Genomic DNA, 133,890 nt, shown 5'->3' with positions numbered 1-133,890 from the left:
TAGTACTACTGTGGTCTAAGCCTTTGTGATCTCTGGTCCAAGCCGCCTCAATAGCCTCCAACTGGTCTCCATCCTTACTCTCTCGCCTCACCATAATCTGCTCTCCTCCTAGCAGCCAGAGTGATTGTTTTCAAAAACAGTTAAATCAGATTATGTCACACACATACACACCCTCCTCTCCCCACCTTCCCCCCCAACCCCACCAGTTTAAACCTCTCATAGCTTCCCACTGGACACAGTATAAACCAAGTTTTCTTTCCTGATCCGGAGAGCCCTGAGGTGAGAACTGGTCACACCTGTCACCCCAGCCTCTGCCAGAGCCTCCCCTCCCCCTGCCTCTAGGCTCTCCTGTCTGCAGATGCACCAGCTTGCTCCCAACCTGGCACCTTTGCACTGGCTGTTCCTCTGTCTGAAATGCTCTTCCTCTGAACTTCAATAGCTGCCTCCCCAATACCATTTATTTCTCAGTGTAACTGGCACTTCCTTTAGAGAAGCCTTCACCAGCTGACCACTCCAAGATAGCCCCTCTTTACCAAATCACATGGTTTTAACTCGCGGCATAGTACTTATTACTATCCTTTTTTTTTTTCTTGTTTATTTATTGTCTGACGTAAGTTTTATGAGAAGAGGGACCTGGTTTATTTTGTTCGCTGCTGTGTCTGAGTGCCTGGAACACTGCCCGGCGCACAGTAGATGTGCAGTAAGTATTTGCTGACTGGATGAACTTTACTTCTTCCTTACTTGTAGGCCTGAGGTTGCTATTTGTGAACTAGTGTCCACGCAGTTGCCCACTTACTCAGCTCTCGCGACTGCATTTCCGGGAGGCTCCAGTCAGTGCCTCATCTCTGACTTCTTTGGAATCTCAGGGAGGTAATCTGAGAGTCAGTGCCCCAAGGTCTCTACTTTTGTTGTGTTTGTTGGGTAGTAGGTGAAGCTGCCTTGTGTTTAAGAACAGGGGCTTTGTGGTCAGAGAAGCCTGGGTTCAAGCCCTGGCCCTGCTGCTTGCTGCTATGAGACTCTGGGGCCAGCCCCTTCCACTCTCCAAGCCTCAATCTCCCAATTTGTAATTTGGGGATCATAACAGTCCCTACAACACAGAACTGCTGAGAGGCATAAATGAGATGTCTGTAATATACGTGGGAGATGTAAGCCACTCCATAAGTGTTTGCTATCATTATTGTTGTTGTTATCATTATTTTATACGGAGAGAGAGGAATGTATAAATAGCACTGAGGACTTGGAAAAAAAAAAAGTACAGCCATACTCATGATAAGAAAAATGCAAGCTTGAATCCATGGAGATGTTATTCGTCAGCTTCCAAATTGGCAAAGCCTAGAAAGTCAGCTGACACTGTTGGTGGAGACGCAAGGAAGCTGGTGGGAGGGCGAATTGCTACAACAACCTCCCTAGAAAGAACATTGGCCATAGCTCACAAAATCACAAATGAACATACCCTTTGACTCAGCTAATCCATTTCTAAGAATTTATGCTACAGATATTCTGGCACATGTGCAAAATGATGTACGTAAAGTTATTGCTTACAACACCGTTTGAGTTTCAAAATATTGGAAGCAACCTATATGTCCATGAGTAGGGAAGTGGTTAAATAAATTGTGGTATATCTATATAATGTAACAAATAAAGTGAGAAATTTTCTTTATGTATTGATTGTTAGGTGAAAATAGATTGTTCAGTGAAAAAAGCTAGGTGCAAGATAGGGTGTATAGTGGGATCTAGCAAAAAGCAGGCAGTAGGAAAAAATGCATGTGTGTACCTGTTCTTTTGTATAACCAGAAGATCTCTTAAAGGACAAAGCAGAAGGAAAATTTTTATTGTATACTCTTTGATCTTTTGAATGTTGAACTATATGAATACATTATCTATTTAAAAAGAAAGAAGAAGATTCTGATTCTTTAAAACTTAATTATTGGTACTACTGCTCAGTGCCTTTTACTTTTTAGGCAATAACTGGTTCTAGGAATGGTGAATCTCTCTTAATAATTACTAATGTCAGAGGCAAAAGCAATGATCACAAAGATACCAAAAATGCAGACATTCTTTGGGTTCTGTGCTTGAAAGTGTAATAGTCAGCTTGCAAAGGAGATGCCCACAAGTAGATAATAAACGGTGCCTGTGGGAATCTGTATCAGCCTGCAGAGAATGTTCTGAATTTCTCCTAAGGTTTTGAAAACACATTTTTTCTTTCTCATTTTTCTAGCATAAAAGCAAATAGTTGGGACTTCCCTGGTGGTCCCCAGTGGCTAAAACTCCATCCGCGTTCCCAATGCAGGGGGCCAGGGTTTGATCTCTGGTCAGGGAACTAGATCCCGCATGCCACAACTAAAAGATCCCGCATGCCACAACTAAGACCCGGCACAGCCAAATAAATAAATAATATTTTTTAAAAAAATAGTTAACATGTATCTGGAAGTTTTTTAGTAATATGGTTTTAACTGTGCTCTTTTGGAAAGAAGAAGGAGAGTGAATACACTTTTTTTTTTTTTTTTTACGTTTCTTTTGCTTTACATTTAGCTAGCGATTTTGTGAGAGAACTTAAGAGCTTAGTGAAGTCAGCCTTCTGAAGGGCACGGCCTCTTCATTTTGAGTGTTTCTCTGCATGACAGCCCCTCTTACTCCTGCCAGACTCTGCCTGCTTCTCCCAACTTCCCTATCACACATTGTCAAGTGTTAGGCATTTTCCCTCCTTCCTTTTGATTTCTTTCTAACCCCCTAACACCCTGTAAATCTAGTTATTCCATACCCTACTACCTAACTCAGGGATATAGATGAGTGTTGATATTGAGTATTTAATTCTATAAACATTTACTGAGTTCCTACTATGTATCTGGCACCATGCCAAGTGCTAGAAACTCAGAGAAGAATAAGAAATGATTCTGAAAGTTGTACCAGATCGCTCATACTCATTTTGGGGGGACATAAGACAGAATTGTAATGTAGTATAAGAGCTATTTTGGCCAAAAAATTTGTTCGGGTTTTTCCACACCATCTTACGGAAAAACCCAAATGAACTTTTTGGACAACCCAATACATGAGTGTTATGTAAGCGCCAGGAAGGGGCACCTAACTCGGCTTTGGTGGGAGAAGGGTGTTCAGGAGGGATTCCTGGGGAAGTGAGGTCTGAGCGGAGTCTTAAAGGATAAGTAAAAGTTAACCAGGGGAAGGCAGCAGGGAGAGGGGTGTCTGGACGGTGAGGGGGACAAGTCAGGATTGGGCATGAAAGGTGAGGGGAGCCCTTCTGTGGTAGTGGCGATGGTCCAGTTCCAGCAAGAGCAAAGACTTGAAGGTAAGAAACAAACCCTAGTTGCGTGTGTGTGTGTGTGTGTGTGTGTGTGTGTGTGTGTGTGAGTGTGTGTGTGTGTTTATTCATTCACTGTAACTAGGGCATGATGATGTGTGCTGCAGGAAGTGGCAGCAGATGAGGTTTGGAGAGTTGCCAGAAGGAGGAAGTAACCAACAATGTCAGATGCAACAGAGGGCCATGGACTGACAACTGGTAGGTCATTGGTGACCTTTACAAAGCGGGGTCTCAGGGGTGGTAGGGCCTGAGCCAGGTTCTGGTACCTTGAAGGATGAAAGGGGGAGGTGAGAAGGTAGGACTCAGATCTTTGTTACCATTTATTGGCTACCTTCTGTATGACGAGTTTCTGTGTTAATGCCTTTAATTCTCACGACAACCTGGAGGGAGATATTATCCAGAGCCTTATTTTACAGAGGAGGAAACTGAGACACAGAAAGATTAAGCAAAAGGTCGTACAGTTAGAATTGGCAGAACTGGGAGCTAAAGTCTCCAGAATCCAAACCCTTGGCTACGCAGAAGCTGGGATTCCAGAAATGTGGCTGTTGCCAGAGAGTGACGTGAAGTCAAGGTTATTCATTTTCTTATTATTTTTTAAGGCTACCGGAGATTGGGGCATGTTTGTAGAAAGGAAGGAAAGGAAGGTGACTGGATCCATGGCGAGAGTGACGATGAATCAAGAAGGTCCAGAAAGATTAGGCTGAACCCTGGATTTGGCAATAGGGATGTCATCCCAACCTCTGAGACAGCAGGTTCAGCAGTGCTGGAGGGAAGGCAGCCAGATGGAAGCAGAGTGAGGAGGCAAGGGCTTAGGAGCCTCCAGCGATGCACAAGAGGCGGGCACGGCCAGGGGTAAGATGGAAGCAGCCGACCACAGAGGCAGCAGAAAGGAACAAAAGGGTATGACCACACGGAAATCTGTGTTTTGGAAAACAGAAAGTTCAGAAGCTGGTAGGCCAAGGCTTAGAGGGATTGCCTGTCCCACGTAACATACATGCATTGAACTAGAAACAATACCTTAAACCAACTTCAGCTGGATTCCCGAGGGCAGCCTGACCTTTTCCTTTCCTCATATCTCTTCACAAGAGTGGATGCTTAACTCTAATTAGTAACTGATTTACAGTCTTTATTATGAGCCAAAAAGGTGCTGGGTTTGTGATTGGCATTTAACAATTCTGAGTTATGTTCTGATGATGACAGCCGCTTGCTCGGCACAGCTGCTACCTTATATCACCCACTGTATATATGTGCTCAGCTCTGCGAAACGCCTCGGTCCCTGGACCTTTACACAGATGCCTGAGTGAGGATGGACCAATTGGTGACCTGTCTTTTTATTTATTTATTTATTTATTTATTTATTTATGGCTGTGTTGTGTCTTCGTTTCTGTGTGAGGGCTTTCTCTAGTTGTGGCAAGCGGGGGCCACTCTTCATCGCGGTGCGCGGGCCTCTCACTATCGCGGCCTCTCTTGTTGCGGAGCACAGGCTCCAGACACGCAGGCTCAGTAATTGTGGCTCACGGGCCCAGCTGCTCCGCGGCATGTGGGATCCTCCCAGACCAGGGCTTGAACCCGTGTCCCCTGCATTGGCAGGCGGATTCTTAACCACTGCGCCACCAGGGAAGCCCTGGTGACCTGTCTTATATCTGTGTCTCTGCCAGGAAGCTTCACAGCTGGGATTTAAACCTGTATCTGCTAGACTCTGAAACCAATAGCTCCGCCACCATGCAAACACACCTGTAATCCCATACTTCCATCAGATTTCCTTTTAAAGGGTCTTACAGGAGGAATGTTAAAATGAAGAGCTCGTAAGACTCTCTGAGAAAACAGACTGGATATAGTCCTTGTCTTCCATTGCTTTTGCTTCAAAATACATAAATTTTCACAATTTTTCTTTTAAATTAAATTCAAATGCTTATTTCAGATAAATTAAAAAGAGTGATGTTACCACGCAGAATTAACTGTCACACCTAGCTGTGTTTTCTCCCAGACTTTCTATAGTCATATGCAGTGTGTATGTGTATATATGTGTGTGTGGATATATTTCTTCACATAAAGAGTATAGGTCATAGTGAACATATACCACATAAAAATATAGTTTCAACACCATTTTTTTAAAAAACATCTTTATTGGAGTATAATTGCTTTACAATGGTGTGATAGTTTCTGCTGTATAACAAAGTGAATCAGCTATATGCATACATATGTCCCCATATCCCCTCCCTCTTGCGCCTCCCTCCTACCCTCCCTATCCCACCCCTCTAGGTGGTCACAAAGCACGGAGCTGATCTCCCTGTGCTATGCGGCTGCTTCCCACTAGCTGTCTGTTTCACATTTGGTAGTGTATATATGTCCATGCCACTCTCTCACTTCGTCCCAGCTTACCCTTCCCCCTCCCCATGTCCTCAAGTCCATTCTCTACCTCTGTGTCTTTATTCCTGTCCTGCCCCTAGGTTCTTCAGAACGTTTTTTTTTTTTAGATTCCATATATATGTGTTAGCATGGGTATTTGTTTTTCTCTTTCTGACTTACTTCACTCTGTGTGACAGCCTCTAGGTCCATCCACCTTACTACAAATAACTCAATTTCGTTTCTTTTTATGGCTGAGTAACATTCCATTGTATATATGTGCCACATCTTCTTTATCCATTCATCTGTCGATGGACACTTAGGTTGCTTCCATGTCCTGGCTATTGTAAATAGAGCTGCAGTGAACATTGTCAACACCATTTTTGATGGCTGCCTTGAAATACTGTTATAACAGGCTTATCTGTGACCCACGGGCTTGGGAAGATAAATGATCATGAATTAGAATTTCTTGCAATTTACTAATAGATGCTAGGAGGAAGTCTGTTCAGATTTTTAACTAATATGTATTGAAGTGCCATGACTGTTTAATATGAACCTGGGAGATGGGAGGGTGGCGGAGGATAAAGGTTAAGTGCACAGACTCTCAGAAGCCAGAGTGCCTGGGCTTGAATCCCCACTCCCAGTTCCCCCATTTATTCGCTGTGTGACCTTGAGCAAGTTGCTTATCCTCTCTGTGACTGTTTCCTGATGGTATAAAGGGGAATAATAGTACGTACATGAGTTAGTCCATGCCAAGTGCTTAGAACAGTGCCTGGCTCCTGGTAGCATGCAATCCATCTTTATGTTTCAAACTACATTCACTTGTATTATGTAAATGTTCAAGTTGCTGAGTCATTTAGTCCAAAAAAACCCAGGGTCAGTTTGACACAGGTGAGGCAGATATAGAAGTTTTTTGGGTTGACTGCTGGGGTGGGGACTGAGAGTCTGTATTTTTACAGAACTCTGCAAGTGAGTGATTTTTAGGATCAACCAGGTTCGCAATCCACTGGTCTAGAATACTGGACACAGATGGACAGAAGTTGGACGGTGGGTGAAACCAGAAAGATTTAGGAAAGTGAGTTTGGGATGTCCCCACCCAGACACAGTGGCCTTTTGTTAGTAGCAAAGCAGGGTGAAGCGATATTTAAAACTGGAACTTTGTCAGCTGAGAATCAGTTGAGATAAAGAGGGCCAAAGCCATGAAAAGGTGGAAGAAACCTGCAGGTAGAGTAGGTTTCTTTCTGAAGTGAATCAGTACTTTTTTGGCAGGGATATTTTTTTCTTCTTTTTGTGCCATTTGGTTTTATCTAGCTTATTTTTAAAAGTATTCAGAGATATATTTTTTTCCTTCTTATAATAGCTAATCTTTATTTAGTATGCGTTGGGCACTGTGCTAGTAGTTTCTAGGCTTTATTTCATATAAACTTCCAGAGAGTTGTATGAAGTATGAACCATTGTTCCCATTTTACAAATGACAAAACTAAAATTTGGAGAAGTTAAATAATTTGCACAAGGTGCAATATCCATTTTTCCTTTCTTTAGTAACACAATGCCAACTTTATTTGGGGTGGTAATGCATCCAGTGAAAAAGCTGCACTTCCCAGTGCCCCTTGCAGCTAGGTGTGATCATGTGCCTACATTCTGGTCAATGAGATGCAAATGGAAGTACTATGTGGGCCTTTCGGGAAGATTCTGTAAAGAGTATTGACTCTGCCGTAAGGTCCTTCTCCATTCCTTCTTCCTGATGCCTGAAATGCAGATGTGGTGACAGGAGCTTCAATAGCCATCTTGGACTTTGAAGATATAAGGCATGTATTAGATGGTGGTGGAGAAAGAAGGAACTTTGTTCTCTGATGACCGCAGAACTGCTGTACCCACCCTGGGCTGCCTATCTCTGACTTATATGAAAGATAAATAAACTTCTATCTTGTTAAAATTCCTTTTATCAACAGACAAACACGATTCTAACTATAATAACAGCTTATGCTTATAGTATGCTTTATCAAAGCTAATTAAATGCCAGACACTTTTCTAAGTGGTTTGTATATATTGACCCATTTCAATCCTCACAACGACCCTATGATATAGGGTTGAAGCAAAGAGAAGTTCAGTGACTTGCCCAAGGTCACACAGCTAGAAGTGGCAGAGCCAGCAAACACACATCTAATAGGAATCAGACGTGAGAGTAAAACTCAGGTCTATCTTACACCCAAGACTATAACAATTATACTATACGGCTTCTTTCATACTCAGTAAGATGTGGTGTGCTTTGTGGTTTTCCTTACCTAAACTTTACCTTCTGCTTTAATTCACAAAATGGAGGACTCCCAGCTGGCAACCATTAGTAGGAAACCTACAGTTTCTCCAGAAGATCAAAATAGCCTCCTTAGGGCTCACCTCAGAGCCCTAACTCCTTAGTAAAACTTCCATAAGAAATGTCAAAAAGTTAATTATTTTAAAAAGCTTTCATGTAATCCTATTTGCTGTTTCTTCCATCACAAAATTGTTTTGCTTTTTTTTAATCAGGTAGAATTCTATAATAAACAAAATTGGGCCATCCGTCCATCCATCCATTCAACAAACATTCAGCACCTGCTCTGAGCCAGATGCTCTCCCAGGTGCTGGGATACTGCAGCAATTGACAGACAAGGAGAGAGGAGGCAGATAATAAAACACACAAGAAAATATCAGGTACAAACAAGCGCTAAAAAGGAAAGACGTGTGCGGTGGAGGCTCTTTTAGGAAGGTTTCACTGAGGAAGAGATATTTGAGCTGAGACTCGGAAGTGAGAAGGAAGTTCCTTGAGAAGAGCAGGGAAGGGTCTTCCAGGCTGAGGAAACAGTGATTCCTTGGGGTCGGAATGAGTGTGGCATGTTCAAGGGACAGACAGAAACTCCATGGGACTGGAACATGAAGCAAAGGAGAGTGACATGAGATGAGGTCAGAAAGTTTGATGGCGTGAAAGCCAGATTTGGGGATTTTACTCTAAGAGATAGGGGAAGCTATTGGAGGGTTTTAGGCAGTATGGCAGACATTTGTCACTGGCTGGCCAGCATTCAAAAGCCCTTCTTATTTTTGGGAATCACAAAACTAATGAGAGGCAGGGTCCTAGTTCCAAGGCTTATAGAAGTCGAAGGCAAGAGAAAGTATTTTTCTCTCCTCTCCTGTGGCATGCACAAGGCCAGCTGATGCTCCTACCTGGGACTTTGAAGCGTGAGGGCATGTCTCAAAGATGCAAGGTCAATTAGAAATTATTAAGGTGACAGTGGTACAGTCAGGAGTGCATGGGGATGAGTGTGCAAGGGCAGCAGAGTCCAGCATATGGCGACCAATGTCCACTGGCACCTGGATGCCCTTAAGTGTCCTGTGAAAAGGAATCAGGGGCCACATCCTCAACAAACCGTTCCAGGAGCTTCACTGTGCAAGCCTTCTTCCAAACCTTGTTCTTGATGCTCTGAGTTCCACAGTCACTTTCAGTCAATTCTTCTTCTGCTTAAGAGTCAGCCAGTGCTGGTTTCTGTGGTTTGAAAGCAAGCATCTTGACTAGTACAGCAGGAGTGTGATGCAATCTGAAGCACATTTTCAAAAGATAACTGGCTGCTGAGTGGAAAATAGATTAGAAGGGGTATCAGCCAGCGACCAGTCAGAAACAGAAACCAAACAAGTTACTTCAAATAGAGGGGCTTTACTATAAAGAATTGCTTTCACAGGCATTAGAAGGCTGAAAGAGGAAAAGGAAAAGGAAAAGAAAAAAAGGAAGAAGGTAGTAACCCAGGGATTAATACTTGCAAGAAGAAACTCCTGCCTCCTAAGGCTGGGGAACAGGTGATATTACCTGTACTAGGAGCTTGGCAGAGGGGCCCAGGGGGCTGGTGCTTGCATCTCTGAAGGCAGGCTTGCCCTGCTCAGACCTCTGAGGAGGGAGTGCTGGCTATCGGGCTTCCACCAAGGGGACCTCCCCTCCCGCCCCTGCCGGGGTAACAGCTCCACAGGTGAGGGAGTGGGGCCTGAGTGCTGTTGGCAGCTGTGGGGTGCTGGGAGCACTCAAAGTCTCTGGAAGCTGGGGCCAGTTATATGCTGCTACTGGAGCAACGCTGAAAAGCAGGAAGTGAAAAACAGGAAAGAAGTCCCTTCTCCTTTCCCTCCACTTTTCTTTCTCCTTTTAATGCCTTACATTGCAGAACCTAACAGGAAGCCAGCTAGCTGGGAGGTGGGGAGGTTTCGTTTACATTATCCCAACGCCATATTATAGAGAAGAGCTTAGAAGGGTACCCCGAAGACCAAGGGAAATACCCAGCACAGGAGCATCAAGTCCAGTTAGGAGGCCCCTGCAGTCACCCAGGAGGGAGAGGATGGTGGCATGAACTAGGGCCCTGGCAGTGAAGGTGGCAAGAAACAGGGCAAGGAGACGGCACCCTTTGGCGCAGAGCTGCATTTCCTGGTGCCATACTTTGTGTCACAGACGGATCTATCGATCTATCGCAGGCTCAGTTCTCCTGGCCAGTGGGCGCCTTGGTAGCTCAGGCTTGTCACACCTCCTGCCACCTCCCACACACAGCTGCCTGTCCTTGGGAGCAGGAGCGCATGCGCAAGGTGGTCCTCAAGGCCCCTAAAGGAGCCGGCTGAGACCCTGACCACATGCTATGGCTGGAGCAGCCCAAGAATGTCGCCATCAAGGAAGGGAAGGCCCTTCCTTGGGGTAGGGCCTGTACTCAGGCCCTACCCCAAGGAGGAAGTGACCCAGTAGTTGAAGAAGTTCTGATTATTCAAATGAGTACAGTTCTCAGTTGCTTTGCTATCTTTGAATATCACCTGGATCCAGAAACAGCTCTCCCTCCATCCCTAAGCATCATGCATTCCTTTCAGTGGGCAGCTCACTCTTCCCTGTACATATGACAGTTTCTTGAGAGTCAAACACATGTTCATGTTAAAGCCATCATTATTAAGTTAAATGAAAAAAGATGGCAAGAAATTGATTTGAGATTAGAAATAGAATTGACAAGAATTTCCTCTGAGAGCTTAGATATGAATTTAATGTTAACATTATCAATACAGTACCTAGATGCTTGCTCTTTGGCAGGGGTAAGAGCCCCATAAGGTATGGAGAAGCACCCAGAGATTCAAGCAGAGAGAAGCTGTTAGCACCCCTAGGCCTGATGGGGTAGGGGAGGAAGCTGCAGTCAAAGGAAGAGGCGATGCCAGCGGGGGCTAAGTCACAAGTGGGACAAAGAGGGAATGGGGAAATAAATGCCCTGCCCACCCAGTCTTTCTTTCCTCTTACTCTCAACCTATTGCTGTACCTCCAAACCAGAAACCAGAGCGTCAGGGAGTCCAGATACTACAGTAGACGGAGACCAGCCTGCCAGGCATAGGGCAGGAGGGGCAAACAGAGAATATGCAACATACACATTATAGACAATGAATTTTTTCTCTACTTACTACATTATATATGTATGGCCCTTGACCTGCATAAGGTAGTTTCTTTTCAATTATTTCATTTTACACTCAAAGGTTCTGTGACGGTTAATTTATGTGTCAACTTGACTAGGTCAGAAGGTGCCTAGACATGTAGTCAAACATTATTCTGGGTGCTTCTATGGGGGTGTCTCTGGATGAAATTAACACTTGAAGACCTGAATAGAACAAAAAGGCTGACTCTCCCTCAGCTAAGAGGGAACTCCTCTCCCTGACTGCCTTGGACGTGGAACGCCAGTTTTTCCCCTGCATTTGGACTTGAACATCACCTCTTCTTGGGCCTTGAACCTGCTGGCTTTGGGACTAGAAATACACCATCAGCTGTCCTGGGTCCTCAGCTTGCCGACTGCAGATCTGAGGACTGGTCAGCCTCCATAATTGAATGAGCCAGTTCCTTATACTAACTAAATCAATGAATCTCTCCTCTCTCTATACTCTTACTGGTTTTGTTTCTCTGGAGAACCCTGACTAATCCAAGTGCTTTGTGAGATAAGCAGGGCAGGTATTATCTTCAGAAAGAAGCAAATATGACATTTTGGAAACCTCAGGATAAAAATTAAAATATAGGTCTTAGCTCTCATTCTTTTGCCCTGTATGTCTAAACCATACTTACTCTGTTTATAGAACTCTCAGTAGTGGCAAAGTTCCCCATGATCGTTTTTATGCTTCTTTCTAAAATAGCATCTACCCACTCACCCAAGTAAGACCTTGAAACTCCCTTTCTCTCTTTTCCCTGTCTAAAATTGTTACCAAACTTTCCAAATATCTCTTTAATGTGTTCTCTTCCATATTTCCGCACGATTTAGGCCCTCCCCTTTTCTTCCCTGGAATAATCACACATTTGTAACTGTGCCTAATTACACATTTGTGTGCTTGCTGCTGAGATTTGTCTCCCACACCAAGCTCAGGTCCACAACCCACTGTTGTGACTCTAGCTCTCGCCATACACAGAAGTCTCAAAATATTTGTTGTTGGGTTAACCAGTCTTCCTGTCCAGTCTCTTACTCTCTCTAATCATACTGCCAAGAGTGAACTTTTAATATGCCAATCTGATCTCTCCACTTTTCTGTCTAAAAGCTCCCTTCAGTTTAGCAGAAGTTACAAACTAGAGACCTGTGGCCTCCTCTAAGGATGTTTTGTTTTAGCTCCCACAATGTTTTTTTTTTTTTTTAATTTGGAATAATTGCCAACTGAAAAAACTCTGGGTCTGTCTGATAAAAATCAGGAATTCCAGCTCTTCTCGACAAGATTTGGTAACCTGGGCAAGTTTCAATGTCTTATCCTGGCTTCTAGGGCCTTTGACTGTCTCACCCAACTTGCAATTCCTCCTTCAGTGCCTCCTGGGCTCCAGATCTATGCAGGTTGTTTACAGGAGACAGTGTGCCTTCTCTCCTTGGTGCTTTTGTCCTGGGAAGTCTCGGATGCTCTTCTGACCAATGTCCGCATCTCATCATCTACCTTCGGACTCTCAGCCTGCAAGACCTCGCTTGGCTCACCTCTGGGAAGGCTTCCTCCCTGACAGTAGTCATTTCTCCCTAAAGTACAACTCATAATATTTTGGAATTTTTTGTACCCTGCATGATCCCTTTCACCAGATTAAAGTACCAATACAATCACGTCTCTCCTGAGTGTTAAATTGCTCACAGCCTCCCTTAGCCAGTTACTGGGAACTCCAGTCACCCACATTCGAGAAAGGCAACAGGAAATCCTCATCAGTGCCCTGGTACTCCCCTATTTTCCATGTGGCTGATTCTGTTACTACCCTACAGGATTGATAGTGAAAGTTGGTTTTGTAAAACGGTGTGTGAGATGATAGTCTTGCAAGTTAATATTCCTCACTGGCCAAGCAGTCCTCTGAGAAAAGATGACTTCATTCCTTCTGTGTTGTCCTCAATTAGAAATGTTTCTCTGGCTCTTTAACTTACAATCTTGTGTTCACTCTTTCTCTCAAAGCCTACCCTCCCCCCCAGGCTGGCTGGGACATGAGGGGCTTCCCAGGGACTCCCCCTTTGCTCCTGCTAAGTTCCTCGCTGAAGCCTTTTCCTCCTGTCTCACCAGGGGACCTCAGTAGGGACCATCCCATTTATCAGAGAGGTTATAATAACATTGAACCTCACAAGGGAGAGGGTCCAATTCTCTATGCCTCCCTTCCCAGGAGGCTCCTGGTCTCCTATGCAAAATATCCTTTCTCCCCAGCAAACCAGCCCTATACACCATGACACTTGAGAGGGCCAGGCTTTCTCATGCTACAAAGAATATTCTATAACTTTCTTTCTCCAGAGCAAAGGGTACCTTCTTTCCTACATTTACACAAAGTGGGGAAACCATCCAGGTGATTCTTTTCCAAACAAAGACTTGCTCCAAGGTGACTCGTGTCTTCTAACTGGAAAGCAGGCTCTGGCAACTTTGTGAACATGACTTTTCCTGATTAGAGTTTTCTAAGTTACACCTTGTCTTAGGTGGATTCCCTGTAAAAGAGATCAGAAATGAAGACCTGCATGTAGAGTTTTTCACAGAGTGTTCTCAGGAACAATGCCTATAGGGAAGTGAGCAAAGCAAGACTGGGCAAAGGAAGGAGTTGTACTGTGATGCAATTGCAGCAGAGGCCTCAGCTGATCCCACCAGGACCTGAGGGCTGGGGCAACCCTTCAGTGCCAGCTCCAGTGGCAGCAAGGAGGCTGGCCATTGTACCCTCTCAATGACCAGTCATTGCCCAGTCATGGGATGTGGACTGCCCCAGCCTTAGAGGACATAACCTTGGAGGAAACAGCTCCCAACAGTCAAGGGCAACAATCATGATTGTCATGGAACAATCACCCTGTGGGATTCAGTATATATTGATTCAGTCCAGAACCTCACATTTCTTTCATTTTTACTCTCAGATTGTTAAATAAATGTTTATCTTTGACATTTCAAGGCCTTTCTGTTGGACCACATTCTACATCTTTTTCTTTTTGCCAATAGTTCAATCCCGATCTTTGCTCTTTGTTATTTCTTCTCAGTTCTTTTTCACAATATCTCCTATTCCTATCCCCCAACAGCTTTCTCTTCCTTCCTTATGAAATGCTTCTTATTATACCCACACACTGGAACATTCCTACTACAAGGAGCAATTTTCTGAGTGTTTATTTTCTCTGGAATCATCTCTCTTTTATGGAAGCAGGGTTATTTATCAACCTATGATGGAGCTCTTCCTGGTTTGGTTAGGGCATGCTGCAAACTGCCCCTGTCATCACAAAGCCCTGTAATAATGCTTTTTTTGGCCAGGACACAAACCACAGTCAAAAAGGTCTCCCTGCGTTCTGAAGGTCAAGCAGTTAGAATTTTCTCAGGCTTTTGGAAGAGTGGAAGCAAGACCTTTCCTCAGGGAGCATATGTTAGTCATTCTTTAGGTAAGTCCTGCACTTACAATTGGTGGCACCTGGGTTCTAGTCCTGGCTCTGTGACCTCCTGTTGGGGTACCTGAACTATGGGAGCCTCAATTTCCTCACGTGTAACATGAGTTTACAGCAGAATTACCCTGACTTCTTGTGAAAATTGAAACAATTTGGCAGCTTGTGAATTGCAAGGTGCTGCATAAATGGGAGATTCTATTAACGCAAATATTGGCAAGAACTCATGACATATAAAGCAGGGGATAGTTCTCTTTAATTTACTTTGCACAGTGCTGTGTGCAGACAGGATGAATTGGGGTCACTTTGGTGAAGAGCCACACTTAGGGTCTTCCTGAGTAAGGCAGACAAAGTGAAGTGCTCAGGTCCACAGTCCTCTTAGAAGTTCCAGAGAAAAGACACAACAAGGAATAATTTCAATTTGTGGACCACTGTGGGAAAAGGTTTTAGAAAGAGCATAAAATAACCCATGTCACAGCCTCTCCAACAGGCCTTCCCTAATTCCACTTTCTCTGCCATCATTCCTGGATCCCCGTCCTCGCCCAGCCAGGCCTGGTGGGGTCATCTGGAAACTCTCTTTCCCCATGTGGCTCAAGTGATACAGAATTTTCTAGTGCCCACCTCCAGCCCCACCCCATTCCCCTCTGTTCAGTTGCTATATAGGCTCAGACATTCCCCGCCTGCAAAATGTGGATAGTTAAATCCATAGCACAGGCCTCGACAGGACACTGCAGGAACACAGAGAGGTGACTAACACAGCCTGGGGAAGTGGAGACAACTTCACAAGGAAGCTAATTTTAGAGCTAAATCCTAGAGGTGAAGGAGGTGTTACCACCAGGTATAGGGTTGGGAAGGAACCGCATTCCCAGCACCCCATAGAGGGACCAGCGATCCCTTTGACAAAGCATGAAGGAGCTTGCTGCCTTCAGAAAGCAGTAGGTAGCTGATCCTGGCTGGAGCGAGGGCTGCACTGGGGCGGGGTGGGGGGGGGGGTGAGGAGGGACCTCGTAGTGCTAAAGCTGATGGCTGAGGAAGGGTCCACTGGAATCCCGGCCAGGCCTGCCTGCAACCCCTCCAGCCCCATAGCTGCCCCTGACACTGGGAAGAGGCATCACTTTTCTGTCCCAAATAATAGGTGATTTTATCTGATGCTCTTTCAGCCAAGCCTTTGATAGGAGTTAAAAAACCTTTCAAGGTGAGCTCCCTGATCAGTCTTTTGAGGCATTAGTGTGGATTCATCTCCCCCATCTCTTTTATTTTTAAAAAATATTTATTTATTTATGTATTTATTTATTTATATGGCTGTGCCGGGTCTTAGCTGCGGCACATGGGACCTTTGCTGTTGTGTGGAATTTTCAGTTGCAGCATGTGGGATCTAGTTCCCTGACCAGGGATGGAATCCAGGCCCCCCTGCATTGGGAGCGCGGCATCTTAACCACTAGACCACCAGGGAATCCCTCCCGCATCTCAACCTCAGCATCTAGCATGAGCCCTCCTGTAGTCTTATTCTCTGGGGACAGAGGGCCTCTTATGCAAATAAGACTCTGGTGGCCTGCTGTGACAGCCCAGAGTTGCCATGGTCAGTGTTCAGATCAGGGTTTCAAGTCCTCCACTACTATGTACTAGCTGTAAACTGGAGACAGCTACTTCTCCCTGCCTCAGTTTCCACATTGGTTAAAGGGCTTTGGGGAGAATTAGATCATGTGTGGGATTCTCTGTCCCCACATCCTGATTCTTTCCCAGTGATCCTTATCTTAATGAAAGACATCACCATTCACTCAATTACTAAGACAGAAACCTGAGGGTTGTTCTTAACTAATCCTTCTTGCTAATACCCATCAACAGGCCCTGTCAATTCTACCTCCAAAGGACTTCCCTGGTGGTCCAGTGGTTAAGACTTTGCCTCCCAGTGCAGGGGGTGCGGGTTCGATCCCTGGTCGGGAAGCTAAGATCCCACATGCCTCGTGGCCAAAAAACCAAAACATAAAGCAGAAGCGATATTGTAACAAATTCAATAAAGACTTTAAAATTGGTCCACGTCAAAAAAAAAAGAAATCTTAAAGAATTCTGCCTCCAAAATATACCCTTTCTGTCTCCACTTCTACCTCCTCCTTAGTCCCAGTCGACACCAGCTCTCATTTGAGTACTGAACTGTTGCTATAGTCTCCTAACTGCTTTTCTTACTTCCACCCATCATCTATACCAGATAGCCAGAGCAATTGTTTTAAAATGTTATTCAGGGGAATTCCCTGGCAGTCCAGTGGTTAGGACTCTACGCTTCCAGTATAGGGGACACGGGTTCGATCCCTGGTCGGGACTAAGATCCCACAAGCCACAAAAAAAAAAAAGTTAAAAGTTAATCAGATGTATCACACCGCAGCTGAAGACTCTCTAGCAGTATCCATCTCACTTACAGTAAACTCCAAAGTCCTTATCATGGCCTACAAGGCAGCATGTGAGTTGGCCTCTGCCTTCCTGTGCCCCATCCCCATCGCTCCTTGCCATCCATCCCCACTCGTCTTTGGACAATTCCTAGAACGTGCTAAGTGCCAAGTTCTTTCACGCCTTAAGAACTTTGTTCTTGCCTTTCCCTCTGCCTGAAATACACTTTCCCTGGTTTTTCAGGTATCTGGTTCCTTCTTGGCTGAAATGTCCCCTCTTTGGGTGGCCTGTCCTGTCTTCTTGTCTAGAATAAGTTCCTCCATTTTTCTCTATAACAGTACTCCTTTTCTCATAGACTGATCACAGCTTATCATTACTTATTTACTTACTTGCTTTCTTAGATCAGGCTCACTTGGAATAGATCCTGAGAAGAAGATTCAAGAGCAGTGATATATTAAGGAAATTCCCCCGGGGAAATGAGTAAGGGTGTGGGGGAAGCAGAACGGGGATGGGGAAGAAGGCAAATAAAGGTGAGATTCCATAAGGTAAAGTCCCAAAAATTTCAAATAAGGAGAAGTCCCAGCCTCAACCTGGTCCTATAGGGGAGTTCTGCAGTGCAAATCCTGCCTCTGAGCTTATCCTGCCTTGAAGCAAATGAGCAGCATGTTCGTCTTCCTGCTCCAATCAGTCATTGGCTAAGAGTGACTAGGGGCGGGGTCAACTCCCAATCACTTTTAACTCCCTCCAGTTGCCCAAGAGCAGGCTGCTGGAGAGTGGCAGGAGTGACCATCACAGCAAATGCACATAGGAGTCAGGGCAGAGGCACCCAGAAATACTGTAAGGGATCCCAGGGAGCAAGGCTGGGATAGTACTGGCTGCACTTGCTTATTGACTGCATCCCGCGCTAGAAAGGAAGCCCCAGAGCAGATACCTCATCTTCCTGTTTACTGTTATATCCCTAATGTCATTTGCATAGTACCTGCCACATAGCTGGTAATCATTACATTTTTCAAACGAGTGAATGAATGAATGAATGAAGTTCCTGGTACAGTGTGGCATATAGGGAATGTTCAATTAATATTATTGGAAACAACATGAATCTATATGCTTTTTCAGCTTGCTCTTAGGTTTCTGATCAATAGAGAGGGATGCTTAGGCATATGGCTTCAGAAACATGGGCTATCAAAAGAGAGAAAAAAGTCAACTCTGGAAAGAGAGAGACTGGCCCTGGAGAAAACATCTGAGCTTTTTTTTTTTTTTTTTAAAGATTTATTTATTTATTTATTTGTTTATTTATTTATTTATTTATTGGCTGCGTTGGGTCTTCCTTGCTGCGCACAGGCTTTCTCTAGTTGTGGTGAGTGGGGACTTCTCTTCCTTGCGGTGTGTGGGATCCTCATTGTGGTAGCTTCTCTTGTTGCGGAGCACAGGCTCTAGACGTGCAGACTTCAGTAGTTGCAGCCCGCAGGCTCAGTAGTTGTGGCTCATGGGCTCTAGGCGTGCGGGCTCAGTAGTTGTGGCACATGGGCTTAGCTGCTCCGTGGCATGTGGGATCTTCCCGGACCAGGGATCGAACCCTTGTCCCCTGCATTAGCAGGCAGATTCTTAACCAGTGCACCACCAGGGAAGTCTGAACATCTGAGCTATTAATAGTAGAAATCTCAAGTGTAGTTGGAGGCATGTAATAGTGGTGTGGCGGGGGATGGATGGGCCAATCCTGCATTTAGAACAAGGAAAGCCTAGCTGCCAGACAATTGCCCAAGTCAGGAAGTAACAGCTTCGGGTTCTAGCAGCACAGGATATGATCTCATGCAGGACCTCAGGGCCTCGGTGGAACAGGCTTGGATTCAGAACAAACGTTTGGTCCTGGCAGGGTATGGGAGCACTGGTCTCAGACAATAAGGCAAAAGCCCAGGCCCATAGACTGTCAGGCACCTCAAAGGGGAAGGAGCAGTGACACTTTCTGGTCGCCCAAGCTATTGACAGTAGAATTCCAAACCTAGGGTGATCAACTCATCTCAGGCCCTCCCTCAGTCCTGGGCAAACCAGGACAGTTGGTCACCCTATTGCAAGGAAAAGAAACTGTGACAGCTTGGGTTGCCTGAGGGGAGACTCTGAGACAGAGATCATCTTGCAGCAGCTATATCAGGAAGTGGTCTTGGGATCACCACCTAAGGAAGAGAAGAGATGGAAGCAGGAGGCGGCCGAGGGAGGAGCTGGGCTGAAATGCAGTCTCAGTGTAATCCTCAGCCAACCGCACAGAGTGCTCTGAGGCTGGGATGGTCCTTCAGAGTTGCCCTGAGTTTAGTGTTGCCATATTTAGCATATAATAATAGAGGATGGCTAGTTAAACTTGAATTTCAGATAAACAGTGAATATCTTTTTTAATATAAGTGTGGCTCCTATAGTACTTGCAACATACTTATACTGAAAAAATTATTCATTGTTTATCTGAAATTATCTGAGCATTGTATATTTTATCTGGCAATCCCACTTGAGTTGGGACGAGGGGCCAGGTCTTTCTGCCCTATGTGGACCAATCTCTGGATTCAGACTGCCCCAGTGAAAGGGGTGTGACCTTGGGTTATGAGACTCTCTTCAGCTGAGGCAGTTCTGAGGCAGGCTGACAGCTGAGCACGGCCTGCCAGCAACCCACTCAACAGCTGACAAAATAAATCCTTCAGACTTGAAAGGGAAATTAGAGAGCCCATCACAGTGTCTACTACAGAAACAGACTCTCGATAACTTATTTACTGGAATGTACTGGAAGAATACTGTGTTCACAAAATCAACTGGAGGGCTAGAGAATCAGGCTCAGGAAATAGCCACGAGAGCCGAGCAGCAGGAAAAACATGCCAAGGACACACCACAGGAACAATCTGGAGTGCTGGGTTGCTGCTGCAGATACCAAAACCTATTTTCACCACCCAATGGACTCTCAACCCTGCTGCTGCCATATTGAATAATGTCCCTGCACTATTGTGTCAGTCCTTTGAGATGTCTTCCTGAAATAAGCATCTGATTGGCTGATTTGGGTCACATGTCCACCCTCCAGCTTCTGTAGTGGCAGGAGGTGTCCTGCTTCCCATCTAGTCTTTCACAAATTGAGGATTCTCCTAAAAAATAAAAAGGGTATATCAGGGCCTGGTGCTACGGACAACATTAGGAGCTGGCAGTGTCTCAAGAGCGCCTCATGGTTTGGATTAATCCTCTTCCACTAGCCCCAAGGAATGTGATCATGAGACGTGGGAGAGAAAACCATGTATAATCACAGAAGATCTGATTTTCTCAAATATAAATGTAAATAGCAGTGAGTAACTCTAAAAACTCCAGGAGCAGTAATGAATCTAATTATGTAGATCCTTTACCCAAACACAAATGTGACTTTCCAACGCAGGAAAAAAGTGCCTTTCAGGACTCTCCTGGTGGTCCAGTGGTTAAGACTCCACACTTTCACTGTTGGGGGGTGGGCATAGGTTCGATCCCTGGTCGGGGGAGCTAAGATCCCGCATGCCACAGCATGGCCAAAAAAAAAAAAAAGTAAAGATTATTTTTTGTAATCTACCATTTTAAAAAATAACATCTATTTTCAAAAAATTCCATTATGACTCTTGCTTCATTTTGGATATAAGAATCAAGTTTATCCCCTCCCTATTTCCCCACAAATCAATGTTAACAGCTTTGTGTTATCACTTATTTCTCAGTGCTCATAAAATCTGATATAGATATATTTACATATTTGTACTGGCAAATGTTCATGATATTTTTTAAATGAAATTATATTCACCTCTCTAGATCTCATTCAGCAACAACCAACATGAAAGTCTTTCCAAGTCAATATAATTCATTCTTTTTAATAAATGAATACTGCTCCTCACATGGATATACCATAATTGGTATATTGATGGGCATTCATGTTGTTTCCAAATTTTTGCCACTACAAATGATGCAATAAACATACTGTTTCTATGGAATAACTTCCTTGGAAAAGGATTACTGGATCAGAAGGTGTATCTTTATTGTTTAACCTTTTATTAAAACATACATACAGAAATAATATACATTAAAATATTACATAGGTAAGTTGCACAGCTTGATGAAATTTTACAAACTGAATCCCCTATGTAACCAACACCTGGATCAAGAAATAGGACATTACCAAGACCCTAAAATCTCCCCTCATGCTGAAAGGATTTATGTATTTTAAATTCTAATAGAATTGCTCTATTGATTTCTAAAAGCCTTCATAATTCCCATTTGAGAATGTCCTTTTCCCTCCAAGTGCCAGGGCTGCCGCAGATGGTGTCAAACTGCACTTGTTTGACCTGGGACGCAGAGCCTGAAGACCATTCACAGAGGCCCCAGAAGTGCCCTCTTCTCTTGTATTTATGAAAGGGCGTCACACTCCTTTGTATGTATTCTTCCTAGCAGTTGGAACATAGCAACCCCTCAAGAAACATTTGCTGACTGATTGTTAAAACGATAAAAACATGCACCTTCCTCTTCTCAAAACACTTCTAAATCTTTTGAGTTCAATAGTGGATGTTTAGTTGCATGCAGAGCCAGGAAAAAAAAAAAAGGTGGGATTTGGAACCAGTATACTTGAACTAAAGTTTTAGCTGTGTGATACTGGGAAATTAACACGATCTCTCTGGGTCACATATTGTTTAACATGTAATAAAGAGGAACAAGAAAACTAAAAATTATCCCTACCTACCTAACTATTATAAATTTAGGAAATGTACGTTAAAAGCTGTTTGTAAACTGACAAATGCTATTTAAATATTAGTTAATAGTCAATCTCTTAATATGTGTTTAACTATTGATTATTAAAATACTTCGCAAGTTTTATTTTTAATTCCACATTCAAACATATTTTATTCCTTGAGCATATATTGCCTTCCTCTTACTGATTAGAAAAGAAACTAAAAAATATTTTTCTTTGCTACTTTATTTTTTTCTCGCTTTTAAAATAGCAATTACCAGAATAGGCTCCTAAAAGCTTAATACTTTTTGTGGGTGATTAAAGAGTTAAATTTCAGTGGCCTTCCAATTGGATCAGAGAAAAGACAATGAGTGCTGACCTCTCAGCCCTGCCCAGTCACCCCTCAGGCCCCCCTTCTTCATCTTCATCTTCCCATTACCCTCTAGAAAGGCTGTCCGTGCCCCAGGTTCATTCAGCTCTTTGACCTTGGGCTGCAGTAGCTGCCTGATTTCTCTTCCCAAGGATCATTCCCCCATATTTCATTCTCATACCATGTCACAATTTGTGATATGTACATACCTTCTGTGCATGGATACAGAATATTTAGATAACGGTTTAATTTTTTTAACTGAGATATAATTGACATATAACATTGTGTAAGTTTAAGGTGTACACGATGATTTGATACATTTATATATTGCAATATGATTACCACCTTAGCATTAGCTCACACCTCTATCTCGTCACATAATTATCATTTCTTTTTTAAGGTGGGGTATAGTGCTTTTATTTAATTCAGCTTATTTTTATAAACTTAAATACATCTATGCCATTAATTCATTTTGCTTATATTTTATCCATATAAAATACATTTACTTTGAAAACTATGTGTCACTGCTCTAAATGGAGACTCAAGTTACAGCTAACTGTAAAGATTAGTAGAGTAGAGACAAAATAATGTCATTAAATTTCAGCTGGATACTGGCTGAGACCCTGAGCCCTAAGGCTGTTTTATGTTAAAATGAAGAAGAAGAAGAGTAGCAAGTGTTAGAGAAGCCTTAAAGGCAACTAGTACCTAACTGAGACTTCCTTCTTAAAGTCATCAGAAAAGGGTTAAAAGGAAATGTAAAAAGAGACTGCTAAGGCAGCCCACAGAATGGGGCCTGGTGATTGTAGCACCCCTCTTGGTGGGGCAGCGGATGGATGGCGCTTGCCGATGCCTGGCAAACCTAAATCTTCTTTTTTTGTTGTTGTTTAAATTTATTTATTTATTTTTGGCTGCACTGGGTCTTCATTGCTGCGCATGGGCTTTCTCTAGTTGCGGCGAGCGGGGGCTACTCTTCGTTGCGGTGCGCGGGCTTCTCATTGCCGTGGCTTCTCTTGTTGTAGAGCACGGGCTCTAGGCGCGCGGGCTTCAGTAGTTGTGGCTCACGGGCTGTAGAGCACAGGCTCAGTAGCTCTGGCACACGGGGTTCGTTCCTCCATGGCGTGTGGGATCTTCCCAGACCAGGGCTCAAACCCATGTCCCCCTGCATTGGCAGGTGGATTCTTAACCACTGTGCCACCAGAGAAGTCCAAAATCTTAAAGGAAAAGGAACCGATACACATCAGCTTTAAATCATTCATATAGTACAGCACACACCCTCAAAACCACAGCACCAAGATTGAAGGAAAGGAGAAAATTAAACGACCCTTCCCCCCCGCCCCCCCCCCCCGACTGCCACGTAACTCTGTGAGTCACTTCTTTAGAAAACAGGCATGAAAATATCCAATTAAAGCGCATTGCTAATCTGGTAGAGCACCATGATGCAGATGCTCACGTAACGGTTCCCTATTCAGAATGAAAATGCCACCAAGAAATAGTTAGCAAAGCGTAACTGATTATATGACCAGCTTCCTACAGTTTCCTTTGTCTTGTCACCCATTACCTTTCAAAATCTTCAAGGGCAGGAGTTTCACTTTCTCTAGTTCCTTTGAACCTCCTCGAAGCAACCAATGACGTGTCCTGCAGGCAAGGAGCCTAGATTGATACTGAGTTGTGTTGACCAGAATCTTCAAAGCTACATGGGACGTGGCAGTTGAGTGGGAGGACTCCCATTTAGGGTTCTCTATTCACCCAGAATCATCCTGGGAGCATGCTAATCAAGCTTGCTGCATTAGAAATGCTAATTGGTATTTGGTGGCTGGCATTGACTAAGTCATATGCATCAGCCTAAATTAAAGTGGAAATCTTCAGGGTTTTCCCCTCCATCCTTTGGTAAGAAAGTGACCTAGTTAAGGGATAGGCAAACCAAGGCTGGAGTGTCAAATCCCACCCAGTCACCATGTTTGGTAGGGCCTTCAGGCTTAGGATGGTTTTTATGTGTTTAAATGGTTGAAATAATTTAAAAATAACTTTTTTCATGACACATGAAATTAGATGAAATTCAAATTTCAGTGTCCACTGTCAGGTTTATTGGAATACACCCACACTCATTCATTCATATATTGTCTTTGGATACTCTCTTGCCACAATGGCAGAGTTGGGTAGTTGTGATTGAGATGGTATGGCCCATGAAGCCTAAAGTATATACCATCTGGTTCTTTACAGAAAAAATTTGCTGACACCTTACCTAGACCGTTAGTTTCTACTTTGGCTGCACACTGGAATTATTTGGGAGACAAAAAATACTGAAGGTACTGATGCCTTTTCTGAGAGATTCTGATTAAATATTCTAAAGACTGGGACTTTTAGAAGCTTTTTAAGTGGTTAAAATGTGCAGCCAAGTTCAACCACAGTTGACCGAGACTAGTGCTTGTCAAACTTTAACACGACATGAATCTCCTGAGGGTTTGTTAAAATGCAGGTTCTGATTTAGCAGTTCTATGGAGGGGCCTGAGATTCTGCGTTTTTGATAAGCTCCCAGGAAGAAAGGGGGAAAAAACTTCTTTCTATGTGCCTTTTAGGTACCTTCTAACCTACCTTCTCTTAAAGGTAGGTTAAAAAGATGCCACAGAACAGACTTCTTAAGCAACTTCAGCGGACTGGAAATCCACCCTGCATGCTGAAAGGAGTTTCGACCCTTTCCCAGAAAACAAATGGTTTTGAATACCTGCCTTCACATCCATCCATTAAGACTTCTCATTTTGCTGAAGCAATGAAAGAATAATCACAGCTTTCTCCTTTCACCCTCCCATTCCTTGGAGAAAATTTTTGAGGAGTGTGTATAAAGAAATCCTCTGCTGGTTAATGGCCTTGAAATTGTGTGGATTAACAGTCTGAGTCCAGTGACTGGGAAAACAGCTTCCCTGATTGGCGATGGTTGAACTTTAGGATTTAACTAGGAGGAATAGAATGTCCTTTGGGGTATGGAATGCTCTGGAATCTCCATCACCCTGAGTCATTTGAAACCCCTTTTTGGGTAATATTGAGAAAGGAAACACCATCAGATCCCATGAAGACATTTTCTTTCTAACTTCTCCACTCTGCTATGATGAGGACTAAGAATGTGGAATTTCAGAATTTCTTTCCCATATTTTATTGATAAATTGGTGGATATATCCTTTTAAACACTTTTGCCTGCCAATTACCTACAGATTGCTGAGCGTTTATCACCTTAAACCTATTTATTATTGAGATCTACTTAATCTTCTGAAATATAAATATGCGTGAACCTTAAATATATTACAATGATAGTGATGGGTTCTATGGAAAAAAGTTTCACTTCCTATTTCCTTGTCTCTGAAGAGAAAAGCCATCTCAAGGAAATTATTTTACTATAGTCCCAATTTGCATAGGAGAAAAATCTTCTATTCCTAAGTGTAGGGGGTCGCCTTTGAGATGCAGGTGACCTAACAGTGATTGAACCATTGATGACTTAACCCCAAATTTCACCCTGCAGCTGAAAGCCCATACAGAACGGAGACCCCAGGATGCCATGAAACTATGGCAGTTAATGGAATATGGGAAGGAAGGTGCCTTTTAAGGGATAAGGAAGGTCAGCTGGAAACACCCCTGGGTTAGCTGGCATCCAATCAGGAGTTGATTTATACACACCTGTGCACCCTCTCCTTCCCCCACCCCCATCCACTGCTCTTAGAATCTCTTTAATCAGATGAAGGAAAATGATATGGTGAGGAGAAGCAGAAGTTAAAAAATTTTTATGTAGCTTTATTGAGATATAATTCACATACCACAAAATTCACGCTTTAGAGTGTACCACCCAGTGGCACTTCGTATATTTACAGAGTTGTGCAACCATCACTACTATACAACTTTATAACATTTTTATCACCCCCAAAAGAAACCTTGTGTCCATTAGCAGTCACCCCTCACTTCCCTCCTCTCTCTCGCCCCTGGCAACCACTAATCTACTTCCTGTCTCTGTAGAATTGAGGAAGAAGGTTTTAATAGTCAGAATCCTGGGTGCTGTTTTAAAAGGTGGGACCTTCAGCTGCCTCTTTCACTCCATCTCTCTGGACCTCAGTTTCCTCAGCTGCCAGATGGGTGGTTCTCAGTCTTGGCTGCTGTAGGGAGGAAAAATTTTCCTCTACCCCTCTAGGTTCTCTTGGCTGGTCTATATTAATTAAATTGACATACTATAGGTTAATAGGAGAAAAACAAATGTAATTACATATGTAGGGGAGCCCTATAAGAGTGTGAGACCCAAAGACAAGTCGGACAGTTGAGGCTTGTATGCCATCTTGAGCTAAGGAATGGGGTAGGGGCCCGTGGCTTCAAAGGGGAGGAGGATGAATTCACAGGATGATAAGAAGAGCAGATATTTGGTAATTAGATGTTTGCCTGCCATACAGCTAGGTCAGTCATTTAGACAAAAGTTATCTCTGGTAATAGCTCTCTCTGAGCCAGGACTCCTGTCTGAATACTTTTAGGTAGTTAAGGGAGAGATAAAAGTTTTTCTTGAGTCAGCTTGGTCTTGAATCCCTTCGGCTCAAAATAATCCACATGCCAAAGTGGAATATTTTGGAGTCAGGTATCCTGCTCCCCTTAATTGCACGTCAGAATCAGTTGGGGAGGCAAAAATACTCAATATATTGTAATAACCTATAAGGTAAAAGAATCTGAAAAAGAAGAAAAGATATATATGTATGTATAACTGAATCACTTTGCTGTATTCCTGAAACTAACACAACATTGTAAATCAACTATTCTTCAATTTAAAAAAACACTTTAAAAAAAATTCAGGGACATCAAAAAAAAAAAAAAAAAGAAGAAAGAAAGAAAGAATCAGGGAACTTTGAACAAATGCTGATGCTCAGCCCCACACCCCAACCCTAGGACTCTAATTCACTAGATCTGGGGTGGGGCTTAGGCACCGGAAATTTTTAAAAGCTCTGTAAGGCAGATTTACTCCAAGGTCTTGCTATCAAAGTGTGGTCCTGGGACCAGCTGGGGGCTTGTTAGCATCACAGATCCCAGGTCCCCACCCCAGACCCACTGAGTCAGCATCTGGGCATTAACAAGACCCCAGGTGATTTTTGTGCACATTGAAGTTAGGAAAGCTCTGCTCCCACGTCCCCTCCAGCTCTAACAGTCTGTAGTTTCGTGTTCCCTGCTCCTGCCTTCATGGGCCACCAGGTGATTTTAGTAATCAGTTCCCACAAACCAGAGTTTACCCCACAATGGAAAATTGGCTCCCAGTTTGCTCGCCAAACAGGATTTAGGAATAGGTTACTGGCAAAGCTTTACAAGAACTTCATTCAGTGATAACTAATTACACAGTAATTTGGAAGAACATCAAGTCATTTTAGAGTTGTTTTATCTACTGTCCCGAAGCAAAAAAAAAGTATGTTTAGGTGTCAACCTGTAGGCAATTTAGAAATATTCTGTACTTTACAAAAATCACGTATCAGGCAGGTCATTAGTTTCCATTTAAAGCAGTATAAGCAGAGTTTCTTGACCACAGCTGCCCATTAGAATCACTTGGGGAGCTTTTAAAACTCCAGACATCCAGCCCCACCCCATCCAGATCAACTAAGCCAGAACCTTGGCAGCTTTTAAAGCTCCCCAGTTGATTATAATATTCAGTCAAAGCTGAGAATCACTGGTATACAGGTTTTACTATTGTTATCCTGTTTGGGATGTACGGAAAACTCCTGGCTTTGTACCTTGCTAAGGTCTAGGGCTGTGTTTCCAATGCATAATGGTTGATTTATTCAGTAACCACATGCTGAACATCTTCATGTCTCAAGCCCCATCTGCAGGATTTGAGAGAAGGATCCAGAGACCTAGACAGACACTCAGAGAAGGTAAGCACCTCAGCCCCTTGCTTGAGCATGCTCAGGACAGTGGCAGCCCTGCCACTTTGCATCCTTCTCCAGGGTTCCATGGGCAGGGGAAAGTACACTGACATTTTAAACAGGACTTCCCCTCTCTGCCTGTCGATTTTAGGAAGTAGGTCATTGGATAATGCAGATGTGACTCTTCCTCTTGGGCCTCACATCCATGACGATGGCACTAAAAAGTTAATCAGTCAACAGATATGTACTGGGGATTTCCCTGGTGATCCAGTGGTTAAGACGCCAAGCTTCCACTGTAGTGGGCACGGGGTTGATCCCTGGTCAGGGAATTAAGATCCTGCATGCCATGCGGTGCAGCTAAAACAAAAACAAAACCAAAACCAAAACAACAACAAAAATAAACAAAAAACAGATATGTACTAAAAATGGTGCCCAGCACCCAAGGGAGGGGCTGGAAGAAAAGGCTTCCAGGATCTGACCAATGAAATAAGGCGTCCATAAATGGAGTAGTTAGCAAACAGTGCAAGGCAGGGTATAGTTGAGGGTTCTGTTTGGGGTAAAATCAGCAAGGACTACAGAAACTCAGAGGAAGAGAAATCAGTGCCCACTGGAATAGGATGGAGACACTGCACAGCAAAGAGAGCTCACAGATTGACGGGGGAGGGTGTTCTTATGACTATTTATTACAGAGACTACTATTTGTTATATTTGCTGTGAGCCAGGAATTGTCCTAAATGATTGTCTTATTTACTCCTCTCAACAGCGTAAGGTAAGAACCATAATTATCCCCATTCTGTAGATGATGAGACTGAGGCACAAAGAAGTTAAATAACTGGCCCAAGGTCACCTTGAACTTGGTCTGTATGGCTCCCAAGTCCATGCACTCCATCATAATATATTGACTAATAGCCACATAACATTTCTTTTTTATAAATTTATTTATTTTGGGGGCTGTGTTGTGTCTTCACTGCTGCATGCGGGCTTTCTCTAGTCGCAGCGACCGGGGGCTTCTCTTCGTTGCAGTGCGCGGGCTTCTCCTTGCGGTGGCTTCTCTTGTTGCAGAGCACGGGCTCTAGGCGTGCGGGCTTCAGTAGTTGTGGCCCACGGGCTTAGTTGCTCCACGGCATGTGGGATCTTCCCGGACCAGGGCTTGAACCCGTGTCCCCTGTATTGGCAGGTGGATTCTTAACCACTGTGCCACCAGGGAAGTCCCAGCCACATAACATTTATTAGTGTGTGCCAACAAGCAGGTTCCTAACGTTTTACAAATATTATCTCATTTAATCCTCAAGACAATGCTTTCTGGTGGACAGTTCCATTATTCTCAAGTTCCGGGTAAGAGAATTTGAGCACAGAGAAGTTAAGTAACTTGCCTGAGGTCTAGGGTTGCCAGATAAAATACAGTTAAATTTGATAAATAACAAAAAATAGGTTAGTATATATATTGCATGGGACATACCTATACTGAAAGTTATTCATCATTTACCTGACAAGTTAAATTAGGTGTCCTGTTTGCATTTGTTTGATCTTGCTAAATCTGGCAGTCCTACTGAGGTTATCCTGTTGGCAGGTGATAGAGCAAGGCTGAATCAGGTAGTGGGACTCTAGGGCCCACACTCTTAACCAGCACATTCCAGTGTGGCCGGAGACGTGAGTCGGCATTAATACCAGCATGTTTGAGAGGAAGGGAGCAGATTGCCTTCTTGGCTCCAAGGATTCGGTTGAGCAGTTGTGAGAAGCAGCAGCGGACTTTCCCACCCCTCCCTCACCTCCCGTGCTCTCCTGCCGCTGCTGCTGTCCCCACCTGCTGGTGGCACAAGAGTTAAAGGAGCTGGGCAATGGTGGTCCCAGCCCTGGTAACAAATGCTTCGTTCTGATGCCAAATATAGGAGGAACAGGAAAAAATGAGAGCTCGAGAGAGACAGAGACAGAGAGTTGGTATGAGATTCTGTAGACATTGTCACACTCACACCTCCCTTTATAGATCACAGGACCACCCATGGGGGTAAATATTTGTGCCTAGAAAACAATCATAATAGCCTGTGGCAAAAGCACAGAGGCTGCAGTTACGTGACCATCTCATGGACCACTATTGACAGGGGAACTAGAACTCATCAGGGAGCCTTCCAACCAGTCAGCTGACATAGACCCAGGGCCATCAGCTCCCGGGCCATGTGGCTTAGTCCAGGCGGCCTGAGAAAGTGTGACATCTCCAGCGTAGGTGTTGAGTTCAGCTCCAGCACTAATGCCAAGGAAACCTGGCTCAGCATAACAAGCAGCAGGGGCGCTGCAGCTGCAGAAACAAACTTTGCTGTAGTTAAAGGGGGTGAGCTCTTGTATAATTGAACATCAAGCAAATATAGAACAAATCTGAGAGCTTAATGGGACCCGTGTGATACTCAGGAAGAGGCAATAAGAATTAGCCATAAGAAGATAAGCAGAAGCAGATAAACTACAGTGTATTCCCGGCTGTGGAAGAACTGGGTATTCATAAAAGAATTCATAGTATATAAAAGCATATACACACAGTTGTGTTTGATTAAGCTATGCACTATATTGTATAGTTTATATTTAGTAGTTTTAAAAATTATTTTATGTCCTTTTGTTGTTTTCCAGAGACCTGAGTTAAAGAACCCCTTCAGGTAGAATATACATGAGTAGTACTGAAATGGCTGCGTTGTGGCCCAAAGATGCCAAGCATTGGCAGTTTAGATCTCTTTTCAAGATTATTGCGAACATTTGTCAACCAGTTGCCTTACTCCCAGTCTCCCTGTCCTACAGTAATTCCTCCATACTGCCACTAGAGTTATTCTTCTAAAATCTGGATGGTTTAGATCACTATCAATTGTATAAAAGAGAAAATTGCAAAAGTTTTCAATGCTATTTGCAATCTCTTCCTAAACTGTTTTCCAAATTCTTCTTTCATGATCTGTTTTTCCTATCACAGGCTACACCTGTCTTCTCTGTGAATTACCTGGTTTAGATTGTGCAAGCTTCTCCATTTCCATCTATATTCCAGCCCTTATTTTTACCGAACCAAACTTGGGTCCACTCACCTGATGCGCAGCAAAGCCAATCTACTGACACTGGGGTCGTGGTGAAGGGAAGTACAGTGTTTATTGCAGGGTCAAGCAAGGAAAACAGGCAGCTCATGTTCAAAAGACCCGAACTCCCCAGTGGATTTCAGGGAAAGGTTTTAAAAGACAGTGTGAGGGAGAGGGTCACAGGGTGTGTGATCAGCTCGTGCACAGTTCTCTAGTTGATGGTGAAGTAACAGGGTGATGTTTCAGGAATCTCAATCATCAACCTTCTGGTTCCAACCAGTCTGGAGTCTCGCACTGGTGGTCAGCATGCAGTTAACTTCTTCCACCTGGTGGGGATTTTAGAATTTGCCGAACAACTCAAGGATATGGCTCAGGATATTATCTACAGCCCTTGAAAAGGAACTAAAGGTCCTTGACTATTTTATGGCTAAACTATTATTAGTTTGTCTTGCTTGACAGTTTTCTTTTGTTTCTGTTTTTTTTTTTTACTTCTCTGATTAAATTTTTCTTTTTGGAACTCAGGGAAGGCCTGGGAGGCTAAAGCTTTTCAACGAACAAGAGGTAGAGGGGGAAGAGTGGGGTGGGGGGTGGGAGGGTCTGTCCTCAGGAAGACCTCACAGGGTCCTGCTCGATTTTACTGTCTCACACTCCGCGCAACAATAGCCAACTAATCACCAGACATTTTCAGACCTCCATGCCTTTGCATGTGCTATTCCTTTCATCTGGTCCCTCCAGTGGTGTGCTGGCTGGAGCTGGCTCTTACTAGCTCATGCACATCTAGTCCCAACTCTGTTCAGTGACATCACGTTGGTACCTTGAATTCTGCTGCAGCAGGAGAATTTACACCATGGAAATTAGCAAATGCTTCACATCAGTGCTTTTCCCCTTCCCGGAGTGCCGGTTTTACACATTTACCAATACGTCATGGTCATCTCCTACTCTTTGCCTGCAAGATTCTTCTTATCCTTCAAGACAGAGTGCTTCCCTGTAAAGCATCAAAACTTTGTGAAGAAAGCTTTTTTTCTCTGACTGTTGGGATGCTTTGTAAATATGACTCATCCACCTTCACCTCTCAGCAAGAGAGGCAGACTGTAAAGATTAACCCGATTTGAATAGATGCTGTGAAATGATTGGCTGAAAGGAACGTTCATGTAATTTATTCAACTTAACCAATATCTAGATGTAGATAAAATAAAATGTCACACCTGTCCATAAGAAAGCAGTCTGTGCAGAAGCAGCAGTAAAGTTTGCCTGCTGTATTCTGATCTGACTGCTATAATAATAAGTATTTTGCAGCAACAGTAAAGTATTCTGATCTTATTGCTTATTGGCCTTTGTCCATAGGCCAGAGAGTTGCAGCAATAAGATCAGAACAGAGATTATTGTGGGCTGCAGAGAGGGTTTCATGGAAGAGTTGAGACCTGGAGCACAGGTGGATGGATTATGAAGGATGTCCTGAGAGAAAAAGTAACTGTCGTCAATGTTCAGAGCTCTATGTTTTGCAAAATGGCATTTGGCAAAGAGCAGTTCAAGACCAAAGATGTTTGGGAAATGCTGCATATACCATCTTACATTAGACTATTTATTATATGCTCTGAGAACAGTTAAAGTGAAGAGACCTGATTAGCTTCGTTTAACCTAAGTTTCCCAGATGTGCTTGACTGTAGAATCTGCTTTGGGGAAATACCCATTAACATCTTTCAGAATGTTCAAGTTCCACAGAACCTTGTTGGGAAGCATTAATCTACAGGATGATGTTTCTGAATTAGTATTTATTTGTGCCTCTTTTGAGGCCTCAAAAGAATTCATCTTACTCCTCAGTTCATGCTACCTCATGATCACATTTTCAGCAAAGCTTCTCGTTTTATTTTTCCCCTTCATCCCCTAACCCCACTCCCCATCCTAAGTACCCACTTTCGTGTTTCATATATTTCCTTAAATATACCTTTATCTTATAAAATAAAGTATATTGCTTTGTGTGTATGTGCTATTAATTTTATTTTTTCTTGCTAATTTTTTTCTCATCCAGTGCTATGTTTTACGGAGCTAAGCTTGTTGTCCATTCATCACATTTGTTGTTTTTATCTGCTGCACAAAATTCCACAGTGTGCAGTCCACCCACTTTACTCATCCATTCCTCCACTAATGGACACTAAGTTTGGTGGCCTAGGTGATCTTGAGACTGGGGCTCCAGAACAGAGAAGAGTGGTTTCAAATGGATAAAGAGTTTGAACAGTTTTCTTCTTTAAATAAATAAACTGCCAGTTTTGGCCAGGTGACCTGATCAAGTCCTAGTAATGATGAAGAGTGAATTTCAGAAGAAGCAGCCGTCAGATAATTTACTAGAGCAGGGACTGAAAATCACTTGGGTCAGATTGCCCAAATCTGCCATCCAAAACTGTCAGCTTCATGCAATTTTCAAGATAATACCCTTGACCTTAAGTGTGACTTTTGAAAATAAAACGTTTTCTTTAAAATGTGGAAAGGAGGACTTCCGTGGTGGTGCAGTGGTTAAGAATCCACCTGCCAGTGCAGGGGACATGGGTTCGAGCCCTGGTCCGGGAAGATCCCACATGCCGTGGAGCAACTAAGCCCATGCACCGCAACTACTGAGCCTGTGCTCTAGAGCCCGCGAGCCACAACTACTGAGCCCCCCACGCACCTAGAGCCCGTGCTCCGCAACAAGAGAAGCCACCACAATGAGAAGCCCATGCACCACAACAAAGAGTAGCCCCCGCTCACCGCAACTAGAGAAAGCCCACGCACAGCAACGAAGATCCAATGCAGCCAAAAATAAATAAATAAATAAATAAATAAATAAATAAATAAATAAATAAATAAATAAATTTTTAAAGAATGTAGAAAGGAAAAGAAAAGGTCCATTATAGACCTATGGCAGGTGGGCTTGGGCTGAGTGTGAGCAGTTTGCCCAGATGAGCAGATCAAGGCAGCAGGGGGGTTGGCATAAGGTCCTGAAAAGTCTCATGAGAAGCTCACAATGAGACACATTGACATCCTCGTGATTATCCACCCCTAGGACCACCTGCTTCCTGTTTAGTGCACTAAACAAAGTATTTAATATGAGCAACTACTTCAAGTGGTTACTATGGAAGAGGATCATGGCAATTTGGGGGAGTCAAGAGGAATGCCAACTTCACAGGAAGCTGGTGTTGAACAGGAAGTATCATAGAGTTCAAGAACTTCTGAGCAATAGAGGAAACTCTTCCAGGTAATTAAAGTACCTGGAATTTGTTCTCATCTTGGAGGCTTTTCACTTCCTTCACAGAGTGAGTGATTGTGAAACCCCTCTCAATACTCTACTGAAGTTCTGATGGACCATGAGAGCTGCATTTCCAGGCAAAGGGGGTGACAGGACACATGATTTCAGGCTACACTGTAAAACTTATATGTTGAAAATGTAGGAATTTCTTAAATTCCAATATTATGTGGATTCCTGCCATAGCCAAGATGCATGAATATTATTGACAAAGAGATGGCTGAACTTAGAGAATTTGCTTTGTGTATGTACAAATGGAGAGACATTGTAGGTGGGATTAACAACCACCAACAGTGCAAACTCTTGAATGGAGTGAGGCAGAAAAGGTTTACTGGACAACCAGAGAAAAGGAGCTGAGATGAACCACACACAGAGACTTCTGGATGAGCGTGTCTAAGGGTTTTTACTGATTCACTACAGAGGAAGGATGAGTTGATATCTGAAAATGTAGCATATTATTTGTAGAGTTGTTTCCTGCCCTTAAGTCAGGAGTTCAGTGCCTAGAATCTAGGAAGCCCTCAGCAAATATTTTTAGAATGAATAAATAAATTTAAGTAGCTTAAATTAACTGGTGGCTATTGGATAGAGTTAATTTTATTTACTTGTTTATTTATATTACTAAGACTTTATTTTTTTTTGAGAGCAGGTTTAGGTTTACAGAAAAATTGAGAGGAGCTACAGAGATTTCCCATATACCTCCTGTCCCTACACATGCATAATCTTCTCCATTATCAACATCCCTCACCAGAGTGGTACATCTGTTGCAATTGATGAACCTACATGGACACCTCATAATCACCCAAAGCCCATAGTTTATCTTAGGGTTCATTCTTGGTGTTGTACAAATGTATAATGGCATGTATCCATTGTTCTAGTATCACACGGAATATTTTTGCCACTCTAAAAATCCTCTATGCTTCACCTATTCATCCCTTCCTACCTACCCCTGCAACCCCAGTCAACCACTGATCTTTTTACTGTTTCCATAATTTTGCCTTTTTCATCATGTCATACAGTTGGAAACATACACTATATAGCCTTTTCAGATTGGCTTCTTTCACTTAGTAATATGCATTTAATATTCCTCCATATCTTTTCGTGGTTTGATAGCTCATTTCTTTAGTGCTAAATAATATTCTGTTGTCTGGATGGACCACAGTTTATTTATCCAGTCATCTACTGAAAGACATCTTGATTGCTTCCAAGTTTTGGCAGTTACGAATAGAGCTGCTGTAAACATCCGTGTGCAGGTTTTTGTGTGGACATAACTTTTCAACTCTTTGGTAAATACCAAGCAGTGCAACTGCTGGATCGTGTGGTAAGAATATGTTTAGTTTGTGAGAAACTGCCAAACTGTCTTCCAAAGTGACTGTCCCAAGCTCATTTTATTACAGACATTTACAAAGCTGTAAGTCAAAGAACCCCTTTAGATACCTATCATGTGAACCACACCTAAAAACTGTAGTCAAGACTCGTGACCACAGTGAGCAGCCAACTTATAGAAGGGGATCTTAACTAGGTTAATTTTTGGTGGGATCTGTTGCGTGTTGGATTATCCTGGAAGAAAAATAAAAGCCATACATTGAGCCTAGTACCAATGTTTGATTATTGGATTAGATTCATTTGGTGTCTCTTAAATCACAAGAACAAACACCCCTCTGTCTCAAGTGTGAGATTTCCATGTTCATGTCCTTGGTGCAGGGCCTTTTGCTCTGCCCCAGTCTATAGAGTCAAACGCGCTGCACTGAGATTAGCCTCGGATGGAACGCAGCGCCCGGCTACATGTGTGACTGCAGCCAAACAGCCAGGCTCGCCAGATGTTCCAGCAGAGCACACAACACTGCTGCTCATTTGGCAGTTTACTGATGCATGTGGGAAGGGGGACAGATGTGAGGGACTGGCTTCCAGACCCAGCAACTACAGTAGCGACTTAAGAAGAATAGTTATGTCGTATATTTACTCAGATGTTTGGAAATGAGCTTTAGAAAAATCAATAAAACTGACATAAACTATGGGGGGACATTGAGACAATCAATTCCTTCTCCCTGGTGCTGAACAATAATTATCTTGTAACTCTATACATTTTAAAGGAAAAAAACAAAAGCTTTTTAAAGTGTTTCTACACAGGCATGAGTCTAAAATGTGATCAATCTCTCTCTCTCTCACCACTTATATACATACAATTACATATACACCTATATCTATACGCATACATGTACATATAATCTATATATGTGTACACACACATATATCTATTTCAACATCTTATTGGGTATATGGGGAGGTAGAGAAAGTATAAGTTATGATCTTTGTCCATTGCTGAGAAAGATTTTGTCCTAAGGTATTCAGAAAGTTCTACTAATTAACCCCTTCTGCTAGGGTTACTTAGTGGAGCAGTCTGCATAAAGGGTCAGAATACCTGGACTTTCCCCGGCACAGCGCTACAAAGAAGTTGTAACCCTGTGGGAGTCATTCATTTCTCTGGATTCAGTTTCTTGAGTTGCACAATGAAGGGGGTTGGACTAGAGGCTCCCTGAGGATGCAGCTATGTCTTACTCCCTTCTTGACCAATCTCCCCCCTCGGGAACATCTGAGTGAAGAATGTGTGGGCCTTGGTTGTGTTCTCACCATCTGGCATCCTACATGAGGACGGGGTGGAGAGGCCCCCTTCTACAGGCATTATTAGCACTCTCCTTCCTTTAGGGCGGCCACCCTAAAGGTGGGGCTCTGACCCAGACTCCGGAACAGGACTGGACATCAGGGCCCCAAATCCCCCAGGACCCATCACCAGTCCAATCAGAATGAATCCCAGGACTTCTGCTGTCTCAGGAAGAGACTTCATCTTTCTTTTTCAGATTCTTTTCCATTATAGGTTATTACAAAATACTGAGTACAGTTCCCTGTGCTATAAGTAGTGTGTATATATAACAATCTACTTTGAATGAATACCACTTTGGCTTCAATAGTATACGAAAACCCTGCTTCTGTACAACTCCATCCCCTTTTTATGTTGTTATTGTCATCACAAATTGAGTCTTTATACATTATGTGCCCATTAACCTAGATCTATGCTTACTGTTTTTGCACTTGTATCTTAAGTCATATAGGGGGAAAATGAGTTACAAATGAAAAATTTGATAATACTGGCTTTGTATTTACCTATGTAGTTATATTTACTGCTACTCTTTATTTCTTCATATGACTTCAGGTTACTGTCTAGTATCCTTTCCTTTCTACTTGAAGGACTCCTGATAGCATTTCTCACAGGGCGGGTCTATAAGTTTCACATATCAGGATGTGGAGGTGTGAAGCAGCCTGGGAGTGTCTGGAGAGGCACTTGTCAGTCTTTTCCCTAGAAGCCTAGATCAGAGCCAAACTCCACCGAAGGACCCCATTCTGGGCTGGATTCAGAGAACTGTCATTTTCTGTCCCTCCTTCAGGCTTTGAACTGGGGGTCAAGGCATCTACATCTGAGTCCTGATTCTGTCTCTAGCTAGCAATGTGACTGTGGACAAAGTCATTTAGCCCTTTTCCCTTATCTGTAAATGAGGTGTTCTAGATCAAGGTTGTTGAACTTTTTCTGTAAAAGGCCAGAAAGTAAGTATTTTAAACTCTGCCTGTCATAAAGTCTCTGTCACAACTACTCGACTCTGACATTGTAGTGCAAAAGCAGCCATGGATGATAGATAAATGAATGGGCGTGGCTGTATTCCAATAAAACTCTACTTATGAAAACAGGAAGCAGGCTGTTTTGGCCTGTGAGCCATAGTTTGTCAACCCCTATTCTAGGTGGTCTTGGAGAGTCCTTCTGGCTTTAGAATATAAAAGGTCTGCTGACCTGCACTGCTGCTCTCAGTGTCCTTTCACTCCTTCACACCTTCCTAGAGTATTATCTCTATCAACAGTACAGTGGTAAGAATCACTACCACTGTTGTGTATCTATGGGCCAAGCATTTTTTGGTACTTTATTTATTCCTCCCAACAAGACTGTTAGGTGGAAAGTATTATAATCACCATTTTACATAAGAAGAAACTAAGGTAAGAGAGGTTCCCTAACAGGTCCAAGGCCACAGTGTTGGCAATAGCAGAAAACAGGCTAAGACTCTAAAACCTTTGCTATGTTTTCTTCATCTCCTGTCTCCTAGATTACAGGTTTTTAGCACAGTAGAGGATACAATTTTTTTGACAGGAAAAAAATCTTAAGTATACTAGTCTAAACATTAAGCCACAAAAACTCCACACAGAGAATTTTTAAATTATAAATAACTAAAGTGATTAGCTGCTGATTTATAATGCTATCTCTCAAGATGCAAAGCCAGCAAAAGAACATGTTGATGCCCTCAAAAAACCCACCATTCATCTGGTAAGACATATGAAAGATTTAGTGAACAAAATACAATTCCAAATTAATTACAATAGAAGTGGTTTTTTTTATTGAAGTATAGTTGATATACAATGTTGTGTTAATTTCTGCTGTACAGCAAAGTGATTCAGTTATACATATATATACATTCTTTTTATATGCTTTTCCATTATGGTTTATCATAGGATATTGAGTATAGTTCCCTGTGCTATACAATAGGACCTTGTTGTTTATCCATTCTATATATACTAGTTTGCATCTGCTAACCCCAAACTCCCAATCCATTCCTCCCCCAACCCCCCTTGGCAACCACAAGTCTATTCTATATGTCTGTGAGTCTGTTTCTGTTTCATAGATAAGTTCATTTGTGTCATATTTTAGATTCCACATGTAAGTGACATCATATGGTATTTGTCTTTCTCTTTCTGACTTACTTCACTTAGTATGATAATCTCTAGGTCCATCCATGTTGCTGCAAATGGCATTATTTCATTCTTTTTTATGGCTGAGTAATATTCCATTGTATATATGTACCACATCCTTATCCACTCATCTGTTGATGGACATTTAGGTTGTTTCCATGTCTTGGATATTGTGAATAGTGCTGCTATGAACATAGGGGTGAATGTTTCTCTTTTAATTACAGTTTTGTCTGGATATATGCCCAGGAATAGGATTGCTGGATCATATGGCAATACTATTTTTAGTTTTCTGAGGAACCTCCATACTGTTTTCCATAGTGGCTGCACCAACTTACATTCCTACCAAAGGTGTAGGAAGGTTCCCTTTCCTCCACACCCTCTCCAGCATTTGTTATTTGTAGACTTTTTAATGATGGCCATTCTGACTGGTGTGAGGTGATACCTCATTGTAGTTTTGATTTGCATTTCTCTAATAATTAGTGGTGTTGAGTATCTTTTCATGTCAGTAGAAGTGCTTTTGATTACACTTTACTTACTGCACCTGCCAGACAGACCAACACATCCCCTCAGTACCACTCTGCCCACAGCACTCTGAGTACCTCTCCAGAGCAGTACACTTGCACCCTGTGTTAGTTCCCTATGGCCAATGCAATAAATTACCACAAACATATGGCTTAAAACAACACATTTATTATCTTACCGCTCTGGATGTCAGAAGTCCAAAATCAGTCTCACTGGGCTAAGGTCAAGGTATTGGCCAGGCTGGTTCCTTCTGGAGGCTCTGAGGGGAGAATCTGTTCTCTTGCCTTTTTCAGCTTCTAGAAGCTGTCTGTATTCCTTGGTTCATGGCCCCTTGTTCACATCACGCTGACCTCTTGCTTCAGTAGTCACATATACTACTGACTCTGATTCTCTTGTCTCTCTTGTAAGGACACTTGTGATTACGTTGAGTTCCTCCAGATAATCCCTCATCTAAAAATCCTTAACTTTTAGGATTCAAGTTAATCCTAAAAGTGCTTCCCTGGTGGCACAGTGGTTAAGAATCCGCCTGCCAATGCAGGGGACACGGCTTCGAGCGCTGGTCCGGGAAGATTCCACGTGCCGCGGAGCAACTAGGCCCGTGAGCCACAAGTACTGAGCCTGTGCTCTAGAGCCTGCAAGCCACAAGTACTGAGCCCGCGTGCCACAACTACTGCAGCCTGCACGCCTAGAGCCCGTGCTCCTCAACAAGAGAAGCCACCGCAATGAGAAGCCCGCGCACCGCAACGAAGAGTAGCCCCCACTCACCGCAAGTAGAGAAAGCCCATGTGCAGCAACGAAGACCCAACACAGCCAAAAATAAATAAATAAATAAATTTTTAAACTTTAAAAATAAATAAAAATCTTTACGTTAATCACACCTGCAAAATCCTTTCTGCCATATAGGGTAACATTCACAGGTTTCTCGACTAGGACATGAACATCTTTGGGGAGCCATTATTCTGCCTGCCCCAGGCCCCATCCCTCAACTTCTCCCACAGGTGAATTTTACCCTTACCAACAGTTGGTTGTGTTTGTTTCCAGACCTGTCTTTGTGGTTGTTCTTCTAACTACCTAATTCAATTTAAAAATTATGAAAGCAATGAAATTTGAGAGCAAAAAGAAAGAGTTGCAGTGTCTGTGGAAAACACATTAAATGAACTAAGGTAAGTCATTTAAAAAATGTGGTCAAGGGGCTTCCCTGGGGCGCAGTGGTTAGGAATCCGCCTGCCAATGCAGGGGACACGGGTTCGAGCCCTGGTCCGGGAAGATCCCACATGCCGTGGAGCAACTAAGCCCGTGCGCCACAACTACTGAGCCTCAGCTCTAGAGCCCGCGAGCCACAGCTACTGAAGCCCGCGCGCCTAGAGCCTGTGCTCTGCAACAAGAGAAGCCACCGCTCACCACAACCAGAGAAAGCCCACGTGCAGCAACGAAGACGCAATGCAGCCAAAAATAAATAAATAAAATAAATAAATTTAAACAAAAAAAAAAATCAAAAAAAAAATGTGGTCAGATTAGGTGGCCAGGAAATCTGCAAAAGTTTCAGAAAAAATGAATTAAACAGTATGAATAGGGATGGTTTGTGTAAGAAAGAAGAAGCAGAACACATCTCAAAGGAGACCTACTTGAACAAAAGGACTAGGCCTCACATCAAAAAATTGGTCAACAAATGTGCATTTAAAGGTTTTTATTAAACATTTAAAGTAGGTATGTTTAAATTATGTTATTCCCACTTTAACCAACTTTTTAGGTGAACTAACCAATCTCTCACCAGTATTAATATCAATAAAAAAGATTCAACTAAATTTGATTCAGGGTATCAGATGACATTAATCCTTTAGAGATGCAAAAATTGGGGAAGAAGGTTTAATAAAAAAATGCAGCTTAAACTACACTTTGAAAGTTATGTAGGATCTGAATAGGTGATTGGGGGTGAACAGGGATAAAGCAACATACTCACAACTGTAGGGGTAGAAATGAGTAGGAATGATAATTTCAACCCATGAGGCAGAACCTTGATACCCCAAGTGTGAGTCTCATTCCAGCAGCATCAGCAACACCTGGGAGCTGGTTGGAAATTTGGACTGTCATGCCTCTCCCCACACCCACTGGGTCTGAATCTGCAATTTAACAAAATCCCCAGGTCATTTATTTGCACATAACCTGTGAGAAGGACTGTTTTAAAAAGAGCGGGAATCTTTCTAAACTGCACTGAAGAGTTAATATGGCCCACACAAAACAGAATGGCAACTGAGTTTATTAAGCACCTGCTGAGAGCCAGGCCATCTACCAAGGGCTTTGCAAACCCTGTCTCACTTAATTCTCAGATGTCCCAGTCTTGTAAAATAGAGTTGATCTTTATTCTCAATAATAAAAAAATCTTTTCTGCTCTCTGTGACCCCTTTGGTTGAAGTTGGTGTAAAGAATACATTAGTGTTTCAAAAGCTTCAAATAATTGCTTAAAAAATTCAATATGTAAAATATTTTGACATAATATTTCTTTGTTCTCTTTGTTCCCTGGGCTGCGAACTCTAACAGCTGGGATGATCTCAGATGCCTTGATAGTTTCAACCCATGAGAAGAGAAGCAATTCAAAAGCACTCCGGTTAGGATAGGGGTGAAAAAATAAATAAAATTATCAAGAAATACGTGCTGTTAAGTGGAATTTGGGAATGATAAATCAGATCAAGCCAAATCTTAGAGAGTTTGGCATGGATTCTGGGTACTCCCACAGTGCAGCATGCCTCAGCAGTTTATGCCCAAGGAGGCATTGAGACCGTCTTTCCTTTCCTTCCCAGGCTGGAAAAGATGAGGTTCTTGTACCTTCTTCCTCCTCCCTGAGCTCAGCACTCTGCCCACACTGAACAGGGAAGGAGGAATATCTGCCGTAACTCAGGTGTTGGGCGCTATGGAGAGCCACGAACGTGCGCGAGCCTCCCTCACCAGGTTGGTTTTCAGTGGACCTCCCTTTCTGACTAAACTCCGTTCAATAAGAAAGATTCTGTGGACTTCCACTAAGCTGTTCACTTCATACAGTCCTGGGGTGGCAGACAGAGCATCCCTGCCCCAGGTGCCAAGAGGCAGGCTGAGTCCCAGTGCTCACTGCCACTGGGCTTAACCTCAGGACTAAACCTCATTGTGATGAGGATGGGGAGGCGCAGAGGAGCTAGGAGGGTAGGGCTGTGAGGGGCATTCCTTTCCCCCAGACTTTCACAGAGCGCATGTTGTATTCCAGAATCAGAAATCTGAGCGTGGGAAGAATGGGTTAGCCCTGGAGAAAGGGAAATGAAGATCACGGGTCTCTGCAAAGAGCTGGAAGCTAAAAAATCAGACTGTGCGTACTTACCGACCATGATTCAATGGGATCTTTCTTTGCCAGCTCCCAATACAGTCTTAAAATATCTTAAATCCAAGAAAAATTTCTACAAAGCAAGGGATCTTCCCTGCCTTTACTCTCACCTAAATCGTTGCAGGGACTGTAGTGTGTAACTAATCAGTCTGTTTAAAAATGCTTTAAAAGTCCTATATAAGTATAAATATTTAGTATTGTTTTTATGTTATTTTAATTATGGGATCTAAAATTAATATACAGAAATCTATCAGAAAGAGAAATTAAGAAAATTATCCCATTTATAATTGCATCAAAAAGAATAAAATACCTAGGAATAAATCCAGCCAATGAGGTAAATGACCTATACTTAGAAAACTACAAGACATTGATGAAAGAAATTGAAGATGACAGAAACAGTTGGAAATATATACATGCTCATGGATTGAGAGAATTAATATTGTTAAGATGACCATACTATCCAAGGCAATCTATAGATTCAGTACAATTCCTATCAAAATACCAACGGCAATTTTTACAGAACTGGAAAAAATAATTCTAAAATTTTTATGGGAACACAAAAGACCCCAAATAGCCAAAACAATCTTGAGAAAGAACAAAGCTGGAGGCATCACACTCCCTGATTTCAAACTATATCCGAAAGCTACAGTGATCAAAACAGTATGGTACTGGCACAAAGACAGATCAATGGAACAGAATAGAGAGCCCAGAAATAAACCCACAGTTGTATGGTCAATTAATCTATGTCAAAGGAGGCAAGAATATACAATGGGGAAAAGACAGTCTTTTCAATAAATGGTGTTGGAAAAACTGGACTACTTTCTCACACCATATACAAAAACAAACTCAAAATGGATTAAAGACTTAAACATAAGTCCTGAAACCACAAAATTCCTAACAGTAAATATAGGCAGTATGCTCTTTGACATTTGTCTTGGCAATATTTTTTTTGGATCTGTCTCTTCAGGCAAGGGAAACAAAAGCAAAACTAAAGAAATGGGACTACATCAAACTAAAAAGCTTTTGCACAGTGGAGGAAACTACCAACAAAGCGAAAAGGCAGCCTCTTGAATGGAAAAGATATTTGCAAATGATATATCTGATAAGGGATTAATATCCAAAATATACAAAAACTCATACAACTCAACATCAACAAAACAAACAACCCATTTAAAAAATGAGCAGAGGTCCTGAATAGACATTTTTCCCATGAAGACATATAGATGGCCACAGACACATGAAAAGATGCTCAACATCACTAATCATCAGGGAAGTGCAAATCAGAATCCAGTGTGCTATCACGTCCTACCTGTCTGAATGGCTATCATCAAAAAGACAACAGGGACTTCCCTGGTGGTCCAGTGGGTAGACTCCAAAATCCCAATGCAGGGGGCCTGGGTTCCATCCCTGATCGGGAACTAGATCCCACATGCCACAACTAAGAGTTCTCATGCTGCGACTACAGATCCTGTGTGCCATAACTAAGACCCGGCACAGCCAAAATAAATAAATTAATAAATAAGTAAACATTAAAAAAAAAAGACAACAAGTAACAAATGCTGGTGAAGATGTAGAGAAAAGGGAGTTCTTGTGCACTGTTGGTGGGAATGTAAATTGGCATAGCTACTATGGAAAACAGTAGGGAGGTCCCTCAAAAAATTTAAAATAGAACTACTATACGATCCAGTAATATCACTTCTGGGTACTTACCTGAAGAAAACAAAAACACTAATTCAAAAAGGTATATGCCCTCCAATGTTCATTGCAGCATTATTATTATTATTTTTTAATAAATGTATTTATTTATTTTGGCTGCGTTGGGTCTTCGTTGCATTGCGCAGGCTTCTCATTGCGGTGGCTTCTCTTGTTGTGGAGCACAGGCTCTAGAAGCATGGGCTCAGTAGTTGTGGCTCGCAGGCTCTAGGCCCACAGGCTTCAGTAGTTGTGGTGCACAGCTTAGTTGCTCCGCAGCATGTGGGATCTTCCCGGACCAGGGCTTGAACCCATGTCCCCTGAATTGGCAGGCGGATTCTTAACCACTGCACCACCAGGGAAGCCCCACTGCAGCATTATGTATGATAGCCAAGATACAGAAGCAACCTAAGTGTCTATAGATATATGAATGGGTAAAGAAGTATGTAAAGTTACTCAGCCATAAAAAAATTGAAATGTTGCCATTTGCAACAACATAGATGGATCTAGAGAATATTATGCTTAGTGAAACAAGTCAGGCAGAGAGAGATAAATACTGCATTTATACGTGGAATCTAAAAAACAAGACAAAATAAAAAAACTCCCAAAACTAAAACAGACTCATAGGATGTGAGGGCAATCTGGCTGCGACATCTGTCACCCCATTGATCGCCAGGATTGATTCGGGTGATCTGGCTGGCTAGGCGGGTGTCCCCTTCCTCCCTCACTGCTCCATGTGCGTCCCTCCCGAAGCGGCACGCTCGGTCAAAGAGGATGACCTTCCCCGATAGAGGAGGACTGTTCTTCGGTCAAGAGTATACCAGTAGCTGCGCTCCCCTGCTAGAACCTCCAAACAAGCTCTCAAGGTCCATTTGTAGGAGAACGTAGGGTAGTCAAGCTTCCAAGACTCCAGACACATCCAAATGAGGCGCTGCACATGGCAGTCTGCCTTTAAAAAACATAAAACAAAAACCAAAAAAACCCCAAAAAAACCCAGACTCACAGATACAGAGAACAAAAGAGTGGTTGCCGGAAGGCAGGGGAGTCAGGGGGTGGGCGAAATTGGTAAAAGAGTTTAAGAGGTACAAACCTTCAGCTATATAATAAGTCACAGGGATGTAATTTACAGCATAAGGAATATGGTCAATAATATTGTAATAACTTTTTATCGGGACAGATGGTTACTAGACTTATCGTGGTGATCAGTTCATAATGTATGCAAATGTTAAATCATTATGTAGTATACCTGAAACTAACATAATATTGTATGCCAATTATATTTCAGTATTTTAAAATTTACCTAAGTGATATCACAGTATATATATTCTGAAACTTTCTATTCAGTGACTTGATATTATGTTTAGAGATTTATATTGAGATTTGGTATATTTTATAAACTTTACATTATATTGCATCTGTTTTAACTAACTGTATGGTATTGTAATCTATTATTATACCACATTTTATTTATCCCCTACTGAGGGGCATTAGGCTGTTCCAACTTTTCAATATTTCAATTTTTCACTATTAAAAGTCTTGTATTTATAACTTTGTATTTTCTCCTTGAGCACAAGTGGGAAATTTTCTCTGGGATTTATGCCTAGATATTTTGCAGTCCATCTTAACTTTTTTTCTCTAATGAGAGAATTCAAATATCTGCCTAGTGCATGGAATAGCTGTTTGGAACAAGTAACCCCATAAATATAAAAGTGCTTTGTAAATTGTGACTCATTGTACAAATATACAGCATTATCTTTCACAACTTAGTATAGTGATGTTTGCAATCTGGGTTACTGGAGTTCTTATATTTAGAGGACTATCAGCTTTCTTGCAATGGGAACATCTTCACCGTCACAGGATGAAAATTTTTTAAATTACTTCTAAAATAAAATTGAAATATGGTGACTACACAGAGGTTTAACTCAACAAAGTCTCAGGATGTGGACATATATTGTTGGAGATCGGGTTCTCCAGAAATAGACACTGAGATGGAATTTGGGGTATAAGATATTTATCAGGTATCAAAACTTAAGGGAGGAAGCAGATTGGGCAGAAGGAGTTGAACTCTGATGTAGTGCCACAAAGCCTTCAACTGGGTCGGGAGCCCTGAAGTGTGTATTGCCCATCAGTGTTCCACGTCAGGTTGATAGGGCTGGTCTTTATATGCCTGCCTTACTAGGTCACCAGAGAAAGGTGTGAACTCAGGTGAAGAGTCTCTCTGCAGCTGTACCAACCCTGACAACTAGAGGTTATTCATTGACCCCCTCCCTGCAGCTGGTCAGCATGTCCATCCTTTCTCAAAGGGAGGTCCTGGGCTATGTACTGTCATGTCTGCTATAGTCCACCCCTTGTGCTGCTTGGATTCATTCTCCAAGGGCATTGAGAAAGTAGCTTCTCTGGGATTCTGGTGGCCTCTCTTCTTAAGGTATACTTTTTGAGGGACAAATTCTGCCCCCATCTCTGGTGTTGGTCTCCACCTACAACTCACCCACATAAATTTCCCTCCTTCACTATCTATTCTAGATCCTCCTCTCCTTTGGCTACCACCTCCTCTGGCCTTGGAGTCTTACCTGGTGGCTTGACCGAGACTCTTGTCACTGAGGGGCCTGAGCCCTGGTCACTATCCCCTTCTCAGGCCAGGCTCTAGTACCTGTCCATTTACAGTCATAATTGGGCAAAGGAATGCCAAGATATACCCAAGGAGATCACCTGAGTTCTATTTCTCCTGCCCATTGTGTAATAATAGCCTTATCCCCTCCTGATGACCAGGATCAATTACCTCTGCCAAAATGGTGACTTCTCTTCTTGCCTGCTGGTCCCTGAACACAAGAAGCCCGAAGTGCTTGGGCAGCCACTGAGGCTTATAATTTGATGCACTCCTGCTGGGTCCCCTGGCAAAAGTGACTCCTCTTTGAGCCTACAAAGCTCAGGAGTGCGGGGACAGGAAACAAAATCCCTCAGAAGTGGTCATTGACAATAATAGTAAGTGAAGTCATCTGGACTTCTTTATTCTTCCTGCTGGGGACACAAAGCCATCTAAAGACTTAGTTTCAATGCACACGCTGTACTCTGGAGGCCACGTCCTCACAGAGAAAAGTCTCTGAGTTGGCACTTCAGGCCTGTCTTCAGCAGATGGTTCTAAGCCCATAAGGCTGGCAGTTTCTGGGCGGTGTGATCCGTGGAATCCATGGTCATGGTCCATTTCCACACCTCCTTTCCTGTTCAGTCGACCCCCTGGTCTGACACAATGTTATATGGGATCTGGTGCTGGTGAGTCACATCCTCTAAGTCCTCAGAGATAGTGCTGGATGAGGCTCTACAGGCAGGAAAAGAAAGCTTCTACCCAAAACACGTGGGAGCAAACTGCTCACCTTTCCAAAATGGAAGGGGCAAACTTGCCATCAAGGGCCAGTTGGTCTCAGTGAGGAATGGCGTCACATGGGGGGCTGGTATCGCCTCTGTTGCAGACAAATTGGACATTGGACAGTAGCAGTAGCTAGATCAGTCTTGGTAAGTGTTGAAAGGACATTTAGTCCTGGCTTTGCACGGTTCCAATATGCACAAACTTCAGTTACTATTATTTAGTTAAATCACACCAGTCCCCTAACAACGTGGTTTAAATTTCAGTTACAACATTGTATTAACCATGCATAACTGTATAGGGTACAAACCTCACTGTTAGCTCTTTAGTTCACAAGTCACTATGTAAATAGAAGATCCTGTCATGATCGATCAGTAACCAATCACATCATTTCTTTCAAAGTCGGTTGGTGATTGGTCACGGCACATCTTTGTTCAGCTCACACACAGCCAGGCGTCTAGTTGTGTTGCCTCTTTCTCTATGAATAAACCCATGTCACAGTTTATAAGAATGAATATTAGAAAGAGGAATTGGCCAACAAAGATGAAAATGCAGCAAAAAATCCAAAAAGTGATAACAACCTGGAAGTGAAATTTGAATGGAATAAAGCAGTAGAAAAAGCAGCTGACTGTGGGAACTTGGACATGGCTGCCCTTTGGGAGACCCTACATGGGCAGCAGAGGAACTCAGTGAAGGCAGACTTAGCGATGTAACTGAGAAACTGTTGTAGCAAAAAGATGAAGATGTTCCAGAGGAGGTGGACCTGGCAAAAATCTCACGTTGAAGCAACTCTTGGAGATTTTTCATGACATTGAAAGTACAAAGGATAAAATGTTGGAAGCTGATCCAGACTTAGTAAGGTATACAATTCTCCTTAGAGGCATAGAAAAGATGCTCTCTCCATATGAAAAATAGCATAACAAGACCAAGATAAGCACTGTCCAAACAATTCTTTTTACTTATTTATTTGGTTGCACAGGGTCTAAGGCTCGCAGGCTCCTTAGTTGTGGCATGCAAACTCTTAGTTGCGGCATGCATGTGGGATCTAGTTCCCTGACCAGGGATTGAACCAGGGCCCCCTGCATTGGGAGTGCGGAATCTTACCCACTGCGCCACCAGGGAAGTCCCTGCCCAAACTATTCTTGCTAAGTGTACTTAGATAGAAATCAACCACTTTAATTTTCAGTGTTTCTAATATTTTAAGTCGCAGTGTACTAACAAATATTAGTTGCACAACTGTTTTTCACTTCCCTATAGTAAAACTGTTTTTAATATTTTGACAAAACTTTTTTAAAGTCACAGAGCAATTGTAATTTTCCCCACTGATTACTAAGATTGCTTTACCTGGTCCCAGGGTGCATGGTCATTTGTACCATCCTGTTCTACTGTGCAAGGTGAGAACTGCCCTCGTGTGCCGTCGGAAGTATCTGCAGTGTCTATCTTGTCACCATGGCCACTCCATTCATGTGCCCAGCATGCCAGTCTGAGGGTGGCTGATGGCTTAGGAAGTACAAAGCCTGTGATGTGGAAACATCTGGGGACATCCACCAAGATGTCTTCATTCCATCTGTGAGGATTAAAGATTTTTCTAACCTAGGCCCTGACCTTGACACAAAGCTGCCTTGATTTTTTATGAAGTTCAGTATCTTGGCTGGGCAAGTCCAAACCTTTTTTTTCCCTGCCATTGCAGGGCCAAAGAAGCATCTTTGTATATCCTATGAGCCTCCTGGCTTTCACACCTGGTTTCATACTTGGCTTTCGCCCCCAGCTTCTTCTTATCTGTCTGTAGCACATCAGTGCTTCTTCTTATCTGTCTGTAGCACATCAGTGCTTCTTCTTATCTGTCTATAGCACATCAGTGGCACTTAACCATAGCTACTCAATCTTGTCATCCTTACATCTACCTTTTCCTTCAGAGTTGCAGATACCTGATACACTGCACCTGCTAGTGTATTTGCTCTTACTGGTACACACGCCCAGATAACTCCCCATAGAAGATTTAACAGTTCAGTGGCCACTGTGCTACTGGCATCTGGACTCTATTTGCTTCCAGCTGTGGGATCCTCATGGCTAGCCAGATGGTGTGTGATCCACTTCCAAACCCTCACTTTATTGCCTGCTTTCTGAGACCAGTCCTGCAACCACTGCTGCAGGTTAGAGTCGCTGGAAGTTTGCGGTGCAAGATGTTATTAGAGATCCACTCCCGTAAAAGGATGAGAGAGGAAGCAGGATTGCGTTGAGGAAGAAGTTAACTATGACGTCGGCGCAGCAAAATCTTTGGCAACCCAACAGGAAAATCTGGAGCAGTCCCGCTTGTCAGGGTTTCCCCCGTTAGGCCAAAATGGTTATGCCTTTCTATCCCTACTTTCTGCAGTCACTGGATTCAGGCTGTCTTGGGAAGGGCAGGACCTGGGATGAGGCAGCTGAGGCCCACCTTGAAGGAGCTGACAGCTGGATATTGTTTGCTGGACCACAGTCCCACGGCTGGGCAGCACATCCTTCCTTGAGGGGAACCTGGGCAGCACATCTCTGTATCAACCATGCCATCGGGGTCACGTTCCTCACACCCAACTCTGCCTCAAATAACAGCATTGACAAAAGTTCATTCCAGCTGCAAACTAATTGAAGAATACTATAAAACTAGAGTACAGGCCTAACAGCATCAATCTCATCTGAGACTGAAAAAAAAAGAGTCACTTATTCATACATTTTGGGGAAAAAGCCCACTCTTTGCTATTACTTCATTATAGCATGGCTACTTAAAAAGAGAATAGTCATTTATGTCTCCCAATTTTAAATTCTCCTAGAAAAACAAATCTGGAATGATTTTTCCTTTCCAGTTTTGTTGGAAAATCGGAGTCATCCAGTAAACCCTGTTGCTAATATACAGTTAAACTGTACAAAATTAAACACATCTCACATGACTGTCATGGGTTCCCTCTGAAGAGCTGAATCATATATACAAAAGCAACCCCCCCCCCAGAAGAATAACAGAAACATGGAAAATGAGAGGAAGTCTTGCTGTTAGAGACCCAGCAGGAAGGGGGCTTGGAGGCTAGCCACGAACTAAATTCCTACGGTGCTGAAATAATAAAATGATTTCAGTCAACCAACAAGCGTTTACTTAGAATCTTCAGTGTTGCCTCTAAGGTTGCACATGGTTCTGAGGCGAAGCTGAGGGTGTGCTGGGTATCCGTATGGAAATAAAACACAGCAAAATCAGAGCTGTATGTTGTTTCCTTTTATGACGCTGCTTCATTTTCAAGATCACCCTGGCAGATGCTGTCAGTGTGGTTCTGGGGGTGGTTTCCACCACCGGCCACAACTTCTCTGCCATAGCCCACTTTACCTGTGCTCCTAAGACAGCCAGATTTCCCTGGTGATTTTCCCCCCTCTACAACACGCAAGAGCAGCCCTTAATCAATGACTGACAGATATGGGGATATAAATGTTCCCATTCCCTTTCCTCTGATGGGACAACTGTGAGATGTGACCCACCCCCTCTCCAAATCACCTCTGCTTCATGTCATTCCCTTATTTGGTCCTCATTTCTTTCCGGCCCCACTTCCTATTTCTCCTAGGGTTTTTCCTGAGAACACTCCCTAATGCATCATTTTCCTATGGATATTCCTTGTCTCAGAATCTGCTTCCAGGGAATACAAATGTAAAACCACCAACTCTGTAATAATAATAATAATAATAATGATCATTATTTGTTATTATTATTATTACAATCACCCTTTTTTGACCACCTACTGTTTACAGATGAGCATCAGACAACAGCAGTTAAAATCCTGGATCCACTACGGACTCGTTGTTTGATTTTAGACATGTTATTGAGCCTCTTGTATCTAAGTTTCTTCCTTTGTAAAACATGGATAATAATCTCTCTCTCTCTCAAGGATATGAAGTGCCTCTTTTTATATGGATGTGTGTTGCAGGCTTGGCACTCAACTAGAGAAGTGGGTCAGGTCAGTGCTTTGGGATCCAGTGAGGCTGCAGCCAAATGACTTGCCGAAGTGTCTTTATCACTGATGCCTGGGACCACAGAGTGAAAAATGTTACTTCCAAACCTGGCTGATCAGTGGGGCCAGAGAAATGGTATTTTTCGGTGTCCCTCATGGGACTAGAGCCTTGAAGGGTTTGTAAGCACCTGTTGACAGACTGGGGAACGCAGCCAGGTTAGCTCCCGGAGGGGACGGGGTGTTTGTAGGGGACACAGTGAAGAGCAGAAGAAGCGGAAGGGGAGGGCGTGGAACAGGCACAAGATGGAGCATCCAGCCTGATAGAGAGGAGGAAAGGGGGCCGGACCGGCAGCTGAAGATTCCAGAGGAGGATGGGATGGGAGCAGGAAGGCCTGGGGGCATCACTGGAATAGATGGAACTGGATGGGGACACAGCACAGATAAACGCCCAAGGTAGAGAAGCTTCCAAAAACTTTCTAATCACTTACTAACTGCCAGGCAATACAGTTAGAGACTTATGGCTAAAAAAATTCACAACACATCCTGTTTGCGTAGGAAGAGTTTGCACTGGCCAGCTGCAGTGACTGGAATTGCTATGATTAATCAAGCCATTTGATTAAGGCAAGATTTCTTAACCTGGACCCACAGCCCAAGGACCTTGAATTCAGCGAGCCCGTGAACTTGGATGAGGAAAACATTGTACTTTTATTTTCACTCTCATCTAACCAAAATTTTAATTATGAATGTACAGAACAAAACTTAGCACTACCTAAGACTTGGTCACCAATAAAAATCACAGATATTTTCATATAACATTACAGTTGCTGTGACTATTTCAAAACATCATTTATACTCATCATACTTTGAAATTAAGAAAACTACTAGACCTGCCTCTAGATCTTGTTTTCTAATGTATTAATAAAGAAGAACATGTGTGTATTACTATTTCACATTTTAAAATATATTTTAAGAATGCTATTTCAATATGATTGATTTCCTTTCCTTATTTTATTTTATGCATTTAAAACCACTATTCTGGGCTTCCCTGGTGGTGCAGTGGTTGAGAATCTGCCTGCTAATGCGGGGGACACGGGTTCGAGCCCTGGTCTGGGAAGATCCCACATGCCGCGGAGCAACTAGGCCCGTGAGCCACAACTACTGAGCCTGCGCGTCTGGAGCCTGTGCTCCGCAACAAGAGAGGCCGCGATAGCGAGAGGCCCGCGCACCGCGATGAAGAGTGGCCCCCGCTTGCCGCAACTAGAGAAAGCCCTAGCACAGAAACGAAGACCCAACATAGCAATCAATCAATCAATCAATCAATAAAAAATAAATCTTTAAAAAAAAAACAAACCACTATTCTGAAGAGGGGTCCATGGAAGAAAAAAAAAAGGAATTAAGGTATTGAAAGTCACAGATAAAAGCTCACGTGAGTGATGGTTACAGTTTTCCTTTAACACTCATCAGATGAGCTTCATCCCCCAGTGAAGAAATGGTACAACAGAAAAAGTGAATATTGATGAGCAAAAGAGAAGAGAAAGATCTGCTGCAGAGGACAGAGCTGGGGGTTGGCAGTCTTCAGCACCCTGGAAGGACAGGCTTCAAAAAGAGAAAACCAGAGGATCTGTTACCACGACAAACAAACAAACAAATGACAACAGCCTTCTTGCTGCAAAGTGATTTTGGATTGAGGGATGAGTCAACCAAAACGTGGGTTTTTGTTAAAAATACAGATTCCCAGGCCTTGGATTGAGCATGGGGATCTGTACTTTTAACAAGCATCCCAGGTGATCTGGGGATAAAACGTTAAGTAGGGGGTCTTGCCTATATAAAAATGCTGGGATAGAAGAAAATGCTGTGACTTTCCAGGAAAGCTCGTCTGTCCTTGCCAAGCTAATTTATACTGGAATTCCCTGAGAAACGAAGATTGCATTCCCTGGGGGTTATAATCCAGCCCCCTGCTGGGGCAGGCAGGGGGGCGGGGGGTGGGGTAGGGTAGGGGGACATGACTCCATCTCTAGGAACTTTAAATCCTGTGTCATTCATAAATGTATGATGCCATACTTTTCAAAGCACCAGGTTAGCCTTTCCTTGCACTAGAAGAACCATTTTAAGTAGGTCTGAGTTCTAACTACACTTCCCGTCTCAGTGAAATATTTACTTATTAACAGATACTTATGTAAATTATAGCAGACACTTATGTAAATCATACTTATGTCCTAACCTTAGTGTAATTGAATGCAACTTGGGGTTTTTTTGGGGAAGTGCTGAGGAGTAAGTCCACAGTAGGTTTCAAAGAGAGATTTACATTGCTAATTTCCCAGCGTTGGAATGTAAGGATTGTCACAGATTTAGCCTGAAAGCCACGTATTTAACATTCCTCTGTAGTAACTGTCTCTTAAATTGCGTTTTGGTTTGAGAGGCAGCAAGAACAAATTCACCATGAGGGGGAAATTTTGTTGTTTATTTTAAAGGAGATGAAGGGCTTCTGCTCACCGGAAAAGAGCTTTCTCTCTTTAGTGTCCCACATGATTTTGTACCTCTGGTCGCATCGGAAAGTTCTTTTTTTCTTAATGCTGTCTGAGTTCTGCATTTTGGTGCCCAGAACAAGGAAGTGAAGGGATATGTAAGACACACACACGTAACAGAAATGTAAAGAACAATCATATCGCCAGCCAATATATGCAATTTGCAACAAAGACATTTTTGTTTGCCTAAGGCTCAGAAAGGCGTGCTGGGATACTGTGAGGAACCAGAACTGAGTCTGTCCTTCCCTGATCCCAATGTTGCATCTTAGTCATTTCCTTGGAGCTCATTCTCTTTTGAGTGACCAAGACATGGCATTTTGACTGGGAGCAAAACCCCACTGTGGCATTTCAATGGCATAATTAGCGACAATTCAGCCAATTCTCATTGGGCATCTTCCACATATCTCAGGGTCTGGGCTCAGCCCCGTATGTACATTGACTCACTGGCTCCTCACGGCAACTCCATTAGGTAGTTTTTATCATCCACATTTTACAAGAATGAGATTTTACAGTGGCCGGAATAGAGTAAGCACTAATGAATGGTAGCTATTGTTTTAAATCATCGTTATTACTTTTATGAATAACTTCCATATGAGGTGATCAGGACACATTCAGACTCTTAATTGGGCCTTGGAAAAAGGGTTTAGTTTTGGTAGATGTAGACAGGGAGGAGGGAAAGAGCTGTCTAACAAACCCAAGGCTCAAGGAGGCAACTATAAGGAGTATGTGGGTAATGAGGTGTAAACTAGCTTTTCTGAGTTGAAGAATTTGTAGAGAGGCATATTTGAAACTCTGCCTGAAAGGATAACTTTGAGTCTAATTTTGGAGCCTTGCTAGGCTAGGGAGTTTGGGTACGAATTTAAAGGCAGTGGAAACTCAGTGAAGGTTTCTGACTAGGGATCTGTTCGGGGATGCGTAGGAAGTGTTGGGGGCAGGGCAGGGAGAGAGCACAGATAGGAGTGTATTTTAGAGATATTGCAGTGTTCCAGGTTTAAAGTGATAAAGTCAGAGCCGGAACCAGGATAGTGGCTGTAAGAACAGAAAGGAAGGCAGTGTGTGTGAGAGAAATTATGCAAGAGGACTTGTTAGGACTTGGAACTGGGTGAAAATTACAAGGAAGATGGAGAAAATCAAAGAGGATCTCAAGGTCTTCACCTTGATAAAATTATAGTATCATTTCCAGAAAAAGAAGATGGTTTTCAGATGTGAATTGGTAGGTTTGACTTTGAACACATTGCTTTTGATTAGAGTGAAACATCTAGGTGAAACTGTCCACTAAGCAATTGCAAATGTGGGATGAGTAAATGGCTTAAACTCTAGTTGAATGGAAGAAACAGAGTTTGAAGAATTCATTCTTTGGAAAGACTCATCCTTTCTGGGTAGAAGAGGGAGGGAGGCATTGAAGGAGAGGGAGGACGGGTTGGTCAGGCAAGAAGAAAATTGACATAATAAGCGAGTGTCAGGTAAACCAAGAGAGGAGACAGAGTGACGCCAGGAAATTCGGGGTGGTCAAAAAAGGGAAAGGACGGTGGCGGCCGCCAGACATTTGTGGGGGTCACTCACCTTCTCCTGACCTTCCTGCTTCCTGATGGCACATAAGGAGACCATTGGGGCTTAGGAGAAAGAGGGTAGCTCTGTGCAGTAAAGATTGTAGGTCTTAACTTCCTTGGTGGTCCAGTAGTTCCACTTCCACTGCACTGCACTGCACTTCCACTGCAGAGGGCGTGGGCTCAATCCCTGGTCAGGGAACTAAGATCCTGCATGCCCAGTGGCATGGCTCCCCCCCACAAAAAAACAAAAGATTGTAGGACTTGCACCCTTATTTTTATTCACAGATAAATCTCAGCCATGGCTGGTGGCACCATCTTGGAATACGGCAAGTCTACCATTTTGTTTTTTCACATCATTGTCAACATCATCGTGAACTGACATTTCCTGAGCATCAGTGAGGATGTTTTGGCTGCAAGTACAGAAAGACAGACTCAAACTGGTGTTAACAATACATTGTAAGTCCTGAGGCAGAGTGAACATTGCAACTGGTTGATTAGTGGCTCAACAAATTTATTAAGGACCCAGGTTTTTTCCAATTCTTTCCCCTGCTATCCCCATCCCCAGTGGAGGCTTCTTCTTCAGGGAAGTAACAAATGGCTGTAGCAGTTCTAGATATCACAACAGAAATACATGTAACTATTTGGAGGAAAAGAGAGACCACCTTTTCCTGTCACTTTCTCCTGAGAGTGAGGAAACCTCACAGAAGCCCCCAGCTGACTTCTCCTCATGCCTCACTGGCCAGAATTAGGTCACATGCAAGTACATGATGCAGTCATTGGCGAGTGAAATGGCATTGCCTTCAGAGGCATCAGACCCATTTTTCACAATTTCCTCTAAAGTATTTGGCTGTATGAATGGGTCCCTAAACAAAACTGGATTCTCTTAGAAAGGAAGAAGTAGGAAATGGAGGCTGCGTGGGCAACTCTTGAATGGAGGGTATGTTGTCAGCCTCTGGGATTAAAAGGCAGTGTTTACTTAGTACGGTGTTGGGCACACACTAGGACCTAAAAATATTTGTTGGATAAATGAATACATACTAATACACCCTAAATGCTACATAAATAACATCGTCATGCCATAGAGGTACAGAAGAAGGACTGCTAACATGTTCTAGTGCAATGACTGATCAAATTTAGTGAGGTTCTATTAAAGTGCAGATACCCAGGCCACGACTCCCAGAATTCAGATTGAGTGTTTTTCATGGGCCCCAGTTATTTGCCTTTTTCACGAGAACTTCAGGGGGCTCCAGGACAAGCTCCGTTGGTGTTAGGGAGTGTAGCTCTAGGCTGTGGTTGAGGTAGGTGGGTAAAATTTTTAAAAAATCATTTAATGAATCATCAAATTAAAGAACTAGCGGTTTACCTTCTGATATTTGTAAAGTGGTTGCTAGGATCTATAGTTCATATCAAAGAACCATATGTACAAAGGGAACTTGTGTAAAGTTTCCCTTCTGGGCCTAAACTTGCTGACTGATGAAGAAAAGGTGAATTATGGCTTAACAGTTAAACAGGGTTTCCAAGTTTGAAGATATTTGTTTATTTTAGAATACAATCACATAAAATTATCAGGTTGCTTTTTAATAATGAATGGAAAACATTGGCTCATGTTTATCCTTCCCTAACACCAATTTTTCTACCCTAGATTTCTTTATAATTTATTGTATCCGGAGAACTTACAGGTGTAGGGAGAGACTATTATTTCCTCTTTGATTGCAAAATGTATGTTCATTGAAAAAAAAAACCTTAGTTTGCTACAGCTCTTATTTAACTGTCTAAAGTAAAGAAAGAGTCTAAATTCCATCCAGCAGCTTCACTCATGCTTGCTTTCATATTGCCAATGTCATTTCCATTTATATCCCATTAGTATTTATCTCCCTCTGTTAATTCACCCTTTTACTTCTGAGGTGTAATCACTCCCTTTGCTTGGGGTGTGTATGTGTGCATGTATGTATCTTGTTTTCTCAATGAAAACGCTAGTATTGATACACCATTGGATTGGATACTTGTAAAACCTAGTTGGAAAATGTATATAATGATCACAATCATAACAAAAATGATATAGCAAGTCTGATTTCAAAGCACTCTCCCTTTCATTATCTCAAACCTCAACACTTATGAGGTGCTAAAATTAATCTCATTTAACAGGTTAGGAATTTGATATTTTTTCCAGGATCATGCAGGTAGTAGAGCCAGGAAAAAAAAAATTTTATTTTAGTATGCCATGGTGGATTTGGTGGTATTATATAAACTGGATTTAATTTTATAGGATTTTTTTTTTAACTTGAAAGATCACCTCATATGCATTTATACAGTATTAGCTACAGCTAGGTGCTGTGTAAGTAAACTGATACTTTGGGGGTGTTATTCATGTCAGGAATTGTTTTGGTTCAAACTGGTGTTTAGTGATACTTTAACCTTTTTTTTTTTGATACTTTAACTTTTAAATGTGAAAGTTTTAAAAGTTTTAAGTGTGTGTGTGTATAGAAAATAGGTTATGATCATTCATTTGCTTCTTTAGACACTGCTTGTGTTCAGCTTCTGAGGCAGGTTTTTTCTGGAGTCTCAAGGCTCTGTTCTCTTCTATGAGACCAATGCGTAGGGAGCGGATGCGAGGCCTTCCAGCTCCCCATGCTGAGATTCATGACCACCACCCTGTGCCTAACTGGTTACTGTTCCAGTAACTTGGCTATAGCCTTTTTGAGACTCAATCCCCTTCCTTATGTTCCAATTCTATTCATAAATGATAATGATCATTGTAGGGGAGTCACTGAGTGCTAGGTACTTGCTTAAATGCATTATCTCATTTAATCCTCCTAATAAGCCCATTGGGGTTTATAGATGAGAAAACGCAGAATCATACACAGAAGCAAGTGGCAGAGCCTGATCCAACTTAATCATTGCATCGAGTCCCTGCCTAATATCCAGTCCCTCTAAGATTGTGCTTTACAACACTCCTTCCCTTTATCCAGCCCACGTTCACTCCTGATAGTCACAGAACTTTCATGGCCCCCAGAAGATCAGTTATGCCAAGAATATTTTGTCAGATGTCAATTCGTATTAAAAGCATTGTGCCTCCCACCCCAATAAACTGACATTATGATATTAACGGTACTTTTCAAGGTCCATCCCCACCGGTCTGAGGATTCCTATTTTGGAATCCAGGTCCCATATCATTCATGCCTTTGGGAGCTATACAGTTCAGGACTGAAATCCTACTGCTGAACTCCAGGCCAAGAGTCAAGACATGGAAGCAACCTAAATGTCCATTGACAGATGAATGGATAAAGAAGATGTGATTTCTTTTTTTTTGGCCACTCTGCACGGCATACGGGATCTTAGTTCCCCAACCAGGGATTGAACCTGTGCCCCCTGCAGTGGAAGCGTGGAGTCTTAACCACTGGACCACCAGGGAAGTCCCAAAGATGTGATATATTTATACAATGGAATATCACTCAGCCATAAAAAAGAATGAAATAATGCCATTTGCAACAACCTAGAGATTGTTGCAGATCTCTAGGTTGGATGGACCTAGAGATTATCATACTAAGTGAAGTAAATCAGACAGACAAAGACAAATACCATATGATACCACTTATATGTGGAATCTAAAAAAAAAAAAAAGGATACAAATGAACTTATACACAAAAGAGAAATAGAGTGACAGACATAGAAAACAAACTTATGGTTACCAAAGGGGAAGGGGGGGGGCGATAAATTAGGAGGTTGGGATTAACATATACACACTACTATATATAAAATAGATAACCAACAAGGACCTACTGTATAGCACAGGGAACTATACTCAATATTCTATGATAACCTATAAGGGAAAAGAATTTGAAAAAAATATATATGTATGTATAACTGAATCACTTTGCTGTACACCTGAAACTAACACAACATCGTAAATCAACTATACTCCAATAAAAATAAATAAATAATTTGAAAAAAAAGATCAAGATCCTTCCAAAGGCTCATAGGCCTCACTGGACGTCTGCTGGGGCTGCCTGTCACGGTGCTCTACTGAGGTGGCTTACTGAGCATTACGGCCCTCCTCATGCGCCCTCATGACCCCATGACAGCAATACCTGAGGGTGGTTCCTGACTTCTCCAGACACCAGGTTTCATCAATTGGCCTATGCTTCCCTCACTCCTTAGCTCTTACCTGTCCAATTCTCCCAACGGTCCGCTTTCTCTCCCCCTTACTCTTAGAATTGCTTTACTCCCATGCGCCGGTAGAGTGTCTTCCATTGTCCTTCAGTTAATAGGCAAAGACTGACTGATTTGATCAAGTTCTATGCAGATAGCAGCCTGACCTCTGACCTCAAATTTATCCTACACAATTGTTAAAATAAATCATCAGCCCATTTTAGTTCAGTTCAATATATATTTATCAAACAGGAACTTGTTCCATGTCTTCAAGGAGTTGAGTTGGTGGAGGGAGAGGGGGGATTGTCAAAAATGTGAGGGGTTTGGGATTTTACCCCGCTTGCAAGCTAACAAGGTAGCCTGCTATATTTTAATGGATGTTGATATAAGACAAAAATCTCTTGGGTCAGAGAAAAGGGACTTTATTACTCCCCACACAGTAAGCAGCATGAGCATACTCATATTTACGTCAGCTCCCCTTGCCTCTGAGTCCCACAGTGTTGATTGATGTGGACAGACCAAGCTGGATGCCTGGACACACAGGGGGTTGCATCACAGGAGAGGATCCTGAGCTTAGGGAACCCACATCTTTCAGACTAAACAGTATAAAAGCTTACCTAGACAAAGGTACCATACTAAGATGATGATAATAGTGGAAACTGAATGTAGGGCTTATGGGAATTCTCTGCTATCTACACAACCTTTCAGTAAATCTAAAACTATTCTAAAATAAATACCTGTTTTAAAAAAATGCTTACTTGACCTTTGCTCTAGAGGGAGGTACTATTTCTACTTTCCAACACTGTTATACAAACATCCTTGGAAAAAGAATCCAGAACAATAGCAGAAATGCAAGAAACCCATGAAGCATTGTCTCTCAGCAATAGCCACCTGTTGTTTCTGGTGAATTTTCCCATAAATATGCCACTCCACTGGCTACTCTGATTAATTTAACTGACAGAGGCTAGGATCAAATCTGTTCAATTTGTCTCATACATCATCTTATTAAGGCTACTATGATCAGGAATTTAGCAACAGGAGTAGGCCATCCTGCAGCAATGACCTCAGCTATGCCTCCCGGGGTCTTAGAACCAACCCACTGAATAAATCCCATAAACTACCAGGGTCTAACTTAAGAAAAGTCATGGGGCTCTCTCCTTAAGTTTCTTTATTGATCTTTCCCCTTGGCCCAAGGCATTAATGCAGACACAGCAGGATTTATTAGTAATCCTATAAGCAATCCTATAGACTCTGCTGTGGCCCATGAGGAAGAAGTTTAAAGCAATTCTACCATCTATAATATCCCTGACCAGTAATTTGAGGCTGGCCTGAATGCCTTCCAGGGCCAAGGTGATGTTATTGATCACTTTAGCTAAAGTTAGGGACAAATTTTGTACTGTTTTTTCTAATTAGATGGCTTCCACTGGAGCAATAACTAGCCACAGATTGTGCATAAATTATGAGTCTGTTATCTCTTTGGGAAGCTCTTCCAGGTAATCAAAGGATGCTTCATTTGGGCCTCACAGTTATTTAAGAGCTATGTGATCTATTAGTGGCATTTCCTTAAATACTTGAAGGTCTCTTATGATCACCTATAAGGTGCAAGTCACCATGTTTGGGGGAATAAGTAAGTCAAGATAATGCTTGGCTTCCATGCAAGAATACATGGGAATTATTGGGAATGCACATGGTAGCCCTGGAAAGAAAGTGTTACTTACAACTGTCGGTGCCACTCAAGTCAGACCTATACTGTTCAGTGGACACAGGTTGGCAGTATCACCAACATGGCCTCTCCATCAGCTGTTAAATCTTGGGGTTCTCAGGTTGCTTTGAATAATCAAGTCTAGTCCTTGTTTATGGAGGAGTTGCCTAGTGCAGTCAGACTAAACTCTCCTGTTTGTCCGTGTCACCAGGTGGGTGACATTTTTCCACCCCAAGGAATGACTGAGCAATGGCTGTAGGAATGGGGGTGGGGAAGACATCCAGAGGTATGGACAGGGTTTTGTGTGTGAGGTGCAGGAGCTGAGGCATCCCTTGTTATTTCAGATAGACGTCTTGGTTAGCTTAAGGGGAAGGGGGATCAAACCTCAAATCCTGCTCAGAGCCATCTGGCAGGGGATGGCAGACCCAGCAGTGAGTTAAATCACGGTGCTTGCAACAGTTTAGGAGAATCACGCTAAGATGTTTTCCTTCCTGAGGAAGGCTCCAGGGACAACTGCAAAGGGCAAAGGTCCTTAAGGTCCTTGCTCCCCGACACTGGATGATCTGTTGAGGTCTAAGGTGTTACTTGCCCAGGTGGTGGGTTGTTGTTCTTCCATCATCCCAAATTCAGTGCGTCCTTTTCCAGTAGCTCCTTTCCGCAATCATTTCCTCCTCTCACCCAGACCTTTCATCTCTAAGAGTCATGCACGAGAGACAAGGCATTTTATAAACTTACAGTGACTTATGATGTCCCCACTTTGGCCCATGGGCCACTGAATGGAGACTTGGTGGGCAGCGTGCTCAACCAAGTGGTCATTACCCTTAGGATCTCTATAACTGTTGTTGGACAGGCTGTGGGACCTTCTGCCTACCCTGGACAAGTATTAGTACCAGTCATTATAAGGGGCAGACCTGAGGCTGACTGCCAGAATGGTGGGAAGAGAGTTAGTAGCGTAGTAACCATGGCCCCGTTTGGAGTCTTTGAGACTACGTGGACCAAAACCACCTCTCCAGTTTTCCTCATTAACAGCCAATATAGCAGAGGACCACTTATTGCTCGGCAGACCATACCGTCTAGCCTACAGCTGATTCCCAGGAACCATACAATTTGCCTTACTATCAATTTCCATGGACTTCTTGCAAATTCCATTAATTGACTTATGAGGTGCTCATGCTTTCTCTTCCAGAAAATTATATCTCTGAGATATTCCATCCTTGTCACCAGCACTATCAGGAACGGGAGTGGTTTGAGATTTTACCCGACAAGTTAGCCTGGTCTGAAAATGTGTTCATTATTTCTGTCGATAATTTTTTTTTTTTTTAAAGAATTGGCTGTTCTAATTTCCACTCATTTGCATTTTTTTTAATAGTAATCTTTTATTTATTTATTTTTATATTTATCTTTGGCTGTGTTGGGTCTTTGTTTCTGTGCAAGGGCTTTCTCTAGTTGCAGCAAGCGGGGTCCACTCTTCATCGCGGTGCGCGGGTCTCTCACTGTCGTGGCCTCTCTTGTTGCGGAGCACAGGCTCCAGATGCGCAGGCTCAGTAGTTGTGGCTCACGGGCCTAGTTGCTCTGCGGCATGTGGGATCTTCCCAGACCAGGGTTCGAACCCGTGTGCCCTGCATTAGCAGGCAGATTCTCAACCACTGCGCCACCAGGGAAGCCCATGTTGATAATTTTTTAAACATACTCTCCCCTCAGTAAATCAGTTACCCTATGTATTATTAACTATTTTTAAAGATGTAAACTGAGGAACTAGGTCTAACAATAAATAGAATAATGATAAAATCTTTATAATTATTAAGTACATCAGTTTTGGTGGCATTTTTAAAAATAAACTTATTTATTTAATTTATTTTTTTTTTGGCTGTGCTGGGTCTTTGTTGCTGCACACGGGCTTTCTCTAGTTGCGGTTAGCGGGGGCTACTCTTCGTTGTGGTGTGCGGGCTTCTCATTGAAGTGGCTTCTCTTGTTGCGGAGCATGGGCTCTAGGAGCACGGGCTTCAGTAGTTGTGGCACGTGGGCTCAGTAGCTGTGGCTCGCGGGCTCTAGAGTGCAGGCTTAGTAGTTGTGGCACACGGGCTTAGTTGCTCCGCGGCATGTGGGATCTTTCTGGACCAGGGCTCGAACCCGTGTCCCCTGCATTGGCAGGTGGATTCTTAACCACTGCATGGGGGCATGTTTTTTGCCTTTTTTCACCCTTAACTGATCGGTTCATTATAACTACTGAATAATAACTTCCTGTGCTATTACTTGTAACTAAGATGAAAATTAAATAGATTTAGTCCATAGGCAACTACTTCTCAGTACAGAACAGTAGTTCTTCAAAATCTTTCCCACTGTGTCATTTAAAGCTGGGTTGAGAAAATTAGAAGGTAGTAGTAAAGGGAGCAAAATCTTAAAACGAAGGTGACAGGGCAGAACTACTTTAAAAAATATGTTATCTTCCTACTTCTATAACCATTTCCTGCTCCCAAGAAGTTTTCATAACATTTCCAAGGAGATAATGACAAAGATGATAATTTCTATTAATTCAGGGACCAAGAATACAGGGAACAGAAGAAAGAACCTGATAGGTTTAATTACTCAGATAACATCTTCCCTTCTCCTCTGACATAAAATGTTTGAAAATCTGGCCTTTCCTTTAGTTGTGAAATCTATTTCGTTATCACCTATTGAACGCTTACTATGTACAATGCACACTCAAGACTCTCTGAGCAAAAGGTATTCTTGGTAAAGTTGATAAAATGTAAGTGAAATTAGCTAAATGCCATAAAAGTGCCATGAGAATTCAGAGTATAAAAGGAGTGTGGTTAAGAAACAGTGCAAAGAGGGGCTTTATGCTACAAGGTTAAGAGCATGGACCCAGGAACCAGACAACCTGGGTTCAGAACTCCGACCTGCTGCTTCCTAACTGGTCAAATTATAATCACCCTGTGCCCCAGTTTTCTCATATGTAAAATGGGGATAATAGTAATACATGTCTCAAAGGGTTGTTGTGAGGATTAAATGAGTTATTATATGCAAAGCACAGAAGAGTGTTGGGCACAAAGCTAAGTGCTTTTGAAGTCCAGCTGTTGTTATTATTGTCCTATGTGATTCTGGGGTTCAGAGCGGCTTCATGTATGGGGAGGCATTAGTGGTGACCCTGGTCACCGGCAGGTAACTGGGGCACCAGGAGGACAGATGTCCTTGACTCCTGCTCTGGGGAAGGTTAGACACAGACCCTCTCCATCTGCTGCCCTGAGCCTGTGGCACAGGTGGCATACGTGCATGCATCTGAATAGAAATATTCTCGAAGGATGTACCCTAGTGATCTTGAGTCACAGAATAATGGGTGATGTTTTTCGTCTTTTTGCTTATCTATGCTACCTAATTATTAAATAATTAATATGTATTCATTGTTATAACAGAAATAAATGAAAACATGTTTTAAAAAGCCGTGATTCTGTAAATATTTGGCATGTATTGAAAAAAAATTTTCTGTTTCTATTCTTCCCAAGCAAGGGACATGGTACGTAGAAATTTGTGATTGTGACGAGTTAGGAGTTCACTGAGAGGCTGGCATACAGGAGCCAACCTCCTAGCTAGTGAGTGAGCCTAGCTGACATCTCAAAGCAGCAGTGCGACCATAACTTAGTACATGATTCCACGTAATTCTTACAACAGAGGTTAATATTGTCTCAGTTTCACAGATAAAAAACTGAGAGTATTATATACTACATTGTTTGTCAGGAATTTGGGACTCTGAGAACCTGTGGGTCTAGTACTAGGGTTCTCAGCCTCAGCACTACTGACTTTTTGGATCAGATAATTCTTTGCTGTGGAGCTGTCCTGTGCATTGTAGGATGTTTAGCAGCGTCCTTGATTTCTACCCTGATTTCAGTAGATAACAGTAGCATCTCTCTCCCCACAGGTTGTGACAAGCAAAAACGTCTCCAGACATTGCCAAATGTCCTCTAGCTGAGACACACTGGTCTACTGTATCCTACTCTTTTTTTTTTGGCTGTGCCGCATGGCTTATGGCATCTTAGTTCCCTGACCAGGGATTAAACCCAGGCCCTCAGCAGTGAAAGCATGGAGTCTTAACCACTGGAGCACCAGGGAATTCCCTAGTGTATCCTATTCATTAACCCTGAACATTATACTCTAAAAATTCCAGGTATATACATCAAATCATTTTCAATGCTTCATCTTCATTGGGGCTTAGTTCTTCAACTAAATCTTTAATGTTGTTGATGATGAAAACAGACATTATATTGTAATGAATATATTTTGCATAAATATTTTCCTACTTTTCCATTATTTCCATCCTAATATGGATCAAAATGGAATAAGCATTTTTAAGGCTTCTCATCCATACTGTCAAATTGCTGACCATAAAATTTGTACCAGTTTACATTTCCACTAGCAGTGTAAGAGACCGTCTTATCACACCATCACCAGCACTGGCTATTATGTACATATTTCTATCTTTGCTAATACAGGTTCTTATTCATATTTATTTTTATATATTATTTACTTATTTTGATAAATATTTATATTTGCTATCTTATTTATATTTTTGAGCACTAGTAAGAGTGTACATTTCCCTATATGTTTTAGCCAGTGGTATTTCTTTTTTTCTCAATTTTTTGTGCTTTTTGTTCATTTGCATGTTGGGGTCTTAGTATTGTTCTGATTAATTTGTCTGAAATCTTTATATAATGTCACCTGGATACCATAAATTTCTACCAAAAAAAAAAATAGCTCATTAAAGCGTTTGAGTTCATTAAACGTCTGGGCAGATGGCAATGGATTTACATCATAGCAAGTGAAGGGATCTCAAACGGGGTTCTAAACAGTCGTGTTTTTCAAGTTCTCTATTGTGTTGCTTTCTTCTTTCTCTGCTCTCTTCACCTTATGCCTTCCTCACATTCCAACACCGCCCCCACCCCATTTCTGTTCCTTTCCAATCTCTATTGGAAACTAGTTTAGTTATGTCTTTTGTTTCTTTGTCTCCATTTACCCAAGCTCTCAGTTTATCTTCCACTATGCTAGTTTATCAAAGTATTTTCCTAAACAAGGACATTTCCTTTTCTAAGAGGAATATCAGTACCAACTTTCAAGATATTTTTAATATTATAGGGGGGTGAAAAATGATTTTGATTCCTATTGTGCTAGTAGTTTCAAATACTTTCCCCACTTTGTTTCATTAAAACATTTATCTTTTTCCCTTGACAAAATTATGAGAAAAAAAAAAATCTTCTCTACGCATTTTTTCAGTGCTTTAAGCCTTAGAAGGTGCTTCCAGATGGGGAGTATTTAGATACCTGGAAATGGAGGAAAAGGTGTGTCATGCCTGTTACACATACTTAGATACCTAGGATGCTCCTATGCATTGTATCAAAAAGCGAGCTTCCCCACTCTTTGTAAAATACGTTCCCTAACTATTAGAAGCCATTAGAAAGCAATCATGCTCTGCTTATTTTAAACATGTTTGCTAGATTTTTAAATGAGATATGCTAGGTCTAATGATAATTAGAGCTAACATTTATCAAGCACTACATTATACTGCCTCTCAAGTATAACATGGTGTTTAAAACATTGGAAAGTGTCTGGACGTCAGAAGTAGATGTACTCGAGTTCAAAAATTAAGAAATGGACATGAGAATTCTGCTTCAGGGCCATATGCAAACATAAAGAAACCAAAAGGTTTTAAATGCAGACCCTAATATTGCACTGCCCAAAGCAGTTGTCACTAGCCTCCTCTGGGTATTTAAATTTTAATTAATTAAAGTGAAATAAATTTTAAAATTCCATCCTTCAGTCACACTAGCCACATTTCAACTGCTCAGGAGCCATGTAAGTCTAGTGGATATGATATGGACAGCACAGAATACCATTTCCACCACTGAAGAAAGTTGTATTGGACAGTACAGATCTAACAAACCATTGCCTTTAGGCCCACCTTTTGTGATGCCAGATGAAGCCCTTGGAATTCCTGACAAGTTTCCAAAGTTGTGTTACAGAACTGGTTGTTGGAATTGCCTGAACATCACCCAAAACTGGTGAAAAGCATCAGGTTGGGGATAGGTTGGTTGGTTGTTACTTTTTGTCCAATGTATTACTAAGGCTCTAAGAAATTCTGTGGTGAATTTCTGCAGGGACACAACAGCAGAAAAGGCATAAGATAGGTCAGAAAACCTGGGTCCTATAATATATAGTAATAATGGCAACCATTTACTGGGTGTTTCATATGTGCCAGGCACTATGCCAAATGTACACGTCATTTAATTTTCCCAACACCCCTATAAGGGATGTATTATTACCACCATTTTACAGGTGAAGAAGCTGAAGTTTACAGGCCTGAGGTCACACAGCTGGTCAGCAGCGGAGCCAGGATTTAAAACCAGGTATGTCTATTCTCTTGTGCTAAACAGCTCTGTGACCTCTGGCTCTTCACCTTCCCCATTTGTAAATATAAAAGTACTGAATTAGAAAATCACAAAGTTCTTTACCATTTCTAAAACTATGTTCTAAATTAGAATAATACCACCTACCTTCCCCAGCCAATGAAATATGCAGGGCTCAAAAGAGCGGCTTGCTACCTTTTTTTTCCCCAAAGGACATGATTTCTCCTGTCCATGCCTTTGCCGTGTAACCTTCCTTGATTTCCCACTATCTAATGTGGTGCCAACAATTTATGATGTTTATCACACACTTCACATACCCCTGAACTAGATAACAGGCTCTCTCCTGCAAGGAGTGATTCACTCCAGCAGATAATCCTAAGAAAATTCGCACAGTCACTGTCGCACAGTAAATGCTCCATGAACATTTATGGAATTAACCTGAAGTGGACTGGAAGGAAAAGGTGAATCAGCGGCCGAAGTGAACTATTAAGGATATTACTCAGAAAACCGGGCTGTCCGAAGAAAACCCCGAGAGGAGAAGCCTGTATAGGGGCTGGAGACAAATTCCAAACTGCAGAAACCTGAAGAAGTGGGATAACCTTAGGGATGGTGGCATAAACCCTACCCGATCGCGGAACAGCGGCCGCCAGCAGAGACTCCCGGGTCTCCTTGGATCCCCCGGGAGCCTCCCCGCCCCTCCCCGCCCCTCCCGGCCCCTCCCGGCCCCTCCCCGCCCCTCCCGACCCCTCCCGACCCCTCCCCGCCCCTCCCGGCCCCTCCCTTCTTCCGAGGGCTCGGCCGCGGCGGCTGCGCAGTGGCGCGCGCGTAGGCGGAGCGGCGCGCGCCGCGGTCAGCTGACTGCTCCGGCTGGCACGTGACTTGCTTCGTGGGCTCTGGGGTCCAGGAAGCCGTGAGGCCGGAGCTTAGGTCGGGTAGGGATGGAGGGCTGAGCCGTTAACGTCTGCCAGGCTGTACACCTCTGTACCTGTTACTGCTGCCACTTCCTCGTTTGACACTTCCCTGGGTCAGTGAGCGATGGCTACACCGGCTGGGGAGCCCCGGCCAGGCCGAAGCTTGCGCTGCGGTCGCCGCCGGGGAGGGATGGGGGCGGGCGCGGGGGCCGAGGCTGAGGCGTTGGAGCCAGTTGGGCGGCTGTGTCTGGTTTCTTGGTGCGGGTTCGTGTCCGCCTTGGGCCTAGGTTCTGTTTCTAGGGAAGAGGAAGGAGGGAAAAAGAGAAAGGGCCCCAGGGGGTACTCAATGGCAGAGGCAGAAATAAACACTGCGGGTCTGGGATATTTCTCCTTGGATTGGAGTGAGGGTCACAGCGAATGCTCGTCCCCTTGATTGAGGGGGATGAAAGGTGACTGAGTGGCCCAGATGAGGATCCGGGGTGGTGTGTGTGAGGTCACAGCGACCGCGAGAGCCTCCACTGGGTGTACGCGCTTGCGAGTATGGGGGTGGCAGTTTAAAGGGTCTAGGAGCCCCTCAGAGAGGATGCAGGGTCCCTGTGGGCAGGGGAAAGAACGAGAATCCAGAGAACTGAAACCACTTTTTATTAGAATGGGGGAAGGGTAGGCAAGAAACCCCTGAAAAGGAACTTGAGGGGAGAATCACACGGGCAAATTGAATCACCTGAGAAACAGAGGAGTAAGGGGAAGGAAAGTTTGGTTAGATTCTGTTTGCACCCTTCACTGAGGGTAGTTATAGCTACCCCCAAAGCAGTCCTGAAGTACACAGGGGAGACTGGATCATTTGGGGGTTGAGGGGAGACTCCTTAGCAAAGATCTGCTTTGGCCTTCCAAACTTATCCTTTGGTACTGTCATCTACTCCGGAACATCTTTTATTGAACAATAGTCACAGGAATTACCTTTCATGTTTATTTTGTTCTCACAGGTCTTTGAGAGAAAGTAGATGAAAATGCCATTCATTGTATAGTTAGGGACCTATCTAGACCCTTGGACCTAGAAATGGACATCAAGTGATGTGTCTAAGTCTAGCATAACTTCCATCATCTTCTAATTGCCGATTACCTGCACAGTACTTAACCACAATTACATCTAGAGAGAAGGGTGAGTTTTTTGTAGTGCACTGTAATCTTTGATTCAGCACTTTCGGTGAACTTTTTTGAGTAGGACAGCTTCAAAGGGATTTGGCAGCGGTGGTCAGTGCTTTAAAAACTGCTTTTCTGTTAGCTTGGGTGAAGCGGTTCGGTTTACAGTTCAGCTGGAGGAGATAATGAGCAACAAGGTGGGCAAAAGGCGCTCAGCTTGTCAATCACGGTTCTTTGGCAACAAGCAAGTCTCAAATTGTGCTGAAGACGGAGCCTCGGGTTTGTGTCTCAGAACTCCCGGATCTTTTTCTCTTTTGGTGTATCTTGCAGGGACTAGATAAAATCTAAAGAAACAGTACTCGGGATCTGACTAAAGTAAATGCTGAGAGCTAGGTGGTTAGTGTAATACTGCTTTTAGAACTGGGCAGGAAATGATCATTTTTATTTTTTGGCATATTAGTCTTAAGAGCCTTATTTACATTAGTTTTCTCTACCTAAAAAGAAACGTTTGGGCTTCAAAAATTTGATTCTGTAATTATTTCCACAGCTTGCGAAATAGTTGCATTGGCTAAAGAGCAAAGCTGGTATGCCAAAATAAACCTTTGCCAAAGGATCTTCTTGTGGTCCAGTCCCCAAGCGGTCAGTCTTCCTTTTGCACTTGAGCCTGTTTAGGTGTTGCTGCAGTTTTGACCAAATACCTGCTAGTTAAATTTTATTCTTGTATGTATTCTGATCTATGTGCTGGAGTAAACCTTTTTCACCCTTTGGATGTGGAATTTTATACCATTTTAGTTATAAACTAATTCATGTTCGGTTCGCATTTCACTGATGTTTTGAAGACATAGTAGAAACCATTAGCATGGTGACCTTGGAAAGATAGCTCAGGCAGTGAAGCAGGGCAGTCTAAAATTTCCCTTTGACAAGAGTGAACCTTGGAACTAGAAAATTCAAACTGTACTCTTGATAAGGAAGCAAAATCCTGTTCCAAATGTGTAGCAAATCCGCTATACATTTATTGAGTTCCAAGAGGAGCCCTGTGGGCAGTGGAGGAGATGTACTTTGGTTACATCATAGGATAGAAGATGGAGCCTTAGCTCTGTACTTGAAAATAAAATGCAGGTAAATGCAAAAATGATGTTTTATAGAAAGAGATTGATGTATCTTTTAAGATATTTTAAGCAAACTATCCATGAATAGGAAGTTATTTATAAATAAGCTGGTTAACAGGTGGATTGACTTTACCAAGAAAGGTTTTCTTTGTGAACCAGCCTATAGTTTAGTGTTTCTCAGTGGGTGCTGTTGGCATTTTGGACAGGACTGTCCCTTGTTTGGTCCCCATCTGCTAAATGGTGGTGGTGGCCCCCACGTTGGGACAACCTAAAATGCTCCCAGACATTTCCAAACTCCTCCTGGTGGAGAGAGGTACCATTTGGTTGTGAAACACCCCATGTGGTGCCATCCTTTATTTATTGGACACATATCTGAGTGCTTGTTAGTGACAGGCCCTCTACTAGATGATGGGGATATAGAAGTTAAGAGCAGTGTTTTAATAAACTAGCAAGTAAAATGTATGTAGTCACTAGCTCTGTGGCCTTGGGCAAGAAATTTCATTAACTGTTCTCTCATCTGCAAGTGGGGTTGGTGATACCATCTTCTTTGAAGGAATCACCTACGAAATTGCTTAGCATATTGAAGTGCTAATCACATAGCACATATTCAATAAGTGGTTGTCATTACCAGGAAACAGGATCTCAAGCTTACTTGAGTGATGAATTGGGGGCGACACGCTTGTTTTAGGTCTTTGGCTTGTTGAATTTCAGGCTAGAATACATTGTCTTAGAGATATCAGCACCTTCTAGTGGAAAATATGGTGTTGTGGTCCAGTCACTGTTATAAAATAACAGCCTGAAAGAGAAGGGAAGTAACGTTTTGGGAGCCGTGAGTGTAGAATCAGGGAGTTGCCTGGCATGGAAGTAATTGTTTGCTCCCTGGGTCAGTGTTGAGTTGCCTGTAACAGAGAGAAAGTCTCTGGGCCCTCAGAAGGTTCTGATGATTCCTTTAGTAATGGGGGTACAGTGCCCTCCTTGCCTATCGATTCAGCTTGCTTTAGCAGAAATTGCAAGAGATTTTTAACATTGTGTTATGAGTTGTTACCTTTCTAGCTGGTTTCAGTTTTTATGATCAGCATCTATGCCTAAGTAAGGCTTGGTTCTTACACATTTATTTCTAGCCAACTGTAAAATAAAAAGATGGCAGTTGTTTATAAAATACATTAAAGATTAAATTGTCTTTCATATTTCAGTATATTTATGGCATGAAATTCAGGTAATCCTTAAAAGGATTATAGAGCATTTATAGGTACAGTTTCGGTTGAAAACAAAACAACACAAAAGTTAAGATTTATTTAAAGAAGGTGTGTGTCCTGATAATTTAAAAATTTCCTTCTGTATGAATCACGAAAGTCTCTCTTGGAAGGTAAAATCCCCCATTGTTGTTGGAAACTTTTGAAACAAGTTTTATTGTGAGCAAGTCCCTCCCACAATCCCAGTTAAGATGCTTCTGTTTTGAAGGCTAGAATTTTAACATTCAGAGAGGAAACAGTTATTCTTACTCTTTATTTGTATAGTGTTAAAAATTTCTAGGGGAAGGATGTAGCAACTTTTTAAGATGAATGGATTGTGGTAAATGTTTTGCACTGATCAATTCTGTTAAAAGTTGATGTGTCACAATTGGAAGGCTATGTAATATTTCACTGATATCTGAGGTATGCCTTCTTGTGCTTGTTGAAATAAGTCACTTTAGTAAACAACTTGGTATTTTCAAGGACTGAAAAAGGAAGTTGTTTTGCATTTACACCACCTTCAGCCTTTATTGAGAAATTTAATTTACTGTGAAAGGTGGTTGCATTTCAGAGACTAAAATATTGGTTCCTTGAAAGCATTAAAAGGACTTAAGTATTGGAGCACTTATAGGGGTGCTGTACTGTTTTCTGTGGTTGCCCCTATCCTGGGTCAGGCTCATACCTTCATTTACAAAAGAAATGCTAGTTGCTGTTTGGGTTTATTGTCCCCACCTTTTGTGTTGTTGTGATAGTTACTACTTTACTCTTATTTTACATTCAAATCGCTTGCGGTAGGAAAATAATCCACCGTCTTTAAATTCTCATAAGTGGGCAATACAGTAATGAAATAAACAGTCTCAGAGCTTTGGACCCAGGATTTCCTTTCTTCTCTCTTTTCCTTCCTTCCATTTTGAAAAAGAGTTGTTACTGCTTTAAAAACAAAAAAATACTTATTGCAGTCAGACAAGATAGAAGTGTTTAAAAATTTTGACTAGTGTTTCTCTTGTGCCTCCAGTGTATTCTGCCTTGTTTTTTTTTTTTTTATCTTGTCATCTGCATTGTTTTCCTCCTACCTTTCCCTGCACACACAGACCTACCTACTCGTAGAGACCTACACACACATACACACCCACACACACACAAGGATAAGCTCCTTCAAGACAGGGAGTACATTTTGTTTTGCTTCTTACCACAGTTCTGGGAATTTAAGCACCTAAAACATTTGATGAATGATATGACCCTAACTTGAAAGCAGTTACAATCAAACAGATATTTGGGCGGAAAAAAACGTAAAATAGATGTCTGCTTTAATGCAGTCTGTTACGTGGATTTCAGTGGACATGCGGGTTGAGGGAGAAATAATTTGGGATTATATGAATGGATTTGGTGCATGGTTGGACTTGGTTGGGGAAATCTTTTTGTTAAGAGAATTTTGAGTTGGTTGAAATAGGAGGAGAGAGGTTGCTTTCTGCAAAATGGACTGTTGAGCAGAGGCAAGTAAGAAAGAGACTACAAGCAGGCCTGAGGTAAAGATGGATAAAGGGAGGTCAGAACATTGTGAAAATAAGGCAGAAAAACTCAGACAAAGGACATTAGTAGTGATGACTGTGAAGAATGGGAGATTTGAATTTTATTTCTGAGCAGAAGCAGGACTAGGGGCATATGTTTTTGTGAGTAACTCAGCCTCCCATCACCTAGAGCAATGTTTTTAGTGCTGGAAAAGTTTTTAAAGAAGTTTTGGGAATGAATCCGGATTCTAACACTGTGGTCACAAAACCACCTATTTGTATGAAGGGCATTAAAATCCTCTGTCTGTCCTTCATAAATGAAATAAAATTGTGTATTTCTTGAGCAAAGCAGTAGTTTACCCAGATTTCATATTGTTCTGTACGTGATTTCATATATTGCTTTTCACTTTTTAAGTTTGTAAGCTGCCATAGAAAGCATGCAAAAAGTGGGTTCATGTATTTAAGGTTTCTGAACTCCATAGAACAAAAATCATTCCTGTATTATAGAACTAACAATACTGCGTGATTCTTGATAATGATGGTATGACATTTAGCCATCTTATTAAGGAATATTTGCCATTTCTTGTAACATTTACTATGTAACTCACTATATAATCATGGAAATGCCTATTTTACTATAGTGGTTCTGAAACCTGTCCGATAATCTGATTTATTTGAGGGACTTAACAAGAAAATAGAAAAAAAAAAAAAAGAGTCCTGGGTCTTACCCAGTATAGATTCATGGAATATAAGAGCAAAAAAGATCCTGGATATGGTAATCCGTCCTCTCAGTTTACAAATGAAATTTACGCAGACAGTGATATGCAGAATTGGGATTAGATTCCGTCTTCATATTCTCAGTGCAGTGCTGTGGCCGTTCCACTACGCTTCCTGAAGTTGGCATTTAAGTTCTTTCTGACTGAAATTCCCAGTGAGTTAAAAAGGCTGTTTACCAACCTTGATCTCATACTTCAGACACAGCTACTACTAACCAGCTTTACTAACCAGCTTTGCCTTTATCTTTTGTATTTATATCCAGGGTTCTTTGTTGCCATGCCATTTAACGGTCTCTAAACTTTTCAGTGTTTTCAAGTGTGAGGATATTGCCCCACTTTTTTTTTTTTTTAATGAAGTGTGTGGGGTTTTTTTGGCATTTACCTGTAGTAATTCATTAATAAAAAATTAGGAAACGAATACGCAGAGAGAATGAAAATGAACATTCATAATCCACTCCCAAGAGATAATCTTTAATAGTTTTTTTTAACAATTTAATGTTTATACCTATATATAGTCTTCTTTCTTAAGGCTGTGTCAGCGTTTTTATGGCTTTTGATTAACATTGACAAACTGCCTTCTAGAAATTGTCCCTTTTTAAAAAAGTTACAGAACTTTTTTGGGTTATCCTGTGATATATAATTATTTTAGATTGAGGAAATATTAATGATGGCAAGTTATTGTATCTTTATTAATGCTTTTAAGTGAATTTATATTTTATCAATCATGAGAGCATGCTATACATTTGCAAAATTAATGACACATATGTGTAGGACATTTATTCAAGCTACATCTGTCCTTTTTTTTTTAAAACAGAAATGAACATTTCTCCACCTTACTGCCAAAGCAGTGCTGCATTCTTCCCACACATAGTATTATTACAGTCTTTCTTTCAGCCTAGACTTGTTATATTTCTCATGTTCATTGTTGTTAATCCTGTTTTCTTTTAAATGTTAAAGCATGGGGCTGAGGGGTTGGGAGGTTGTGGTCGAATCCCTAGCAAAACCAAAAACTCAGGAACAATACATACAGCAAAACTAGAGGAGACTTCAGCTTCTGGCCGGCGTGGAATAACTGGTACCATACTTGCTTTCCCACCATAAACAACTAGAAAATTGGATAAAATATATGAAAAAACTGCTTCCAGTTATTGGACAACAGAGGTAATACAGCAACCAAGAGACAGGAAACAAATGAAATGAGCTCTATAATCCCTCTGGCTTTCTGCCTGGAGTCACTCTCTGGACCATGGTTTAGAGGAGACCAAGCAGAGCATGTTGGTCTTGCTGAGTTGAGGAGACTTGAAGTTGGGGAAGGCTTATCTGGCTAGAATTTGCAGGTTGAATTGGCTGACAGGGGGGAGCTAGACAGAAAACCCACCATCTGTAAAGGAGTCTCTCTCTGTAGGAGGCCCGGCAAAGAATGACTAGAGAGCTTTAGACAGTTGCCAGAGCTCATGGGGCCAGAAGGCATATGAATACCTTATTGAATCCCTGGGGCATCCCATGGGATCCCCGGACGGTCAGATCTTAGTAGAAGGGCTACATTAGCTCTAGAGTAAAGCTTTAGACGTAGCCTAACAAAGTATAAAAACAAGCCTTGAAATGAAGCATGCTAAAGCTCAAGTAAGGTAACCATCAGAACAAAGCACAACATTCTTAAAAGGAAGAAAACAAAATCCAGTGATCAACAACCTAATGTTGTGAATTGTAAATATGCTCAGTGATTTAACAGAAAACATGAACATAATGAGGAAAGAGAAGTTTTAAAAGATGGAACTTATAAAGGTGAAAAATACATCTAAAGCGAAAAATTCACTTCATGAGACAAATAGATTACTTTAAAGAAAAGGTCAGCCAGCTAGAAGATGTAGCAAGAAAGTATCCAAACTGAAGCCCAGAGAGGAAAACAATTTAAAAAAGTGAATGCAAGCTCAGTGACCTGTGGGACAATATCAGGTGGTTTAATATACATGCCATTTTTGTCTCAAAAAAAAGGGAAAGAGAAGCAAGAAAGAAATTTGAAGAAAATAATGGATGAACATTGAAAACTATAAACACAGATTCAAGAATCTCTCTGAACTCCAAACAGGATAAATCCTTGTGACCCTGAGGGTAGGCAGATTTTTCTTATGTCAGAAATCATATATTATAAAAGAAAAAGTCAGTAAACTGGACATCAGAATTGAAAACTTCTACTCAAAAGCACCATTAAGAAAGGGCAAGACATGAGAAAATACGTAAGAAATACACACACACACACCTCTCAAATTGTATCAAGATCATACAAAAAATTCCTACAACTCAGTAAGATCAATGCAGCTTTTTAAAAAATTGGGCACAAGATTTGAATAGAAATTTCACAAAAGATTTGAATAGAAACTTCACAAAAGAAGATATACAAATGGTTGATAAGAACATGAAAGGATCCTGAACTTTGTAGTCATTGTGGAAATGTGAGATTCCCCTGCAACCCCCTGGAATGGCTGAAAATAAAAAGGCTGACAGCACTAAGTGTTGGTGGGCATGTGAAACAACTGGAACTGTGTATCTTGCTAATGAGAATATAAAATATTACATCTACTTTGGAAAACAGTTTGGTGGCTTCTTATAAAGTTAAATATATGCTAATCATTCAACTCAGAAATTCCACTTCTAGATGGTTATCCAAGAGGAATGAATGTGTATTTTCACAAAAGCTTTGTAGAGGAATATTCATAGCACCTTTGTTGTTAATGGCCCCAAACCAGTAACCATCCAAATGTCTATCAACAGGTGAATGGATAAGCAAACCATTGTACATTCATGTCATGGAACACTAAGCAATAAAACGGAATGAACTGCTACTGATACACAGGCCATAGACAAATATCACAGACATGCTGAGCAAAAGAAGCCAGATATAAAAGAGTACGCAGCGTGCACTTCCATTTACAATGAAATTCTAGATCGGGCCAAATGAATCTATAGTGTGACAGAAAGCAGATTGGCATCTGCCCAGGGCCAGCAGTAGGGTAGGGATTGACTGGGCCTGGGTGTGAGGGAAGGCTTTGGGAAGACAGAAATGTTCTTAATCTTGATCTTGGTGGTGGTTATACAGGTGTGTATGTTTGTCAAAAACTCATCAAACTGTACTCTTGTAATGGGTGCATTTTATTGTATATAAATTATATTTCAATGAAATTGACTTTTTAAAAAATATGGAGGAAGTGAAGGGAGCGAACCAATTATAAGCCAGGTATTTTTAACTTTATTATCTTACTTAATCTTCACAGTTACTTATTCATTCAAGAATATTCAACAAATACTTTTTGAGGTTCTACATACCAGCCTCTGTACCAGGTACTGAGAGTACGGTTGTGAGCAAAAGCTATCATGGTTTCCACCTACCCTAATGCACAGTTTATTTGGTAGAAAGACATCAATAAAAAGTGTTGCTCAGGGAAATACTTAAAAGGTGCTGTGAGAGCATATAATACATTCATCCTTAGCATGTAATATATGCACTCATGATATATGACATGATACATATTGTAATATATATTTCATGTAATATATGAGGCATTTTCTGTGCCTTGGTTTCTTCATTTGTAACTACTATCCATGCGATATACCAAATGAGTTAATCCATGTAAAGTGTTTTGACTGGTGCTGGTAGATAAGAAGTGCACAATAAGTATTGGCTGCTATCTTGATGACATTTGACAATTCTATTGATAGTTGTCTAATGTTGCAGGGGTACTGTGCTAACTCAGGGAACACTGGAGTAGGACCAGGTTTGGGGGAAGCCATTAGGAGTTTGACTAGAAATGTTGGGTTTTTTTGGAGACATCCAGGTGGAGATGTCTTGTAGTCAGCTGTGGAGACTTGTTGGGTACAGCTCTAGATGCAGCAGAGGAGCCTAGGCTGGAGATACAATTTGGAATAGTGTTCAGCATCTAGACTGGAATTGCCTTGAGTATAAATAAGATCATCAGAGAGCAACTGTATACACACATATAAGAGAGGGACTTAAACCTTGATCTGAGTCTTGAGGAATGCCTTCTAAATCATTTTCTCTTTTGCTTAACATATGATTTGCCTATATTTATGCCTGACTTCCAATATACACGATGAAACAAAGGGAAATAATAAGGCATAAAAACAAGTCAGTTGAAGCAGTCAGCGGAAGTGGAGGTGTCCAGACCTTTGGTGAGATGATAACCAGTGGACACCAGTTTTGACTGTCTGTGTGGCTCAGAAAGGGAAATGTGTTTAGCAACAGGGATTTCATTTTTTGACCTCCCCCCCCCCCCAAATATGTTCATCTGCAAAGATAGGGTATTTTTGGAACTGAGCGTAATTTGTACTTCAGTTTCAAAGAGAAATTTTTTATGTAACTTGTTTAAGTGACAGGATAACAATGGACAAAAAAACAGGGATTTTGCAGAAGACTTATTGATGCTCTTCTCATAGGCAGTTCTTAACATTTATCCTTAGATACTTAAGTCGCTTGTCTTTCCCATCAGACTCCTCTTATATAGTTTGCTTTGACCAGTGGATAGAAGAATTGAGGTCATGGCTTTGCCGAAAGTACCAACAGGTTCTTTCTCAATCCCTCTCTTTTATATTTCTATATTCACCTGTAAAATAACGAAAGACAAAGGCTTAGTAATCTGCAGCTTTACTGATTTTTAATTTATATACTACTCTAAGGTTAGGATTTGTTTTCTGAAAGACTAAATTTTAAAAAAAAGCTTTATAAAACATTTAAATATTTTTCTTGGCCCTTATTTTTTTTCTCTAATCAGACTTTTTGATTGGTTCAGAGTCATTGTTATAATTATATTTCATTTATTCATAAAACAAGCAAGGACTTATTCATAAAGTCTCTTATTTATTCATAAAGTCCCTGCTGTTGGCAGGAATTGTATATGCTGGGTTTTTAGAGCATCAGAAAAGAAGGTATGATTCTGGCCCTTCAGGATTTCCCAGTCAGGTGGAGAGGAAAAGATGTTATGAAAAAAATGAGGCAGAATAGTGTGATAAATGCATAATTGTGGCATTTACAAGATAGTAAATAAACAAGATATTTCCTATGTGGGACACTGGGAGCAGCCTTTAGAGGCAGGATGGGACTCTAGTTTTGTTTAGAATTACCATGACATTATTTCATTTGATCCTGATGAAAGCTCAGTAGAGTCAGGCAGGTATTTATAAATGAGGAAATATGGTCCTCTTTCTATATTTCTTGAAATCCTTCGGAAACCTGCTGGCTGAAAAAGATTTTCTAGAACTCTAAGTGGTATGATAGTGACATCTACTGTAATAGCTCATATGGTTACAGTCTTTGAAGAAGCTGCAGTTTAGATAATTTAACAGTATCATAAGGAAGACCTTAACAATTGATTCTGTCACCTGCCGTTTTGCAGGGAGAGGAGGTGATCTGCAGGTCATCAGATACTGTTTTTCTGGCCAGGATGAGTGCTTTGTCTGGGCTTACCATCACTATTAATCCTGTGTTTAGTTTGTTGGCCATTTGAGAGAGTGCAGCTCTTAGTGCAGCCTTTTTAGTAATGTTGGAAAAAATCATCTTAGAGTACAATTCTTGAGATTCATTTAATACCACCATCTGTATTTTCACCAGTTTAACCTTTCTGAGTATGTTTTTAAATCTGTAAGTGGGGGACTTCCCTGGTGGTGCAGTGGTTAAGAACCCGCCTGCCAATACAGGGCACACGGCTTCGAGTCCTGGTCCGGGAAGATCCCACATGCTGTGGAGCAACTAAGCCCGTGCACCACAGCTACTGAGACCGTGTGCCACAGCTACTGAAGCCCGCACGCCTAGAGCTCGTGCTCTGCAACAAGAGAAGCCACTGCAATGAGAAGCCCGCTCACTGCAACTAGAGAAAGCCCGTGTGCAGCAATGAAGACCCAATGCAGCCAAAAATAAATAAATAAATAAATTTATTTAAAAAAAATCTATAAGTGGGGAGGATGATATGTATCTCGTAGAGGTGTTAGGAAGATTAATTGAAATAATAACGTATAAAACATTTAGAGTGGTACCTAGTACATGGTAGATGCTCTTGAAATGGAAGTTAGAAAAAAATAAGAATATTGAATGGCATATATGTTCAGGTCACCTTCAATTGTGTAATGACCTGGTAGGGTTACTTTATTTATTTTTAAACATTTTTTTAGAAACTATTTATTTATTTATTTATTTATTTTTGGCTGCGTTGGGTCTTCAGTGCTACGTGCGGGCTTTTCTCTAGTCGTGGAGAGTGGGGGCTACTCTTCGTTGTGGTGCGTGGGCTTCTCATTGCAGTGGCTTCTCTTGTGGCAGAGCGTGGGGTCTAGGAGCACGGGCTTCAGTAGTTGTGGCACGTGGGCTCAGTAGCTGTGGCTTGCGGGCTCTAGAGCGCAGGCTCAGTAGTGTGGCCCACGGGCTTAGTTGCTCCACAGCGTGTGAGATCTTCCTGGACCAGGGCTCAAACCGTGTCTTCTGCGTTGGCAGGCGGATTCTTAACCACTGCACCACCAGGGAAGCCCGGTAGGATTACTTTAATTTCAGTTGCCTTTTGAAATTATGGAAGTCCATTGCGATTAACTATAATACTTTACATTTTAAAGGAAATTTAAATTTACAAAGTCCTTTCACATTCATTATTTGATTGATTATCAGGACAACTTTATAAGATCGTTATCTTCTACCTAAGACTCCAAATTTCAGGAAAGGTTAAACAAGCAGTGGTAGTAGAAAGTTTATGGTGGTTCTAATGAAAGCATATTGAAGTAGAAATAATGACACTATTATATTATGAGTTCTTCTGTGTTTGTGTGCTTTACCTACTTAGATTCTGAGTAGATTTGGTTTTGGATTTTCTTTTTCTCTGCGCACGTGCGTGCGTGTGTGTCAGGGAGAGAGGGAAAATGGGAGAGGGAGAAAGATTGTGGAAGAGGGTTGGTTGTGTCTTAATGGAACTCTGGAAAGGGAGATCCACAGCCTCTTAATTCAGATCCAATAGTGTTGTATTATGCATCCCTCCCGCCCCAAGTCATATTTTAAATAAGAGACTGATTTACAAGGTTGATTGGCAAGTTTTTGTTTTTTGTTTTTGCAAATTTGTAAGCGTTTGATGGCCACTAAGTATATGCTAGGGATTGAGGAGATTCCCTTAGATTGAATATGGATGAAAATTAACCACCAATTTGGCTGACCTTGTAGGATTTGCTAAGCCAGATGTGGCAAATTTATTTGGTGGCTACTGTTCAAATGCATTGATTCAATTCTTTTTCAAAGGTAAGAGTTATGCATGTTTTTTTACTTCCTATTTTGGTTTTATGTTTTAAAAATTTAAGATAAACCTATAAATTTGTGACTCTCCCACCTTCTTTTGTGGAATGAAACTATTGGTGGCTGATATTTTGGGTAGTCTCACTTCTTGACTAATTCCCATTTTAGGATGTTTTGTAATTTAAAAAAATTATGTACTTCATGTATTAGGTCTTTATCATCTCTTTTTCCTAGTATCATAAATAAATCACCATTTACCATTTATATGGATTTACATCCAGGTAAGTAGATTTGACTTTGCTTAGGATTGTATGCCAGTGTTGAATTATTGATAGTTTTCCAACAGGCTATGCTTATCACTCTGAAGTAATTTAGAAACAAGTGATATTAAATGTACTTTTGGTTTGTTTTGTTTTACATTTCAGAGTCTCTATTGATTTTGGAAGAAATATCTGGTAACCAACATGACTGAGTTCTGGCTTATATCAGCTCCTGGGGAGAAAACATGTCAGCAAACATGGGAGAAATTGCATGCGGCAACTACGAAGAACAACAATCTTGCAGTTACTTCAAAGTTCAACATTCCTGACTTAAAGGTAAAACTGTGCTGTGCAAAATCGTTCATCATGAAGGAGAGGACAGTTGTCTCTGCTTACCTTTTGGTAGAAACGAGATATCCAGGTTCCTTCAAAAGAAAACTCTCATCTCTAGGGATTGGCATAATTTAAAACTTATCTTGTTCTTTCTGATCTTCAAATTTTAGATAATAAGGAAATTGAGATGTCTTGAAGGAAACTACCAAAACAAAATAACATTTTTCCTAAACTTTTGTGCTTTTCTAAATTGTAATTTAAATTTTAATGAGAAATCTTATGAAAATACTCGATGTATTACTTAAATATGATTTTTAGAAGTGAAAAATCTTGGGACTATGTATTCTTTTTTTTTTTTTTAATAAATTTATTTATTTATTTATTTATTTTTGGCTGTGTTGGGTTTTCGTTTCTGTGCGTGTGCTTTCTCTAGTTGCGGCGAGCAGAGGCTACTCTTCATCGCGGTGCGCGGGCTTCTCATTGTCGTGGCTTCTCTTGTTGCGGAGGACAGGCTCTAGACGCGCAGGCTCAGTAGTTGTGCCTCACGGGCTTAGTTGCTCGGCGGCATGTGGGATCTTCCCAGACTAGGGCTCGAACCCGTGTCCCCTGCATTGGCAGGCAGATTCTTAACCACTGCGCCACCAGGGAAGCCCCAAGGGACTATGTATTCTTAAATATCACAGTGAATCCATTTTTCTGTTATTAAATTCATGTAATACTCACTGATGTTGTAAATGTTTTACCATTGCACCTCTTTAATTATACTTGGCAAATCTATCCTAGTTATTTAATCTAGTTTATCTATTTAACATTTATTAAACATCAGTAATCTAGCAGCCTCTAAGTGAAGCAGGCTGCCAGTAATCAGTTGACTGAACTTTTGTAAAGAATGGAAAAGATCATGATACTTATATTTTTCTGGTTAACCAAATGAGGCAGTTACATACAACACTTGTTTAAGAAATACTTAAAACCACTGGTTCTTAGTATTTTGGGACTTAACAAATTCCTTTGATACACTGATACGGACTGTGGACATTTCTTCCAAAACACGCTCATTTACACATGCACAGTTTTGAGTACAACTTCGATTACAGGGAATTCCCTGGCGGTCCAGTGGTTAGGACTGCACGCTTTCACTGCGGGGGCACGGGTTCAGTCCCTGGTCAGGGAACTAAAATCCTGCGTGCCATGCGGCGCGGCCAAAAATAATAATAATCATAAAGTTTCCTTTAAAAAAAAAACACCACAATTTCAGTTACAGACGCTCTATGCACAGCTCTGGACCCCTGCTTAAGAGCTGCTCTTGTAAACCATGACTTCAAATGATCCACTGCCACTGGGCAGGACCACCAGAGGCACAGGCCTGCTACTGTGGAATCTTCACATCTAAGTGGTGGTTGTGCCCATGAATTAGAGGATTATCTTGTACATATAAATAGCTTTGCAGTGTCTAGCAAACATTTTTTAACCACACTTGCATATTATGAAATAAAATATGGAGAACTTAAGATTTGCAGGCCCTTCAAATCAAGATGTTATATTACCTTGTTTAAAAAAAAACAGGATGAAATCTCAGTAATGAAATGTTGTTTTTCCCTTCTAGGTTGGCACACTGGATGTCTTGGTTGGTTTGTCGGATGAACTGGCTAAACTGGATGCATTTGTAGAAGGGTAATGTATTTATATGCATAGGCTAGAGCAAAATTAGAGTCACTATTAGGCTACCTGGGCATTGGGTTTATTATCACATGTGTATTCTGCTTATTGGAATGGTTTTAGAAAACAATGACTTTTTTTTTCTTTGTAAATCAACTTTATGAAGATACAATTAACGTACAATAAAATACACCTGTTTGACGTGTGAAAATGGTGACTCCTTTTAATATTTTTATTGAGATATAATTTACATGCTAGGCAGTTCACCTACTTCAAGTGTACAATTCAGTGATTTTTCATATATTCACAGAGTTGTGCAGCCATCACCATAATCAATTTTAGTACATTTTCATCCCCCTGCCACTATCATAAACATCCTGTTTCCATTAGTAGTTACTCCCTAACCCCCACTGCCCACTAACCTACTTTCTGACACTATACATTTGCTTTTTGTGGACATTTCATATAAATGGAATCATACAATATGTGGTCTCTTGTGACTGGCTTCTTTTCCTTAGTGTAATGTTTTCAAGGTTCATCTGTGTTGTAGCATGGATCAACATTTAATTTCTTTTTATTACCAAATAATATTACATTGTGTGGATATACTGCATTTTGTTAATCCATTCATCAGTTGATGGATATTAAGGTTGTTTCCATTTTTTGGCTCATATGAATAATGCTACTATGAATGTTTGTGTACAAGTATTTGTGAGCTCATGTGTTTTCATTTCTCTTGGGTATGTACCTAGGAGTGGAATTGCTGGGTCAATGTAACTGTACTTTTAACATTTTGAAGAACTGCCAGACTGTTTTCCAAAGTGGTTGTACCATTTTACAGTCTCACCAGCAGTGTACGAAGGTTCTAATTTCTCCACATTGTTGACAATACTTGTTACTATACATCTTTTTGATTATAGCCATCCTGGTGGATATTAAAGAGAATTTCATTGTGTTTTTTTAAAAATTATTTATTTATTTATTTATGGCTGTGTTGGGTCTTCGTTTCTGTGTGAGGGCTTTCTCTAGTTGGGGCAAGTGGGGGCCACTCTTCATCGCGGTGCGCGGGCCTCTCACTATCACGGCCTCTCCTGTTGCGGAGCACAGGCTCCAGACGCGCAGGCTCAGTAGTTGTGGCTCATGGGCCTAGTTGCTCCGCGGCATGTGGGATCTTCCCAGACCAGTGCTTGAACCCGTGTCCCCCGCATTGGCAGGCAGACTCTCAACCACTGCGCCACCAGGGAAGCCCTTCATTGTGTTTTTGATTTGCATTTCCCTGATGGCTAATAACGTGTTAAGCATCTTTTCATGTGTTTGTTAGCCATTTGTGTTTCTTCTTTGGAGAAATGTCTGTTTGAATCCTTTGCCTGTTTTTTAATTGGCTTATTGGTCATTTGATTATTGACTTGTAAGAGTTGTTTATATATTCTAGATACAACTCTCTTATCAGATGTGACTTGCAAATATTTTCTCCCATTCTGTCGGTCGTCTTCACTTTCTATATAGTGTCCTTTGAAGCACAAAACATTTAATTTTAATGTCCAATTTATCTCTTTTTTGTTGTTGCTTGTGTTTTTGATGTTGTATGGAAGAAAACATTGCCTAATCCAAGGTCACACAGTTTTATGTCTGTATTTTCTCTAAGAGTTTTATAGTTTTAGTTTTTACATTTAGGTCTTTGATCCATTTTGAGTGAATTTTGTATATGGTGTAAGGGAGAAGTCCATGTTCATTCTTTTGCATGTGGATATCCAGTTGTCCATTTCTTGAAAAGACTATTCTCTCTCCATTGAACTGTCCTGACACCCTTGCAAAAATCCATGGAACATAAATGTAAGGGTTCATTTCTGGACTCTCACTTGTATTCCATATTCCTGTCCTTATGCCAGTACCACATTGCCCTCTTTACTGCAGCTTTGTCGTAAGTTTTGAAATTAGGAAATGTGAGCTCTCCAACTTAACTTTGTCTTTTTCAAGATTATTTTGGCTGTTTGGTTCCTTTCATTTCCATTTGAATTTTAGGAACACCATGTCAAATATCTGCTGAAAGTCAGCTGGAATTTTAATGGGGATTGTGTAGAATCTGTAGATAATTTGAGCAGTATTGCCATCCTGACATATTAGGTCTTTGATTCATGAACATGGGCTGTTATGCCATTTATTTGAAGATTTATTTGGTGATGCTTTTGTCTTCAAAATTCAGTTACATTAGAAGATTTTTCTAGGCTACAGGTTTAGTCACTTGAAATTCAGTTACTGTGTATTTTAGCTGAAGATGGGTATGGGATCCTTAATAACTTTCTGAATTTTGATTAATTGACAGACTCAGTCTACAGTCCCTTTGACTCTTGACGTACAGAGCTTTCTAAATATTTAGGGCTTAGGTAACTAGGTATAATTTGTAAAAAACCAGAATTTTGGAGAATCTTAGAAATGTACATCTGATTAAAGCTTTAAGGGAACAGACCTGAATAGAGGAGAACTTATTCTCAAAAATCTGTGCAGAAGGGTTTTCTTGTTTATGCTGTTATGCTTTTCTGAATTGATAGAACCACCATAATGCAGTACTCTGGTAGTAGAGGCTGAGGTGTTGCAGAGAGATCTTTTGACATAACAACATGTGGTAAGTAAATAAATAGACCTAAAGATGTACTCATGAGGCAAAAGGCCAGTTGGGGGCCAGTTTTACAGTAGATTATGCAAGAGATATTGAAAACGTCAGCTAAGGGCAGGCACTAGGCAATAAAAATGGAAAAGAGAATGAAAGCAAAAGTAACAAACTGCTTTTAGGGTTAATAATTCCATGCATTCAGTAGAGCAAATGTGAAAATAATTTTTGATGATAGTCTCAGTTCTTACCATCAGTCAGTTTTTTGTCTCTTGGTTTCTTGATTATAGGTTTTTAATTAAGTAAACTTTTCATGGTCGCCCCCCCTGAGGTGATTGTCCTTTCTGCGGTCCCACCAGCCTCATTGCAATGTTAGGTCATGACAACGAAGAGCACAGTGAGAAGGGAGGTTCCTGAGAATATAATTATTAACACTTACTTAGATCCTTATTAATCACCTCAGTAGCTCTCTAGATCTTTCTTTAAATCATCAGTGGGATGTCCTGAGTATAGTTTAAGGTTTGCGCACATTTTTTAGGGAAGTAAGTATTTAGGGCAAATGCAGTTCATTTGGTCAGAAGCATTGCAAGTTGCCTATGCAGTTTGTCAGCTATTCTTTTCTGCACTGTTACGCAATCTTGTCCCTATCAGTCTTCCTGAAAGATATGAGGAATTTAAAAATCATATGGTTGTTACACCTTGGTAGAGTTGACAGATGCTAGCTTAATGACTGAGTGTTCCAGTTTTTAAAGTCTGAACATTGTGGTGGAGTAAATTATAGTTTATACTTTTTCAGTAATCTAATCATTAGAGCAGTTTGTTTGTTTTTTTTAAGGTCACCATGTGTCATGGATACTCCTCTAGAGATGCATAGGGAGATTGTCAAGGTCTGAGTTATGGGATGTTAAGTTGATAAATTTGACACCAGGCAGTTCTATACTCTGAACTATTTCTGTGGTAAACATGCACATTTTTAAAAAAAATTGAAGTATAGTTGATTTACAATGTTTTGAACATGCACATTTTTGAATGTTCATAGCAGATGGTTCTGTTTACAAGATGCTTGTCAACTTATATGGGAATAATGGTTTGTCTTCTTTGAAGGAATGGGTGAATTTTGGAGACACAGCCAAGTGTATGGACAAATCCCAAGTTAAACATGTTGAAGACTTACGGCTTACATCATTTTTTTCTGAATTTGTTCCACTTTCTTAGGTTTGAGGTCATTCTGCATAGGATTGTCATTCAAATTTTTCCTTCTGTTGCTTTTTTCTGGCCCTTATTGGTTCATGTTGCAGGAGTTTCTTAATTTGTCTTCCAGTTTACACTCCCGGCTGTTGAGCACAAAGTCATTGGAGAAATTGTCCCAAGTCCTGTTTTGACCATATTACACCTCTCCCTAAAGGCTGACATCAGAGGCAATCTACCTGCAGTCTGGCCCCAGCCGGCCGTCCTAGCACAAACTCCTTTCTCCTGAGCATGACACTCCCAGCAGTCTGGACCCCTCATCATTCGTTGCTTTTCTTATCTCTCTGGATCTTGACTCATATGATGCCCTGTGGCAAGAATATACATTCTTCCCACCTAATCAGCCTTTCAAAACCATTCCTGTCCTTCATTGCCCTGCTCCTGATCCATTATGCTTTTTTGATTACAGAAGCTGGAAGTGAATTCTTTTTCTTTTATGCATTTCTGTCTGTAGCCTGGTCATCTCAGCTGGCGCTCATCACAGATGGCTTTGTATTTAGTCATCCGTCTTTTTTGGTATCTCTCCATTTTGATTGTAAGCAATGGGAAGCTAGATTTTTGTCTGGTATACTTTTGTATCCCACCCACGGCCCAGAGGCAGGCAAGGAATGGGGGAAAGAACACCAGACTCCAGAGTCAAGACACCACGTTTTTAGTCACAGCTCTGCTGGGAACTGGTTTTGTGAGTTTTGGGGCTAAGTTACTTACTCTCTTTATACCTGGGGGTGTCTTTATTTATAAAGTGAAGGGATCGACAAGGTGATATGCAGGTGCCTCAGTAGTTTTGGCACCATGGTTTCCTCTTTAGCATTGTTTCTCTCAAATAGTAGATGCTCAATAAATAGTTAATGAATAAATAGTGTAGGACCGCATTCTTCATTGTTACCGTTGCTGTATTCTATTGCCTGTGGGATCCCTTTTGTCCTAAGGGGAAGCACATAACTGGTGAATGAAAGCTCCTGCTTCCCCCTTTGTTTTTGCAGTGCAGTGAGATCTGTTGCCCAGTTTTTCAGCTTATTCTCGGTAGCTTTCCACTACTTTCTTTCCAGACTTGGTAAACATGTTGCATGTGGTCTCCTTAAAACTAGTTACTCAGTTGAGTTTGACATATATAATAAGATCTTGGTGCTTTTTGTCCTTAAAACATTATTTTAGAAGTTAGGACCCATTTGTTCTATATTATACAGATAGTGTAATTGGAACAAATAGAGTCCAATTCGTGTCTTTATGTAATGTGTTCATTGTATAGCATGGAATTTAGGTTGTTTTCCTGAAAGTGATTGTTGATTTTTTTCCTCCCAAGGGTGGTTAAGAAAGTGGCTCAGTATATGGCTGACGTACTGGAGGATAGTAAAGATAAAGTTCAGGAGAATCTGTTGGCCAACGGAGGTAAGCTAATGTTTCATGATTTGAAATTGATTTCTATAAAGTGAACGACTTAAAAAAGGTTTATAGGTAAGGATATTAAATGCAATAGAAAGCCATTAAAATAGAATGATTACTACTGAATTTGGTGATATTGCCAGTTACATTCTTTCCTCTGAAACACAACCTCTCATAAGACAATCCTACATAATATATAATATAGTTTATGATATGGATCCTTCCAAAAGCAATATTATAAAGATTTACCTTAGTTCTTTCCAGAATCTATTTGTCAACTCCCATTAACAACTGTGTTTCCAAGTATGTCTCTCAGCATTGTTCCAGTTGAATACTTGTTTTCTCTAGCTTTTTGTGTTTAATAGCATCCAACTGCTAAAGCCTTAAAATAAAAATTATTAATTTTATTGCAGAGTAATGCCTCCTCCCTTCAGATTTGAATGTGACATTTCTTTAGTACCCATAGAATAGTCTACCACCAACCTCTCTATAGCTAGAAACTAGTATTTACGTAGAGTTTGCTCTATGTAATAATGGCTTTATAAAGATGGTTTCAACCGCATTGTTGTCATTTGTACTTGCATTTGTTGTTTTCTCCTGAAATATCACTTTAGCACTTGCTTCATTTTCAATTAGGCTGATCTTTAGTGATATGTCATTATAATAAGAAACAACCCTTTCCTTTCTTTCTGTCCTGTATTGCCTACTGTGATAAATAAAGGTCACTGATGTGACTTGGTTAAATTAACGTTTGTTAAGTAAAGCCCTGGGGTGTCATGGGTTGGTGAGCCACGGTTCAACAAAAGACCACAAGGGAAAGAGAAATAGAGAAGTTTATTACTCACAGGTCCTGGAGGAGCGGGGCAAGGCAGGGAGGTCAAGGCAGGGTGCCGGCAGAGGGAGAGCGGCAGGACCTGGGGCACATGCCTTTATTAGGGTCCGTGGGTGGAGTGCTTTGGGGTTCCCAAGCCAAGTCCAGGTTGGTCGATTCAAACCAAAAAGGAGGGTTTCGGTTAACTTCGAGGAGGGCTTATCTAAAGGGTACACTAGCAGGGTAGGCCCTGGGCAGCAGCAGAGAGCGCTTATCATAGGCTCATATCAGGGAAATCATATCAGGAGCTTACATCTACTTGTGATTGCAGGCTGTTATCTAGTATAGCTTCTAGGCCCCTGTAGGCCACTTGGCCACACAGAAATGGATCCTGAGGCAACAGTATGGAGATGTGGCTAAACTCTCAACAGTCACTGTATTTTAAATCCAGTGTCTCTCTAATCTCATTTCTTCTCCTTGCAAATAATAGATGCTCAGAAGTACTTAATCAGTAAAAAAAAAAAAAATTTAATTATTTTTGCTCTTTGCTAATAATAGCGATCCTGAGCTGCTTACTGTGTCTGTTAACGTGCGGCTGGGGCAGGACGAAAGTTAGGTGTGTTAACAACTTAGGTGCCTTCACTGGTCTCTAGGTACCTGATGAACTAGGGCGGTCAGTCTGCGAGGCCAAATGGGCGATGACAGTCTAGGGGGCATTGCATCCAAAACTGCTTTTGGAGATACCATCTATGTTGTTGACTCGCTGGTATTATGTAGGGAGAAGTTGAGGAGAGAAGATATTTTGGTATGAATTACTTTTGCCAGTTAGCCATAATTGACATTTGGTTTCCCTGACCTTGATCCCATCAGACTTGAGGAGTAAAGTCATCTTGACTACCACACTTCCAGGGAATTAGTGGTTGAGTGTCTCTTTGGCTCTGCATTTCTTATTCTTGTCATTTGAAAGTGAAAAGGTCCATGTTTTGAAGATTACTGAAATGTAGACTCCTAGAAACAGTCATCACAAGGTTTTAACAGACAAGTTCATTTTCAATTTGTTTGGGTAAGTTGCAAAGAAAGAACGTACTTTTGTCAAATTCTACTTATTGAGGAGACAGTTTGACGTAGTTTTTTTTTTTAATATACTATTTTTTAAATTATTTTATTTTATTTATTTTTGGCTGTGTTGGGTCTTTGTTGCTGCACGCGGGCCTTCTCTAGTTGAGGCGAGCGGAGGCCACTCTTCATTGCGGTGCATGGGCTTCTCATTGCTGTGGATTCTCTGGTTACAGAGCACGGGCTCTAGGTGCGCGGGCTCAGTAGTTGTGACACGCGGGCTCTAGAGCACAGGCTCCGCGGCATGTGGGATCTTCCCGGACCAGGGCTCGAACCCGTGTCCCCTGCATTGGCAGGCGGATTCTTAACCACAGTGCCACCAGGGAATCCCCTGAAGTAGATTCTTAATCTTTTTGTGTCTCTTCCTTCTACATATGAGGCATATCATGGGTATGTACATATTCCATTTATTAAGTCATCAGATTAGAAAGGAATATTTTAATATATATTAAATTTTGAGTAAGGAGAAGAGATCCAGTCAGATTACAAGGTAAAAATTTTTATTAATCCATGTTACTTAATACAGTTCCACGTTTACTTAACCAGGACTCTTCACAAATGATGACATCTTTACTGATTTTCTTAATGCCAGTTTCAGCACTAAAATCTATTACTGTGTAGCAAACTATAAAAAATTCTATTGCTTCTCCTCAGTAATTAATTTCTTCCCTTATTTCAGTTGACTTGGTTACTTATATAACAAGGTTTCAATGGGACATGGCTAAATATCCAATCAAGCAGTCCCTGAAAAATATTTCTGAAATAATTGCCAAGGTAAGATAAAAAATGATACAGGTAGGACACATTGATTTATAGTGGCTTTATTTATTTTATAAGTATTTAGTTATTAAATACTTTAATTTAGGTTTTGACAGGGCAGCTTAATTATATGTGACTTACTACAATTTTACTAAAAAAAAAAAAGCGTCAAAAAAGGATAACACTTTCATGTGTACATTATCCAAATTGTGTAGTTTATTTAGGTAGTTAAGTTAAATGTTGCATCAACAATGTTTGAATAAGAAAAGTAACTTTAAAATTTTATAGTTATTTATATAAATTTGAAGTGTAATTGAGATCACATGGAACAGGAAGTTGGAATAGATAAGAGATTTATGAATCATTCAGATGTATGATAATGGTCACTTAAGTATGTTTATGTACAGTACTGATTCAGATTAAACTTTATGGGTTCTCTGACACCTTCCTTTCTGATGTTCAGTATTGATTCTCTACCCAGAAAAATTGCCTGTATTCTTGTACCACATGATTTTATGTACAGTTTCAGGGAGTCCACAGGTGTTAAAGCCCATCCATGAATTCACTGAATTAAGAGCTCCTTTTGTGTTTCAAAGTCCTTGAGCTTGAGAGAAAAATGTAAAAGTCTTACCTGAAACTATAATGAGGCAGTAGACAAAGGCCTATTAATTGTTTGACAACATTTCTATGACCTGGCTAGGATGAAAAGTATGGTTTAAATCATCTGGACAGACTTCCTTGGCTCCCACTGGCTTTATTTGTACGTTGTGCTCTATGGTTAAATGTAAATGAATAGCCTATCAAGGATTTTAACTCAAGTCATCATATAATTTAATGAAAATGAGTAGTCAGATAATATAAAGTGGTGCTCTTACTATGACTGAGCCTTGTTTTCTTTTGATCCTTATCAAGGATTTAGTCGTCTTCTTCCTGATACTATTATAGTTGAGGAAAGAGGCTCAGAGAGGTGAAGTAGTTTTACCCCAGTGCTACACAGCTGATGATGGTAGAGCTGAGTTGAAATTAGTTCTTCAAATGTTAAATCTACTGCTTTGTGTTTTCTCCCTAAGTTGTTAGTAGTTTTAATCATCTTTTTGAAAAATCAGCTTGTGTAACATTTATAAATAAATTCAAACATAATTTTAATTTTATTGCAAAAATATTTTGTGGAAGAGTAGTGGTGTTGTGAACAGCAAAACTCTATGTGATGTAGTTCCTTTGGAAATTAATCCTTGAAACTTGTGTTTTAAAGCCTTTTAATTAGTCATCTCTGTAACCAGTGGCCTAGATTCCATTTACATGGTTTAAGAAGTGATATAGTAACAATAATTAAAATACATGTAGACTAAAACATTATCTTTAATAGAAAAGATTATATGAAAATTACCATAGTTATTAAAAATGAAGTAGGTTTTTTTTAATGACCTTTAAAGCCATGCTTTTAAAATAATAGAGTATTTTTACATCAGGAACTAGTGGTGTTTTGGTTTTTAAAGTTTAAGCACAGCTACTTTGATTGTATTAGTAGAGGCAGGTTTAGGAAAATTTTCCCTTTTTCTCTTTTTCTCTTTAAAGGGAGTGACTCAGATTGACAATGACCTGAAATCTCGAGCATCCGCATACAACAACCTGAAAGGGAATCTTCAGAATTTGGAACGAAAGAATGCGTAAGCATGTCAAGTATATGTAAATAATTAAAAATTGGGAGGGACTTCCCTGGAGGTCCAGTAGTTAAGACTCTGTGCTTCCACTGCAGGGGGTGCAGGTTCAATCCTGGTCAGGGAACTAAGATTCCGCGTGCCTCATGGCACAGCCAAAAAAAAAAGAATTGGGGAAGCACTCTAGCATACACTGAATGAACTATTGTTAGGGGTTGGTAAGTTCCACTTTGTGCTGTTTCTATAATCAAAATGGTGTTTTTTTCACTTCATGGAGAAAAGCTCACTAATTCAGGCTAGTCAAAACAAATGTGAGGCTGATTTATTATACTCGTTTCATACATAATACTTGTGAGTTGGGTCCTGGTTTATCCCTTTATCCATCTGGTTTTTCACTGAAAATGAGCTAAAGTTAATTGTTTTAAATCAAATGATAGTTTAATTACATAGCAATCATCTGCTGCTTAAAAGAATTCTATAGAAGAATCCTTTTGTAATGTAATACTCATTCTTTAATTTTTCTGTTTTCCAAGTTTTGATTTTTTACATATTAGGTTTTCTTAAAATAGACCACTCTTGTTTTGGTTAATATCACTGTAGTATGACTACTACAAGTGTAGCTTTAAGCACTTAACTCTTCCAGTTATGCATTCATATCCCAGAGAGAAAGTTGGTTGGATACTGTCAGTGGTGCAAACAGGGCAAGTCATTTTCACTGTGAAATGTACTAGGAGACCAAATGAAGACTGTGTTAAAAGAGTTGATTATTGGGTTAACTAACCAAAATTGATACCCAGGGAGAGGGAGGATAATCAAAGGTTGTGCTTAGATGATACGATTTCATAATTATGATGAGGTAGACTGTAATTGATACCTAATGAATAACACTTTCTCAGTTAAGATACTATATATGTAATCAAGAGAAGAGCTGAGTTATAATAATTAAAGCAAACACAAAGGGAGACACTAGAGGCAAATTCTGATAAAATGTTTACATTTCTTTGGGTTTGGATGTGGGAAATATTCAGCTAAATTTTGACTTCTTATAAAATAAAATGTTAACTCAGGCTAATCCCTCTCTTGAGATGTATATATAGTATATGTGACTATAATTAGCCTGCTATTTCTTTACTTGTGTTCTGGAAGCACATAATTATCCAGCCTAATGATTTTTTTCTTATTCCTCAGAGGAAGTTTGCTAACTAGAAGTCTAGCAGAAATTGTGAAGAAGGATGACTTTGTTCTTGACTCAGAGTATCTCGTCACATTACTGGTCGTGGTTCCCAAGTATGTCTTTTTATTACAGAAGGTTTTTACCTGTTAAAATACAAGAAAAATATTAGTGTCTGATATTGTAATTTGAAGTTTTCCATAAACCCAAGTGTAAAGGGAGTATCACCTTGTCATTTATTCTGTCAACCAACATGTACTCATATGGCACATACAGTAGAATTTAGTTCATAACCTGGTAATAGAGCTGTCAATTATAAATTGATATTCCAAATCAAAATTTGCTTAGTAGAGTTGGCCCATTAAAAAATTAGATAATGCTAAATTATTGGATTTAAAAAAAAGTATTGTTCTTAGATTTTTCAAAACAGGGAGCTATTTGTTTTTCCGAAAAATATTTGATGATTGGTTAGGATGAATTAAGCCCTCTAAGAAGCAAAGGATGGATTAGATCAAAGCTTGGCATATTTTTTCTGCAAAGGGCCAGATAGTAAGTATTTTACCCTTTGCAAGGCATATGGTCTCTGATACAACTACTCAGTTCTGCCACTTCAACTTTGTGGTTGTAGCTGAAAGCAGTCACACACAGTGTGTACATGAATTGACGTGGCTGTGTGTCAGTAGAACTTTATTTACAAAGACAGGTGTACAGGTTATGGGCATAGTTTGCTGGGTTAGACCATCCTTTGAAATCTCCTGTAGGTTAGGCCTTCTGTTTTAATTAATATTTGGTAATCTTGGTAAAATGAAACCTTTGGAAGATGAGAACTGTGTGTGTGTGTGTGAGAGAGAGAGGGAGAGGGAGAGAAGGAAAGAGACACTGTCAATGGTTTCCCTTCTGACTTACACTAAAATCTCACTATCAGGGAATCTTCGGGGGATCCAAACTGGGATGGGAGATTTGGGGACTCTTCAGAGCGTTATTCATGAAATCTTTCTTTGCTGTGCTCTCCATTTTTGTCTGGTTAGGACACTGGGAATATTAGAAAATGATGCCTCCTGGAAAGGGGTGGGAAAGGACCTCCATTGAATTTCAGTGGCTACAGTATTACCTGACTTCTGCTTTTCCCCCTTACTGCAGAATACTAGAACACTGATTATTTCTAAAAAATTTCTGTGTCTTTGTGTTTTTATACTATGCAGGAAAATAACCTTTGCCCAGATAAAAGATTTGTCTCATGCAACCTTTATTTAAAATTTGTGTTTAAGACCAGAAGTTTTCATAGTTTTCTGTGCACTGTACTTGAAACCTCGGATAGGACCTAGGATACATTGTATAATGGATTATTCACTATCCTGGCTATAGATACTACAATTCTTTATTTTGTACTGCATATATAATCATCTCTTGCCACACCCACAAAAGCCAGTGGTCTCTAGAGAAGGTTGTTGCACAGTTATCTGTGGCAGCTTGGTTTACTGTCACTTTGTTTACTCAGCACTTCCTGGTACTCTGTGCTTTTGGTAAATGTGGTTTTACCCAGCTCTTCATAATGGCCACTGAATAGAAATGTTAGTGATTCCAGCATGGCTTCTCTCTCTCCCTCTTTCTTTCCTTTTTTTCTTTTTTTAGTGAGGTAATAATGTATATCAACCCTGAAGTTGGAAAGTAATTTAGAATCTGTATTTTGCTTTGCTGCCTTTCCAAACTTAGTTCTAGAATGTGCCTCTTTTGCAATAGTTACTGGATGTAAGAGATGGTGAGCTGTATTTCCTGCTTTACCACTCAGTGTATTTGAAATTCATTCTCTGTAGAAAACTTGATTTTTTTATTGTTGTTGTTAAATAGATTTGAGGTATACCTATTATAGTTGGATTTCCTATTTGTCTCATAATTTTTTCTCTTTCTGGGCTCGGCAGGAAGGTAGGACTTGTTTTTCTCTTCCAGTAACTTAATTGTACCTTTTCTGCAGGTTAAACCACAATGACTGGATTAAGCAGTATGAAACACTAGCTGAAATGGTGGTTCCAAGGTCTAGCAAGTAAGTAGTAGTCTTTGTAAAGCCTGTTTCTTTCGTAGAATTCCTTTGGTAGTTTGGATGTTGGAATAGGAGATATCTTTATCTTTCCTTTGTGGTAAATTTTACAGTTTTGGAGCCATCATTTTCACCTTAAAAATAAGTGAGTTATATTAACTCTAGCTACTGTAGACCTGGAAGGGCCTTTGTACAGTCTGATCAACCCACTCATGTTTATAGATGTAGAAGTTTGAGGCCACAGAGGTGACGTGGTTTGCCCAGAGTCACACATCTCATTAGTGACAGAGCTGTAACTAGAACCCAGATCTCTGGTGTGGTACTTTTTCTGCTGTGCTATCCTCTCAAAATTCTTCCTTCAATATTTATTGTATACCTACTGTGTGTCTATATTTCCTCATTTATCTTGCAAAGGAAGTGTACCAAAATGACTACTAGGGTACTCTGTTGATCTGCAAATGTTTACCATCACTTTCCAGTAAGCATAGATTCTACTGAATCTGTACTTTCCTTTAAAAAAACACCCAAAACTTTTATTAAGCAATTTTAAACTTATGGATTAATATTCACTGTCTAATTTGATATGTGCAGCAATTCCATGAAGTAGTTTTGGCAGTTATACTTTTTCTCATAGATGAAGAAATAAAAATGCAGAAGAGTTAAGTCATTGCCTAAAGCATATATGGCTGTATAAGTGTGCAGTGGCAAAGTTAGGACTAAAACTCAGGTCTTTTAACTCCAAGTCCTGCACTCTTGACACTACATAGCATGTCATTTTTTCCTGCATTCTGCCATTCTACACAAGATACTCTTCAAGAAAATATTAAGTACAGTGTATATGCACCCCCAAAGAATTGTTTTGTATATACATATATATCCCTCAGCGTGTATATATATATATATATACCCTCAGCATGGTGAAAGAAAGGTCTAGGAGGTAGTAAAGAAGTGGTGTTAGTAAGGCCAGGCCCATGAAATATTTTCTTTTCCAGTTTCATTGTGTCATATGGGAGGTAGCTTAGTATAATGGAAAGAGTCCTGGACCCAGGGATCTGAGTTCTATTGCTGGTTCTGCTACCAACTTGCTATGTGACCTGCGGTAAGTCTTTTAACTTCTCTGGGCCTCATTTTCTTTGTAAAATGAGCATCGCACCTTCCCTGTACACATTATGAGGTTCTTTTAAGGCTTGATAAGATATATAAAATAGAAGGTAATATGATTATTGTAGTTTCACAAATGTTGATTTTTTGAGAATGAAACCACAAACCTGTGCTCATTGTGAATTTTTTTCCCATTTGGGGGGAATACTTTCCATTCACACTGGCCCTTCACATGGTAAACTGAAGATTGAGGTGTGTCTTAATGCTGGTTTTCCTCCGAAGCTGTTTATCCTGACAGATGACGCCTTCTTAGACCTTTGTGCTCTGGAGACCGTAAAAGTCACAGAGGTTGTCTTTACGTTTGGGGGCAGGGAGAGGAGGAGAGTAAGGACCCAGTGCGCACACAGTGTCCTCCCACCCTGTGGTGTGTGAGCCTAGTCCAGGGGAGTGGCGTGTAGGCCCAGGTTTATTCGGAAAGAAGGGCTTTAGAAATATTGCTTCAGACTTACATCTTTTGAAAAATCACTTTAGTAGTTAAAAGGAAAAAAATTTCAGATGCCAACAGTTGAGTATAGGCAATACCTGTCCTCTGCATGACCCCTGAGCGCTCACTGACCACCTGAGAGTCCCCAGCCCTTCCTCACTCAGTGAAAACATCTGTTCACCTATTTATCAGTCTAAAGACTTTTGGAATCATTGACTTGAAAAGTTATTTAAATTTAGTCATTGAGAATAATGCAGTAGCTCAGCCAGCACCTGAAGAGGATGCTTAGTTCACGTGGGGCAGACAGGTTTTAGTGGGTTAGTCTGGAATTTTGTACTTCTGTTTAGGAAAGATCTCTATGACTTGATGTTGGATTTTTCACTTATCATAATAACTAACATTTTTGAGTGATTACTATGTGCTGGTCATTGTTCTAAGTGCTTTATTTTAAAGTGAATTATAAGTAGTAATACTGTCACTTGTTGCTTTTTGGCACAATACCTGAGTGGTTACTCATGGAAGCAGTGAAGATGAAAGTGGACTTTTGAGGAAGAAGAATAGATTGAAAACAACCATCTTTAAACCTGAAAGAAATAATTTCACCTAAAAAACACACAAAATCTAACTATTTGCAAAATATTCTACATAAATCTTGAAAGATTGGACCATGTGAAATATTGCCATCATTGAGTGGTTAAGTGCAGGGATGTGTATAAATGCCAAGTCAGAGTTAAAGGCCAAAGAAGCTGAGAGGCTGAGCTGCTGTTTGGCTTCTTTCTGTTGGAAAAACTGTTCAGAAAGAGGTGATTTTCACTTGTACTTTCAGAATTACCACTTAGCTTTTTGTCTGCCTACTTTTGCTTGTTAAGATAATCTGGTTGGGTTACGTCACTGGTTGACTTCGGCCTTTTCTCTGTTGTTGGAAAAACAGCACCACAAACTCATTGGTGCTTCACAGACGCTTTTGTTCAGGGAGCTGGAGTTCCAGATGAACCAGAGGATCCTAGCGAGGAAGGCCTAGAAAAAAACGACACTAGCCATTGTTCAAAGAAAAGTTTCTTTTGTGTTTTGGAGCAGGGGTTGCAAAGATAACTTTTATGAAGAAAAGCAGGAAAGATGCCTTGGCAATGAAGTGGGTAGGTTGACTGGGGAGCAGAGCAGATGGCAGGACTGAGTCTTAGGAGAGAGGTAAGAAGTCAGAAGCAGCAGGAAGAGCTAGTAAGCTCCAGAAGCACTGCCACTCGCATGGGAGACTGAAAATGCCGTGAGGCAGCCGGAAAGCATTGACTTTCAGTTTCCTCTCAGCCTGGTTGCGGGTGTGAGGAGGTAGCATTACTGTTTCTACACAGCAGTAGAACTAAACGAAGAGAGTGAGTTTGGAGACCCAGCCTGCAGCTCACAGACTGTCATCTCCACTTGATTTCTGTAGCTGTTCCCTTGGTCTCACCCTCAACCTCTAGAGAGGCTTTACGTCTGGAATCTTAAACTGTAACCCAGCTCTTGAACCTGAGCCTTCTTTCCATCTTTTTCACTGTCATGGAACCTGCTGTTTGACATTGGCCACATCTCTGTTCCCCACCCCTTTGTTTGCATGGACCTTCAAAACAGCAAAGTACTAAAGTTAAAAAGATCAATTAAGGTTAAGATAAGTTTAAAAGATGAATATGATAGTGGTGGAATATTGTTAGGATCTGAGATAGCCTGTCAAGTTGGATTTGGCTTTGTTGTGTTTTTTTTAATAAATTTATTTATTTATTTATTTATTTTTGGCTGCGTTGGGTCTTCGTTGCTGCGTGTGGGCTTTCTCTAGTTGCAGCGAACGGGGGCTACTCTTCGTTGCGGTGCGTGGGCTTCTCTTGTTGCGGAGCACGGGCTCTAGGCGCGCAGGCTCAGTAGTTGTGGCACACAGGCTTAGTTGCTCCGCGGCATGTGGGATCTTCCTGGACCAGGAATCGAACCCATGTCCCCTGCATTGGCAGGTTGATTCTTAACCACTGGGCCACCAGAGAAGTCTCTTGGCTTTGTTTTGATCCCAATCAGTTTGCACATTACTGAGTCAATTCTGGCAAACCTGAGGATCATTAAAGGTTTTTTATCGAGTTCTGTCCACTTTGTAGCTACCTTGCTTTAGATCTGATGGGCACTGGGAACAAGAACGCAGGATAATAGTTTTGAGAGGGCACAAGTTAAAAGGGGTGGGCCAGGACTCATGGGTCAGGGCTGGACTGGAGAGAGGAAGAGAGAATTCAGTCACCAGAAGAGAAGAGGGTGTTTAGCAAGGAAGTAATGAGAGTCTGGAAACCAGCCAGGTGCTGGACAATTTTTCCTCGGCTGGCCTAGTGCTGATACAGATTGAAAAGCATGATTCTTGAGTTTGGATGCTTTACTTGATTTAATGTTTAATTTTGTTGGTTATGAAGAAATGCACTAGGGGGCTGTTAAGGCACCGTAAATGAAAACATCATAAACACTGAGTGTCTTCAGTGTTGAGGCAGTACAGATGAAAAGCACTGAAGTGGTTTGGGAAGGGCTGCCATACCCTCCTCTTCCTCCCCCTGTTTCTGAATTCTGCCCACAATATGAACGTGAGCAATAAATATAAAGCTTTAAATGGACTTGGTCTTTCTTTCTCTAGTGTTCTCTCAGAGGACCAAGACAGTTACCTGTGTAATGTCACCTTGTTTAGGAAGGCAGTTGATGACTTCAGACACAAAGCCAGGGAAAACAAGTAAGATTATTATTTTTTATTTTTTGATTTGTTAGATCACCTATACATGGTGTGGACAATTTTGGTTTTTTCCCCCCCAATTTAGATTCATCGTTCGTGACTTCCAGTATAATGAAGAGGAGATGAAAGCAGACAAAGAAGAAATGAACAGGCTTTCTACTGACAAGAAAAAGCAATTTGTATGCGTTTTTTAATACTTAGTATTATCAGTGTTAAGCAGAAGAAAAAGTGGTACTGCTTTTCTTTAATTTAAAAGAAAACAAAACTTTTCTGATTTTGCTTTTAAGACATTTGATTCTAGCTTTTTTTCCTACTAAATAATCAAAATAAGTTTTCTCTAAGCAAACTGAGATCTGTGAATCCTTATCTTAAAATATATTATCTTAAAATTAATCCCCCTAAGTCCATATCAGAAATTAATTTTAAATGCAGTGTTTTGATTAATACCCATATAGTGAGGGGTTATTTTAGTTAAGTAGTAGTTCTCTCTCTTCAGTAAGAAATTTCATTTTTTGAGGCAGATTTTTTTAATGCTGCATGCAGTCTTTCATTGGAGGAATTTGTATTTAAACCATTGGTGAGTTAGTATGTTCTAGGCACAATGGAGAACAGGGATGGAATTGTGAGTGAAAGATGGTGTTGACTTTCTTGCCATCTCAAGTGCAGGATTATTGTGAAGACTGAAGCTTGTATGGAAGGGGAAACATGATGAGTGAAAATGTATTTCTCTTGTAATGCAAGAGGAAATAAAAGCAAATTCCATTTAAAATTATTTCCAAGTACTTTATAAGCCATTGCATCTCAGTTGGGAGAAAACTAACCCTAACCAAGTAATGTCGAATAAAACCAACTTGTTAGGGAGGTCCGGATCCCTTTTAAAGAACAGATAATTTTAACCAAAGACTTTCACCTCGTTGTATTATCCTTTTTGCGTAAATTGATTGTTACATCCAAATGAGCCTAATAATGTTACCTAAATAACTATTAGCTGAACTGATCATGTGTGTCTTTTAAGTATGGAGAGGTGGTAATAAGTTATTTGTAATTTGTTTCTTTAAAGAAGTGTTTTTATTTAGAAGTACTGAATAACTAAATTCAGAAAGAATTTATACTACATAATAGAACCATTAAAAATTTAGAACATGATGAACAGCTTTTAGGGATCTAGATCAACCCCCTGATTTTACAGATGAGAAAACTAACACCTAGGGATATTAAATGACTTACTACATAGCTATTTTTCGTTATTTCTGAGAAGTTGTGTGTAATTGAATTCTATTTTAAATGTATAAAATGTTTAAGAGTATTGGATAGTAAATTTAGATTTTTATATTTTGGTTTTCAAACCTGTAGAAGGACACTTCTGTATTCTGTGTCACTTTAAATGACTTTCATTAAAACATAGGCCTTTTTGGGATTTCCCTGGTGCTCCAGTGGTTAGGACTCTGCACTTCCACTGCAAGGGGCGTGGGTTCGATCCCTGGTCGGGGAACTAAGATCCCACAAGCCACTTGGTGTGGCCAAAAAAAAAATATATATATATATACCTTTTTCTGTGTAGTGAATAGATTCAATGGATTTTTGTATCTACTTAGGTTACAGAGTAGTGGCTTAATCTTTTCATCTAATTTAAGGTAAAGTATCCAAGATAATGAGAATAATGAAACATTTTTAAAGTGAATTATAATGTGATTTAATGCTCTTAAAGATTCTTACTGGATAGTTGCTCCTTTAAAAATACTTGATTTATCTAATTTCTAACTGCCATTTTCAGGACCAAATTTGTGGTGATTTTTTTTTTTTTTTCTTTCTTTCTCTAGGGACCACTTGTACGGTGGCTGAAAGTGAATTTCAGTGAGGCGTTTATTGCATGGATTCATGTAAAAGCGTTGAGGGTTTTTGTTGAGTCTGTTTTGAGGTAAAGGAAGTTAATTGAGAAACTTCAACTAAAGAATTTATAGATCCCTTTACATTGGACCTCTTTATTAAAACACACAGTCTACTAATAGGAAATTGATTTGGAGAAACCAAAGGGCCAATCGTGAGGGAGAGATTGTCAGTGTCATACTGCTTATTACGTGCACGTTGGTCTTGTCCCTTAATACCGGGTTTGAAGAAAGAGATCACGCTGCTGTGCTCTCTGATTCTTTTCTTATTATGTACTTAAGTTAAATGTAGATTATGAAATATTAGCCAGTGTTTGTTTAAAAGAAGATCGTTCAAATATTTTACATGTAGTTTGGTACGCAGTATACCTAACGATGCCTTATTTGAAGTCCTCATTTCAATTAACCTAAAATATTTTTTTATTTTGAGGTACTTAAAATCTCAGTCATCTTGTGATCCTCTGTACATGTTGCTCATATTAGAAATATTTCAAAATGCTTATCTGCAGTCATGCTCACTATTTGTAAATTTCTTTGAATTTTCATAGTAGATGTGGGTAGTAATCTCATGTTGTTTATTATTATGAAAGCCCTCCATGTTCTTGGGTTCCGAATCCATGGATTCAATCAACCGTGGATTGAAAATATTCGAAAAAGAAACTCCAGAAAGTTCCAAAAGGCAAAACTTGAATTTACTGAGCCCTAGCAACGATTTACATAGCATTTGCATTTTACTTACAACTAATTACATAGCATTTACATTGTATTATAAGTAATCTAAAGATGATTTTAAAGTATACTGAAGGATATGTGTAGGTTATATGCAAATACTACACCATTTTATATAAGGGACTTGAGCATCCGTGGATTTTGGTATCCACAGGGGTCCTGGAGCCAATTCCCTGCAGATACCTAGAGACACTGTACTAAGTTTACATATTACCACTGTCTGCTGAGGGTATTCATAGATTACCTTAAAAATTGAAGAGTAATTAAAAGTAATTCCTAGTAGACAGTTGGCTCTCATCCTAAAGAAAGATTTCTAATGGACATTGAGGACCAGGGAAGGTTTGAGTTTCTGTGTATATTAGCTGAACTTGTAAACATGGTCATTAAAGTGAGGTACCCTTTCCCCATTAACTGTGATTAAAGAAGAGTATGAGAGTATTTGCTTTAAAAAGAAAATCTCTGCATATGTTTGCTTGTGTTACATCCTGTATTTCTGCTTATTTATAAGGTATGGCTTGCCAGTGAACTTCCAAGCAATGCTCCTTCAGCCCAATAAGAAAACAATGAAGAAACTAAGAGAAGTATTATATGAATTGTATAAACATCTAGATAGCAGTGCAGCAGCTATTATTGATGTAAGTATTTATTAGACAGCCTGGTAGAAGAGGAACTGGATGAATTTCAGAAAACATTATTGGAAGCAGATAAGATGTTATTTAACCTTTTGAAAGTTGCTTTAAGAGTCTCAATTTGTTAGTAATTAATTTACCTGATAGCTTAGCAAATAATTTACCTTGTTTACCCCATTTTACTAGTTGCTTCTTGGTATTTCTAAAAGCCAGTTATCTTGCTGTAGATCCGATGTTTATAGCTGCAGAAATACACACACAACCAGTGATACTAGTTATTTACAAAAGTTATAAATTGCAGAGAGCAAGAAAATAAGTAGTTATTGTAACTTTATTTGGTAGAAGTAGTGGAGTCAATAGATGAGCATTTTAAAGGGAACTATCATTTCTCTAAAATGGTATGTGTTTATGTGTTCTTTTTAAACAGAAAGATACAAACAGTATGTGTGCTTTTCGTTGTTGCTGTTGTTTAAAATTGTAATAGGCTTTTATGTTTTTGATTTCAAATATCTTGCTGATTTTTTTCCTCTTTAGTTTAGGATGGCAGTATTTCACATGTGCATTAGTTAGAACCCATGAAAAAAATCAGGGTTTTTTGATAGAAGAAAATGCAGGAAATGACTCTACATTTTGTAGAGTTGATAATATGTGAAGTCTAACTGTTTGATACATAATTTCCTACCAGTAAATTCTTATAACATGCATATGTAATAAGTGGTTTCTGTAAAAATCACACTTGGTTTATTTTTATCCAGCATTTTATAAGCCATGTGTCTCCTAAACTCAATACACCAAGCCTGAGATTAAAGAAGTAATTTTATACAGTATGCATAAGAAAGGATGGTGGGGTGACGGTTAAACACACACAGGCTTTGAGGGCAGAGAGTGCTTCAATCTGGCTTTACTACTCACTCTGTTTCCTAGGGCAAGTCAGCCTTTATTTATTTATTTTTAAAGATTAATTTATTATTTATTTATTTTTTAAAATTTATTTTTGGCCGCGTCAGGTCTTAGTTGTGGCATGCGGGATCTTCTTTGAGGCATGCAGGATCTTTCGTTGGGGCGCGTGGATTTTCTCTTCTCTAGTTGTGGCGCGAAGGCTCCAGGGCCCGTGAGCTCAGTAGTTGTGACACGCGGGCTTAGTTGCTCCGTGGCATGTGGATCTTAGTTCCCTGACCAAGGATCGAACCCGCATCCTCTGCATTGTAATGTGGATTCTTTACCACTGGACCACCAGGGAGGTCTCAGGTCAGCCTTTCAGAGATTGTTTTCTCATTTGCAAAATGGAGTTAGCAATGCCAAACTCAGATTAAATTAGCAAAAATGTATAAACTTAGCCCAGAGTAGATGTTCATTAAGAAGGTACAGGCATACCTTGTTTTGCCGTGCTTCACTTTATTGAACTTTGCAGATACTGCACTTTTCAATTTACAAATTGAAGGTTTGTGGCAACCCTGCATTGTCAGATGATGGTTTGCATTTTTTAGCAATAAAGTATTTTTGAATTAAGGTGTATGTACATTGTTTTTCAAGACATAATGCTGTTGCACACTTAATAGACTGTAGTATAGTGTAAACATAACTTTTATATGCACTGGGAAACCACTCGCTTTACTGTGGTGGTCTGGAACAGAACCTGCAGTATCTCCAAGGTATGCCTATGAATGGTAATACTTTTTTTCTTGTTTAAGTTCTTTAAGTACTTAGTTGAATAATCATCTGATTTTTCAATAGGCTCCTATGGATATTCCAGGCTTAAACCTGAGTCAACAGGAGTATTACCCCTATGTGTACTACAAGATCGATTGCAACTTGCTGGAATTCAAGTAAAATGAGCCCCCCAGATAGCCCTGCCCTCGTGTCGGTGTCGGTGTTTGCTAACAGACATAGATTGTAGTTTGGCTGTACTTTTAACTCTCTCTTACCCCTTGCTTGCTTCTCACCCCCTTTCCTAGTCGTGTTCTCTCGTAGTGGTCCATTTGTCAACATTTTGTTTTTAAAAGGAAACTATATGTCTTGTTTCTTTTTATTGATCAGGTCTGTAAATGTGTGCTAAAAAAAAAAAATCAGAGTTTATTTATAAACAGAATAGTTTATTTAAAAAGAAGGTCTTACTTCATCGATATTGTGGTATGCATTAATTCCATTTGTTACTGTTGTGACAGAAGCCTTGTGTACAAGGGAATGGTGTAAACAGTTATACCATTTTGTTCACTGTATTTAGTAGACCTAATTGTTTAATAGTTATTGAATCATGATGTAAAGAAATGTGACAATATTCAGGTATGTGCTTTCTGAATGTTTCAAATTACAATCTGTGAGCACTATTGACACCCACAGGAGAGAATAAAATTACCTGTGCAAAGGTGGATTGTGGTGTGTGTAACTTCCAAAGATTACGGTTCAAGTTTGAAGATTATTTTTGAACACGTGATGGGTATTTACATTTGGACACTAGACTTTCAGGTCTCTCAATTAGGAGGTAGGGCCAATTTTTGAATAAAGTGTAGTAGAACTCTGCAGTTTTAGTCATTTGTTTTGTCTAAGTATTTTACATGTTTCCTTTTTAAGACTGTTAATTTTGCCTTCATCTTGACATTGATGTCATTTCTGATGTAGTCTGAAAAGAGACATTGCTAACCTTACAAATCTCTGAAATGAGACTTAGGTTAGCATCCTGAGTGAGCTTTTAAAAGAGGATTTTGTGGCAGTGCTCCCCTTCCTGTGCCCTCACAGGCTTGTAAATGGGAGAAATAAATTTACATTTTAAGGGCATTTCTAAACTACCGTATTCCATCTAGAAAATTAGCCTCTCAAATCCGTTTTATTTCAAAATTGTATACTGTTATGTCAAAAGTAATTGTTAACTTCAAACAAATCCCGACTTCTATGAAGTAAAACATGAGAGACGAGCCCTCTTACCCCCTAAGTTTCTTCTTCGCAAGGAAGTTACATAGTTTTTCAGGCCTTTTCCTGTATCTCTACAACATATATATCCACACACAGTTTATTTTTAAATAAAAATAGGATCATCTCGCACATATTCTGTCACTTGCTTTTTTTGCTTACTGGTATAGCCAGGGTATCTTGTCAATGTGTCTAGAGCTACCTCATTCTTTTAACTGGCTACAGTGGTTTTCTATCATGTATTTGTGTCACAGTGTAGCTAACTGGATGGATATTCACCTTGTTTTTGGTTTTGCTCTTACAGGCACTGATGCGGTAAACATCCTTGTATACATGTCTTTGTGTATTCGTAGTAGTATTTCTGTAAGAAAGATCCTGGAAGTAGGGTTGGTAGGTCATAGGGTATATATATTTAAAGTTTTGACATAACTGCCAAGTTATCGTCAGAATTCTCAGTTCAAGACATGATTGGAATGCAGTTTTATTTTCAGTTTTTCTTTGGATAAGAGGAAGCTGAAAAATTTTGGTTTTGATGTCAACAAATTCTGGTTCTGTCTTCTTTTGCAAGTGTTCTTTGAGTCTTAGTGTTTGTAAAACGGGTATAATCTCTATCATGGGGGGATGTGTTTTGATGATTAAAGGATTGTTAGGCCCACACGATGACTTGAAGGCTTTTCTTAGACTTTAGTATTATTGTGATAGGAGTAGGTGGGGATTGTGTCAGGTTTAAAATTCCAGCATATGTTTGGAACTATGGGACTTTGATTATCATTTCTCCCTGGGACGCAGAGCAGCTGCGTGAGTAGCTCTGCAGCCAGACCCCAGCTCTGCTACCAGTTAGCCCTGTGGTCTCAGCGCTCGCGCCCTCCTTGGTAGAATGGGGTAGCTAGAGTGCCCACCTCCTAGTCTGTCGGGTTGAGTATCCAGCGGCCCATCCAGTGCTTGGAGTGGTGCACGAGGAGAGCTTGATTCATGGGCGGACAGTCCTAGAGGAGGGCCAGTAGCTCCTTTTCCACCTGTGTTTAACCTGGGAATTTCAAGGCGTGAGTCACTGTGGAGTCTGAAGGTTAGAAAGAAGTAGTGATGTGTGTGTGGGGGTGGGGGGGGTGGGGTAAGGAATACAGTCTGTGTCTGTAGCGCAACGTTAAAGCAGTTTGAGAGTCTCTGAGCTGCAGTCCATGTTGATGGCAACTATCATTTCTGGGAGGGCCTGCTCCTGTTGCTTGCCGTGCTTTGTTTGCTCCGGCGTCTGCTGGTTCTCCTCTAGGATGGAGCTCAGGTAACTCTGAGAGTCATTGAACATTTATCGAGTGTCTGACAGAGACCCTTCTCCTGGTGCTCTCACCCCCATTACCTCCTCCCTTCCCCATGGTGTTGGTGCTGGGAGGACCCGCAGTCCCCGTGGTACCAGGAGAGGCTTAGGGTCAAAGAAGTTTAAGTGATTTCTTCATTAAAACTCACAAATTTTGAGTTGGAGTCAGAATTTGAACCTAAGATTTCCGATTGCTGGGCTCTTTCCTTCCTGTCGTGCCTCCCATCTTTACTAGGCGCTGAACAAGTGAGGCAAACACGTTCCTTAACCTTAGTCCAAGACAGACAGTGATGTAGAAAAGGCATGGGGTGTGGGTCATCAGATACCGAATCGTGTCAGTGTTTGGCCCAGAACATTTTGTCAGTGAGCGGTGACGACGTCCCCAGGTATTCCGTGCTAGTTTCTGTAGACTACGTTATTCGACCTGGAAGATTTCCCTGCGTGCTGGAGCTGCTCTTAAACAGGCGCTGTGTGTTCTGGGTAGAGCACACTCCGTACAGCTTGTTGAATGAGCACGTATCAAGTAGTACCTTTAAAGTAATGCTCTGTATGTAACGAACACTCGGCAGATGTGAACTTTTTCTTGCTCTCACTTTAAAATTAAATAGTCCCAAGTGTTGGAAATAAAAGAAGTTGATCGAGATATGAGCTTATTCTCCTTCATTCTTGGCTGCCTCTTTAAAAAAAAAAAAAAAAAAGACGAAATTAAGGTAACATGCACAAGGTTAAAAACCATATACACAAATATTATGAAGCAGCTTATAATGAAAACCTTGCTGACCTTTAGAAAAAAAATGTGGTTATTGTTTCCTGTTAACATCAGTAAGAGATGGTTTGTCCTAGAAAGTCTGTAATAGTATTATGTTCTAGAGGAAACGTGTTGAAAACTTTGCTAATTTAGTTCTTGTCTCTAAATTGAAGTTCACCCATTTCTGTAATATAAACTTATTTATGGTCTTTATTTTTCTAGCATAAATAGCTTTAGATTAATATATGAATGTAGTTCTAGCTTTTTTTTAAAGTAATATGACACATCAGAACTATTTTATTTACTGGCGGATTATCCTTATAATATTCTTAGATCCGAGCCCAATGACTTGTGAGAGAAAAAGGAAACAGAATAAAACCATGGAAGTGATTAGCAGTAGAGAATACCCCCTGGGATTGTTTAGCTAGAGAAGAAAATGAAACTGAGGAGAAACAGGACAACACGCTTCATACCAAGAATGGTCAAAATAATGGAAGAAGAAAAAAGTTTACAAGTCCTGTTTGTGTTTGCTTGAAGCAAAAGGCAGTCAGCAAACACAAACAGGACATTTCCTGACAGTTGCTCATTATTGAAATTGAGTATATCCACAGTAGTTCTTTACTTGCAGAATTTAAGAAAAATGCAAATTCATTGCTAAACTGTATAGAGCTGTGGTTTACATTCTCGAGTACATCTGAGGAATACTCTATAAGGACAAACACCCAGGAGGCTCAGATGCTAGTGTCAGCCAATTGTAATCTGAGACTGCCTTTTAAAGATCCTTCTTCCTACCTCCCGCCCCCATATGGGGTTGTTGACTTAGAATTTGTGAGCGTCTTATTCAGAGAGTGATTTTTCTCTATTTCACACGGACCACACTTAATAGGATCATCATGGATAAGTCACTTTTTCCTACCCTGTCACCCAAAGAAGCATCCTACATCATTGATCAGTAGAACCAGAAAGTTCTGCCTTGGCTGGAACTGACCAATGTAGGTGTCCTTTACCCCTGCAAGGCCACAAAGTATCAAGTTGAAATTTGCAAAAACCATCTAAAATGATCAAAGTCACATTTTTATCTTTTAATTGAAAACCCACTTTGGGTGTGATTTATCACTGCCTATAAAGTGTAAAAGCACAACCATAACACGGAGTTTTTTTTATCTTCAGGTTTTTATTATCTGTTTTATGCATATTAGTGTATACATGTCAATCCCAATCTCCCAGTTCATCCCACCACCCCCCCCCACCCCGCTTTCCCCCCTTGGTGTCCATACGTTTGTTCTCTACATCTGTGTCTCTATTTCTGCCTTGCAAACGGATTAATCTGTACCGTTTTTCTAGATTCCACATATATGCGTTAATATATGGTATTTGTTTTTCTGTTTCTGACTTACTTCACTCTGTATAACAGTCTCTAGGTCTATCCACGTCTCTACAAATGACCCAATTTTGTTCCTTTTTATGGCTGAGTAATATTCCATTGTATATATGGACCACATCTTCTTTATCCGTTCATCTGTCGATGGGCATTTAGGGTGCTTCCATGACCTGGCTATTGTAAATAGTGCTGCAGTGAACATTGGGGTGCATGTGTCTTTTGGAATTATGATTTTCTCAGGGTATATGCCCAGTAGTGGGATTGCTGGGTCATATGGTAATTCTATTTTTAGTTTTTTAAAGAACCTCCATACTGTTCTCCATAGTGGCTGTATCAATTTACCTTCCCACCAACAGTGCAAGAGGGGTCCCTTTTCTTCACACCCTCTCCAGCATTTATTGTTTGTAGATTTTCTGATGATGGCCATTCTGACTGGTGTGAGGTGATACCTCACTGTAGTTTTGATTTTCATTTCTCTAATAATTGGTGATGTTGAGCAGCTTTTCATGTGCCTCTTGGCCATCTGTATGTCTTCTTTGGAGAAATGTCTATTTAGGTCTTCTGCCCATTTTTTGATTGGGTTGTTTCTTTTTTTGATATTGAGCTACATGAGCTGTTTATATATTTTGGAGATTAATCCTTTGTCCAACACAGAGTTTTAAAGAATGGTTTGTATGAGGAAACAACAGAAAAAGGATATTAATATAAAAGTGGAAAATAAGTTGGATGCGGCAAAGATTATTGTTGATGTTAGACCAAAAGAGGAATAAACTGTATGTACAACACTGCCTTGAACTTGAAAGTAGGGATTTTTAAAACTAGAGGATAAACAGAAACTCCAGAATGTCAAATCCAAAGAGCAGTTCTCATGACACTATTTCCTAGGTGTGTGGATGACCCCTTTGGATAGTTCTGTGATAAATCATTCTTAATTATCTTTTTCACAAACACAACTTGCCAGATTTTACAGTTAACTATTGACATACATATTTGGGCTGATTCTCAGAGTAATTACAGGTCAGTACAGGTTTTAATGTGTTATTAGAAATGTAAAGTAACTTGTTTTTTAAAATAAAAATTGTGACCACACGGGTACTTTCTTTTACCACAAGAGGGCACTCTGGTGCCTTTGAAAAGCAAACAGTTTCTTCCCCTCACTCCACCCATGGTTGGTTATGAAATATACAATTTAGAGAAGCCTATTGTGATTTGTAATATTTTGTTACAAGTCTTTATTAATATAAAGTTCTCAGAAAATGTTAGATGACTCATATATTCATTTTGTGACTTAATCCAGCCTCGTGTGTGCACGTGTGTGTGTGTGTGTGTGTGTGTGTGTGTTTGTAGAACCCAAACACCTTTCAGGTGACTGGTGCCAGTCAGTGACAAAGTTTTCACCAAAAATAAAATGAAAAAAATAAGTATGTCTGTCTATGTGTGCATGTATAATCACTTATCTAGCAAATAATTATTGAGCACATACTATGAACCAGGCATTGTTTTAGGTGCAGGCGATATGATGCTGGGCAGTAAAAAGGCACGATGTGTGCCGTGATGGGCCTTACAGGCTAGTAATCTGGTGGCAGCCTTACTTGACAAAATGTTAACTTGGCAGCCCCTAATGAGAAAAAGTATTTTACTGATCTGTCACATCCAAAGTCTGAAAACATACTTAAGGATATCTGTCCAGAAAAGTCAACCTATAATATCAGTCAGTGGGTACAGAATAGACCCATGTTTTTTTCAGATCTGACCACATGGCTGGTCTGGCTCAGCACTGTCTGAGAGATTTTTCTATGGTGGTGGATATTCTGTATCTCTGCCACCCAGTGTAGCCTCTGCCACATGTAGCCATAGATCACTTGAAATGTGGCTGGTGTGAGTAAGGGATTGCATTTTTAATCTTACTTAACATTGATTAATGTGGATAGCTACAGGTGGCTAGTGGTTACCACACTGGACAGCGCGGGTCTGGTTGGACACATCGCAGTAATGAACTGTTCTGCCCTTGAGTTTCCAGTATGCCGCATATCCTTTGGCTCTCTTTGTTTCTTAACTGGCAGAGCCAGCCTAGCTTCTTTTCACTTTGATTGCCAGATTTAATTTCCCAGGAGAGGAAAGGATTGCTTTCTGAATCGTTGATGGGCCTCAGATTGCTGCACAGACAGCTTTCTCTTTGATCACAAAAGACAACTACATATACTTTGTGCCTTTATGTGCACGAGGGTAAACCAGTTGCAATATTGAAACACCACAAGCTGTTTCTGACGGGAAATATTGAATCAGCGGAATTGAAAACACAGCTGTGCGGCTCTAATGGGAATGTAATTTCTTCTGTCAGTCTGTGCTCACTTAGCATTCATTGTGTGCAGGGCAGTCGCCGTGCCAGACCCTGCAGGGAGACTTCAAGGGGACCATCAGTACATGTATGTTGAATGACATTTTTTGTCTCTATTGACTCTTTTAGGAATTTAAGAAGTTCATAAAACAGTGAACAGTTCAGGTCTCCAGCAAGAAGTCTAGCACTTTACAGAGTAGCCTTGGAAAGAGGCAAGTTGTGTATGAACGGAAGGGCACCCTGTGCGTGGGTGGTTTTCATGAGTGATGTGTTGGCAAGGATCTTGCCTCATTCTTAAGCCCAGTGGCAGGACAACTGGCCACAGGAGGTAGGGGTGACATCCAGAGCCAAGCTCCTCCCTGCCCCAGCCTCGTGTGCACACCTCTGCTCTGTGCTCCTTGTCTCCCTCATCCTTTGCACCCAGGCACTCCAGCATTCTCGAAGTTCCTCTTCCTGCTCCTCCACTCCCAGCCCTCCCTTTCCCCAGCCTGCTTTGACAGCCTCCTAACTGGCCTTGTCCCCAGCCCTGCTCACCCTCAGTCCACCTGAGCACCGCTGCCAGAGGAATGTCCACTCACTGCTCACAGATCTGAAGAGCTCACACACCCACAGAATAATGTCCCTTTGTGCACATTGGATGTTTTCCTTCTTTTTAATTTAGCTTCTCTACATGTTTTCCAAAAGCAGAATATTGTTTAATGTTTGTTTTTTAATTTGACTGGAGTCTCTTTGATGGGGAATTTAGACCATGGGTGCTGGTAAGGAATGTTCCAGTGGTCTGCTGTCCCTGCTGGCCCCTCGGAGCCAGACACACCTGCCATATTCAGATCTGTGCTCTCTTCTTGCGTGATCTTGGGGAGCCTGACATCCTGGGGTCTGAACCCATTTCTTCATCTGTAGAAGAGAGATAATTATAACTGTAGGGTTATTGTGAGGTTTAAACCTCATGGTATGTACCAATTTCCTAGTAAGATACATGGCACAGAGGAGGGCGCATGGCAACATTGTTAACTGCTCTTTTTATTGTTAGTATTATCCCTTTTTTTTAAAAAAAATAGTATTTGATGTTTGTTTCTTTTTTGTTTCTTCTATTGTGAATTGAAATCAGTTTCCCTTTAGCTACATCTATTTATTTTTAAAGTACATTGCTCTTTTTTTAAAATTTATTTTATTTTATTTATTTATTTTTGGCTGTGTTGGGTCTTTGTTGCTGTGTACGGGCTTTCTCAAGTTGCGGTGCACAGGGGCTACTCTTCATTGCAGTGCGTGGGCTTCTCATTGTGGCTTCTCTTGTTGCGGAGCACGGGCTCCAGGTGTGCAGGCTTCAGTAGTTGTGGCACGCGGGCTCAGTAGTTGTGCCTTGCGAGCTCTAGAGCGCAGGCTCAGTAGTTGCGGTGCGTGGGCTTAGTTGCTCGGTGGCATGTGGGATCTTCCCAGACAAGGGCTCGAACCCATGTCCTCTGCATTGGCAGGCGGATTCTTAACCACTGCGCCACCAGGGAAGCCCAGTGCGTGCATTTATTGAGAACATTCTATGCTAGCAGGTATGCCAAACTGTTCACCCCAAAGCTGTCCACCCCGTCACTCTTTAAGAGTGCTCTGCAAAGAGACTTGGTGCTCTCCTGCAAAAGTCAACGAAGATCCAGGCAGAATTTAGTAATTTGTAAACTTTATGACTAATTTCTCTCGCAGCTGCCCTGATTTCTTCAAAATCCTAGTCATCACGTGTTTATAAAATTAATTGGCAGTTTAAATCCTATTTGATACATAACGAACAAACCCTGCAGCCCTTTGACAATAGCCAATAGATGACAACAGGGGCCTTGTGGTGGGTGGGAGGCCCTCTGGTTTTCTTCCCATTTCCCCAGTATGTCTGTATGGCTCATTTCCACATTCATGACGGGGGAAAGTTGTCCTTTTGCTTCAGGCTGTTACGGCCTTTTGCTGGGAGACAAGAAGCTGTGATCACCGCTCATTAATTTATTAGATAAATCTATCATATAGATTGTTGCTACTCTCACTTCTCTCTTGCCTCTGCCTCTTAAGTCAGTTAAGGTATTCATTTGGCTCAGCTATTATCGAATTCCTAACATTCTTTCAGGAGCAGTACTGTAACTTTGCAGAGGTGTGACCATCGGGATATATGAATTGATTGCTTGAGAAGTGCTAGTGTTAGTTCTGGAGTGGGGCCTGTCTAATTAGGTACTCAAGTTGAAAGGAAGTGTCAGGTTTTCCACAAAGCTTTACAGATTTTAATGGGCTGCTTGCCCCTCGTGTCAGAATTTCTTTTCTGAAATAAATGATTTGGAAAGGTCTTATCTTTACACTCAGGCACACAGCTTCAGTTCCTCCTGTCTGGGAAAGTTAACTCTCCTGTTCAATCAGTCTCCCACAACTCCTCAAATCCCACATTGAAATTGTAAGGCCACAGTAACGTTTATTAGACTTCTCCTGTTTTCCTTCTTTGATGCCTTTGCTTGTCGACAAGTTCATGCCTTATTTTGTTTGGTCACAATCTTTTAACATTCTGGATCCCTTTTGACTGTTTCACCTTGGTGATTCTTCTGTTTTTTATTCTGTCTTCCTTTTTTCTCCATTTCAGTACCCCTTTCCAACGAACCTGCTTTTTTCTCCTGTAAGGACTGCAGTTTGCAAGTTGAAAGGCTTACTTGCCCGAAACTTCATGATGCTGAGCGACCATTTCAAATCCTCTCTGAAGCTGAGGTGGATGAATGGTAAAATCATGCAGCGAGGCAATGGAGTAGTTGGGATTCTCCAGAGAAACAGAACCAATAGGATACTCACATAGATACTCTATGAAGAGATTTATTATAATGAATTGGCTCACACAATTATGGAGGCTGGACAGTCCCAGATCTCCAGAGCTGATGTCCTAGTTTGAGTCCAAAGGCCATAAGCTGCTGTAGAATGAGGAAGAGCTGATGTCCCAGCTCAAAGGCCATCAGGCAGGAGAATTCTCTCTTACTTGTAGGAGGTGAGCCTTTTGTGTTATTCACGCCTTCAACTGATTGGATGAGGCCCACCCACATTAGGGAGGGCAGTCTGCTTTATTCAGGTCCACCCATTTAAGTATTAATCTCACCCAAATACACCCTCAGAGAAACACTCAGAATGATGTTTGACCAACTCTCTGGGCACCCAGTGGTCCAGTCAAGATGATACATAAAATTAATCCATTATAAGCAGCTCTTCCTTTCTCAGTAACCACACAGTCCTGGGCTTGGTGTTATTTGTTGTTTGATATGTACAGAAGTTGAACCAAAATGAGGACTAGAATCTCAGTCCAGAGCTGGAACATTATTTTTAAGTTTTACAACCACTCTGGTTTCACAACCTGGTTATGTACCCTTCCCCATGTTTTGTACATGCTCTTTTTACTGGTCTCTGTCTCCCATTCTTCACAGGAATTGTTCCAAATTTTCCTATTTTTCAAGGCCCCTTCCCAACTCCTGCCCCTTTGATTTCTGCTTAAGATCTGGTCTCTTCTTTCACAGATGGGAGAAACTGAGACTCAGAGGTCAGTTGCTTTGCCTAAGGCCACACAGCCACTGAGCGGTCAAACCGGGTTTACAGTAAGCCCTACGTACACACGAGTTCCGTTCCAAGAGCATGTTCGTAAGTCCAGTTTGTTCATAAGTCCAAGAAAGTTAGCCTAGGTACCCAGCTAACACCATCGGCTGTATAGTACTGTACTGTAATAGATTTTTAATACTTTTCACACAAATATACATAAAAAACAAACACAAAAAATAGAGAAAACATTTTTAACCTTACAGAACAATACCTTGAAAAGTACCAGCTACATCACCGCTGCTTTTACACTTGCTTCTGGACATCCTGGGCTTGAAATAGGCACTGTACTACTGTACTCTCTACAGTACTGTACAGTAAAGTACACAAAAGCACAACCACTTGTAGAGGATGCACACACGTGACAGTGTATGGCAGACACATGAACTAACTTTCGTGATAGGACATGTGAACACACGTTCGCATCTTTGAAAGTTCGCAGCTTGAAGGTTCGTATGTCGGGGACTTACTGTAATTTGAAGTGATTGGGCTTGTTAGTCCTAAGAGCATGCTGGGTGCGAGGCATCATGCCAAGTGCTAAACACCGTTGCTTTTCCAACACCTCCGGACTTCTCTCTGCCTTTGTCCTTCCCATTTCTGGAAAGGTATGTCCTGTTCCAACCAGTATTTCCCTGCCCCGGCTACATGTAACACTCTGCTTGATCTTACTATCCAGTCACAGGCATCTGGCACTTTGCTCCTGTAATGTTCGCTTCTTTCTTGTTTATTTTTCCCCTTGGTATTATATAAGCATAATTCTGTTCTTTCATCCTAAAATCTCTCCCTTGATTCTATGTCCCTCTACAGCTACTATTGATCTCTCCTTTTCTTTTTACTCCCCCCCCCCTTTTTTTTTTAAATTCCAGATAAACCCTCAATTTTCCCATCCATGAAAAAACTATTCCTGGCAAAGTCATTGAGAGCATCCTGTTTCATCAGATGTAGTTTCTGCTCTGCTTGACTCCATTGCATTTGTCACCATTGACCACTTCTTCCTCCAGAAACTATCATTTCTTCTCTTTTCTTGCACTGCTTTCCTCCATTTTCTGCCCAACCCTTCCTTCAGTGGTTCTCACGCTTGGTTATGCATCAGAATCACCCAGAGGGCTTGTTAGACCACAGGTTGCTGGCCTCACCCCAGCCATAAAAAGAATGCAGTGTTGCCATTTGTGATAAGGTGGATGGACCTAACTGAAATAAGTCAGACAGAGAAAGATAAATACTGTATGATTTCACTTACATGTGGAATCTAAAAAACAAAATGAATCAAAAAACATAACAAAATGTAAACAGAGTCATAGATACAGCAAACAGGTGGTTGCCAGAGGGGAGGAGGGAGGGGGGAGGAGAAATAGGTGAGGGAGATTAAGAGGTATAAACTACCAGTTGCAAAATAAAAACATTCAATTTTGGATTCACTCTTCTCATGGTATTTTGCTAGTGATCGTTCTGATCGCAGGGCCTGAAGTGGCTGAGAGCCTTCCATGTTCTAGTGTGATCTGGGCTGGGGAGGCCTTTGTGTCCTGGCTTGAAGGGGTAGCAAGGAGTTGAATCCTGAGCAAGTGCTCCCATTAGCCTCCAGGTACAAATGTGGAACATTTCCCTCCTCCAGTGCCATCACCTTGACAAGTGTCTAGGGACCTCCTCTCCTTGAAGAGGCTTTATGGCTGTCCTGGGACATTAAAGTGTAAGTGAAAAGGACCAAGTCTTGGACACAGACAGGTGCCCCCTGTCTAATGGTGGGGTGGAGGATGGCTAGTGGATGACAGACAACCTGGTGTCAGGGAGGTTGTGGCTTACACTGTTGGTTGTCTCTTCATAGAGCTGTTCAAATTCCTTTTCCCTTCATACCCTGTTGGAAGAACTCACCTCCCACAATGGACACTGAATATGCCAGACATTCCCAGCCTCCACTGCAGCTTGGGGAGGGCAGGTGACCCAGTCCTCATCAATAAGATGTAAAGAGAAGACTGCTGAAAAGTGTCTAGGAAAGATTTTCCTCCCTGCTAAAGAAATATGCACAAGAAGAACTCTTCTCTCCCATTTCCTTTCATTCTTCTTTGGATGCAGTTATATGAGGATGTAATGCCTGGAGCCATGGCAGCCATGTTGCCTCCACGAGTTGACAATCCTAAGAAAAACCCCAATCCTCTGAGATAGCAGAAGAAAGAGCCTGGGTCCTTGATGACATTAAGCTGCCAAACCAACCTTAAGAATTCTTTCTTAAGACTTCATGGACTTCCTCGGCAGTCCAGTGGTTAAGACTCTGCACTTCCACTGCAGGGGATGCGGGTTCGATCCCTAGTCAGGGAACTAAGATCCCACATGTCACGCGACACAGCCAGAAAAAAAAAGACTTCATATAAGATGACTAAGTGTCTCCGTTGTTAAGCTATCTTTAGACAGATATGTTGCTTGCAACCAAAAGGGTGGATGGAGGCTGAGGATACTGGCTTAGCTCCTCAACCAGAGACCCTTTCATGTATAAGGGCCCCTTGTTTCGGGCTCTGCTGACCTCTCCATTTCCCTCCTCATTCCTGTTGTCCTCCTAGTCTCTGCCCCCAATAGCCTGGGCAATCTTTTTCTGGTCTGAGGGTATAAATACCTGGCTCATACTCATGATTTTTCTGTGCTCGGAATTTTCTCAGGGCCTAGGCTTTTAAAACAAAAAACCGACTTTTTTTTCCCCCCGTACATCATGGTATTTTTCAATTTACAAAATAGTCTAGATGCTAAAGTGGGGAAACATCCAAGAGGATGTATGTGTTGTAGTGGAGGGCAGGGGTGGGGAGGGGGAAGCTGATGGTGATGGTGGAGAGGATGAGGCAGATAGAAGAAGAAGGAAAGAAAACAGTATCATTTACTATTTTAAGCCTTGTATCCATTTTTAAAACTGTAGCCTTTTTAGACATGCTTGTGGTAAACATTCATAATATTAATATTTCGAGGAGGACATGGGTAAAAATCACAAATAACATTAAAAAATTTTTAAGCTTTGCCCCTTTGCGATCTGTCAAAAAGGTAAAGTCACTTTCAAATCCAGTAAATACTCTTCATTTGCTTCATCCATTTAAGAAATATTTTCAGAGCCTACTGTGTGCCAGGATCTAGGTGTTAGGGTTATAGCAGTGTACAAAGCAGAAAGAAATCCCTGCCCTTAAGGACTTTACTTTCTAGAAGGGGAAGACAGACAACCAACAAATCAAGTAAAACAGAGAATGTAAGAAGATGACAAGTGCAATGCAGAGAAATAAAGCTGGAGATGTGGGGGGAAGGGTGTCGTTATAAATGGGATATCAGGGTTCCTGAGAAAGTGAGAGATTTGAACAAGGGAGATGAAGGAGGGAGCCATACAGATACATGGGGTGGGAGCATCCCAGCAGAGGGAACAGCAAGGGCAAATTTCCCTGAGGCAGGAGATCGCTGGGCATGGATAAATACAGTTTATGTCAGCGTGGCTGGAATGGAATGAGCCATGGGCAAACTAGGAGGAGACCAGTTTCCAGAGCTAGTGGGGAGCCAGACTGGGGAGGGCCCTGCTTTGGACCAGGGGAGCTTAGAAAAATGCCTTTTCATTGATGCCCTTCCAGAAGCCCGACTAGCTGATGCTGTGTCCAGTAGAATTGATTGTAGGGGGTCCCAACCTGCCTCTTGGCCTATTTGATGCAATGTATGGTAGACAGCGAAGCAGAAACCTGCTTTTAAAGCTAACTGCCTGCCCATCAAGCACCTGATGTGTATGGAGTTCCAGAAAATCTTGAAAATTCAAAAGGCATTGTCACAGATACTGGGCAATGGGGTTTTCTTTGGATTCATTTGAACTCAGCTTCTGGTACATTTCCTCTTCCTCAAAGGCTACAGTAACATTAAATATATGACAATGAATATTTTTTTTGCTATTGCAAAACACAGGAAACCAAAATTTGCATTTGAAAAAACTTGGTAAAATAATAATATTTAATCAAAACGACATACAGTTATCATCGGTTATTTTAAAAGTGCACCTCTTTGCTTGGCCTCTTCAGTGCCCTCAACCCTCTATGCGTTCATAAGGCCTCTCCACGATCTCCATGAGTTTCCCTTTGGGTAACTTTTCTCTCCACCTTTCACAGGAACAGATTTAGCTCTCAACCTGTTCACCTCTCCCTTCGCATTTTATCTCCGTGGGTCTTTCTCTTGGGCATGTTGGTGTCAGCTGGGGGCTCATTCTGCGGAATCCTGTAGGTTTGACAGCACTGAGGGCAGCTAGAGCTTCATTTCTTCTCCCAGCATCCATTATTGACCCCTTAAGGAATCTCTCTGAAATTTTGACCTGGTGGGAAATCCTTGAACTGACAGGGCTTCTAAAGGACAGCCTGTTTCTGCCCTCATCGTCAACACATCTGCCCTCAAACTGCTTTTGGCAGGTGAACAAGGGATTTTATAATTCCACAATGTCAACGTATTTCTTTTCCACAGTCTCTGCACTCACGTATTGGTACCGTGTTCTGGTTAGAAATGCCTGCCACCAGCTCCTCGTCAACTACGCACTGAACCTTGATAGTCTTGAATGGAGTTTGGAGTGTGCTCAGTGGGACAAATATATCATTCATTCATTTCCAGGGTAGACATTTGCTGAGTGGCTACTGTGTGTTGGTCACTGTTAGCTGTAGGAGATACAAAGCAAAAGAAAAAATTCTGACTCTGGAAAAACTCATGGGTTTGTTTGTTTATTCCTTTGGCAATGTTGAAAGGACTCAAAATATTATTTACTTTGCAGCTCAGGGGTCCATTTTGGACCTTTCCTTGTGGATAGAGGGTCTTTCATTCTTCTGGGGCCAGAGGACATGGAGGCAGCCGCTTAGGTTAGGGTGCTGACGATGACCTGGGAAACTGAGACTCAGAGAAGGCAAGTGCAACCTCGGGGCCACCTGGTGGTCTGGTGATGGTGCTGGGACGGGCACGAGGCATTGCAGGGGGAAAATACGTGGAGATGCTGCATTTCTGAAGTACAAGATCGGCTGAATTGCTATCAAGCCAGAACATCTCAGAGCAGGTAGGGAGGGGTTCCAAGTCCGCAGATGTTCCAGCAAAGAGAAAGCTCGCTCATTTCCTTCCTCCTCTTACCTGCCATGCTTCCTTACCCCAGGACCTGGAAGGAATTCAGACTCTCCCCGTCCTGGGGCCTGAGGGGAGGACTGAAGAGTTAATACACGTAATGTGCTTGGAACCACACCTGGCACAGAGTGCTGTATACGTCTGTCTGTCTGTTGTTATGTTATTATTATAGTTCCCAGATGACCAAACAGATGGACCTGGACTTTTCATTTGAGTAGCCACTCATCAGCAGTGGGAGCGCTGGTCTGAATTTTGTGCAGATGGCACGTCTCTACTCCAGCCAAGACACCTCAGGTACAGAAGGGCAGCAAGAGGGGGCTCAGCTCTTTGGGAGGAGATGAGGAGGATGGAGGCTTTTATCTGGGGGGGAAGCTCTAGAGTACTCAAGAAGCATCAAGAAATCCCAACTTACGCACTCTTGGAGAGCATGCCCTGTTACTATGGAGAGGGCTGGTTTTCTCATGTTCTTAGCAGTGTGGGACGTGTTGTCATGGTTAATCAATCCTCCTGAGCCTTTCCAGGACTCCTAGAAGGTTCCTAGGAGTTTGAGAATTGAATGGGAAAAAAACCCAAAACCAGGTAGTTAGGGCTCCCCTGACAGTAGGGGGCTCCAGTTACCCATAGGACAAACATAAAATAAATGTTTTCATTGTAGGAGATTTGTTTTGGTAGCGTTTGTTTGTTTTTTTTAATATAAATTTATTTTATTTTTGGCTGCGTTGGGTCTTTGTTGCTGCACGGGGGCTTTCTCTAGTTGTAGCAAGTGGGGGCTACTCTTCATTGCCCTGGGCGGGCTTCTCATTGCGGTGGCTTCTCCTGTTGCGGAGCACGGGCTCTAGGCGCGTGGGCTTCAGTAGTTGTGGCACACAGGCTCTAGAGCGCAGGCTCAATCGTTGTGGCGCACGGGCTTAATTGCTCCGCGGCATGTGGGATCTTCCTGGACCAGGGCTCGAACCTGTGTCCCCTGCACTGGCAGGCGGATTCTTAACCACTGCGCCACCAGGGAAGTCCCTTGGTAGCGTTATTGGAAGTAGAGTTTAAGATACATGCTTAAATATCTTTTTACAGAGGATATCTTAAAGGGCTGTCATTATAGAAGGTGCTCAGAAAAAGTAAGACCAGAGCCGTTATTCACAGTATCTAGTATCTGTCAGATATGTAGCATGAGATAATTATTGAAAATTTATAATATCATTATCATCAACACTTATAGAAGGCTTAATAAGTGTCTGTACTAAGTGGTTTACATTCGTTATCTCATTTAATCCTCATAACAACACTGGGATAATAATAACTGTAGGTAACCAGAGACAGAGTCATGGTCAACTGCCCAAAGTCACACAGGGCTCTCCCCAAGCTTGCTTTCTTTGAACCACTAGAACTTACTGCTGGGAAATCCTTCTTTTCCTTGTGAATAGTCACAAGTATCCTGGAAACCAGCCAAGCCTTTATAGGAAGGCTCTTGTTCTGGACTTGGAGGGAGAGAATATTTATCATAGTGTGGGGTAGAAAGAAAAACAGGAAATGGTCTCATTTGTTTTGAAATCTGAAACTAAATGTCAAGTGTTCAACTCATTTCAGCCAAAGTGGATTTTTGTCTCTTTTCATTTGGCCACTGCAGGTCCGTTTTGTGTGTGTGTGTGTTGGGGGGAGGGCCCATGTTTTCAGGCCCAAAGTTCCCTTTACCTCTCTTATTGGTTCAGGATCAGACCAGGAGGCAGGAAACCCGGATTCCAGCCCCGGCTGCTCTCTGGCTCCTGGAATCTGCGTTTTCTTGCGTGTGGAAGTGGGGGGATAGCACCACCTCCCTCAGAGCTCAGGTTGGCACGTCAAGTGTGCACAGACATGCAACATCACTGTCGTCAGGAAGATGCAGAGGGGGAGTTGAGGCACTGGACAGGGAGCAGCTGTGCGTGAGATCCGTGCGGCTTCCTTCTGAGGGGGCCTGAGTGAGGGAACGGGCATGCTTCTGAGCGTGGAAAGCTCTGCAGAGGTATATTTTTGAGACTGATGCAAAATCCCAGGCAGTGACGTTCTAGTGACTCAGCCCAGTGGGTGGAAGTGATTTTAAATAATGACAGTATCAACCGCCTTCCTCTTCCCGCAGTGTCACACACCACCAAACACAAACTCTCTGGCTCTGCACCCACCGAGTCAGCTAGTCTCTGCGGGCTGGAAATGCATGGAACTACGCACGTAGGTCACAAGGCAGCCCTCGCAGCCAAGGGGGTAAAACTACACATCTGCCCAGCAGTGTCCTTCCTTCTCTTCCCCACAACCCAGCCCAGATAAACAAGGGGTGATAAAAAGGTCACCTTGCACATTCCCCAGATTTGAACAGTCCTTTCAGAGTGAAGTGAGGTGTAATTATAGCCGTCACCGTCAGCGAAGAGGCCACTTGAGTTAATTAGAAAGGGAAGTCACCCAATTTCAGTTAAAACCATTTAGAAATTGGTGGCATTTTAGAGAGAAAGCAACTGCCGTAATTGGATCAGGCAGCTCACAGATGTCTCTTTTCAGACAGAATGATAGGGGAATCAGCTCAGGAAAGAGGGTGTGCAGGTCATGGCCGGGTTTGGAGCTAGTGAGTTTCTCTGCGACCCTCACAGAGATTGACTCATGGAACTGAAACAGTGCCCGGCCCCAGGGTCCCTGCGACGCTTATGTCCCTCTTGACCCGGGGGCCTCCGGAGGTGAGGGGCCAATCAGGGATTTTTCTGGGGCTTCAGAAGGATTGCAGGGACCCTTGAGCTAGCAGTGGGAGGAAAAAGGAGGGTGGTTTCTTAGGAGAAGAGAGCTCATGAATAAAAATGAGTTAGAGATGGAAAAGATGAGATCGGAAGAGAACACTAAGCACAGAGGCCATTGTGTGAGTCGGGTTGCAGGGGTAGGAGCCTTGGGGTGGCTCACCCCAAACCCCGAGGCCCCAGATTAGGAGATGCATGACTGTAAGGAACGTTCACTGTGTACTGTCAGGACAAAAGCAAATTAAAAACAAGAGGTTCGATCTTCCCTGTTGAAGATAAAGGAAGAGATTTCCCTTTCCTCCTTTTTCTTTGAGTACTGACTTCAGAAAGCTTGTCATTGTAAGTACTTTCTTCCTTCTTTGAGAGATATATAAGTCCTTTTAAAGACTAGATTGGCATCTTGTCCCTTTTATGACCCAGGGACGTCTTCCTCGGGCACCTCTTTGAAATGCAAACACCAAGGGAGATGGCCCCTGTCTTCCAGCTTAGGTGGGAGGCCAGGAGCCTCCCTCCCTCTAAATGGCAAAACAACCTCCTGTCATGAAGCAGGAGGAGTTTGTTTTTCCTCTGGAGAAAGTCAGTTAGCTAAATAACTGGTCACCCCAATTACCAGGTAAAGTTAGGATGAACTGTGTGTGACCAATGGTGCTGTCAAGTCCTCTGACTGGAGGACCAGTGATGGTTTATCCTGAGAACATGTATGTCACGGGTTGTATCTGTGTGGCTCTCTAAAAGGGTGAGATTTCTTTCTGCCTCTGTAATCCCTGGTGGATTGCCTGTGCCGTGCATCACCTTCTGGTTTAATGCTTATTCAGTAACAAAATTGATTTTGTTCTCCACTACCTTTGTGGAGAGAATTTCTGGGTTGGGAGAAGAGTTTGTTTTTAGTTATATTTTCGCAGTAGTACCCACCATATATATCTGTTCTGTGCCTGACCTCCTGCATTAAGTCCATATTTGTAAGTACAGTGTACACCACCTTGGCTTTTTATAGCTAAAGTTCTCTCAAAGGATCCAACATTTTCCAATAGATGATCTCAAAGCTCATTGAAGGATCAGATATTCATTTTGTGATGGTTCCAGAAGGTAAGGGACTTCTCCAAGCTCATGCAGACTGGAGAAAAACAAGGGATTGTTAAATCCCTGGACTCCAGGACTCTCTGTACCTGCTGTCATATCACCCATCCTACAGGAGCCCACATCATTTGGATTCCCACTGTATTACACTATTATAATTTCTTTTATAAATCACTTACAATGTTCAGATTTCCCCCAAATTCCTCATCATGGTCTGCTTCATCACATTTGATGAATTCTTAGAAAAGCAGTTTGATCCACTTCTAAGTAGGTGTGTGAGAGAGATGAGTGCATATTTCCACAGAATGACTTGTACATTCATGTTCATAGCAGTTTTATTCATGATAGCCAAAACCTGGAAAGAACTCAAACGCCTATCAACAGGTGAGTAGATAAGACAATTGTGATCTATCCATACGGTGGAACACTACTCAGTCATTAGAATAAATAAATGGATGATACATGCGAAAACCTTAGTGAGTCTGAAAAACATTATACTGAGCTAGAGAAGCCAGACACAAAAGAGTATATACTACGTGATTCCACTTAGATGCAATTCTATAATAAGCCAAACTAATCTATGGTGATAGAAGGCAGCTCCGTGGTTTCCTGGGGTGGAAGTGGGTGAGACTGACTGCGGATGGGCACGTAGGAACTTTGGGGGATGGTGGAGATGTTCTACGTCTTGATTAGGCTGGAGGTTGCACAGGTGTATCCATTTATCAGAACAACCTGTATACATAAAATGGGTGTAGTTAATTGTATATAATGTATACTTCAGTAAAGTTAATTCAAGAACTAATCATGTTTTTCTTCATGTACAAAATTTGAAATAAAAAAATGCAGTTTGCTTTCTCATCCAAGGTGACCTGGTTTGTATGAAGATGGGAGCATAGCCCTTCTGCAGAGCCCTCTGAAAACGTCACAAGCTCAAACGGGCGCTAAGGTTATCCTAGTCCGTCCACGATCTCTGAGAAGAAGTAAACAGGGGCCTGGCTCTTAATAACACGCAGCTGGGGGTGGTGTGTTCCCAGCGTTCTTCTCTGGGGAAAGCCTGCCCTGTCAGAAGAATAAAGCACAGCCCACAGCTAGCAGGGTTGGTGAGGAATCATGATGCTTTTATAGGAAGGAAAGGGCTGTGATTCACACGTGTCAGAGTTGATGGGAAAATTAAGGGTTCCCTTCCCCAAGGAGGGGGAATAGAACTCTCTCTTTAAATATTACATTTCTTTAAATAAAAAGAAAATTCACTTCAGCTCCTCCCCACTGATTCATTTGGGAGAAACACCTGTCAGGTTTTGTATTTGGTTAAGTCAAATCCTTCCTCCGAACAAGGCAGTGCAGGGTGTAGGAAGATCACCTAACTCTTGTCGGTGTTTACTTAATGTAGAGAGAAAACACGCCTCTCTCTCTCGGTCACATGAGCCATTGCTCCTGCTAGGCGAAGGCAGGGACATCGCCCTTCCCTGACCCGGTTACCACCCTCAATTAAGGGTCAGGCAGAGGAAGATGGGCCTGAATTGTAATTCAGTGTTTCAAAATAGACATCATGGAGCCGGCAGATATCAGATTGGGAGCCTAGAGAGATTTTTAGAAGCCTTTGTACATTCCTCAGATTTCCATCTGTCTTAAGTGTGGGCTTCCATGAGGGTGTGGGGGAAGAAAGTAACGGAGCAGAGATTTGAGTGATGCATCTACAAACCAAGGAGCACCAAGGATTTCTGGCCATCACCAGAGAGGAGAGAGGCATGCAACAGGTTCAGCCTCAGAGCGTCAGAACAAACCAATCCTGCCAACACCTAATATCCGGCTTCTAGCCTCCAGAAACATGAGAGAATACATTTCGGTTGTTTTAGCACCCAGTTTGTGGTACTTTGCCCTAGCAGGAGAAAGAGCTTGGTGTGCCTGGAGAAAGGTCAGAAGGCCGACGTGGCCGGAGGTGATGAGTGAGGAGGGGGCCTCCACAGTCCCCCCCCCCCCCCCCCGCCCCGGGCTGTGGGCTGCAGTGACCAGCATGCTGGTGACTGCCCCCAGGTGGCCACTGGGGGACCCTTCCAGCCCCACACGCTGGCCTCTTGCCACGGAAAGAGCGTGCAGATTGAGTCACAGGAGCTGGGTTCAGCCTCCCCCTCCCTCTGCTTGTAGCTGTGTAACTCACATTTCCACTTTCCTCATCTGTCACACGGGAGGGGGGAGGACTATGGAGGCCCTCTCCATAGTTCATGACGAGCTTGGCCTGTCCATCTCTTGCGGTGCCGGCGAGGAGCAGCAGAAACGTTTGAAAGCCTGCTGTGAATCCTGCACCAGGGCGTTAGATGCAACTAACTAGTCCTGCTGGTTCAGAGTTTCAGCAGAGACCCCCAGAGAAAAAGAAAAATAGGATGCTGCTTATCTAGGCCTCTCTAAGAGATTATGAGATCAGTGTTGAGACCGCTAGCCCATCACCTGCCTGGAGACTAAGTAAGATGAGGCTGGGGGACCCAGCAAGTGACAGGCAGGGAGGAGTTCTCCAGAGTGAGAGCTGTGCAGGAATGGGGCGGGTGCTCCTCCCCTCACACCCCTGTCTCCAGCCCCGGCCACCCCCGGTCCCCACAAGAAGCCTAGTGAAACTCGGAGGCTTCAGAACGCCCCCAGAGAGCTCGACAGGTACCCTCCAGAGTTGGAGGGACAGAGGGACTGACACTTGAGCCACTGATACAGAGCCTGGTTGGAGTGGCCTAGGGTGGCGGGCCGAGGAAAGGGGTGCGTTGCAGTGAGCTGCACGCAGGACCGCAGGGCTCAGGTGGGAGTTTCCATGGCGGCGGGAGGACCCTCAGAAGAGAGCTGGCGCTGAGTTGCCTTGAAAGGGACTCTGCCCCAAAGGACCATCTGCAAGGCAAGGTGACCCCAACAGAGTGACTCGGGGTGGGGTGGGTGGCAGAAGCCAGGGCTGGGAGCCGTTGTAAGCGGGCAGCTTGAGGAGCAGCACCTGTGTCCAGTACGTCCTCACAGCGGGATCTCCGAGGGATCTGCAGAAGCTCCCCATGGGAACGAGTAAGCTTCTGGGAAGGACATACCCAGGCACTGGTTCCAGACAGCTGCACTGATCAAGCACTCTCCTGGCATTCCCTGTCCCCCTTCTCTGCTCCAAGTCTGGAGGGATCAGAAGAGGATTTGAGCAAGGTGAGGAACTGGGGAGAAGTCCACCGTGTTCCTCCTTTATTTTGAGTTTCTTAGCCTGAGTCAGGCCTGAATTGTAAACTGGATGTGGGGTTATAGCTTTGAGGTAGACTGAACTGGACTTTCCAATACTCGAAAAAGGAGACCATTAATAAATAGAATGACTGGAAAATCTATGGGACTTTTCTTGGAATTCATCCAGGGACAGGGAAGAACAACCTGACAGCGGTTGCTTAAAGAAGCAGTGGTCAGAATCAAGATGTTTTTCTGTTCATACCATACTGAATTTTACTCTCTTAACAAAGAGCTTATAGTTAGATAAATTAACCTTAGAACCTCCTTTCCTGGGAATAAAAGGATCAACAGAGCCCACTCTCTTTATTGTGGCTAAACACATATTCACATAGGGACATGTTTTAAACAATTATTACATACAGGGCGCTAGAAACCATTGTTCTCTTTCATTAATTTTATTTAGGTTGAATCTTGAGTTAGCGATAGGAGAGGCCTAGGGTTTCAGATTTCAAAGCCAAGAATTTCAAAGACTGAGGTTGGAAAACCCGGTTCCCAGGGGCAAGCCAGCCACCTGGATGCAGGCCCCTGCGGGGGTAGCTTGCCTGAATCTCCTCCTGAGGCCTGGGGGCTAGTGAGAGTAGGGCTTCGGCGGCAGGTTTCTGTGGTCCCCTTCCTCTGTCCTCTGACAATACACCAATCACTCATTTGGCACTTATATCCTGTCATCCTGTCACGGTTCATTGATTTTTACTGTACGAATACTAACTCTTGGACTAGACCATAAACTCTTTCAAGCTAGGAGTCTTGCTTTGAACATTTTGTGTCCCCATTTTATCATTCGTTCCAAACAACATATGCCAGGTAAGGTGCTGGGGCTGGATATGGAGTTGAGACCTGGTCCACCTTCCCGGAGTTCAGTCAGCCAGGGGAGATCGGTAAGTAAACAGAACTCTGGCTGTGTTTGCTCTGGGCTGTGCACTGGTAGTTCAGGGCCATCTCATATCCTCCCTTCCCCACCTTTTCTCTTGGAAACCATCCCGTACCTGAGAGGCTGCTTCCTCTCAACTTCAGAGGTGGCACCTGTGGTCCAGGCCACAGGTATTAACAATCCTGAACTAATTTCCCCACACACAGTGAGTGGACATGTGACTGATGAGGTGGGCCCGCTGAGGGAGTCTGCTTTCCTGCTGAACTTGAACCCAAGGGGTTGAGGTAGAAGCTGCTGCAGTCAGGATGCCTGAGCCTGTACGTTCTCCTCAGGTTCTAGTCTGAGCTGAATTTTCTATCAACCAATAGAAAATACAGAGAAGCGTTATGAGAGAGGGGTGTTATGGGATCACGTATGATTACATGTCACAAATGTGTGTGTGTCTGTGTGTCTGATGGCTTCTAGGAGGAGGTGACACCTGAACCAAACCTTGAAGGACCAGCAGGAGTTAACCAGAGCTGTTGCAGGCAGAGAGTGGCAGGTCTGCACTTGCATCCTGCCATCTGAGTAGGTGAAATTCCAGAAGCCTTGAGGGCCTCTGCATTCCATTCCAGTGCTTCCCCCAAACATCTGTGGAGGGAAAATGCTTTCAGGAGATATTAACTAGATAGACGCGCAGAGAGAAAACTGTGAACAAAATTCCTGAGAACAAAATTGCTCTACTTTCTCCATTGCTGGGTTTTTCTGAGCCTTTAATATGTTAGTGTGCATACAACAGAATGCTTTGCCTGCAGAGCACAAATCATGCTCTCTCTTGAACAGTTTTGGATAGTTTATGAAGTGCACTTCTCCCTGAGGTGTGGAGTAATAAATCATTCAGCAACACTCACATCCTGCCATCCTGGGTCTAATTGGCTACACTCATAAAACCAAATTACATGGTACCCAAGACAACGTAAACACACTCTATTGCAAATAATAGCATGATGGATTACTGTAGACTTGTCAATAGTTCCTGCATATTTCAGCCTTTCTCAGTTTTGCATACAAATGGCTCTCACGCAGCATTATTCTGTAGTTCATTGGCATACAGTATAGATGGCCGGGTTCAGTGCAATGTGTGATGAGGGTGTATGCATATTGGCTTAGTGGAAACCTCCAAGAGATAAAGCCATTTTTACTAATGATGCCATGGGCATTTGCAGAGACCCTGAATGGACAGGCCGTGGCAGGAACGGGGAGTTGGGGTTTCATCCTCAAGGTAATAGGAAGCCTTCGGAGGCTCTTAGGGGCAATAATCAGGTGTATTTTAGAAAACCCGTTCTCAGGGAGAGGGGATTTGAAGTGGGGTGTGTTGGTAGGGACAAACTAGTTACTAGCTAGACAAACTAGTTACTAGCTAGACAAACTAGCAAGCTATTTCAGTAATGGGGGAGAAATCATTTAGGGGCTGACTTACGGGAGTGGAGTGGTCATGGAGGAATGGAGGGAAGGCATGACAACCTGAGAAACATTTAGGACCTAGAACTGGGGATGGACTTGGCTCTGGAGCAGCTGTGAGGGTGAGAAGCTGGGGTTGGGGCAGGTGGGAAGATGACCCATGACTTCTGGCTTGTTTAACAGAGTGAACAGCTGTGGCCCTACAGTTACCTGACAGCCTAGCCCAGCGGGAGCAATGCAGGATAGAGCTCAGTTTGCATCCTGGCTCTGTCAACTACTTAATATTATAGTTTGTGCAAGTAAGCTCATACCTTTCAGCCTTGGTCTCTTCACCTGTGAAGTGGGCTGATACTATCTTGGCAGTATAAAGTGACTGGCACATGGTCGATGCTTAAGAAGTAGAAGCTACCGCTCCTGAGACAGTGAACACAGAAGGAGGAGCCATTGAAAAAGACAGTGAGTTTCATTTTAGAAACACTGCACTGGAGGTAACTTGGGCAGCCACATGGGGGTGTCTGGTAGGATAGTAGATATAAAGGTATGGAACTCAGGAGAAAGGTCTGGGCTGGAGAGAGAAACCGGGGGCCATCAAGCTTTTGGAATTAGACCAAGGGAAGGAAGTAAATGAGAATAACCTGAGAGCATATGGAGAAAGGGGAGAAATGGAAGGCCTGAGAGAGAACCGTGGGAGTGTCGACATTCAGGAGGTGAGCAGGGGAAGGAGAGCCGGCAAAAAGGCTTGTCTTGATGAGGAATCAGAAGGAGGCAAACTGGAGTCAGAAGACCTGGGTTTGAGTCTCAGCTCTGTCTCGTTTACTGGCTGTGCAATCTTGCCGGCCAAGATTGCACAGCCAGTAAACTGAGGCCCCTCTCTAAGCCTCAGTTTTCTTATCTGTAAAATGGGAATGCTACCGATAATGCCTACCTCAGGAGACTTTGGTGAGTTAAGGTTCATCAAATTGTTTTTTAAGCTAGAAAGCCTGATAAGTGGTTCCATGTGACCAGTTTTTTCCCCCGTAGACTGAATCAGCCTGGGCCTCGAGACGAGGTAACTTCAAGAGGGACTCTGACTCTGGCCTCACTCGCTCAACAGGAATTGCAGCCCATGCAAATTCCTCCTGAGCACTTCTGGGATTCCCAGGCAGGGGGTGCCACCAAGGAGTCTCTTTTGCTCTGAGCAAGGGGTCCCAAGCCCATTCTGAGGAAATGGATCCTTATGCACTGGCTACTCATGCTCTCCTACTTGACCCCGTCAGCCTGGCTACACCTGGGGGGGGCTAGGGGTGCGCTGTGCTCCTGGGGCAGCTGACTGGCCAGCAGCTCCCCAAGCCTGCCCGGGGGCCAGGCGCTGGAGACCCTGCCCTCTCCCGTGTGGAGGTCTGGACCCAGGTGCACCAGAGGGAGCCCAATAATGCCGAGGGCTGGGAGCCTTAGCGGCAGAGGAAGGGTAGCTCCTGGCGCACCTCCCAGCGGAGGGGGCAAGGGTGCCTGGGCGGGGCTGCTCTGCCTCCTGCTTCTCCAGCTGTTTCCGTTTCCTTTCTTGCTAGTGTCTTTACAATAAATCCCCACGGGTCAAGGCGACCTGAGAGTGCTGATGTGTCTTGCAGCTAAAGGAGCCTAACTGTCACGGGAGGGCCTCAAGATCCGTCCTGAGGGAGTGGAATTTGCTCAGAATAAAGTGCATCGGCTGCTTGGCTACTCCACGAATGGAAACGTGGTTAAGTCTATTGCAGCAGACTGTAAACAGGGCCATGGTGCCTCCACACAGCAGTAAACCCTGCAGCTGGAAACAGAGCAAGGAAGTTCTTTACGTACCGCCGTGGACGGGTCCACAGGACGTGTTCCCAAGGGAGAAGTGTGAGGTTCAGAACAGTGTGTATAATCTATTGCTTATATAGCAAAATGAAATCCATAAAATATCTTGGGAATATCACACATCATCTAATGACATTGGTTGTCTATGAGGAAGGGAGCTGGTGACTGGTGGCAGTGGTGAGAGAAGGAATTCTCAGTATAATAATTCTAATAACTCTTCTAAATCTTAACCCGTGAAATTAAATCACCTACTTAATCATATCAGAAAAAAAAAGTAAGAATATGGCCTATGAAGTCGAGCCGTCCTGGGTTTGAGTTTGGCTCCATAATTTATAGCTGTGTGATACTGAACAAATTATTCAACCTCTCTGAACTCGGTTTTCTCATCTGTAAAATAATAACAGTAATGCCTGCCAGATAGGACTGTTGTAACACTCCACCCTGCCAGGCACATAGTAGCCCTTCAACTCTGGCTGGCTATTGGTGTCATTGCCAATTTCCCCACAAGGGATTTTCCATTTTCCTCTTAGCCTGTCCCATGCTTCTTAAGCTACAAAACTTCAAAGCGGCACTTCTGTTTGCATTTTTGCTCTTTTGTTTTTCCAATACTCTC

The 133,890-nt window shown here is 41.7% G+C and overlaps 1 protein-coding gene and 1 long non-coding RNA gene across 4 annotated transcripts; one reads left to right on the top strand and one right to left on the bottom strand.

The window, feature by feature from the left end:
• Positions 1–56,184: 56,184 nt before the first annotated feature.
• Positions 56,185–68,844, bottom strand: LOC309615222. The gene is made up of 2 exons (XR_014236645.1): positions 68,798–68,844; positions 56,185–56,336 (listed from the first exon to the last, which is right to left on the bottom strand). It is a non-coding gene; the product is annotated as an uncharacterized lncRNA (long non-coding RNA).
• Positions 68,845–69,022: 178 nt separating this feature from the next.
• Positions 69,023–109,584, top strand: ATP6V1C1 (ATPase H+ transporting V1 subunit C1). 3 transcript variants are annotated; one of them, XM_082364884.1, is made up of 14 exons: positions 69,023–69,196; positions 82,056–82,130; positions 82,550–82,720; positions 84,324–84,391; positions 89,536–89,621; positions 92,222–92,316; positions 93,877–93,968; positions 95,148–95,246; positions 97,103–97,171; positions 101,386–101,478; positions 101,564–101,657; positions 103,299–103,396; positions 104,602–104,728; positions 106,457–109,584. In XM_082364884.1, the coding sequence occupies exons 3-14, from the start codon at positions 82,589–82,591 to the stop codon at positions 106,550–106,552; spliced, it is 1,149 nt and encodes a 382-aa protein (XP_082221010.1). In that variant the 5' UTR covers positions 69,023–69,196; positions 82,056–82,130; positions 82,550–82,588; the 3' UTR covers positions 106,553–109,584. The 3 variants fall into 3 exon arrangements, with proteins under 3 accessions (XP_082221010.1, XP_082221011.1, XP_082221009.1); XM_082364885.1 differs by lacking the exon at positions 82,056–82,130 and adding an exon at positions 70,067–70,242; XM_082364883.1 differs by lacking the exon at positions 82,056–82,130 and having other exon boundaries at positions 69,024–69,196; positions 106,457–107,250.
• The last annotated feature ends 24,306 nt before the right edge of the window (positions 109,585–133,890 follow it).

Source organism: Balaenoptera borealis, assembly GCF_965194805.1.
Source record: "Balaenoptera borealis genome assembly, chromosome: 17".
NCBI lineage: Eukaryota > Metazoa > Chordata > Mammalia > Artiodactyla > Balaenopteridae > Balaenoptera > Balaenoptera borealis.
The sequence above is the reverse complement of the archived record's forward strand: the minus strand, read 5'-3'. Positions and strand labels throughout refer to the sequence as shown.

What these genes read in the sequence shown, in the direction of transcription:
- ATP6V1C1 (XM_082364884.1), top strand. Translation starts at nt 82,589, where the DNA reads ATGACTGAGTTCTGGCTTATATCAGCTCCTGGGGAGAAAACATGTCAG. An exon ending in GTGGTTCCAAGGTCTAGCAA is followed by an intron (nt 97,172 to 101,385) that starts GTAAGTAGTAGT and finishes TTCTTTCTCTAG; the next exon opens with TGTTCTCTCAGAGGACCAAG. An exon ending in GTGCAGCAGCTATTATTGAT is followed by an intron (nt 104,729 to 106,456) that starts GTAAGTATTTAT and finishes ATTTTTCAATAG; the next exon opens with GCTCCTATGGATATTCCAGG.